At 34.9% G+C, this 144,179-nt stretch overlaps 1 protein-coding gene and 1 non-coding gene across 2 annotated transcripts; one reads left to right on the forward strand and one right to left on the reverse strand.

Annotated features, from left to right (window-relative positions):
- Positions 1-34,739: 34,739 nt before the first annotated feature.
- On the reverse strand, positions 34,740-115,427 carry ITGB8 (integrin subunit beta 8). Its single transcript, XM_006181975.3, is given in 15 exon segments — positions 34,740-39,473; positions 39,569-39,732; positions 42,704-42,807; positions 43,893-44,118; positions 46,495-46,549; positions 46,551-46,901; positions 49,541-49,675; positions 52,191-52,280; positions 55,888-55,983; positions 67,574-67,732; positions 68,461-68,626; positions 69,990-70,236; positions 77,723-77,894; positions 83,436-83,521; positions 114,387-115,427. Coding segments are annotated over 15 exon segments (2,301 nt in total). The 5' UTR covers positions 114,514-115,427; the 3' UTR covers positions 34,740-39,350.
- TRNAS-GGA lies at positions 110,067-110,138 on the forward strand. Its single transcript has one exon. It is a non-coding gene; the product is annotated as a tRNA-Ser (tRNA).
- Positions 115,428-144,179: the final 28,752 nt, after the last annotated feature.

Below are 144,179 nucleotides of genomic sequence, written 5' to 3' on the forward strand. Positions count from 1 at the left end.
GATCAGATCCTGGCTTCTCTCCCAGAAAGCTGTATCAACTTAAGCAGGTGATAAATTATATACCTTTTTGGATTTGTTGTGAGAATCAAATGAGATACCCTTTATAAAGTACCTGACACATAGAGGCTCAGTCATATCCTGTTTTTTTTTCTTAAGGTATCTACAATTTACACACTGTTTTAATGGTATCTGTAATCACAGAATTGAGTGATTGTATTAAGAGACAGATTGAAACAAAATCATGGATTCTCAGGGTACTTGTTATTTCCTGGCTAAACATTAAAATAGTATGCTGAAAAAGTCAGTTGAGCTACTCTTTAATCTTACTGTTGAGCTGTTATTCATCAAAGCTAAGGAGTTCCCCTCATATATAACTGCATAGTAGAGGTTTCTTTATTTATATTAGAACGGATAAGAGGATATGTCTTGGCATTTGTACATTCTATTTGCAAATCAGTATTTATAATGAAGATAATCTTTTCACTGGAAAAAACTGTAGCCTTTAAATCCATCAGCAGCTTAGATTTTAAGTGGTCCTCAGTGGTCATTCTAACCCTGTCATTGAAATGTTCCTTGGCCTCTCTCCATAGTTTGTCCTCACCTACAATGGGGAGGGTGATTCCTGGGTCTGCTCACAAAAAGCTTGAGTAATTCATTGCTAATAACATCCTTTTCCTGCCTTCCCTGTCCTAACCACGGGGCCCCTAGAGACGATTTCATTCTCTAGTCATCACACTCACTGTCTGTCCTCTTCATCTTGCTGTGGTTTTTATACTTTAGGAAATAAAAGTTACTATTCTCTGGGAGAAATTCAAACTCTCCCTACTTCATCTAAGCCCTTTCAGCTTCTGTATCACAGCTTGTTCACTGTGTGTCATCCTTCACAGTTGCTATTCTGCTTTGATCCCCATTGCAAACTTAGCTTAATTTTAATTAAGTGCCTCTTATAGGAAGAGCTAGGTAAACAGAAGTTTACTAGAAACCAAATTAGGTTAAGCTTTTTTTTTGTCTTGACAAATTTGAATCGTATAAGGGTCGAATTAACTAGTGTTTTATATCACAAGGAACTTATATCAACAGAACTGTTGCAACACTAAAGCATTGATGCAAACTGAGATAAGGCAGAAGAGAAGCACCAAAAACAAGACCAAAAACCAATCAGATAAACAAAATTCAATTATTTTGATTTTCTTTCCCAAAATTCTGGAAGGCTAGCTCAATCCTATTTGGCTTATAAACAAAGGAAATATATGTTTATATCTCATAGTGCAGACTGTTTTCCATTTCTGTATCTTCTGATTAAAATGTCATTATAATTTATGTTTTCATTCTTCCTTATTATTCTTTACATTTCATTTGATTAGCTAATGCTGTGTCTTTCATTATGGTAAACATTCCAGAGAAGGAAGCTAATCATCAGATGAAATGAAGGCAAACTGGAAAGAAGAAATGACATAGTTGGCCCATTCAGCAAAGTAATGACTAAAAGTTCCACAATTTAATGTCAAAAAAAATTGGTTTCACATAAATATATTTTTCAGAAAATTAAAGGTAACTCTTCTAAGCACATTAGTGGATATATTTGATAATTTATCTTGAATAAATGCATCTTGATCATGGTATAAATGTTAGTGGAATGTTTTGTTAGTAACTTGAGGGAGTATTTATGAACCTAAATTCTCTTTAGATGTTCCTGTATAGAAGCTGCTGTATAAAATGGGCTAAGATGATTATAGTTTTAGAACTCAGTTCTACTTCATAGATCTTCTCTTTCTCCTTAGCTTTCTCTCCAGTGTTAATAAATGTTTCTCAATTTGCAGAGACTAAAATGAGACATGTAACATGTCTGGTAAATGTGCCTAGTATACTAAGGGATTCAATAAATGTTAATTTCTGAGAAGTTGTTTACAATTAGACATAGAGCAAAAATAGGTTGATCCTGCTCTTCTATGGGTAAAATACAGAAGTTTTATGCGTGATTTTTTTTTTTTGGATAACTATTTTACTTCTTAATTGTTTACTTTTTCAGTTAGAAAACAGGTCAAAGAGAGGGGTTATATCCATAGGGAATAATAAAATTTTCAGGGTAGCTTTTCCTAAATCACATAAGCCTCTATGACAGTGCTAGATTAGTACTCTGTCCTGGCCAAAACTTACTGCCACAGTGACCCTCAATTAATGCAAAAAGTGTATAGTTCAGATAAGGGACCTTGGGATAAATAAGATACTAAGTTTCATGTGGTTTGAGGAAAAATGACAAACTCATTGCCAATTAAGGAAAGACTTAGAATTGAGAGTCTAGGAATTATATTTGTGTAACTTTATGTTTTGGGTTGCTTTTAATTGGAATTCCACTTAACTTACTCATTTGTAGTAGAGGTTAAACATCTAGCAGAAAATGAGAAACAGCCAAAATGTCCAACAATAAGGGAATGAATAATTTATAATACATACATATGATGGAATAATTAAATGGAAAATGCTCATAATGACATTAAAAGTAGAAAAAGTATGATAAAAATGGTGTGTTGACTTAATCTAAGAAAATAAAAATACATATGCATAGAAAAAAAGTGAAAAAAATCAATAAAACTTGATGGTGGTATTACTGGAGATTTTAAGTTTCTTTATTTTCATTTTTAATTCCCCAAACTTCTAAAATACATATCATATATCTATTATATCTATCTAATGTATCTATCCAAATGTATATAATATCTAATATCTAATATATGTTTTATATTAGATATATACATTTATTTTTGAGGGGCTGTTTTAAAGAAGCAGGCAGCTGTTTCCACATACTGCTACTACTATTGCTGCTACTGCTAATACTAACTTATACAGAGTTGCTCTTCTTAGAACCTTGTATATGTTAACTCACTTAACCCTTTCAACAACCTGTTGGAGACAGTCTGCCATGGTTCTCTCTCACTGCTATCCATTTTGCTAGGAATGCCAAGAATGAAAGGCCCTGACAACTTTTTACATGTGTCACTGTTCAGGATTGTGTTTGCAGTGACAACCTTGGGAGAAGAGGTAATATCCAGCTTTGGGACAAGCAGTAGGCTTGCTTACAGGATGCTGTAAAGCAGGAAACTAGGTACCTTAAGAGGTCAAATGTCCAAACTGCCTATATGGTTGACAATCCTGCAAAATAGGGCTGGGGGGTTCCTAAGAGTTGCCATATGATGATGCTTCCTTCATCTGCAGATATATCAACCTGACAGATTATCACTATGAAAGCCTGTGACAGCAAGCCATAGGTCTCTTTATACCTATGAGATAAACTAAATGTTAAAACAAGGGGATGGGATAAAAGCAGAAACTATTCTATCATCTTTAGCAAGCATATAGTAACATAGCGCAAAAATATTTTATAATATCTCTGTTAATGACTAGAAGAAGTCCTCCTCAGATAGAAAGGAAGTTATATTTGGATATCATCAGCCAGTTATCTCAGGTATCAAAAATGGGGGTGGGTCTCCTTACCACTTCAAAGCAGTCACCAGGTTCAGTTTTCAGAGTTTGTCTCTGAGTGAATTTCTAGTTGCTCTTGGATCCAGGACTGATGTTATATAATTTCCAAGGGCAGGATTCACATGCATACATTATGAATAATCCCTTTTAGAGCTGTGTGATACAGGGATACTACTTAACCTTTAATGCAGTTTATAAGGAGGGACATCTCTGGCAATGGGCTTTGAAAAGGCAAAAACAGTGCAGGTAATGACTCATCTTTATTAATATCATCTTGACTTTGAAATAAAAGAGTTTTATTGGAAAGCAGTTCTGAGTGAATTCTCTCTTAGACTTCTTTCTTTCTGTCTCTGATTTTCAGATTTCCATATAATACAGACTATTCATATTAAAATATTTGAGACAGATCCTGATTCATTGGGTCTAAGTAGGGGGTTGAGATCCTACATTTTTAACAACTTCCTAAGTGATGTCACGGTCACTGGTCCAAGGAACTACACTGAATAGCAACGTCAGCATTTCACAAAATTCTCTGCTGGTAAGAACCACTGGGGCAACTAATGTTTTAGAATGGTTTCAGGTCCCACCCTTAGAGATTCTAAGTAGGTGGTTCTTGAGAGTGACCTAAGGCTTTTTTAATGAGCAACCCAGGGGAGTTATCATCAGAGAAGTTTGGATATGCTGTTCTAGATTAGTGGTTACCAAATCTGGCTATGCTTTACTGTCCCAATAGGGCTTTTTGAAATAAATAAATAAACAGAGAGATACCTATAACCAAGAATGAGGCACAGGTATCTGTTAGAGGACTAAGAAATAGTTACCTCCGTGAGGGCAGGGGCCAAAGATGTTTTGTTCATTGCAGTGTCTAAAGGACATAGCACAGTTCCTAACAAAGTGAATAGTCATAAAGTATTTTCTAATTACCTTATTCTAGGCTCCCCATAATCTAGCCTTTGATTAGTCAGAGCATTTGTGATTTCAAGTGACAAAAGCTTATTTTGAACCAGCTTATGCCACACAAGGGAATTTTGGGGTCTACAAAACAGAACAATCTAGGGTTATTCTGATTGTCATAGGTGGATTCACATATTCAAATAATATTATCAGGTATCAAGTTTTCCTTCCTCCCACCCCTCCCCTTCCCTTCCTTCCTTCCTGCCTTCCTTCCTTCCCCTCTCTCCCTCCCTCCACATCCCTCCCCCTTTCTACCTTCCTTTCCTTCTTCCTTCTTTCCTTTTTCCTTCTTTCCTTCCTTTCTCCCTCCCTTCCTTTCCTTCCTTTCCTCCCCTTCCTTCCTTCCTTCTTTCCTTCCTTCCTTCCTTTCCTCTCCCTACTCTATTTCTTTCTTTTTCTATTTCAACTCTTCTTTCCTCTCTTTATTTTCAGTAGGATTCTACACATGGGAAAAGATGTCCAGCAACATCTATGGGTTGACATAATTTTTAAATTTTGAATGTTGATGGAAGAGGGAGTCTCTTTCCTTGATATAGTGCCTACATAATCCTGGAGAGGAATCTATTTCTGTATGTGTATATATGTTTGAGAGAGGGGATACTTTGGTTATTGAACCCTGGGGTTAATTCCACCCAAACCATATGGACTGAGGAAGATTAAATGGAAAAATGGAACAAGTCATTCACAGCTTAGTGGGGGGGGGGTAGTACTGTGCAGACAAATATCTGTCCACCACAAGCTTAAATCTATATTTCCAGCCTCATTGTTTAGCCTGTTACTCAGTGATACATGACACACTCTAAATTAGTTGCTGGTCTGTGACTATTTTGTGTCTTCCCAATTCTTATCCCTTTTCCCAAGGTATTCTGATTCCCTACAATTGTCCCCTCCTCCCATCAATTTATTGTAATTATTCATGTTATTGTTCAATTCAAATGATCTTTCTCTCTGACACCTTCTCTTTTTACAATTGTGGTAAAAAACACGTAACATGATATTTATCATCTTAATCATTTTTGAAGTGTACAGTTCAGTAGTGATAATTATAGTCACATTGCTGTGAAATACCAATCTCCAGAACTTCTTCAACTTGCAAGTCTGAAACTCCATATCTATTAAAGAACAACTCCTCATTTCTCCCTACCCCTAGTCCCAGGCAACTACCACTCTATTTTGTTTCTGTAAGTTCGATTACACTAGATACCTCATGTAAGTGGAATCATACAATATTTGTGTTTTTGTGACTGGCTTACTTTGCTTCGCATAATGTCTTCAAGATTCATCCATGTTGCAGCATATAGCAGAATTGCCTTCATTTTTTAAGGATGAAGAATATTTTATGTGTATGTACCACATTTTCTTTATCCATTCATCTGTAGATGGCATTTGTGTTGCTTCCACCTCTTGGTTATTGTGAATAGTGACACTTTAACATGGGTTATATAAAGCCTTCTTTAATCCCTTCTCTCTCCTCTAAGATATGAGTTTCTCCCATTGTATAAGAATGCTGGTCCTTCCCATGCCATATACTATCCTACCCATGCCACTCTGCACTCCGTGGTACATTGATGATGTTTAAGGTGAGGCATGTGTGGGAACATCATTTGTGTTGCTCCTGATGTATTCATTGACATCCACTCTTATGGATGGCTAAGTAGTTGTAAGATTCCACAAAAGAACACTGCCCCAACTATGGAAAAGCCAGTCTCTATTTTTATCAAATCGCTGCAAATTTATACACCAGTTTTATTTTGAAAAATAGAAATGAGCAATTGAAAACTATGAGGTGAATGTTTAAGCCAGATGGTCATCTAAGGAAAACAAATGTTTAGGACCATCTGCTAGAGTTAATTCTCCCTGTTGCATGTGAAAGTAGAACATCTGGTGTGTGAGACTCTTTGTGTGTATGTGTACAAAGTGTTCAACAGATTTCAAGTTTTGTTCAGATTAATTGCTATAACTGATTTTCTGAAGAAAAATCATAGTTTACCTATATTATTTATAGTTGACTAATTCTTAGAAATATATTGCCAGAGAATTACAAACCCCATGCAGGAAAAGACGTAACCAACTTCATGGACGTTAATGGTGTTATATAATTTCAGTCCTAACAACTTTATTTGAAAGTTTTGGCAGCTCTATGAAATTGCACAACTGCACTTAGGGGTAAAGCTTTAAGATGTAGGAGTTGCTTCTCCAGTCTTTCTTGCTTTCAGAAGCTGAACTCAATTTTGATATTTTTCCATAAACATTTTTTTTAAGAAGGAGAGAAGCACAATAATACTACTTGAATTAGAGGCTAGATATTCTTAGTTTTAAAACTTGAATAAATGCAAGTGTGAAACTTTCTGTCAGAAGCACGTTAAATATTTCTTAATTTGTAACAGAATTATTTAGTTAAAAGGAAAAGGATTAGTGATATGTAATCCCGTATCTGCTTCAAAAAACTAGGAACTAAGTCATGCAACATAAAATACAAGCATTAGATAACATAGAAGACGTTCAGTACTGCAGAAAACCATCTGTTTAGTGCTATTTTACCTTTTCCAACCAAGCAACTATTTCTAGCTGTAGATAATTTTCATCTGCTCTTACTCTCAAGATCTATGAGAGGAATTTGTGTATTTCTTATAAAAATCAGATTTGGGGTGAAGTAGACAAGTCCTACAAGGTACAAAATATTTTCTGTGAGATAAAAAGTTTGAGAAGTCTGGTCCAGTGTGGAGCTCCTTGGTTTAAATAAGAAAAGACATCTCTTTTCTCCTAAACTTTCATATGAGATGTGATAATCAGAATTAAAAAGCAAATTTATGGGAAATTTTGCAGACTCTAAGAAAGATTAAGAATTCAGTTGTAGCAAATTGAGGACAATATTTGCTTAAACTGCATAATTTCCTGTTTTAACATAAAGATATAAGCTCACATCCAAACTGTAATTAAAATTCAGATAGCCTGTGTCAGCAACCAACAGAGAGCACAGGATAAGGCTTCAGTCATAAGCTTATCTGAAAGGAATGACTATTTAGCACCCATCAAATGTCTACCCAAGAAAAAAGTTGTTTATAGACAATCATTCTTGACATAAGCAGCTCATCTTGAAGGTAAATTCCATGAGGGTAGGGAATGTTACGAATTTCTCAGTACTCTATCCCCAGAAACTAGAACAATATCTGTTCACAAAGTATATGAATACAAAGCAATATTGAATAAATGAATACATTCAAGTGTTCTGAATTGTTATATTGCTCCTTGGATAAATCTCACTCCCAGGACAACCATGATCATATCCTCTCAGTTTTAGTCCCTACGTTAATCCCAAATCTGTCCAGAACTCTCCATATCGACAACTGCTAAATCCAAAAGCTTCTGTCCTTGTTCTCATTTCCTCCACTCTGGTCCCCTCTGTAGTAGGTAGACCCAAAGCTGTCTATGTTCTAACCTCTGCAACCTGTGACTATGTTAGGTTATAAGGCAAAGGAATGTTAAGGTTGAAGATGGAATTATTCAAATTTCTGATTAGTTGATACTGAGGTGAGAGAGATTATCCTTGATGATCCGCTTGGGCCCAGTGTAATCAACAGGGTACTTAAATGTGGAAGCGCATGAGTCAGTAGCAGACGGATGTGATGTGAAGAAGACTCTACTGGCCATTGCTAGCTTTTAAGATGGAAGGTGGCCATGAGTCAAGAATTGTGGGCCATCTCTAGAAGTTGGTAAAGGCAGAGAAACAGATTCTACCCTAGAGCCCCCATCAGCAACTTGATTTTAGCCCATTGAGACCCATTATAAACTTCGGAACAACAGAACTTTAAGATAATAAATTTGCATGGTTTAAGCACTGTTTGCGTCATTTGCTATAGCAGCCGTAGAGAACTAATACAGTCTAAATAAACTGCGTCAGTAGTAACCTCCTCACTCAGCAGCGTCATGTGCAATGTTTGAATGATTTTCTTCTTTCTCTCAAGATGAATACCACATTCCTTAATGTAATCTACAAGGCTCTGCCTGGGCTACCAGTTCCTAGAGCTGTGGTCTCATCTTCTTCCAAGTTTGCCCTCAGCATTTGTCTGTACTCTAGCCGTACCAGCCTTCTTGGCATCCTGTGGTCCCTTCTAACACTGGGTCTGTTGCCCCTTTCTGCTGCAATTGGCTAGTCCTACTCTGTCTTTAACTCTTAGAAAAATAATTACTTCCTCAGGAAAACATCTCTAACCTCCATAACCAGGTCCATTTCCACTACTAGAAGCTTTGATAACACCTTAGACTGAACCTTTCTTGTGTGTAATTATCAAAGATAAGATTTCACATTTGTTCATGTGATTCTTTGATTAAAATCTACAAGTTCTGTGAGGTCTTTCCCCCATCTCAGAATACTTGTTATACCTAGCAAAATGTTTTGCACACAGTAGGCATTCAATAAATATTTGTTGAATAAAGGAAAAAGTGGATGAACGAAGCTGGATCACTGGAAGACTGGATTCCAGGATTGTTTGTGGCTAGCCCCTTATAGAAGCTCAGGGAAAGGCATGTTAATGTTATTCTTTTATCAAGGATACTGTAGAAAACAGCCCCATGAAATCTGTTCACTGTGTTTCCTATAGGGCTGTTGGTGAGAATTTTTTTCCAGTGTTACTCAGTGTTCTATATACCAAGTAATGAAAAATAATTTATTTTTCATCCTGTTTAGGAATAACTTTACTTTCCCAGAGAGAATAATCAGTTTCCTTTCTTTTGTAAGTGAACAGTAGGGGTGCACCCAAATCCATGACCTTCAGGATTGAAGTACATATAACAAAGCTCCTGGGAAAAATGACAAGTGGTGATTTGCAGCTAAGGGCTTTCCCGCCTACCCCCATTGCACTCTGCTGAAGAGAGTCACCTGGTCCAACATTATTCCAGTTCTCAGGAACAGCCTGCATCAGTGATGACCCAGTCTGAGGGGGTGGAGTGAGAAGTATACAGCCTGTGTTATTCGATTGGAACAACTTTGAAGAGCCACCCCAGCTTCAATGCTCCCCATAAGGGAGCCTTTGTTTGTTGACTTCATAGTCCAACTTTTTTCTCTGTTTGTCGGACTTCTCCCATTCCCCCGTAAGTGCTAATCCCAAGAGCCATCCGCATTAAACTTCCTGAATATAAATCTTTGCCTAAAAGTCTTCCTAGAGAACCTGACCTTCTCTTTCTCCAAAATGAGAATTGAGTGACTATATTTCCCTTTTACTTCACCTAGAAACTCAGAAACCAAACTAAAGAAACTAAGGTGGCTCATATGATCTACATATTAATAGATTTGGCCTAGGTTGTCTATTTGCAAGCCTGTCTGTCTAGAAGTTCTCTTTTTATTCATATTATGTGGTTATTTTTATTAGGTATACTCTGACTTTAAAGTCTCTCTACCCCTTAGATAAACAAGGCAGAATTTCAGTTAGCAAACAAACCAAGTAAATAGGAATATAGTCTGTTTGGGAGACAAAATAAACACTGAGCACAGAGATTGAGGTTTACCAAGGGCATGTTGAAATTTCTTGCACTAAATGGGGATAGGTATGCCCAAATATTGGGCATCTTGATTGTTTTCCTTCCAGTATTCTGCCATTAGGTTGAGGTTCTGATTGTTTGAAATGAAAATAAGCTGCGCAGAAAAAGGAGATATGAGTGCATTTGTCATTTCCTTAAAATTTACCTCCTGCCTAGGAAGCAGGCTGGGAGAAAAGAAAAGCTAGCCATGAAATGGTAAAGTCAGGAGGCACATGGTCCATAGTTCAGTCAACCTTCCACATTTTCCTCCTCTTAGACAGTTGTCCTTAAAAAATCTTCATCAAGATTATTGATTATGCACCTGCTTCACGCCATCTTCCTCCTGAGAAATGTAGCAATGTGCTATGTTTAATTGCTCCTATAAAGTGGGTATGACTCTGCTTCTCAGTTCCCCATTTTTTAAACCCTTGTTGTAACTGAAGTTACCAGACACAAAAATAAGAGTGATTACTAAATCCTGACACAGTTGTTTAATTCATTTACATGAATCGCATAGGTTCATCATTTTTAGCAGGTAGAAAGCAAAGCTTTTGATATGGGTTTTGACTTATGTAAGTGAACTATATGCTTTGCTAACATTCCTGATAGGTTTTTTCTTGTGCCCACATCAAAGACATTCACATCTCTGATCCTATTTCCTCATGGTAAGGTTTTCTGATTACTTCCTTTTTTGAAATTTCATCTCAAAAAATGAAATCAGAAACATGAACTTCCTTGATAATTGTGGGGAAAATGCCACGATCTCTTTTTTTTTCTTGCAGTTAGGGTCTTCCTTAAGAACATTATATCTGTTGATAACGTATTCCTTTATATAACCCAAGGAACATTGCATTTAATACATTTTCCATCAATGACAAATTACTTCTTGCAGCCAAGAGATAGTATATGATGTTTAATGTAGACCTCAGAGATCATTATAACTTGAAAAGTTACTTAGGTAATATCTAGGTGTCCTATCAGAGAAAAGAGATGGAATGATTCCAGAGGTTCATTAGTCTATAGGCTAACTTGTTTATTACTCTATATTACAAGTACAAATTAAGATCTGTTTATAAAAATAATAGAAAATATAGTTAAAAATTTCTTTTAACTATCAGGCAGAAGAAGAATTTCTGTTTCAAAATAGTACAAATCTTAATAAAGAGTATTAAATCATAAGAAAAATCTTTTTAAACGCGTTTATTCTGAAAATCATCTTAAGGAATATGGCTTCTTTTAGAAGTAAGGGATTTAAAAAAAAAACTTTAGGAGATTAAGATAGTTACTTAATAAAGTTAAGATGGTGTGCTAAAACATGGCTAAATTCAGATGTAAGAATATCACCCCCACCACCTAGGAAGATAACAAGGAAAAGTGAAAGTATATGGTGTGACCTCTTTAACCCAATTATCCTTTAAAAAAAACACTATCTCAGTTTACAATTTGGCTGTAAAATCACAAAGGATAGAAAGCAAAAAAGAAAGACTTAGAAAAACTTAGGAGAATATCAGTAGGATGTGACGTTATTTCAGTTAAGAAAGGACTGCAGTGGATTCTGATACTAATTAGGCCTAACTTCACAGATTAGGAGTACAGTCCTCTATAAAACTGCCTTCATTTCAGACATAGGCTACGAGGGGACCCTAGGGCATCCTCACTTCTGACTAGCTAGCTACAAATTTAAGGATTCTCATACCCTTCCCACTACATTTGATAATTTGTTAGAATGACTCACAGAACTCAGGTAAGTGCTATACTTATGATTATAGTTTTATTACAGCAAAGGTTACAAGTCATATACAGCCAAAGGGAGAGATGCATAGGGTAAGGTCTGGGAGTGTTCCAAACACAAAAATTCTGTTTTCTCCCTGTAGAGTCAGGACATGGTACTTTCCCAGCACATCAGTGTATGACAATATATATATTGCCACCTAGGCAAGTTCACCCCAGGTTTGGTGTCCAGTGTTTTCATTTCAGTTTCATTACATAGGCATAACTGATTGAACCATTGTTCACATGATTGAACTCAATCTCTAATTCCTCTCTCTTTTTCAAAGGTTGAGCTAGTATCACCTGGCTCAAAGCCCTAACCCTCTAATCACATGGTTTGCTTTTCTGGCATGGCCAGCCTCCATCCTGAGTCACCTTGTTAGCATAGATATTAAAGGGCTTACCATGAGTCACCTAGTTAGCATAAACTCAAGTGTGGTTTCAAAGGCCCACCATGAATAGCAAAAAACACTCCTATCACTCTGGCAACTCCAAGGGTTTAGAGGATACTTCAGAGTAACTAGGGACAAAGGCCAGACAAATTCATTATTAAATGAAAGGGAACCAACATATTATAATAGCTTTATAAAGAAAAGAAGATAAAATAATGTGATATTACGCTTGAATTTTTAGATTGTTTATGTAATTTGATTACATATTGTTCTGGGGCACTTAATGAGCCCAACTATAAGGTGAAGGCATTGCTAGGCACTTATTGCACTAACTGGTAGCAAAATGCGTTTTTAAGAGTTTTTTTTGAGAGTTTCACATATTCGGAGTCCATTTTCATTATACAAAGAGTGACTTGAATTACCAGATGGCACAAAATGCTGAACATGTTAGATGATTTTATATGATAGAGAATATGGCAATTTTTTTGGTAAAATAAAAAAAAAACTTTCATTTTGATTCAAAATCTGCTTCATTGTGTAAATTAATCTGATTTTTTAAAAAACAAGTCAATATTCAAGTTCTGACTTATTTGTGTTAATCAGCATTTTGCATGAGAACTCTGGTCTACTGAAAGTTACTCAGAAACTAATATATTCAATTATGATTAAGACTTGATATTTATTCACTGAGTTTCATATTTAAATGTTCGTAATTAAATATTTATGTAAGGCTAAATACTTTCTTTTATTATTATCTAATAACCTATTTTTCAGTATGGTGCAGGAAAATGAGGTGAGAGAGGATGGCTATGTCCCAGGTCTCAGGTGAGTCCCTGGGATACACCCTGCCAAGGGAGGGTCCTTGGCTTTGCGCAGGAAAGAATTCAACAATGAGCCATAGTTGAGTAAAAGTAGGTTTATTCAGAGAGATGCACACTCCATAGACAAAGTGTAGGCCATCTTAGAAGGCCAGAGAGGCCACAGGCCTTGGGGGTGGGTCTTTAGTTAGAACTAAAAGTAGATACATACTCCATAGACAAAAGTGTTGGCCACCTCAGAAGTTGAGAGGGAGAGGCTTAGGAGATACACATTCCATAGGCAGACTGTGGGCCATCTCGAGAGGTAAGAGGTGGCCTGAGAGTATGGGATTGTCTAGAAAAGTGAGATGGCCAGCAGGTGTGGAGGGTGGTTAAAGTAAAAGTAGATACATACTCCATAGACAGAGTGTGGCAAGAGAGAGTGACCATGAGGTGTGGGGCTGTCAGTTTTCATGGGCATAGTAACTTCATATGCTAACAAGTGGGAGGATTTTTCCAACTACTTTGGGGAAGGGGTGGGGATTCCTAGGAATTGGGCCACCGCCTGCCCACTTTTTGGCCTTTTTTGGCCAACCTTGGAACTGTTATGGCACCTGTGAATGTGCCATTTACCATGCTAATATATTATAATGAGCATATACTGAACCTCAGGGTCTACTGGAAGTCAAATCTTCAATTGCTGTGTTATTCCTTGATTGTGCCCTGCCCTCTTCCCTCCTGTCTCAAATATTTGGGATATTAAGTGTTTGACTTTTCTGGTTAAGAAAGTAACAGGTGGTGTTCACTTGGTTCCAATTAAGAAATATGTTTCTAACTTTACATTTTAGGATTTTTCATTTTATACCCAATGATTTCCAAAACATTAGACTATGTTAATCTTATTTCATTTACCAAAAATATAATAATGAAAGCTATTCTAGAATAATTTTATAAAGTCTTAGCTCATTGGGTCTAAAAACAAGTTTTGAACTTCAGTCATTTTACCCCCAAAGACTATATTTTCTAAAGGTAATAATCTCAGGCTTTTTCTAGTTTGCAGAAAGGTACTTCCCTCTGGAAAATCCCCAAAATAATTTTTCCTCAAAGATATTCAGGAAGATGGCTTAGAGAGAGGCATACTGATTAAAGAAAAATAAAATAAAATACACAAATGAGAATTAGATCTGATTCTTTCATTGTAAAAATCAATAGAATTATTAGCTGTGTAAGAGTTTCTTTCATTTTTTTTCTTTCCTCCCTTTCTCCTTCCTTATTTTCAAACAAATGGTGCTTACTGACAGAGACGTTTTGAGTTTGCAGATACAGACTTTCCTTCTTTTCGTCATTTATAGTTGTTTAAAATGTTGTTAATATTCTACCTAAAGTTGTCTCCTTGTAAGTTAAATTTTGGCACTTTTTGAAAAAACTACTCAATATCTTAGTATCCTCGAGTAAAAAGTAATGAAGCTCTTTATTTTTGTGTGTTTTAAGATACTTCCAGAAATTTAGCAAACTGCTTTATAATCCAGCTGTGTGATAATCAAATCCAGAATATTCTACTATTCATATCCCAAGTATGCAGCCCTAGGCAATTCAGAAAATTTATGGGTATTCAGCCAAGCTCTTTTTGAAAGTATTTCTCTCTCTGTTCTTTCTAGTCATCAAGCTAGCAGTTGCTAGGTGAAGACCTGGAAAAGAGCCAGGTTTATGAGTAGGAAGGCCACTGGAGATCAGAGCCTTCCCTAATTTCATTGTAGAAGACAGAACAGTTTTCTTTGATACTTCCTCAGCCAAGATTAATAGCTTTGTTCATCTCTTACCTCCATGGGCTTAGAAATAGCCCACAGCCTTATCTTTCTATCAACACATTTTCTCCTTTCCCTGTTAATACATTATCTCAATTTAATATTCTCCTATAAAGGATCTGACTAGTGAATTCACACTAATAAATTAATAATGATTAATAAGACCCAAATATATTTTTACTCTCCCAAAAGGATACTGCACCTTGAGACATTGCTTTGATTGAAAGGAACAAACTTTTAATGTTAGAATTTTATAAAGACAGAAGAGATGATCTTTAATGTTAGAATTTTATAAAGACAGAAGAGATGATCATATTTTTCTACAGATGATTGGTTTATAATCCAGTCAGCACAAGAAAATAATAAAAACTGCTTAGATTAAAAAAAAAAAACTAGACTGATATAATAAGAGACGTTTGAAAAATCAATGACTTTCTTATATGCAATTTTATATCTAGCTAAAGTAAAAGATATAATGAAGAGAGGGGGTGGAATATCCTTCACTGACTAGCAATAAAGAAAGCCATATAATATATCCAGGAATAATCCTCCAAACATTTGTGTATCCTGTGAATAAAGCTACAACAGTATATTGAGAGGTGTAAAGGAAGAGTTAAGTTTGTAGATCTGTACAGGAAAATTGCTTTTGTCTCTAAAGAGGTCAATTCTTACTAAATTAATTTTTGAAATCTTAATATACTTACTAATAGGGTTTCTTTTTTTGGTGGGTATGGGACTTGATTCAAAATTCTGATTTTCATTTGGAAGAATGAAATTAAATAAAAACATTCTTATAAAAATAGAAAAAAGGAGAGATTTGCCCTAAAATGTCTTCCTATTGTCAATATCACAGTAGTGCAAGAGTAGATCGACAGAGTAATAGATCAAAATATAAAATCACTCAGAATATATAGAGTAGATAGATTAGAAGGATAAATCATCCTAGTAAGTGGTCACATTTCATTCACAGCAGTCACGAGGGAATCATTCTTAAAAGATTTCTCATAATTCAGCAACTCATTCAAAATGAAGCCTAACTAATGGCATTTCTGTTTATCAAGTGGAGTCCCTGTTCCAATCCCCTGAGCCTCATTATTGTAGTGTACCCTCCATTCTCTCTGCCATCATCTGGCTGCTGAAGATGTTTGCCTCCAGAGGCAACCGGAAGTGTTGAAGAATTAGCACTACTGCTAGTAGCTTTTAACCATAGACTGATGAGAGTTTCTGCGTAAAATCTCTCTCATCCCTAGTGTGGACACCTCCAAGGCCTACATTGACTCAGGCTTAAACTCCAGTTGCCTACACCAGTAAAGAGCTGAATAAGATACTCTTTCTTTGTTGTTTTCAGTTTCTCTTTCAATTCCTCATTCTCCTACTAGTGTTTGCTCAGATCGCAGTCCAAATAACTGTATCCCTTTGATTCTTTGGAGGTAAGGGGGTAAATTCCAGGGGCTAACTAACCCACCAGTTGCTGGTTATAGGGCTTCACAGGTAAGAGCTGCACAGACCATGGGCATCATGTACTAGAATCCATAACACTGTCTTATAGGCACCATGCAGCACAGGGTCATGGATGATATATCATTTTTTCCTACTTCTCTTTTTGGAATTACAATGTTCTTAAGAGATTTTAAATTTAGAGTGCAGGTGTTAATTTTTCTGCACAAAATGATTCTTTGCTAACATTTTCATAATGCAGTATGTTTTTCATATTCCCATAATTCAAATTTATAAGCAAGAATTACCTTCAGTTTGTGTATTTGAAATGAATTTGCATATTAGTAAAAGAAGAATTACTCAAAAAATGGTGCTGGGAGAATCAGTTAATTATTTGGAGGTGAAAAACAAGTTATTTCTACCTCATATTAAAAACATAAATACGAAATTGATCAATGAATTAAATGTAAATTTAAAAGCACTCTAGAGCAACTAGGAAATATTGCAGAATATCTTATCTTAGGGTGGGAAATGACTTTCTAATAATAAAAACAGTGAAAGAAACTACAAAACATTGTTAGATATTACTATATAAAATGAAACATTTCTGTGTCCAGCATAAAGAAAGCTAAAAGGCAAATTAAAGAGTGGGGAAATATTTTAAGAAGTTTTGTCAAAGGGTACTAAACCACAATATTAATATGATGAACTTCAGAGACAGAAATAAACTCATTGGCTTATGATTTGTCTATATTTTCTAGCTGGGTGACTTGGGGAAACTAATTAATCATGATAAATCTCCATTTTTCATATTTATTAAAGGGACAGAATAACATATCTATTCCTAAGGTTGTTTTGAGTGTTACATGAGATTATCTAAATAAAGTACCTTGCAAAATGCTTGGGACATGGCTAGAGTTCAATGAAATCTAAGTAATATTATCCTTATAACTGTGTTACATCTTTATAAATGATTAAAATGGCACTTTTTAAAAAAGAGTGAGTATGTCATAGAGAAATCAAAAAAGGACATGAACAATTTACAAAAGAAGAGATTCAAATAATTGAGTACCAGGCATTTATTCTAAGTACTTTATATGCATTAGTTATTTTAATATTTATACCAGTCTTATGAAATAGATACTATTGATATTTTCCTTTCTATGGGATGAGGAAACTGAGGCACAGTGGGGTTAGGGAACTTGTCTGTGATCACACATCTAGTATTATATTTATTTCTCAAAAAGTTTCAATGATTGTTTAAAAATATTATTTGAAAATTCCTTTACGTACTGCAAAGTACCAAAAAAGACTTTTGACTATTTTTATAATAATAATATAAATATTTAAAATATTTTTGATGGAAATTGGTTAAATTATTTCCCATTCTCCTTACCAGTCTTGGGAGTACTGTAAAAATTAAACATGGTTTAGTTACTTGGGTCATTCTTTTTTATTTACTTTCTCCTATTCAAAAACCTGAAAATATTTGGTTTGTGGAAAAGGAGACTGAGTGACTAGGGATAGGAGTGGGAGGAAGACTCAATAATGTAATAAACATTTTTCCAATAACAATCTAAAATAGAAAAATTATGGCAAAACTAGAAAAATGGAAAGCTGGCAACCCAAAGGTCAGAAAAAAATGGGAAATTATGTAAGAAAAATTAATCTACTCATATAAAAAATTTCACATACAGGAAGGTGCTTCGTTGTTTAGTCATAGATGACAGTAAGAGGGTCTAAGTCTGGACAGCTCAACAGCGTCATTGAGAGCCTCTGGATTCCCTAAATGTGTATCATATTCTACACCTAACAGGACAGGAAGGCTGAGCATCAACACTGGAGGTGGTGGGGATGAGTGTCATATAGGAAATTACTTCGATTCACTGGAAGCCTGAAAGTATACAACCAGAGAAACTCTCCTAGAGGTCACAGAACAGAAAGACAAAACTAAAAATATCAAAGCTTATGATTTATTGAATCAATGTAAAACGAAGAGTGAGAAGCAAGAGGAAGAAGATAGGGTAGGTTAATACATTTAGGAAAGGGTAGTGTCAGGAGGGCCACAGTATGCGAATCCTGTTTTACTTGTCAATGTCTTATCTTTCTCTCTGCCTTATCAGCCATTTCCACTGTCAGAGTGATTTCACGGACCTGAGTTGAGAGTAGACAAGGAACTTAGCCAGTGGAAGGTGCCTGAAGTTAATAAATGTTTGTGCTATAGGAGAGACACAGGGGCAAATATGCCTGGCCATAGCTGTAGCTTGCCCATTAGCATGTTGAACAGTTGTAGATTTTATCTACATGTTTCAGGCAGAGGATATGTGAGCCAGGATGGGTGTCACCATGGGTGAGGGGCAATTTCAAATCTCATGACTAGTGAGTATCTCATAAATATTTGGTGTCTCTTTTGTCTCATAAATATTTAGTAGAATATGAAATTTTGTTGTCTCATGTGCCATATGAATATTTGGTGCCTTTGCTCTTTCCCTCTTGACCTGTATTGATCACTTATGTTCTCCTTACTTTATGTCTAATATAGCTCACAGATTACTAATTTACTACTTATGTTTAACATGTCTTATGAGTTTCTCCTATGTCTCACAACTACTTTTATGCTTACAATCTGTATTTAATTTTTCTCATGAGTTTCATTGATTCCATCTGCTCTTCTTGTCTTCTGTAGGAGAATTAAATGTTCATAAATAATACAGCAAACACATCTCATAAACACACCTTACAGAGAGAGATCAGTAGTAATACAGAGGGAAGACTTCTTTGTGTTTATGGAGATTAGTTCCTCCTCAGGGTGGTATGGCTCTGCAGGAGCTAGCAAAGGGTGAACAAGATACTCCTTTTCCCTCTGGGTAATTCATGCATTCCCTCTAAGCTTAAATATCTGGACTGTCTATACTGATTTTCATGGATGATTTATAGACAGGCACTGAGGGAGGCTCTTCACATAGCTGTAAACTTTTGAAGCATTCCTTTTATAAACGGTTTTATGAAAGTCTCTTACCATCATATCTTTACTAAAACTAATAAATTATTTACTTCAGGTTGACAAGGCTTAACTAGAAAAAACATACCAAAAATTTAGAGTATCAGAGGAAAGAAGAAGGGGAATACAAATACTTTCTCAGGCAGATGGCTTCTAAATTATTCAAAGTAGAATTAAGCCTTGCACACAGAATTGGATTGTGGGTAACATGTAAAACTGGGACTCAGCAAGTATCCTGGTCTATAGAACTTAATGCAATTGACTTCTGTTTTGAGTTCAAATCACACATTTGATTTCGACCATTAAGTACTGTAAATTTCAGCTGAACTTTAATTAGCTGAGTTTTAATATAGAGGAGAAAAATCCCCACTACCATTTACAGTATAAGACTTTCTTCTTTGTTTTTCATTTTGGATCATGGAAATCACCAAAGTTTTACTGTTGTGTCTTAAGATTATGATCTGAGGTGGGTAGTCCTAATCCAACATTTGGCAATTTCTGTTTTCCCAGGCAGTTACTCTCTACTATGTCTGCTGCACTGAGACAAATAAATTTCAAAAAAAAATTTAGTTCAGAAAAATTTAGAAATTTGAAGTTTCTTACTCAGGTAATTTAATAATAATCTGCAGACTGTTATTAAGGCCAAAGCTGCAAATGTCCAAAAGCATTGGTGGCAAAATACTTTCATGAAAATAGGTGCCAGTTTCATCACAGGAAATCATGACAGCGCCAAAAACTGCACTGTTCAGAGCTCCCATATGGTTTTAATTCTAAAAGCTGGCTTTAATCAAGGTGCTTTTCATTTTTAATTTTTATGAAAAAAAGCAGTTTGCCATGTTTTAAATGGGCTTTCTATTAAAAGATTATGACAAAATATTCAACATGATTTTACAAATTAAAGATTATATTTCACAATAGTTTGATAATGAAACTGGTTGTCTAAACCTATGCAAAATATTGCTGAATTGATGTTAATAATGTGCTTGCGTGAACATATATTTTAGTATTTGCCCATTGAATAGCACTTTTCCATGAGTGGAAGGAAGCTGAGTATGTGTTTCTGGCAAAGGGACTACAAAGTAATAGAGATTTCAACACAAGAAAGAATAGGTAAACATAAGTATACATCTAAAGTCAGAGATGCCAAACAGGTTTTATCTTTGCATCTCCTACAAACATTAACACAGTGTTTCATACAAGGTACTGCTGAGCATTTATTGAATAAATAAATGTAACATTTTATCTTTTTTATACGTATTTTTACAAGTGATTTTAAGAGAAACAGATTATCTTTGCAGTTCCACAAAAAAAAAAAAAAAAAAAAGAACACAGTCTTCCAGAATTGTTCCAAGAGCAGTAAGAGTAGGAGGATTATCTATGAGCATAACATGACTGGAATCTCCCCAGAACTAGAAATTCCCTGTATTATTAGGAGAAATACTAGGCAAAAAAAAAAATACCAAATGTGATACTCAAATATTGTGCTATCCTACTCTCCTCCACTGACTCTAATCTCCATCCCCTCACCCCTAGCAATTTCTCCCTCTTCTTAATACTACTTCTTGCTAATAAAAAATATATTGGAAGAGGGCTCACATCCAAATGATTGGCCCATGAAGAGAGAACCTAGATAACTGGAGAAAGCCTCCTCATGGAGGAGGTAGAATTAAAATAGATCTTGAAGAGAGACAGGGATCCAGATAGGTGATGGAAAAAGAGAATTGTGGGTCAGAGGATGAGTATCAATCACTCAAGAGAGTGAGGTACCACAGCTTAGGGTTTGTGATTGTATCTTGTACAAAATATGGTTGAAAATATAGAGTAAAGTTATATTGTGCAGGGTCTTCACAAGAAGCTTAGTTAGTTCGAAAGAACTCTTAGCAAATAAAGAACAAAAGGGAATTTCCTCAAATTGATAAAGAGCATAAATATAAAAGCCCACAGCTAGTAATGTGCTTAATGGTGAAAGACCAAATGCCTTCACCCAAGAGTTAGAGAGAATATAAAATGTCTGCTCTCATTATTCCTATCCAGTATTGTACTGGAGGTCCTAGCCAGTGCTTTAGGGTAAGATAAAGAAATAAAAGCCATACATATTGGAAAGAAAGAAATAATATTATCTTTATTTATAAGTGACATGTTTGTCTAAATAGAAAGTTTAAAAAGACTACAAATTGCTACAAAAACTAATGAGTGTAACAAAGTCATAGGATATAAGGTCAATACACAACAATCAATTACATTTTTCTATATTGACAATGGAAAATTAAAATAGAAATTAATAACAAATATCATTAAAATTGAATTAAAATTGAAAATATATATGGATAAATACAACAAAATGTATCTAAGATTTGTTTGTTGAAAGCTATGAATCATTGAGAAAAATCAAAGAACATCTAAATAAGTGGAGAGCTATATCTTGTTCATAGTCTAGAGGAATCAATATTGTTAAGATTTCAGTTCTCCCCATATTGATCTATATATTTAATAGAGTCCTAATTAAAACCTCTGCAGGCTTTTTAATAGAAACTGAAAAATGTGTATTTTAAAACATGTACAAAAAAGCAAAGTACCTAGAAAAGCCAAATAACTTTTTGACAAGGAAAAAACAAAGTTGGAGAATGCAGAATGTCTGATTTCAAGATTTATACTCTAAAGCTAGAGTAATAAAGCCAATGAAATATTGGTATAAGGATAGACAGATCAATGGAATAGAATAACATCTAGAAATAAATCAATGGAATATAATAGCATCTAGAAACACATATATACAGTTGATTTTGGACTGTGCAAAATATACAGTTGATTATGGACTGTACAAAGGATCAGTCCTTCTATACCCCACGTTGTTTGAATCAACTGTAGTCAATTGATTGTTTTTTAACAAAGGTGCCAAGTTTATTTAATGGGGAAAGAATAGTCTTTCTAATAAATGTTGCTGGAAAAATTAGACTTTGAAAAAAAAACTCACACTGTATTTTTTATAAACTTAAAAATGAATTTTCTATCTAAAAGTAAACCTAAATTTATAAAACTTCCAGAAAGAAACATAAGAAAAAAGCCTTTTGACCTTTCGTTAGTCTGGGATTTCTTAGATATGACACCAGAAGTATGAACCACAAAAGAAAAAGTAGACTAAGTGGACTTCATCAACATATAAAATTTCTTCTCTTGAAAAATTCTGTTAAGAAAATGAAAAAAGAAAGCCACAAGGTGAGAGAAAACATTTGAAGAACACCTATCTTATAAAGAATTTATACTGAAAGTATATAGAGAAAACTTTTAACTCAATAACAAGAAGACAACCCATTTAAAAAAAATTAGATTGAAGGTTTGAACATACATTTTACCAAAGAAAAGACATAAATGTTGTGCTAGTTATCTATTATGGCATAACAATTTACTAAATAACTTGGTTGCTTAAAATAATGATAAAAATTTATCTCACAGGTTTTGTAGGTCAGCAAATCAGGAGCAGTTTAACTGGGGTTCTGGTTTTATTGAAGTGGTAACCAAGATGTTAACTAAGGTTGCAGTCATCTCAGCCTTACCTGGGGTTTAATGGTCTGCTTTCAAAATGGCTCACTCACTTGGCTGGCAAGTTCATGCTGGCTGTTATCAGGAGGCCTGAGTTTTTCACAGTGTGAATATCTATAGAGGGTTTTGTTTTTTATTTTCATTGAAGTATAGTTGATGATGTGTTCATTTCTGATATACAGCACAGTGATTGAGTCACACACACGTACACACAAATACATACTCTTTTTCATTACAGATTATTATAAGATATTGAATACAGTTTCCTGTGCTATACCGTAAGATTTAGTTGTTTATTTTATGTATAGTAGTTTGTATCTCCTAATTTATCCCTCCCCACTCCTTTCCCCTTTGGTAACCATAAATTTGTTTTCTATGTCTGTGAGTCTGTTTCTGTTTGTAAATAAGTTCATTTGTCTTATTTTTTTTAGATTCCACATATATGTGGTAGCCTTTCCCTGTCTGACTTACTTCAGTTAGTATGATAATCTGTAGGTCCATCCGTGTTGCTGCAAATGGCATTATTTTATCCTCTTTTGTGGCTGAATATTATTCCATTTTACATGTATAACACAATTTCTTTATCCAGTCATCTGTCGATGGACATTTAGGTTGCTTCCATGTCTTGGCTATTGTAAATAGTGCTATTATAGACATTGGGGTGCATGTATCTTTTCAAATTGGAGTTTTCTCTGGATATATGCCCAGGAGTGGGATTGCTGGATCATATGGTAACTCTGTTTTTAGTTTTGTTTTTTTTTTTAAGGAATCTCTATACTGTTCTCCATATGAGTGCACCAAATTAAATTCCCACCAACAGTGTAGGAGGGTTCCCTTTTCTGCATACCCTCTCTAGCATTTATCATTTGTGGACTTTTTAATGATGCCATTCTGACTGGTGTGTGGTGATATCTCATCGCAGTTTTGATTTGCATTTCTCTCATAATTAGTGATATTAAGTATCTTTTCATGTGCCTAATGGCCATCTGTATGTCTTCAATGGAGAAATGTCTGTTTAGGTCTTCTGCCCATTTTTGGATTGGGTTGTTTGTTTTTGTTATTGAGTTGTATGAGCTGTTTGTATATTCTGGAAGTTAAGCTCTTGTTAGTTGCATCATTTGCAAATATTTTCTTCCATTCCATAGATTGTCTTTTCATTTTGTTTATGGTTTCCTTTGCTGTGCAAAAGCTTATAAGTTTAATTAGGTCCCATTTGTTTATTTTTGCTTTTATTTCTATTGCCTTGGTAGAATGACTTAGGAAAATATCGTGATGATTTATATCAGGGAATGTTTTGCCTGTGTTCTCTTATAGAAGGTTTATGATGTCTCATCTTATGTTTAACTCTTTAAGCCATTTTGAGTTTAGTTTTGTGTATGGTGTGAGGGAGTGTTCTAACTTCATTGATTTACATGTGGCTGTCTAGCTTTCCCAGCACCACTTGCCAAAGAGACTGTCTTTTCTCTACTGTATATTCTTGCCTTCTTTGTTGAAGATTAATTGACCATATGTGTGTGGGTTTATTTCAGGGCTCACTAGTGTGTTCCACTGATCCACATATCTGTTTTTGTGCAAATACCGTGCTGTTTTGACTACTGTAGCATTGTAGTATTGTCTGAAGTTTGAGAGGGTTATTCCTCCAGCTTCATTCTTTTTCTTCACTGTTGCTTTGGTAATCCTGGATCTTTTGTGATTCCATATTAATTTTAGGATTCTTTGTCCTAGTTCTGTGAAAAATGTCCTAGATAATTTGATAGGAATCCCGTTAAATCTGTAGATTGCTTTGGGTACTGTGGCCATTTTAACAATATTAATTCTTCTGATCCAAGAGCATGGGATATCTTTTCATTTCTTTACATCATCTTTAATTTCATTAATCAATGTTTTATAGTTCTCTGCATATAAATCTTTCACCTCCTTTGTCAGATTCATTCCTAAATATTTTTTTAATGTGATTTTAAAAGGGATTTTAAAAAGCTTTCCTTTTCTGATATTTCTTGTTAATGTAAAGAAACAACATATTTCTGTATATTAATCTTGTCACCTGCTACCTTGCTAAATTTGTTTATCAGCTCTAGTAATTTTTGTGTGCAGTTTTTTGGCTTTCCTACATATAATTTCATGTCATTTCCATATAATAACAATTTAACCTTTTCCCTTCCAATTTGGATCCCTTTTATTTCTTTTTCTTGTCTGATTGCTATGGCTAGGACTTCCAATACTATGTTGAATAAAAGTGGTGAGAGTGAGCATTCTTGTCTTGTTCCAGATACTAGTGGAAAGGCTTTCAGCTTTTCACTATTGAGTATTATGTTGGGTGTGGGTTTGTTATAAATAGCTTCTATTATGTTGAGATGTGTTGCCTCTATACCCACTTTGGTAAGACTTTATCAAGAATGGATGTTGAAATTTATCAGATGCTTTTTCTGCATTTGTTGAGATGTTCATGTGATTTTTGTCCTTTCTTTTGTTGATGTGATGTATCACACTGATTGATTTTTGCATGTTTAACCATCCTTGTGACTCTGGGATGAATCCAACTTGATCATAGCATATGATCTTTTTTTATGTGTTTTTGAATTCAGTTTGCTAGTATTTTGTTGAGAATTTTCCCATCTATATTCTTCAAAGATATTGGCCTATAATTTTCTTTTCTAGTAGTGTCTTTGTCTGGTTTTGGTATCAACGTAATGGTGGCTTTATAGAATGAGTTTGAGAGTGTTCTCTTCTTTTCAGTCTTTTGGAAGAGTTTGAGAAAGATCAATGTAAGTTCTTCTTTGTATGTTTGGTAGAATTCTCCAGTGAAGCCATCCAGTCTTGGACTTTCATTTGCAGGGAGATTTTTTTTTTTTTTTTTTTGGTTTGTTTGTTGTTTTTGTTTTTACAGATTCTGTTTCACTTCTAGTAATCAATCTGTTCAAATTATCTGTTTTTTCTTAGTTCAGTTTTGGTGGACTACATGTTTCTAGAACCTTGTCCATTTCATGTCCAGTTTGTTGGCATGTAATTATGTATAGTATTCTCTTACACTTTTTTTGTGTTTCTGTGGTATCAGTTGTAGTTCCTCCTCTTTCATTTCTTATTTTGATTATTTGGATTCTCTCTCTTTTCTTCTTGGTGAGCTTAGCCAGAAGTTTGTTGATTTAGTTTATACTTTCAAAAGACCAGATCTTGGTTTTATTGATTTTTTCCTATTTTTTATCTCTATTTTACTTTTTTCCTCCTTGATCCTTTTTTTTTTTTCTTCCCTTTTCTTCTGCTGACTTCAAGTTTTATTTGCTCCTTTTTTTTCTAATTCTTTTAGGTGGTAGGTTAGATTGTTTATTTGAGATTTTTCTTGTTTTTTTGAGGAAGGTCTATATCACTATGAACTTCCCTATTAGGACTACTTTTACTACATCCTGTAGATTTTGTGTGGTTGTGTTTTCATTGTCATTTGTCTCAAGGTACTTTTTAATTTCTTCTCTGATTTCAACATTGACCCATTGGTTTTTTTTAGTAGCATGTTCTTTAGTTTCCATGTGATAATTTTTTTCCCGTTTCTGTTTCTGTGGTTGATTTCTTGTTTCATGCCACTGTGGTCAGAAAAGATGCTTGATTTATAGGATTTTTTGAATGTTGTCATTACATGGCAGCTGGCTTACTTCAAAATGAGTAATCCAAGAGCAGTCAAGGAGGAAGCAACGAAGAACTTTCATGACTTTGCTTCAGAAATCACACAGTATCATTTTCATGATGTCCTATTACAGCCCTATCAAATTTGGAAGGAAAGTACATAGATATGTGAATACCAATATCTTGGGATCATCTAGGGGGGTATCTCAGATGCTGGCTACTACAAATAGTACAGAAATACATGAAAAGAAGTTTCACATCTTTAGTCATTAGGGATGTACAAATTAAAACCAGAAAGATAGAGCAGTATAGACCTACTAAAATGACTTTTAAAAATCTGACACTACAAAGTCCTAACATGGATATACTTCCAGTCCAACTGGAATACTTTTCTGTTGCAGTTAAGAATGTAAAGAATGTAAAATGGTACAGCCACTTTGCAAAACAGATTGTTAGTTTCATACACTAACCATTTGACCTAACAATTTTACTCCCAGGTCTTTAAACAAGAGGAACAAAACATATGACTGCATTAAGAGCTTTATGAGAATGCTTTTAGAAGCTTTACTCAGAATCATTAAAAACTTGAAATAATCCAAATTCTCATTAATCAATGATTGGATCATCAAATTGTGGGACATTCTCATACAGTAGAATCTTACAATTCATCAATATGTATTATTTATACATGCCAGCATGATTGAATCTCAAAAGCACTATGCTAAGTGAAAGAAGCCATACACAAAAAGCTATATATGGTATAATTCCATTCATATGACATCTGGAAAAAGGAGACTATAGGGACAGAAATCAGATTAGTGGTTGCCAGGGGCTTGGGATAGGAAGAGGGAATTGACTGACTATGAAGGGGTGTTGGAAACATCTGGATATGATTCTGTATCTTGTTTGTGATAGTGGTTATACAACAATATACATGCATTTATCAAGATCTGTTTGAAAGGGGGGAATTTTTCTTTATGAAACATTATACTATGATAAATCTGATTTTTAGAAAAGCAAATGTAATTTAGTTAAGTATTATGCTAGCTTCCATACTTGAGTATTGCTATGAGAAAATTGGGTTTTGGTAAATATCAGGTGAATGTCTATTCTGAGGGAAATTACAAGTTAAGAAAGCTGTTTGGTTATGGTAAGTGAAACCAGTGATTGCATGAAAGGGGGAGTGTGTTAGTTTCCCCAGAGGAACAGAACCAATAGGATGGGTGGATGGATGGATGGATGGACGGATGGGTAGGTAGATAGATAGATAGATAGATAGATAGATAGATAGATAGATAGATAGATAGATATGTAGGTAGATAAATTTAAAGGAATTGGCTTATGTAATTGTGGAGGCATGGTAAATCCAAAATCTGTTGGGAGAAGCTAGCAGACAGGAGACTCAGGTAAGGTTTGCAATTTGCGACCAAATGCAGTCTGCTGGAGAACCAGGAAGAGCTGATGGTGCTCCAAAGGCAGTTTGCTAGAGAATTCCCTTTTGCTTGAAGGAGGTCAGCCTTTTGCTGGATTCAGTGATAGAACAAACTGATTCAGTTTCAATTTCAACTGATTGGATAAGGCCTATCTTCCTTATGGAGAACTCAAAGTCCACTGATTTAAATGTAAATCTCACTCCAAAACCCGTTTACAGAAATATCCAAAATACTGCTTGAACCAGGTATCTAGATACTATGTCCCAGTGAAGTTGACACATAAAATTAACCATCATTGATTCACTGGAAAGGGGCATAAAGAAGCTTCTGAACTGACAGAAATGTTCTGTAGTGGTTACATAGATGTGTACATTTATCGAAACTCATCAAGTTTTAAACTTAAGATTTGTACATTATATTGCATGTAAATTTAATGTAGGGAAAAAAATCCAAAGACACCATGGGCAGCTGTGTCATGACTGATGTGATATCTCAGTCACATAGAGTAAATGTATGTGAGTATGTGTATGAGAATGAGTGCATGTGTGTTTGTATGTGTGTATATGTGTAAGGGCTGGTAGATAAGTGATGGAGATTTTTCCTGCTGTGACTTTTTCCTGTATCATTTGTCTCTCATTTATTCTTGAACCACCCACACGCATCATAAAAACCCACCAATGCCTTCACTCACCATTATTTTAAAAAATTCATTTACTTTCTCCCCATATCTTTGGAAGCACATGGGTTTCTTCTTCTATTCTGCTCTCGTTTTCAAATGATTACTGACTAATTAGGCCATTAGCTACGTATTACTAGAAGAGAGAGTTGAAATATATGCTTATTCTTACTAAATGACTAAAGAACTATAACAAAACTTAAATTGCATATTTATATTTTATTAATAAATGAAATTTAAAAGCTGACAAAAATACTTACCATTCTAGTCATACAATTTTGACTCAAAAAATTCTGCATTTTTTTTTTTTTACCCAAATAGGCTCAATGTCATCAGAGGACAAAGTAATGAAATGTTGAAGCTTAATAGTTGGCCTTTTCACAATTTATCCAAGAGCAAAGGAGAGCACTGTGATCATTTTAAATATTAAAAAACATTCTATATTTCTATTTCTGTGAAAAATAATAACCTTAGTCAAACCAAAGGAAATAAGGAAATTTCCAAGTGAAAAGTAACCAGTATTTGCAAAATCAATCTGTAGATTAAGGTGAATATTATTATGTGCAAAGTAATCTCATACATTTTAAATGCAGTAAAATAAACTCTAATTTTTTAAACATAATAAATAGTATTTTGCAATGTAACATGCGAATGTTTTCAATACATGTATTTTGTTTTTCTCAGATTCTCTGGTCAGGAGAGAAGGAATTGTAAATTACATCTAAAATCATTGTTGAGAAGAGTCTAATAGTATTGTTTTGATTTTGAAAGGAAAGAACATGGCACTTACTTATTCTGTTTCCAATTATACTCTAACCTGTAGAGTGGGAATAGACTCTTAGAATTAGGATAGACATACCTAGTACTAGCCATTTATCCTCTGTAGTTTTCCTGGAAGGAGATAAAACTCAGGCCATAGCTTAAGTGTTATCAGCGCTAATCTATGACAAAGCTACTTAAAAAAATTTTTTATTGAAGTATAGTCAGTTAACAATGTTGTATCAACTTCTGGTGTACAGCACTATGTTTCAGTCATATAGGAACATACATATATTCATTTTCATATTCTCTTTAACCATAAATTAATACAAGATATTGAATATAGTTCCCTGTTTTCTATGTCTGTGGATCTGTTTCTGTTTTGTAAATAAGTTCATTTGTCTTTTTTTTTTTTAGATTCCACATATGAGTGATATCATATGGTATTTTTCTTTCTCTTTCTGGCTGACTTCATGTAGAATGACATTCTCCAGGTCCATCCACGTTGCTGTAAATGGCATTATTTTATTATTTTTTAAGGCTAAGTAGTATTCCATTGTGTAAATATACCACAACTTCTTTATCCAGTCATCTGCAATGGACGTTTAGGTTGTTTCTATATCTTGGCTATTTTTTTGAATTAAGGTTCCTCTGGATATATGCCCAGGAGTGGGATTGCTGGATCATATGGTAAGTCTGGCATGAACCAGGATCAGACTTCTCTCTCAGGTGTAGGGAATACTTTTCAAAGCTCCTAAGGGTTCCCTTGAAGCCACACTAAGCTGAAAGTTAGAGGGAATATCCCCTTCTTATCCTCATAGAGAGTTGAAGTGGGGACTCAAAGCAGGGATCTCTCAAAAATTATTTATGACAATCTCCTTTCCTTCCTATTTTTGTCCTCTCTTTATATCCTCCATAGCTTGAGGAATCCAGAGTCCCAGAACGGGTATTTATTACCATTTCTTATTCTTTCGGTCTGCCTGACCCTTACATACACATATGTATATATTTACTTTCCTATATTCTATTCATTGACACTGTATGGCTTATTTTCCCTTTCCCAAGTTCACACTAAAGCAAAAATACTACCAAAATAAGCTTACAATTTAGTGAATTAGAGACAAATTTGAACACATGCCTGTAGAGCTACTTTTTTTTTTCAAAGTGAGGTAAAACTGGATCTGGGACAAGAGATAAAAGGGTGAGTTAAATCTTTTTCTTAGAGAAAAGAGTAAACAAATGTCATTTCTCAAAGTAAGAGGGCGCAGAAGGATTTTCTACTCTAGTGAGGAGGGAGTAGAATGAAAGGGATGCTGTGCCTGGCTATCTTTGGTGTGCCTGTCCCAGTTGTATTCCCTGAAGACAACCAACACACCTGGATACTTGCAAGTGTTTCTGAACAGAGGGGAGGGGGAAGAGTTTTATACTGTGGTGGCCATGAGAATATGAGAAGATTTAGTCCTCTGACCAACATGGAACTCCACAGACCATGTTAGGAATTTCTCTATTAATTAGGGCAGTGGTAGAGATCCTCCACTATTTCAAATACACACACAAATTACATGCATTTAGCTTTTGAAGATAAGCTCTATTTCTAAGAATAGAGAGTGTTACTGTGACAGAAAGAAGAGAACTGCCTCTAGATAATAAAAATATTTACTGTGGGCCTCTACATACACTGGATATGTGAGGCCTGTTATAAAAAGCAACTGAAGTCAATATTACTTTGATTTTAACTATAACGAGTGACAGACAAATTTTGAGCAATCTTTTCACAGGGAGATGTCTGAGAGGCTCAGAGAAAACAGACCACTGACTCACTCAACACTTAATAAATAAATTTTTGCACTGAGTAGTGAGTATCAGGTACTGGCCTACATGCACCAGTAAGCATAATCTATAACTTTTGGTTTCCTGATGTTAATTTTCACTCTTTATGGAAATGGTTCTCAAACTTTGTCAGACATCAGAATTATTTACAGAGCTTGTTAAAACAGATAGCTGGGGCCCATGATCAGAGTTTCTAACTCAGAAGATTTGGGGTAGAGATCAAAAATCTGCTTCTCTAACAAACTTTCGTGTGACACTGAAGCTGCTGGTCTGGGAACTACTTGTTAAAAATCATAGATTTAGATTATCCTTGATTTAATAGGAGAAATTATTAAAAATGTATTTTTAATGGTAAATTAAGATTTTCTTAAGTAGTAATTATCTCTCATGACTTTAATGATGGTTAGAATATATTTTGTAGTCATAACAATGGAAAAACAGCACAAAGTATGACAAAGCCCAATTAAGAAAGTTCCTCTCACCACTATAGAGAGAGAGGTTTTTTAGACCTTTTAACAATTCACTGGAAGAAGTCTAAACAGCGCTGGGCCCTAAGTACTAAATAATGCACCAGTGCATATTAAATGCTAAAATATTGCCAAATTGAAAGCCAAGGTGCCAGTTGTTTTTCTTGTGCAGCCCACCACTGCTTCTAATTATGTTCAAAATATTCATATATAAATAACTAGGTTAAAAGGAGATACTGCTTATCTTGCAGTTAGGCTTATTTTGGTAACGTTGGAAGCATGACCATTGACATGGTTTAAAGATTCGTAGCTTTAGTTTTGTCTGGCCAAATATTTTGACGAAGTTATAATTTAGTCTAAAAGTCATGGACTGGCAAGAACAATGTGGTTTGTGAGACCAGACTGAGAGTTTTATCCAATTTGGATAGACATCTGTAGTGACTTTCAGAGTTGGCATTAGAATTCTCTTCAACTAAATTCTTTCCTTAGCACCTGTATCTAGCCAGTCCCCAAATTCTCTCAAAATTTCCTTGTAGCAGTAGCTCTCATTCCCTCTCTTTGTACTTTTGTTTAAATCTTTACTTCTTCGTGAAAATTCTCCAAGCTCATGTCACTGATTTCTTTGTCTTAATTTGAAATACTCCCATATTGTACCTTAGACCAATCCAAACCTTCCCAACATAAACATTTCTCTCTACATTGGTGCCTTCTCCTCTGCCACTATAAATATGCAAATCTCTCCCATTCAAAAACAGTTTATTTAACCAATGTCCTGTTGAATACTGAAGTTGTTAACCAGTGTTTTATATTTGGAATAGTATCTTGCTCATTCTTTTTCTCAATGAACACAAGAGCCATGATTGTGGCACATTCTTGGATGGGATAATATCCGCCTATTAAAATAATAGTTTAAATATTGACATGGAAAAATGTTTGACATGTTTTTGAAGAAAAAAAAAGTCTTTATACCATAATACTTACAGCGTATTTCTTTCTTAGTTACAAATAACACACACACACATACATATATATAAAATTCATGGCAATGGTCAACTCTGGGTGATTAGATTGGAGTAATATTTATTTTAATTTTAATATCTAAGTATTTTGGATATTTTACATCAAATATATGTTATCTGCTTTTATTTATAAAACTTATTTACAGCAAATAAGTTATAAATTTCATAGAAAAATTAAATGAAAATATGCCTACATATGAAAAAATTGCTGTTAGGAAGTTGGATTTTTAATTTTTTTTCTGCTTTTGTACATTTCAATTTTTTATACTAGTACTATATAAAATTTAAATATTTTATTAAATAGTATTTATGAGGATTAAATATTTAATATTATTAAATAGTATTTACATTTAATATTACAGAGTTGGTAAAATGAATGTTTAATTAAAATTATATTTAGTTTATGTTAGTATGTATATGCGAAACCATTTATAATTCTAATAATGCCACTTTTTTGTGTAAAAACTTCAGGGCTTGCTCCTTCCTGGTAACCACAGTTCAAACTTCTTAGCCTAGAAAGCAAGCTTTCCATAGACTAGGACCTGTAGGTTATTGCTTTTCCTTAGCCAATGGTGCATCTCAACAAGATTTCAATGCTCTTGGTTGGAATTCCCATTCTTTCCTATTGTGCCATTTCCCTACCTCTCCTTGACCTTGCTTTTCTACATGTTTATACTCAGCTTTCCTCAAAGTCTTAGGCCAAATGCTATCCTCCATGGACCTGTTCCAGTCTAATTACAGCATCTGAGTGTGCTTAACATTTTGGTTTTAATTTTTAAGTTCCCTTTAAGGTCTGTGGGAACAAACAGTATTTGTAACAAAATCAGTATTCTGAGTCTGAAAGACTGTACCCCAAACCCAACTGGGATGAATTATCAAAAATAAAGTCCTTGTGAGACCTTAGAATAGAATAGCTTCCATCCAATCTTTCCAGTGAAACCCTTCTATGTATAGGTATGCTACGTATACTCTTTCCTTCAAACTATTTAAAATCCTTAAGGACAAAGAATATGTCTACGTGTCTTATTTAACTTTCAGTGTGTCTCCCCATCTGTTTTACTTTCTCCCCTAGATTAAATAAAGGAAAATCACAAAACAAGGGTAGTCCATAAATTTTACTTGTTTAAATATGTCTCTGGAGAATGTACAGTTGAAGATTATGAACATGTTATGTTCATATCAAGGTAAATGTAGAAGTCTTTGGTAGAAAAATCCTGATTTATCTTTTAGCTAATTTTTCAGGTCTTTGTAATTAGGATATTCCTTCCACTTTCATCATTGGGCAGGTATGGAAGGGGAAATAGAGCAATTAGAATGGCCTCAAATCTTTATCATTGGCTCTACAATTTTCCAGAAGTAGTAGCTTTCTGGAATTATGTAATGTCTTCTACCAGTGACAATGTAAAGATTTTATTACACTTCCTAGTGTGACGATGTGCTATTGTCTGGCAGTGCTGAGGATCATGTAGCACACAATGATAAATAAAGAAGCATTCTGTACATTCTGAGATCTTCATATTTTTTATTTTAAACCAAATATTTCATACTAGTTAAAACCTACTTTTAAACAGAATGATGTATTAATTAAATGTCTTGTCATAACTGTTATAAGCTCTGTTAGAAAAATAAACATCTCACAACAAACTACAGTGTCAGCTGTTTAATAAATACATAAACCAATGTTAGTAGTCAATCAGAATTATATGAACAGTTTCATAGTATATTATGTGAAATTACCATATTCCCCAATCTTCTGTGTCATTTAAGGCAATTTAAATTTATGTATAATTCAAAGTCAGAAATAATAATAAACTTATTTAATGAGAATTTGTTTCTTTCTTAGAAGTATTTTATATTCAAATATTTTAACTTAAAAATACACTCTATATTAAAATTCGTTTTTTACAAAGGCAGGACTTGTTAAACGAAACACACAGGTTGTATTACTGATAATTTAAAAACATTTCTAATTTTCTTGCAGAGGTTTAAAAAACTTTAGTGAAGTAGCTCATAAATGTAGAATAGTTTTAAAGTTAAATATACACAAAATGAATTTCTACATTAATATGTGCAAATTAATTTTCTTATAATTTAGAATTAAAATATTTTATATTCAATATTCTTAATAAAGTCTATGTGCCAGACTTGTCATTATGTGGAATTCTTATTAAAATCACATTTATCTGTGGTAGAGTATAAGTGTTCCTTACACAGATCACACATTTTACATCCTTGATGACTGCAGTCTTTTTTTTTTTTTTTTTTTTGAATTGTTGGGTTAGATGATTTTAACTGAAGTAGGTTATGGAGATTAGAAACCTGATTAATAGAGTTAGCTTAACAAGATAAATTCTATGCAGGAAAGTAATCCAGGTAGATAAAAGAGTAGTGTTATTACTCTCAGGTATTTCATCAACAGCTGCCCAGATAGTTGAACAATTGTTTCGTATAAGTAAAATAATTTAACTATGCAGTTTTATGACAGTCATTACATAGACTTGAAGGTGATTTTATCTGAGCCAAAGAAAAAAACAAAGGAACAAATGATAAAGAATAATAAAAATGTAGGAGGACGTGAAGGGAAAGTTTTCCTGCAGCACTGATTGGTTGTATCATATTTTTCTCTTGTCATTAACATAAGACATACAAGATGCTGCAAAATCTAAATCTAATTATGATGGTTTTATGTAATATTTTTCCAGTTAATTCTGTTGAAAAGTGAGATGATCATATGAAAGTATGCTTTAGAAAGGAATACAAAGAATAAAAATTTGTTAATAGAACTGGAAGAAATTTACTCATTGTCAATTAAGTTAGGATTTGCTGAAATTGTTCCCACTAGCATAAAGTATAAATAGGAGGCTGGAAGCGCTTTTATAACCTAAAGGTCTGCAAGCTCTGAGCTCTTAATCAGATAGTAAGGCTCCATGTTGAGTTGTGTGTTTTCCAGGTGTACTGAAAACTGACTTCACATGTTATATCATAAGTGGGTTCTCAAATATTTATGAGAAATGAAATGTCCCTATACCCATGAACATTTAGTGCAAGATACATTAGTGTAATATTTATTTAAGCACAACTACGAACATGGCATCTCAGATGCCAACAATTGCAAGATAGATGACAATTTCAGAAATGTTAAATTAAAAAAGTGGATGTCTTAGAATCAATGAATAGGAACATGTATAATTAGCTGCCCATAATAAATTTGTCATTGAGAAATTATAAGAGAAAAGGAAACAATCTGAAAGAATGCTGGTTTTATATTTCTTTGAAAATATATCTCAGTTTGCATCACATGAAATGGAGTTTTTAAGGTCAATATAAATAAGGACAGTTGTAAGTTAAATGTTAAGAGTAAATGAAACAGAATACAATATGCACATGATTGAACTCCCAAGTGTCTATATTTCACTTGATACATTTATCAAAATATATAGATCTCAAATCCCTTAAAACTGAAAGAGCTAGAACAGTTGTGAAAATTAAAAATTCTTAGTTTTTAATGGGTATGTCTTTGTTCAGTGTATACATTCAAATCAGTTTTAAAATCAGTAAGAGATGTTTGGAAATACAGAACTTCATTATATCATTATAGTCAGTTATTTTTCACAATTAGGCTTTTAGGGCATCCTCTTAGGAAAAGTGAGTGGAAAAAACAGGAGTAGGGAAAGGAAAGAAAAGCCCCTGCATCTAACTTACTATACCAGTACCAGAAGGAATAGAATTCTATGGAGAAAAAAATTTTGTAGTCAGTGAAAATCATATTTCAGTGTCTTACGGATGCTTGTTGTCATACATAAGAATATCTTCAGTGGAGATTAAGTACATAAAAATACTTGGAATTTATTCTTTAGTAAAGTGTTGCATCTGATGCATCTACTAATTTTAATTTTTGAGTGTTGAAAAATTTACCTCCAAAGAAATATTTTAACCTTAGATTTTTAAAATCTTTATAAACCAAAGCTAAATTGAACACTAAGACATAAAGTTTTAGTGAATCTTTGAGTGTTGCAGAGAATATTTATGACTTCAGAACTATTAATATAATTTCAGAAAAGATATCAAATGCTTATAAATCCATGTATACTGCAGTGTAAAGATATCTCCAGAGAAGTAAAATGTGTAAAGTTATATTGTAGTGTATGTATGGCACACTTCTAAATCATTACATAATACTCCAGGGCACAGAAATGCTGTTGTACCAAAAGTGTTGTTCAAGTTCTTAACTTTGTTAACCATTTAAAGTTTCATTACTTGCGTTTCATATCAATGAATCTTAAAAGGCTCCTGTGGTCATATTAGTTGAAAATAGGCTCTATTTACATAAATTATTTAATCTAAGAATACCCTGTTTTCCCTTACCTTTTAATTAATTCTAACTAGTCAAAAATTAATTCTCTTCTCACAAGGAAAATATCAATTATTCAAGTAAATATAAGCTCTAATATCTTTAAGAATTAGATCTTTAAGTAAAAAGAGAAAGCACAAGACATCACATGCATGACTACAATCATCATCTAGTATTGAACTGCCTGTCAGGAAGTTTGTCCCTTCCTATAATGAGAGCCCTGGTCCATTATAAATTAGTGCAAACTAGTGAGAGTGTCAAAATATAATCCCTTTATTTTAAGCATTTCATTTTATTGTGCTCTTTTGGATAATTCAGCCCACATGAAAGTTTATAAACATCATAATGTTCATTTTTTAAAATTTCAACATTTTAATGAATAGATGTTTTCCACTTTTTCCTTTTTAGGGTGCTGTCAGTTATCCATTTATTTTCTTTTTTTATAAAAGGATGGTACTTGTGACAGGCAGTCTGCAAAATACAATTTTTACATTATCCTTGGTGATCAAAGGTATTTTATAAAAGTCAGTCACAGTACTGAATTATGTCAATGCCCCCAGTCTCTCATTTGGGGAAGGAAATGTATTTCAGCCTAGCATCATAATTGCTTGGCTGCAGGGGACGGCTCATGGAGCTGCTGTTTGTTGGCTCCATATATTTTTAAAAATCCTTTTTAGGATAGAATATAGAGTGGGTTTAGTCTTTATCAAAATGCAAATATCTGGCACTTCGATTAACTCAAGTGCTGGAAGACAGCAAATCTGGGAAGTTAATTATAAAAAAACATTTTAAATAAATTCCTTTGTTGCTATAGGCAAAACTCTGCACTGCACATGGGACTGTTGGACTTATAGCCAACAAAATCAGACTAAATAAGTCTATAAGGATATGGTGATTGTGAAGAAGTTCCCATTGGGGAAAACAAATTCTCATAGCCTCTGTATCAAGCTCTCAGGGTGAGCACCGAGCACTGTACAACTTGAGGGGGCACTGTTCACACAGGTATGGTGTGAATGGCTTTCCCTCTAGTTAGGTCATGCTTCGGTCTCTTAGAAGATCATTAGCAGAAAGACTGAAAGGCAGTCATGGACAATTCTGTTTGAATTACTTTTTTCTGCTTTGCTTCGAAGTTTTCTCATGCCCATGTAGTTAAGACACATTTAAAAATACCTGCCAATTGAATATTTTAAAGATTCAAGAGGTAGTATGACATTGTTCAGTGAACACTGGCCTGGCAATAAGAAAATAGTTCTCTTCGAAGGCTGCCACTTAGTCACTTGGGGGTTTTTGATAAATCATTTAAACTTTCCAAGCCTCAGTTCCAAGATTGACTAAAAAGGTGTATTAGCTTATTTCTAAGATATTGTCTATCCTCCCCAATTGTATACTTTTAGAATTCTGATGAGTGGGGTTGAGATGATTCAGGGAAAGGATGTCCTTAGACTTCATCAAAGGGCAAAATAATATATCTTAACATAGCTTTTAATTTGAAAAATGCTGCTATCTACCTTGAGTAAGTATTGGAGAAAACTCATTCAGAAGTGTGGCAGTTTGCTTGAGGAAGAGTTTCTACATACCTTGTGAATGTCAACCTGATAATTAGACTAATGAAATGGTGAAGTAATCCACCCAGTTTATCAGGTAAGAAGACATAAAACTCCACATCTGCAAACAACGAAGCTGTTCCAATTTTGATGTTACTTAACAGTGTTCCTTTTTAATATTCAGCTTCTTAAACCAGTATTCTAATAAAGTGACATTGTATTATTAGTTTTTTTATGGCAGTAGTAACTTAGCACTTATTAATCCAGTCATCTGTGACATATATAAACTTATTCTATAAGAAAGAGAATGGAACTATAGTGACAAAGAGGAAAGAATGTTCGAATTAGTATCGATCTTAGAAAAGAAGAAAACATAATAACACATGCATAAAACTACAGTTTCAAAAGCAGTATCCCTCAAGATTAAGGTTTTATCTGTTCATCTCTTGAATGAGTAAAACACGAACTATTTATTCATCTAACTGTTCTTGTCTATTCACTGCCAATTGTTGAAGTGTTTGACAGCATTAGTATAACTGCCTTATTATTTTTGCTATCTGCATGTTTGGTGCAAGGATTACTATACCCTTGTAGTGACTCAACGTCAAAGCTATCTCACAGAATTGTCTCTCTGGGAAGTGTAGGAATGGTGGGTACCTGTAAAGTGTAATCAGTGCTCTTCAGATGATCTACATTCTATGCTGATCTAAATAAGTTATATATTACAGTAAAGTGCTACAATGACACTAGTATCAAACAGTAGTAAGACATTTTTCTCTGAAAAATTCAGCAGCAATATAAGTCACATGATGATGAGGATGCTTGTCAGTATTCATTCGTGTGACAACCAACAACTGGCATGACCTAGAAAATTTGTCTCCTCCTGTGACTTCTAAAATTACAATTTTTAGGAGCAATTATTAAAAATCCAGTTTTCTATAAAGTACTTTTTAAAAAATCTTTTTAGTAGTTGCACCTGAAAGTTTCATGTGCATTTAATTTGCTGATATCCATTTTTATTTCTTCAGGTTTCTCACGTCGGTAGGTTACTGCTCTTGTGCAAACACTTTGCAGAATCAGCTTGTCCTTGATGGAGAAGAAATATTGCCATTAATTAAGAAGCTAATTATTGAAAGTAAACAATAATAAACTGATAGTAATTCTTTTTAGAATTCACTGACCTTTTTTGAGGCTGATACCCTGTAATCTGCTGAAGACTTAATTTTATTACTATTCCATTGGAGTATCACCTGTCTAATGATAAGGACTTTAAGCAACCCAATCAAGAATGTAATTATGAAGATGATGAAAAATATTCTTAGATAGCTTGGGCTAGAGAAACATTCTGTAATGAAACAAACAAAGAAATGGGTTAAAAAAACAGAATGAGTAATTCAGGAGATTCTAGCAAGTAAACAACGCTCACCATCTAAACAGAATCAGAGGTATTTGCAAATCTACACTTTCAAAACAGAGGACTGCCATGATTCAAAAAGTAAACTCTCTAATTTTTATTACATATTTATTATTAAAATATCTTCAACAGAAAATTCTCCTCAGAAGAATAGCCACAGTTAAGGTATTCAAAAAGATTATTTCTTTGCAGCTTGATTCTTTAATTGTTATTTAGTAGAATATGTCCAAATCCCTTAAATAAATATAATTTTATCCATAACAGAGAAAGGGACAGTTTTTTTTCGTGTGTACTCTTAATCACAAAGGGAGAATAGGATTTAAAAATTACTTAACAGCTCCGTTCCTTAGCATATATTTGTCTTATGCTTACTCTTCATTTGTTGCACATCAGTAATGGAAAATAAACATCTGCAGAACCTAAAGCCAGTACTATTGTAATAGATGGATAAATATTTCCTTTGAAACTGCAGTGTAAGTTTTCATTATTATTACACATACCTTCTCTAGGAAATGGGCGTGTCCAATTTGGGACAATACCCAAATCTCTTTTCTCAACTTTTGTTAATTAATTTTTCACTTGTCTGTTAATCAAATCTACCCTCTTTTGCTTCTAAAAATTCCACTGTGTGTTTTTTCAAGAACAAATAAATACTATCTGAAAAAGGGAATGCTGTATTAAGAGCAGGGGCATGCTAGGTCTCTGTTTTAGCACTAGATCTTTGGCAAACTCTAGTTGGAAAGTCTACAGGCTCTGTGGCTGCCAGAGGTATTACCCTAATCTAAGAGGAACATGGTTGCACAATACACTAGTATTCCACAGAACTCACCAGCTGCCCCAGACTCACAAAATTATCCCTTGGTCTAAAGAAACATGTGTTTTCCACCCACTCTCCAGGCTTTGGGGATTTCACCTAAATGTCTTAAGGTCTCCTTGAGAAGAACCTTTTGGAGGGGCCCTGCCAAGGCTTAGAAGAATGATCACCCAATCATGAGTGGATTTGTGTCTGAATTCCCAGGGATGACCAAATGTACTCCTGAATAAGTCAAGAACTCAGTAACAAGGGTAAGGGCTTTTCTCCATGTGGGAAGACTTAGGGCCCAGTTTTCTCTTGGTCATAATAATAAGTATGGTTCCTTGAAAGAAAGGGTGAAGGGAGACTGGATGACTACTCACTGAACTAGAAGCACCACATGCAAGTACAAGTCTCCCTTTGTTACAGGCCTCACACATGGAGAGAATCCAAGATGCTCTATTCAGAGGTGGTGCCCCAGGTTTGTAACATGCATGCCTTTCATCCTGACGGATTGTCATTTCTCTTGATTAACTTGGAACTACTTAATGAGCAAAGGGGTCGCGTGTCTTGATCTCATACTGGCTTCTCTCCTAGTAGGAGCTTAGCCAGAAAGACCAAAAGGACACCCTTTAAGTGTGATCAAGTAGATAGATAATAGATGTGGCTAACAAATGCCGTTTCCCTCTCCTTGCACAACTGTGAGTGGGAGGGAAGCCCCCTAGCTACTAATACAAATATTTCTAAATGAGTTATGATGGAGGACATTTTCAGGGCTCAAATCTGCTTGCATTTTTAAATGTCATTTTGGAGAGCCAAACATTTAACCCTGGCTATGGCTCTTTTTTTAGTTTAGGTCAAGAAAGGGCTTTTCCTAAGGAGCTTTAAGGGAATACTTTTTGTGACCGCACTTCAGTCCGAGTAGGTTTGTTTACTTAACATAATAAATGACATGTTGACAATAAAGGCTCTATTTATTAGAAAAGGCTCTTGGCTTTCTGGTGTGATTGCTGCAGCCCCAGCTGGCAGCACATGGGCTCTTTTCAAAGCCAAATTCATTATGGGCTAAGATTAGTGTAGATGCAAGCGATGAGGGAAACAAAACTCTAGAGAAAGATTATTTTTCTGTGCAATCTCTCTACAACCTGGAATTATTCTTATGGGTTGGAGGGGAGATTAGAAATAATAGTAGCAGTATGTTCTCAGTCAAGACACAATTTCAAGCTTTATTTCTAATGCATATGTAATACCTTCTACCTGAACAAAACAGGGTGCTGATTTTGGGGTTCTGAAGAACTTTTGTCTTTGAACACAGCTTTCACATGTTTCTCCCACTCATGTATCATCTTTTAATTTAAAATTATTTTCATGTTCACTGGCTTATTTAATCTCATACAACTCTTGATGCCAGTATTATTATCTTCATTTTACAGATAAGGAAACTGAGGCTCAGGGAAATTTTGTAAGAGGGCTGATATTTCTTAGCTACTAGGGTCAAGTGAATGTTTTAAGCCAAGGTTCTCAAACTGCAAGTTCCATACCCTTTCCATTGTGCCACCTTTATAATCATTCACCCCTAAATTATATTTATTATCAGAATGAAAAGTACCAGGAAGGAATGGCCCTTTTGAACTGAAGTACTTTGCAGAAGCAGATCATTGCTACTTAGAATTTTTTGGCTTGACCTGAAACATGAAAGTAAATATTGGTTTGACATGAGGAAGGTATAACTGGAAGCAAATTTGGGTTATAAAGGATAATTATGGCTCCATAGACCTTGTCTCTATGGATCTATGTCTCTAACGGTGAAATGGACTCTACATAGAAAACTATTCTTGACTCACTGAGGCCTCTCTAGAAAATCTGTTAGGATACTTTCATGGAGGTACACAGCTTGGGAATTTAGCTGGGAAGTTGAGATGGGAGAGCTGGCAATTTTGCCAAACGATGGCAAATATACTCAGGTGGTTTTATAGAGTGCCATTTCTGAGAGATTGAAAACATTTAAGCAGTGAGTTTTTCTTTAGGATAGTTGATTATGGGCCCTCTTGAGGAACATGATTCTCTACAGATACTCTTCAGTGCTTTGGTTATTAAACTTTTGTTTACCTGGTGTTTGGTCCACATAATGTTCCTTGAGAGCACATGAGGTTTTACACCGATCAAACATAGCTTGAGACAGATTGTGAGGGTGAAGGCATTGCACACAATTCCTGTAAGGGCAAACAGAAGTGAAAACATTTAATTTTTAAAAAGATTGTAGCCTGTAATATTTTTTACAAGAAATAAAATAACAAAATGGGGTATTACTTTAGGAAGGCAGACTTTTAAAACTGGGAAGGAAAGCTATGACATTTATTTGTAATCTTGCTGAATTTAATACCATGGCAAAGTTGCATTCTAACTAAATTATTTTAATAATGTATAAAATCAAAATAATGATTTTTCTGTATTGAGAAGGATATCTGTAGGAAATGAATGATATTCTGACTTCAAAAATAACTAGCACAGATGTTTTAGAAGATAAATATTGTGATACTAGTAGAAAAATTTAGCGATGAATATAAAGTTCAAATTTTGACTGGGTTCATTCAAAATACCTCCATTGTTGTTCCAAGTGAGTTACATAACCAACTATGCATAATTTTTAAAATTTTACTTGAGCTACCAATCTGAGAAAGTGAATGTCTTAAAAATTTGAATAAAATAAATTGGAAGGCAAAGTGATATTTAGAGTAGTGGTCTTTGAGCAGGACTTAAATTATTATTGGAAAATTAATTCTTAGCATAAAACAATAATGCCATCCTCACTTATATCCATCACTTCTTTCTAGAATGGTTCATAGCCACCACTTTTTATCTTTAAAAGAATAAAAAAAAAAATAACAACAGTTGACGTTTATCCTATGATTACTATACACCAAATATAAAGGTTTAGGGTTTTTTTTTTTTGCATGAACATCTAATTTAATTACTTTACAGAATTATAGCAAGGTATTATTATTATTATTATCCTTACATTCAATATCATGAAACTGAGGCACAGAGAATTTAAAAAATTTGCCCTAGATCAAACAGCTAATAAATAGTAAGCTGAGCAGCAGGCAGCACCTAAACCATCACATTGTATATCATAAACTTACAGGAGGTTATATGTCAAGTATATCTCATTAAAGCTGGGGGAAAAACCCAATAAACTTATTTATAAATGCTGAATGTTACTCTTTAAAAAAAAACCTATTTCAAAAAAGCTAAGGTTATAATGGTTATTATATGTTTGGAATCAGAAAACACATACCAGTTTTCATTGCAGGCTGTGTGACATGTGGGACAGTGTTCACAGAAGCGGCCAATACTTCTGGGGTCGGTGCACTCACATCTGCCACATACACATGTGCCTCTTCCACTACACACTTGGCCCTTTGGATTGACACAGTACTGGGCGGATGCTGATGGACACTGGCACCGATCCCCTTCCCAGCCCCTGAAGCACTGGCATTTACCTGCTTCACAATCTCCATGCCCTGCAAACAAAGACACTCCAAGACCTAAGTTATTGAGGTCACTGACTTTGTGAAGCATTTCCAAACATGAATTCCCCTTCCATCTCCATGGAAACATACTGACAGTCAAGTGAATGGAAACAGCATCATTTTCCATTTGTCTGACATAAACAATGCCAGGAGTTAGGAGTGTCTATTTTCAAAGCTGTTCTATTGTAGATAATCTCCTGATATTAATCTGTTGTGCTGACAATTGTGAATTCTGCCCTGCTGCAGCTACTGCCAACTACTTGAAGGTCACTATACACTCAGTTTTACATTAAAAACAAACAAATATAAAGAAGCTACAGAAGCTGAAGTAATGTTGATGGTCTGATTTGAAATTTGAAAAACAGGAGTGTTTGATGAATAGCTTCCATAATTTACTCTTAGTCGCTCGTTATTGCTGCAGGCCTGGGATAACTTTGAAGTCCATGGGGCATATCTTTCTAGTGTTTCAGTTCTGCTAGTGCGATGTTTAAAGATAAGGTCTTTGTGGAAGTTGGAGTAATCCTTTCACATTTTTGGGTCATTGTTTAGCAGGTTAGTATTAAAAGCATGTATTCAAGTATGCTGTGAGCTATTATTAGGTGGTAAATGAGAGAAAACAAAAGAGAAAGCAAAGTGGTAAGTGTATGCATGTTGGAGTTGAGGAAGAATAGTGGTTATCTGTAGTTAAATGGATTTTATCCTGCAGGAAGTATGGAAAATTTAATATGCTAATGTGAACTAGAAATATTCAACAGAGGATACATTTTACAGGGTTATATAATGTTTTTCAAGTTTATTTGGCCACAGACTTTTCTTCTCTTCCTTCTTCGCTTCCAGGTTTCCTCCCTCTTTCTCTTTATTGTGGCGCACCTCAAAGGGTAACTGTTCCATGGCATCTACTGTTGGATCAGCTCAGTTTGCTAAGTGTAAAACTAATGAACTCCAGATGAAACAAATGCTTGCCAGACTTGGTTCCCCATATATGGGCTGTACACCTAATCCTAGCCAGCAGACCTGTGAACATGTGTTTTTATTCTCAAAGGAGACTAGCGAAGAAAATGGTTGTCAGCCAACAGTTTGCACTTACATCCTATATACAAATAATTCAAATCAGATTCTCAACTCCCTGTGAGTCAGTAGTATCATAGTCACATAGAAAGAGCAGTACATTGATTTTTGATATTTTACTATAAACAGACTGAGAATCTCAATGTATTTGAAACTTCTTTGATAGCTGTAGGAAATGATAATCTCAGAATTCTTTCTCTTCCCTGTCCCAAACAGGATTAATACTAATAATTAGATGACATTTGAAGGTTTGTTCTAAAATCATCTATAATCCATTCTATCCAGGATACCAGGTACAGCTGAATAAACATTTGGAATATAAAATATTATGTCTATTTAATATAATAAAAAGGAAATTTGCCACCACATATTTGTGGTGTAGGCCAAAATTTTAATTTACACAAGTGTAAAAATTTATTTTTTATAGGCTTGTACAAACTTTCCATATACTTATGACAATGAAATACTGCATTTCATCAGTGATTTAATTAATATTTGTTTACCAAAACACAAACATTAAAAAGATGTTTTAACAATAAGTGGATTTAGCGTACTGACAGAAAAATTAATTCATTGAACATTTTTTGTACTAATTTTCAAATGTTGCATCTATTTTCTAGAATATACCCTCTAGGTGGCAGTAAACTGAATTAGCCAACAAGTGCTTTTGATATTTTTATTTTAAATTATTTCATTTTTAAATTTAGTCTGTGTGTGGCCTCGAGGACTAATCTAAATTTCTTATGAAACCAGTATTTTCTTGAAGAATACTGTCCTTTGAAAATGCTGTTGCTGGTGCTGTTTCAAAAATAAACTGCAGGAGTTTAAACTACTACAGATTTACAGTGCTGTCTCTAATAATGCATTAAGAATTTTACAATGAATGAAAAGTAAATTTTTATCACTCACTATCCCCTGAGCAAGATGGAGGGAGTGACCACTTATTAGAATGACTCATCCTTCTAGAAGAATACCCAGATAATAGAAAATCTGTCAGACGTTATCAGTAATTTCCTTTTCTGGTGTATGTCTTTACAAGGTCAAGGCATACTTGAAAAATAACAGTTTTTGGTTTTAATTTTTAAGTATGTCCTGTACAAAATAATTTAAAATGTAAGTATCAGAATCATGTGCTACAAATCTGTGGCTATGCCCTAATTTCACAGACTTTGAAAGTTTAAATATTAAATTTAGATTGAGGGTTGGTAATTATAAAGATGTTATTTAAATATATTTTAACATATATGCTAGTTCAGTATGTAACTATATAAATAACTGTATGTACGTATTTATACTCACCAGCACACAGATTTCCATGGTGATATGGACAAGAAAAGTCATCCTTTTCACAGTAGTTTTCCATATACTTTTCCAAGCTTAATTTTGTGACATAAACATTTCCCACAAATACAAACTCCTCTTCCACTGCAAACAGGTTGATCCTTGTGTGACTTGCAACTTTCAGAAGGAAGTTGATCTTCATCAAAATGACAGTTATTCTCATCACATTGGAAACACTTGCCATCTAGAAAAGTTTCTTCTACACACTTTCTTTTAGGTCCTCTGCTGTCATCACACTGGCAGCTGCAGTTTCTGTGTATATGAAGTTTAGTGGTTTCATTGAAACCAATAGGTTTGATTATTGCATAGCTTTTTCCTCCTGTGACATTGCATTTTTCCATTGTAACTGTTACATTGAAAAGAACCTAAATTTGGGTGGGGGGGAGAAAATATGTTTGTGTCTTGATTATTTTTATTACCAATATTATATCTGTTAATGATACTTTGAATTAATAATATACATATTTTAGAAATTAGTATTTACTGATTCTACATGCACTGTCATACATAGACATAACATCCCTTTTTAATTTCATTTATTTATTAATTAGTGAACTGGAGGCAAGACTGTGACTTGCCTATATTGTACCAATAAATAGACATGGGTTCAAGCCTATTTGAAATGTCTACTCTACTTCTGATCATTAATTTTATGTCCTCAATTGATTTCTTAGCAAATCTGAGAGATAACAGATCATTTTTCTGGACTGAGTCCTTACAATATGGAGCTACTGAAAATATTTGGCACTATAGATAGATCAGATAAAGTCATGGGCTCTACTGCTTTAAAGCCCTGAGATAAAAAGTTGTTCAAATGAACAATTTTTCTTTTATTTCTGTTTTTTAGGGGCTCAGGCAAAGTATCAGAGTTAAATTTTAGTTTATACATGTTAGTGGAGGAAAACATGGGCTTTCCCTGATGTTACTCAAGGGAAAAAGATTTAGGACTCCTACTTTTAGATCTTAATACAAAGTCATACATTTGTCTCAGTGGAAGGTGTTATCCACAACTGAGGATCTGGCCTAGCAGAAATTGGTTTCCCTCATGAAACTACAAAATTTTTTTCTCCTGCCAAATTTTTCTGTTTTCTCTATTTTTTCTTTCTGTACAACACAATTGGCTTAATGTGCTATTTATATTTGTTAACTACCTTATGATCTTCAGGTACTTTGGCAAATAAGATTATATTTTTTCATGTTAGACTGCAGTGTATTACAATTAAAAATATTTTGTGCTAGACTTTTTGGTTGGTATGGACATAAATTAAATAGGAGGTATGGATATATATATATATATATATATATATGAATATATATATTACGTATATATGAAAAGATATATAGTGAGACCTCTCTCTGTATATATCTATATATATATCTATATGTACCTATGATAGATATAGATATATAGGTATATATAGATATCCACCCCAACCAAAAAGCCTAGCACAAATACACACACACACACAGACACACACACATAGTGATATGAAAGATCTAAATTTAGGCTTATATATATATCCATTCAGAATTAGAATTAATCTCATAATATTAAAAGCAGTACACTTAGTGTGAGACTTGAAATTTTTTTTTAATGTTAAAGATTAACAAATATGTAGGATAATGTGGTCATTGCCAATATTAATAATAGAGCAAGACTTGGAGTTTATGTAATTAAGAGGTCATATGACTCTTTCTGAAAGTCATACTGTTTATACTACTTGGTTGAAAGTGAGAGGAAAAAGGTATGTAGAAAAAGGAAAGGAAAAAGAAAAGTTAAGAAATAAGAAAATCATTCTGCCAAAACTGATTTTGAAAGAAAGAATTACTTCCAAGAGGGTAACCCTTTCTCAGAAAGTAACATAGCACTATGTTTTGCTTGCACAAAGTTTTCTCTATATTCAATGGAAATCAAATATTTATTTTGTAAACTCATATATAACGTCTTTTGAACAAAATTCAAGGAGTGACTATGACTATGCAGGAGCCTACAGAATTAGAAACTAATTAATTTCAAATATACAGCTTGTTAGAGCGACTATACTACCTACAGATTCTGAACTTCCCATGAGAGAAAACTATACTCTAACTAAAGAGAAAGGAAGATTCTCCTTAGTCAGTCTTAGAATCTTAGGATTTCTCACCTCTTTCAATAGTTCTTTCTTGTTTTTCTATAGCATGATAGTAAAATAATTAATAGCATCAGTAGAACCTTGGAGATGGATGGAAGAGGGATTAGAAATTTTCTAGTTAAAGCTATTCATTTAAAAATGAGGCAACTGATGCCTCAAGAGATAAATGACTCACTGAAAATCATTTCATCTTATAAGAATTTCCTTTAAAAGCATATTTCTGTGTGTTTACTCTCTATTGCGCCAATCTTGGGAGAAACTCTATCTCCCCTGGTCCTATTTCCTGATGCTGCTGTAATCTGGGTCTCCCTTTTCCACATTTCATCCATTTTTATTTAAATGATAACACATCTTTATTGTTCTTAACAGATTTCCCTACTTCCTCCTATATCATTATATTGGGACAATACAAGTATATTGGGACAATCACAAAGTGAAAGATATTGTAATTCTTAGCCTTTTTCAACAATTCCATCACTCCCATTCTTTTCTGTAGCTTATTCCCTTCAACTTAACAGTTACTCTGAGAATTTTCAGATTTAAAACAAAAAATTATTATCATCCTCATACATATAGACACTTATTTGAGGAGATGTGCTTTCCTATACTGGCTGTGACACCCTAAGTGTAAAGTTATCATCATTAAATATTTAATATGATACTTATTTTAACTACAGAATTTGAGAGAACAGTCAATGGAGTTACAAGTAGGAACTTTAGGAATAGACAATAAAAGTTACTTTGAAGTGTAAATCAGATTCTTGCGGTCAGTAGTAAGTAAAGTTTTTCAGAACGGTTTGAGTTTTTTTCTGTGAGAAAACATGCCAAACAACTTAGTTTACTTTAAATGGGAAAAATGTACACTCACGTACTTCATCATTGCTTGTCACATTTCCACATCCGTCTGTGCCTGGCTTTTTGGTCCCATCTGGACAGATGGCAGTAATGTTAAAATAGACACCTTTTACCTGGTTTTCCACCTGAACTCTCACTTCTGAAATGAGTTTCTGCAGAGACGACATTTTTAATTGTATACTATAGCAGTTTCAAATGTAAGCAACTAAACAGTCAAGTTTATCATATCAGCCTGGATTTTATTTTTAACTAAATCAAGGAGTCTGTCTCTCTAATAAAAGGATGAATAAAAACAATGTTACCACATCATGACCCAATTACATTTGAAATATATAAAAATATTGAAGGATTAGATTATCTGCATTTAAATTGCTCTATTTTCCACATATTTCCTTGGCTGCATTTTGATCACAGTGATATTTCTCACTCAGCTTGTTACAAAACTAATCATTTTTAATCCAATAATATTTATATTTTATGATAAAATTTAACTAAAACATTGAGAATACATATATCATCATGGAGAATAAATATTGATAGTTTAAATCTGGAACTTGCTTCTGACATTTACAGATGTTAAAGTAACATTTCAGTTTCAAACCACTTTGGACTATCATGAAAGCTAAAATACCTTATTGATACAGAATTGAAAGGTCAATTTTTGTGTTGCCATTTCTATACTGCAGGTATAATGAATACCTGTCAGAGATAGCCCTATAAATTCTCCACAAATGGCCTAGTTTTTTTGCCAAGTGCCTGGGTCTTGCTTCTGTCAATTAAATTTGTTCCAAATCCTTAATACTGAAGTAGGGCCCCTTACTGGGCAGAAAATCATTCACTCATTTATACAATCATTGAAAAAACATCAATGTAATGCCTGTTATATATCAAGCATTCACTAATTTCTTCCAATCTCTGAGTTTCAAAAGTTCTAGCTACATTAAATATATTCTGTAGATCTGTGTATATTTCATCACATAAAACTAAGAGTCTACCACATGCAGAAATCTTTAACTTATACTTGTAAACAAAAGGAAAGGGGAAAGGTGAAGTATATACCTAAAGAAAGGGAATGAATAGCAGGGTATGAAGAAAAAAATTCCCATGGCTTCTAATTATTTACTTGACTAATTTTTCCTCTTCAACTGTATAATCAGTAAAGAGATGTGTGCTTACTGATAAATAATTGATCATGGAATTATGGTAGTAAATCTTTAGAATGAGATAATTCCTCAAATAATTAAATTTTATTTGAATTAGGTAAGACTATATCAGTTTCATTTTTTATCTACCAAAGAATTCATACATTATAACAACTTTAATAATTTCAACAAAAAAATAGAAACTTCTAATGGCATACAAATGGTGTTGATATGGTGATGGTTTAACCGATCAGAAGGAAATGCCTAATATAATGAGTGTTCTTTTTCTCCTTCTGAAGTTAATGCTTCTCTTAAAACCTTCAGCTAGTTACACCAGTGCTTTTCATGCAGGATATGAAAACAAATATCTAAAATTTTACCCAATTTTGAGATTTAGAAATTAAGCTCCAGACACAATCTTAAACTTCCCTTTTATTATCCAGCAGTACAGAGGCAGAATTTATTTTTTTATGATGTATAATTCTTTTTTTATTCATTATAGTTTATTTTTTATTTCTTCATTTCAGCTAAATTACTGTTACTATAGTCTTGATTTTTATATAGTTTTAATTCTAATGGCAGTGCTAATGTAAAGGATAAAAAATAAAATGCAATGACATGCACCATGTACTAAATTTGTATATAATTTTATAAAAGTCTTAAAAAGGAAATACAAAAAACTACAGGTTAGAAGAAAATATTTATATTCTATTTTCAATGAATTGTGAATGGTTTCTGTTGGACAAAATGACAAAATGAAATTTCAGAAGAATTTTGAAAGTACAGACATACAAAATAACAGCATCCCAACTTAAGGAGATTAATTAGCCAGAGTTTTTATAGATTTTGCTAGTATTTTAAATTGTTTAAGGTTAATCAGGACTGTAATTTAGATAAGTCATCACATACCTATCTTAGTAAAATAAAGAACATGAAACTAAAAGCTGCTATTACCCTTTCCATGGGTGCAGTTTGATGTACAGGAGTTTGTCAACTTATATTCCTTATTTGGGGTAATAAATGGGTTCATACTATGAAAACTAGGGTGACTTCTAATACTGTAAGCTCCTTTCTTATTTTGATTATCCTTGTGAACAAATTATGGATGGGAATGAACTGTGCACGTTTGATTTTCATTGGTAAGAAGGAATGATAAGTCCTAAGTTGGTTTTTTTTTTGTGACAGTGAGAAATGGTGAAATTTCTTGATAACAAAGTATCTCTATAGCTATGATTTGGTGAGTCACTGAACATTCGATGAGGAAGGAAATTTAGATACCCTCTAGCTCAACCTGAGTTAGTAAACTGTGTCAGTGAAACACTATTGAGGCACGCAAAGCTGAAATGACTTCCCCAAGTTTTCATAACGAGTTAGTGGTAGAGCAAGGGCTAAACTTTTGTTCCTAATTCCAAATCTAATGTTCTTTCCATCACTCCTCTCAAGATGATAGGGCACTATTTTGTACCTTACAACAGAAATTGGGGTTAAATTTTATTTCAAAAAAGTGTGTACGATAGATACATACCTGATAGGCTTCTACTACCAAATTATTGAGGTTTGCAGCCTTTGATTCTATTTCACCAGCAATGGTGCCAGGCAAGAGGGGTAGAAGATCCTAGAAAACATATCAGTAACATTCACTGAATGACAGTAGCACATAGTAGTTTAGCAATCAACAAATATTAAGAATTCTTATAGTTATCAATAGAGATGAATCATTACATGAATTAAAAAATATAAGACACTGAAAAATATAAGCAACTAAGTAGGGCAGCCAGAAAATATATACCTGAAATGGTAATGTGTAATTATATGTGCATGAGTGTGTGTACATGCACAAGTTAATACTGACCTAAAAACCCAATGAAAATATAGACCAGCATTTCCCAAAGTATCTTCCATGGAACATAGTCCCAAGAGATTTTAAAATGAAAAGGGTTCTCAGGGAAAATAATTTTGATAAGTTCTGCATGTGGTTTCTTCCACATAGAGACTCAAAATACACATCCCTATAATTCAGAAATAATTTAGAATTATTAAATACAGCATTTCCTAACATTTAATTAATTACAAACTCTTTTCTCATGATATATATGCATCATATTTCTCATATATATATGTATAAGTATTTTGCAGGACTACTTTTATATGGAATGACTTTTAGGACATGTTTTCCAAGACAGGAGAAAAAAATCATAGTCACAAATAGAAGCTTCATAGAGCTGGTGTTCTTGATGGATGGTACATAATAATAATGGAGTAGACTCTAGGTATTACTAGTGAGAAAATGAGAATCAGCAAATGCTTGAAGATTTGCTTAAGTTGTGGATGAAGTAAGAGCAGAAAAGAAACCAGTCTTACTAGAATGAAGATGCACAGTTATATGGAATCAGATTATGAAAAGTCTTGAAATCGATTTATATACTCATTTTTACCATTCACAAGTGTCATTAAGTTCCAGCTGTATGCCGCTAAGCCACTACTTAGATACTAACAGTTTGGTATCTCAGGTAATAGGGAAAATGTATCACTTAAAGATTTTTAAAATCCATTCATATAACCTTTATTGAGTACTTATTATATACCCCTTTGGAAATGCTAAATTACTAGGCCACATAGTTTCCATCCTTAAAGATCTTACAGGCATATAAATGACAATTTCAAAAACCAATGTACATCAGCCATAAAAAAGAATGAAATAATGCCATTTGCAGCAACATGGATATACTTAGAGATTATCATATTAAGTGAAGTAAGCCAGACAGAGAAAGACAAATACTACATGATATCATTTATATGTGAAATCTAAAAAAAAAAATACAAATTTTATTTATAAAACTGAAATAAACTTATGGACATAGAAAACAAACTATGGTTACCAAAGGGGAAAGTGGGTGATGGATAAATTAGGAGTTTAGGATTAACAGATAACAGATACCTACTTTATAAAATATATAACAGATAATAGGTATCTGCTGTCTACGTATAGTAGATAAACTACTATATATAAAATATATAAACAATATGGACCTACTGTATAGCACAGGAAAGTATATTCAATTTCTTATAATAAGCTATAACGGAAAAGAATCTGAAAATATATATATATATATGTAAAAATAAAGAGAAGCAAAGCAAGAGTGAAAATGTAAAGAAAAAAAAAAATCAAGTGATAGACATATGCACAGACCTTAATGAGGGGGATACTGAGCAGGTATTTGAAGGCTGGAGTAAACTGTCACAGACTACTTCCTGGAGGAGGTGATTCATGAGCTGTGTCTTAAAAGATGAGTAAGAGTTAGCTAAGTAATGAGGGAGATGGGCTTCCAGGTGGGGAAGGTAGATAGTAAGAACAAAGGCACAAAGGAAAGAAAGAGCCTAGTGAATGTTTGTACACAGAAGGATTAGAAGTATGACTGGAGAGACAAGTTTAAGGCACAGAATAGTGAGGGGGATGAAACCGAACCAGGACCAGCTAACTTCATATGCCATGTTAAAGACTTGATCCTCTAGATCAGAGGGAAACACTGGAACATTATACTCTAAGGAGTACCATCGTCACACTTGTGATTTAGATAGCTCACTCTGCAGCCAGGTGGAAAATGGATTTGGGAGATGGGTTAGGAGGCTGTTACAACTCAGACCAAGGTGATTGATAAAAGTATCTCTGAGCAGCCAAAGTGGTTGACTGCAAGGGCACACACAGGACTCTTAGCAGAACCTGTCAGGGCTTTAGAGCCTGTTAATTCTTACTTTGCACATAAATCAATTAATAATAAACCTGGTTATATGGTTTAACAGTCACTGGAAATTTTCTTAAGCAAGTAGGGAGAAACTGCTACAGTCAGTATCACCATCAAGAAATAATAAATATCAGAGAAAAAGGAGGCAAGAGCAATGAAAAAACTGCACAATAATTTGAAATTCAATTTGAAATTTAAGCCTAGAGATTAAGAACACAGGATTTAGGCTGTTAGGAAAGTCTGGGCAAGTATACAACCTCCCTAAATGTATTTCCTTAATCTTTAAAATGGGCACATTAGTGACATTGCCCTCATTATTATGAGTTGTTAAGAGTATTAAATAGTTAATATTAATGAACTCAGTGCCTGACAATGGTCGGTACTCGATAAGTGGAATCTGTTACTGTTGTTAATAAAATGATCTGGGCATTTAATTTGGGTCAGAGCCTTTCTTTTATGGATACTAACAGTTGTGACCTTAAAAAGGGGTTCTAAATTTGGGAAAACAGCAAATTGCATTTTCACTATAGATTTCTAAGGGAAGAAATGGTATGATTAAAGTAGCACTTTCAGGTGATAAATGTGGTAGTCAAGTATTAGAGAAAATGGTGGAAGGAACACCAGCTTTGTGGCAAATGCAAATGGGTTCAAGTATTTGTTGAAGCTGAGAGAAAATGTGGTTTCTCTGAAGTATTAGGTAAAGGACATTGAGAGCAGAAGAAAGAAGCAAAGACAGTAAAGGAGATGAAGAAGATATAGTGAACAGACATGTGCAGTGAAAATCAGGGTATCATAGCATTGTGGAAATGAAGAAAAGAGAATTTTCTGGAAGAAAGAACCTAAAAAACTGTGAAAAGAAAGCTGTAGCAGGGTTACAGAAGTTCTGTGTTGGGAGTGAGAGAAGGAATCCCATGGGGATAGTGACATAGGTGCCAAATGTCTGTTCTGCTTGTGGGACTCATCTACCCTAAAAAATATTGGACAGAACCACGATTATTCTTATGTAGAAATGCTTTGACTGTGTCAGTCAATTTCATGGCTTCTTTTATTCCTATACTAGATGATCTAGACCAAATCTAGGTATGTTGGTGCTATTGAAAATTGGCTGATATTCCCCAACCTAATCTATTATAAAGAAATGCTCATGGACCAGATTAAGCAGGACTCTAGACATGGATGGTATATTTGGAGTGTCAACTACTTTTTACTTGATAAAAGTCTCCTCCATTATTGTCATAGTGAGTACAATACCAAGTATCAGTGCCCACACTTGGTTCTAGGTGTTACAAACATAGGATTTATACTTATTTATACTTAAATGCTAACTTAAGGCACTGTAGTATGTATTCGTTAATACACTATTAAATTTAGATTGTACCAAGTGTAACTCCAGAATGCTTACTTGTGGTTCTAAGAAGTATTCTAATTTTAAATAGAAATGCAAACATCTTAATTTTTATATTATGGAAATTAACATACCTTATACCAATGAAACTGTTTTCCTTGAACTGCAAAGATGACATTAATGTTGTTGTCTATTAACTTTTCTGAAAGTTGGCCTAGTGAGGGATGTTCCTGTAACAGATAATGAAATAATGAAGGGAGTGAAATTTAGTAACTCAATCCCACACACATCCAAACATCTATTATGAGGAAAGCTGTATGACCAACATGAAAATGTATTGTGTTGGGAAGGATTATGATTCTACTAGAGGCATTTAAATTCTTTTAAAATGTAAGATCAACAGTCCCATTACCATCACATCAAAAGGAATAAAACCCCTGAAATAAACTTATGATATCACTTATATTGGGAATCTAAAAAAAATGAGATGAATTAACTTATTTACAAAACAGAAATAGACTCACAGACATCAAAAACAAATTTATGGCTGCCAAAGGGGAAAGGAAGGGAGATAAATTGGGAATTCAGAATTAATGGATACACACTACTATATATATAAAATAGATAAACAATAAGGACCTATTTATTGTGAAATAATTTTAAACTTACAGAAAAATGATGAAAATAATCTTTTATTTTTATAGTAAGTATACGGTACTGAAAAAGAAAGCAATTTTTAAGAATACCTGTGTTACACCCAAATGTTCATAGCAGAACTATTTACAACAGCCAAGACATGGAAGCAACTTAAATGTCCATCAACAGATGATTGGATAAAGAAGATGTGGTATATACATATACAATTGAATACTCATAAAAAAGAATGAAGTAATGCCATTTACAGCAACATGGATGGACCTAGAGATTCTCATACTAAGTGAAATAAATCAGACAGAGAAAGACAAATATCATGGTATCACTTATATGTAGAATCTAAAAGAAATGATACAAATGAACTTACATACAAAACAGGAGACTCACAAACACAGAAAAGAAATTTATTGTTACAAAGGGGAAAGTAGGGAGGAGGGATAAATTAGGAGTTTGGGGCTACCAGATACAAACTACTATGTATAAAACAGATAAACAATAAGGTCCTAATGTATAGCATAGGGAAGTATGTTCAATATCTTGTAATAATCTATAATGGAAAAGAATCTGAAAAAGAATATACATATATATAGGTGAATCACTTTACACCTGAAACTTTGTAAATCAACTATACTTCAATAAAGAAATAAGATCAACATCAACATATAAGGATATTTTAAAGACAAAATCTCCATAAAAACATAGAACACAGAAAAATGATGAGTGTTGAATTCAACATAGTACAGAGTGTTCAGCACCTCTTTAGATTAAAATTGGACTCTAAGTGATGCAATTGAAAGATAATTTAATATTCAAAACTGGACACATTAATGACAATCACATTCTGAGGTGAAAGTCAGTAACAAGTATTTAAATGCAAATATGTGCATATATATACACATATATATATTTATATACACATACATGTATTTGATATATAACATGGTATAGTACAAACTCTTTAAAAGCAGAAACACCTGTATTCAAATCCCTGGTTGTCAGTTTATGATAAAAATTGTATCTTAGGTCTATCCTCTATAACATGTGAATAGTGTCTACTTTGCATGATTGCTGGCAAGAAAAAAAGATAACCATAGTACATGAAATATTTAGTGCAATTTCTTGTATGTACTCAAAACTAATAGCAGTTATTATAATTTTTATTTTCAACAGCTTATACAAGGTGCAGCTTACTGATCTCTTAACCTGTTATTATTGTATTTAACTTTTTGTCATTCACATATATATTGACATTATAAATATGTCTCACATTGATAAATAAAACATGTAGAGCTAACTGTGACATTCTTTGTGGTCGTGAGAAAGCAAGAGATGAGCAGGAGAAGGGGAGTGAAATTTAGTAAATATGAGAATTCTTACAAATATGGAAATTTCTATATAAAGTTATATTGTTAGACATAGTGCTTGATATTTTTTCTTTCTATAAATAGTCTTCTAGAAATTAAAGTGAATTCAAATAGCAACTTCATAACTAGGTATTCTAGACAGACAATGTCAAACTTTACCTGCAGTAGTCCCCAGTTTTTGTTGGTGCCTAGTTGCATCAGCCAGGGATCATGTGACTGAACCTATTAGTATCATTTGATTCAAATTCAAGTTAATCTGTAGCTTTTATTCTCCCTCTCACTCTCCAGTTCCAGTTGTGTTTTATTTAAAGGAAAATTTTGCTTAAGCCATCTTGGTCAACATTTCTGTATTTTGGCATCTATGTGAACTCAGTGAAAAAGCTAATTTTACTACTTTCACTTATAGTGTAAATTCTGTGATCCACACATTAAACTTACATACATAAAGTTTAATATGATACAAGATACAGCCTTGTGCTTAAAACTACTGTCACTAACGTAAGTAACTGCTGTAATCCGAATATCTGTGTCCCCCTTCCCAAATTCATATATTGAAATGTTAATCCCAAGGTGATGGTATTAGGAGGTGGGCCTTTGGGAGATGATTAGGTCATGAAGGTGGAGCCCTCATGAATGGGATTAGTGCCATTGTAAAAGAGAGACAGTGGTGAAAGCACCCTGCTCCTTCTGCCATGTGAGGTTATAACTAGAAGGTGTTTTCTATGAACTGTAAGGTAGGCTCTCACAAGGTCCCGAATCTGCCAGTGCCTTGATATTGAATTTCCCAACATCCAGAATTGTGAGGAATAAATTTCTGTTATTTATAAGCCATACAGTTTACAGTGTTTTGGTATAGTAGCCCAAAAGGACTAAGATAATAATCATAACAAACATCCTTTTATTTCTATATAATCTATAATTGCTTTGTTGGAAATAAGTCAACTTTTCATGAACTACATTTAAATGTGACATGATACCAATTTATGAAGAGGTTTAAAAAGTATTACCACATGGATTTGTATAAGAAAAATTCTGCACAGAGCAATTCTTAAGAATATAATTTTAAAGTAATAGAAAAACAGTCCCCAAATTATAAGTTCTGTCAGATAAATTCTTGTTCCTCATTCCTAATAATATGTATACTCTTAAAAAAGATTTATGACAGTTTGCATAATGCTAGTAAATTAAAGAGAACAAGTAAAGGAAGGTATATCTAGCTGCATTGGGAATATTTTTTTAATGGCAACAACTACTTTTCAAATATTTTTACTTTGACAAAAAAAATCAGTTTGCCAAGCATTCCCCCTTCTTAATTTTTTAAAATATTTTTTATTGATTTATAATCATTTTACAATGTTTTGTCAAATTCCAGTGTAGAGCACAATTTTTCAGTTATACATGACCCCCTTATTAATTTTTAAAACCATTCATATATTAAGGAAAATTTAATCCATATGTTTTTAACCAGCTTATACTTAACTCATAAAATCAGTATTAAAGAACACTGCAAAATGTAAGCAGCTTTTGGAGCCTTCTTAATCTCTTTCCCCCTTTCAAGGACAGGGAGCCACGTTGACCAAAAGCACACAAAATTTAAGCCTAGAAAGTTTTAGTTTGCCCAGAAGATCATTAGAAAGGTCAGTTGGATTTTTAAGCTTAAAAGAACACATTTTTTTTAACCCTAGAAAGAAATGTTTTTAAAGAGAATTCCAAGTACCTTGAGGCAGATTTGTTAAAATTACAAATGTTTAACAGATGTTTAAATAAACCACTGTTGACAGGAGTGCTATGGATTAATGACCATTGTTGCAACCCCTTCCCCTTTCCTCCATGGAGCATAGTATCTTTTTAAGTATTTTATCTTTTATGTCTTGTATTTCACTAGCAGGAACACCCCCTGTCAGCCAGCTGTCCTGTTCTGGTGATGTCACTGCTCCTCATCTCTAACTCCCTCTCTGTCTAACCCATCACATGTTGTTGCTCTAAACTCTGAAAATAATTAATAGAGATAACAAGCGTTTCAGGGGCAAAAGCAAGAAGGGAGAGCAATGTGCCAAGACAGCTGCTAAGTAATTAAGAGCAAAAGGATTCCTTTCACATTTTCCTTCTTCACTAACACCATCACTGTGATTTGTGGGAAATAACTTATAAATGTCACAAGAGAAGAGGGAGTAAGAAAGATTCAATGGGAATAGTTTCAGTTAAAGAGATAAGTGTGTAGAAATATATGAATTTTAATAATGTGCATATTTAGTGACAAAAATAAATGTTTAAGATTCGCCATAAAAGTGAGATTCATAATAAAAGTTCTTAGAAGATAATATAGAATTTGTAGTATTGCATATCATAAAAATATACAAAAAAACTCCAAGTTTCTTGGTTAAAAAAAGTACTCAATTATCTGGATTACTTTTTAGAGGACAGAGACAACATGAAAGCATTATGATAGCACAGATTTATTTAGATATTAAGACTTTATGTGTTGTCAGTCCCCATGTATTGCCATAGCCTATTTTCTATCTAGATGGCTGCATAGTAATAATCACATAGACTCAAATTTCTCATCAGTGGCACTATTAACATTTTGAGCCATGTATTGCATATTGCTGGTGTAGGGGTGTCCTATGCATTGTAGGATACTTAGCAACATCTCCCTGGCCTCTGCCTTTCAGATGCCAGTATCTCCCTCCTCCCTTAGTATTAATAACCAAAATGTCTCTGGACATTTTGTAATGTCCCAGATCTGAGGGGCAAAATTGCTCCAGTTGAGAACTATACCAAGAGCAGAGGATCTGGAAACAGACCACCTGGGGCTTCAACTCCTGGTTCTGCAGTTACCAGCTGTGTAATACTGGGCTGCGGTCTTAATCTTTCTGTGACCAAGTTTCTTTATGTGTAAAATAGGTATAAATACGAGTTATCTACCTCTCAGAGTTATGGTTAATAGTGTAAAGACTTTCACTTAACATTTTGTAATTATTAAGCCCAGATTAATGGTAAGTTGGGGCTCATGTGCTGATGTCACATTGCTTGTCATATATCTAGGCACTACTACATAGGGCTGTTTCCTAATCTCCATTTTCTCATTTATAAAATGGAGGTAATAGCAATATCTACACTTCACTAAGACATTGGGAGGTGCTCACTAAATATAAAGGGACAAATACCATGGGGCTGCTTAATAAAGCACAACTTTCAATAAAAGACTGCTATTAATAAAAGATATTTGGAGGCCATTTCTAAAGGCAAGATGTTGGGCTCTTGGATATGCTTTGTTTGACTTGCCTCATATATTTACTTTTTGCACCTGCTCCTGAAGTGTCTGAATCTGTGACTCCTGCCAAACATGGTTATCCATTGATATCTTGATATCCTCATTACTGAATGAGGGGCATGGACTAATAATTTCTGTAAGCTTTTCAATAAGAGTGGTTATAAAAAGTTTTTGGCTTAAATATGATTTAACCAAAACATATAGTTTAATTGGAACATTCTATTTCATAAGTATTTTCATCAAATTTTGGTTTTCTTGTATCACTTTGGAAAACCATTATTTTTTTCTCATTTTTAGGGACTTTATAAAAGCAGAGTGGGGCTACTCTGAGTCTGGCCCAGGTAATTCTGTGGGGAACTTTTGCTTTCAATTTTGATGGAAAAAATAAATTAAATATTGTTTGCAGAAATAATTTCCTGGCTATTTTTTGGCAAGCATTCAAATTACGTTTACTCTAAGGTTATTATTAAGGTCATTATTCTTCTCATGGCATTTACAATTTAGGACAGATAGATCATAGAGCAGTAAGCTCTTGGAAAATTGTGTATTTCTAGGAATTTATCTATTTCTTCTAGGTTGTCCAATTTGTTGCCGTTAGCTGTTTGTAGTATTCTCTCATGATTACGTTTCTGTGATAATTGTAGTAACTTCTCTTTCATTTCTTATTTTGTATATTTGGGCACTTTTTTTTTTTTCTCTTAATGAGTCTTGGTAAAAGCTTGTCAATTTTGTTTAGCTTTTCAAAAAAACAGCTCTTGGTTTTATTCATCTTTTCTTTTCTTTTTTTTTTTTTTGAATCTATTTTGTTTCCAATCTGATCTTTATTTTTTCCTTCCTTCTGCTGACTTTGGGGTTTTTTTTTTTTTTTCCTTCTTTTTCTAATTCCTTTAGATGGTAGGTTAGGCTGTTTATTTGAGGTTTTTCTTGTTTCTTGAGGTAGGCCTGTATTGCTATAAACTTCCCTCTTAGGATTGCTTTTGGTGAATCTCATAGATTTTGGAGTGTTGTATTTCTGTTTTCATTTATCACAAAATATTTTCTGATTTCCTCTTTGATTTCTTCATTGATCATTCAGTTTTTAGTAGAATATTGTTTAGTCTCCATATGTTTGTTCTTTTCCCATTTTTCTTTCTGTAATTGATTTTTAGTTTCATGCAGTTGGGGTCAGAAAAGATGCCTGATAAAATTTCTGTCTTCTTAAAGTTGTTAAGACTTGTTTTGTTTACTAGCATGTGATCCACCTTGGAGAGCATTCCATGTGCATTTGAAAAGAATGGACATTCTGCTGTCTTTGGATGGAATGTCCTGTAGATATCTACTAAGTCCAAGTGGTCTAATTATTCATTTAAGGCTACTGTTTATTGATTTTCTGCATGGATGATCTCTCTGTTGAGGTAACTGGGGTGTTAAAGTGCCCTACTATTATTGTTTTACTGTCAATTTCTCCCTTTATTTCTGTTAATATTTGCTTTACATTTATAAAGCTCCTATATTGGGCTGTATTGGGTGTGTATATGTTAACGAGTATAACATCATCCTTTAGTATTGATTCTTTTATCATTATATAATGCCTTTTTTGTCTTTTGCTACAGACTTTATTTTAAAGTATACTTTGATATGAGTACTTCTGCCTCAGCTTTCTTTTTGTTTCCATTTGCATGGAGTATTTTTTTCCATCCCCTTATTTTCAGTCTGTGTATCTTTAGCTGTCGAGTAAGTGTCTTCTAAGAAGCTTGTACATGGGTCTTGTTTTTCATACAATTAGCCACCCAATGTCATTTGATTGGAGCATTTAGTCCTTTGACATTTAAAGTGATTATTGGTGGGTATATGCTTACTGCCATTTTGCTACTTGTTTTCTGGTTGTTTTTGTAGTTCTTCTCTGTTTTGTCTTATACTTTTAGTCTATTCCCTTGTAGTTTCATGATTTTCTTTTGTGTTATGTTTGTGTTCCTTTCTCTCTAATTTTTGTGTTTGTAGTTTTTTGATTTGTAGTTACCATGGAGTTCATACATGTTGACTTATAACTATAGTCATTTAAGTTCAAATACATTTAAGAGATCTACATTTTTTACTTTCCCCTCCACATTTTGTGTTTTTGAAGTCATATTTTATATCTTCACATCTATCCCTTAAATATTTGTTGTAGTGTTAGTCGATTTTATAATTTTTGTCTTTTAACGTTTGTACTTGCTTGTTTAAGTGGTTGATCCACTGTCTTTACTATGTATCTTCCTTTACCAGTGAGTGGCATTTTCCCCTTCCTATAATTCATTTTTTGTCAGAGCCATTTTTTTTTTCACTTAAAAAACACCCTTTAATATTTCTTGTAAGTTCAGTTTAGTATTGATTAACTCTTAGTTTTTGCTTGTCTGAGAAGCTCTCTATCCTTCAATTCCAAATGATCAACTTACTGTATAGAGTATACTAAGTTGTAGGTTTTTTTTTTTTCTTTCAACACTTTTAAGTATATTATGCCACTCCCTTCTGGCCTACAAAGTCAGCTGTAAAATCAGCTGATAGTCTTATGGGCAATCCTTTGTATTTGAATCTTTGTTTTTCTGTTGCTGCCTTTCAAATTCTCTTTACCTTTAAAAGTTGTAATAATATTTTTAAAAAAGAAAAAATAACTGGCCATGGACTTAAAGCTTTTGGGGTACATTTTGTCTAGGTCACATTTCCTTTACTTTCCTGATTGTGTATGTTCATTAAACCCAAAGGTGCTAACACTCTAAATTGATCTTGTTTCTTTAATTAATTTTGAAAAGTTGAATTTTTATGCAATGTTAAGCAGAGAAAAACAAAGTAAGAATCAGGAAATAAGGTGAAAATTTTTATTATATGCTTTAGTTTAGCCATATTAGAATTACTGTTACTATTCTTATAATTTCAACTGAGTAATTTCCAGGAGACTAAATAAGTAAAGGAATTCTGAGTAGTTAAATGATAGGAAAGGTGAAGAATCACTGACCATAATATGATGAGGCACACACACACAAAAAGGCTCAGTAGAGAAAGAAACACCAAACCTAAATTACTAAATACAGTTAGAAGTATGTTTGCATCTCTCTATCAGGCCTAAGAATCATGGTAACATTAAAAAATCCCATTAATAAGTGTTCATTCCTGTGTGCCTCTTCCAAATACTTGCTCCTTGACTCCCTTTCATTGTTATTGGAGACGTTGGTGTTATTCTTGGCCTCTGCCAAGGGTGGGGTGAATGGACGACTCTAAATAAGGTTGGGAATCACCCTGGAGGAGGTGGGTAGGGAGACAGGATGAAATTCTAGATCTTCAGTATTAATAACCTGTCTGCTACACCATTAACAATTTTTATACTAATATCTACCATTTTAGAAAGAATTCCTTATTTTAAACTGTCATTTATTACTGGTAAATTATAAAACTACATTTCTACTTGAGTTTTTCATTCTGGCATTTGGAAAAAAAGCAGTAGAAAATGTAATTTATTTAATATGATTACATTATTTGCCAATGGCCATATATAAAATATAACAATGTTTAAGTAGAAACTGTTTAAAATTGTATCTTGTTTTATAATTTATGTAAGCCAAATTATCTGCTTTATTTCTTTTATAAGTAAGACTGTAACCAGGTTAGAGCACGTTACACCAAGAACTTCATTGCTCTAATTCTTCTAGTTTTCCCTTGAGACACTGGAGCAAAGTGGCTAAGAATACAGATTTTAATATAAGGTTGAACTAGATTGAGCCATTTATTAACTTTTTAGCTGTCTGTCCTCAGTCACCTTTCTTCATTTCTTCTTACCCCAGTTTTTCTGTTTATGAAAGAAACATAATTATGAGTACCTTACCTAGTTGTAAAGATAAATTTCATACTGTATACAGTGTAATGTTTGCAGTATACTGATAGTGTATGTAGCAAAAGTGGTTTCAGTTAATAAAAACTCAAAACATTGGTAGTTATTATTCTGGAGTTCACATTGACCCTCATTAAATAGCTATGTGAACAATCAGTAGAACTCTGGTCCATGTAAATTAGACATGTGATAGATCTTTTATCAGTTTTTTTCTTTTATAAATGAAAGCACTACAATCTTGGACTAAGAAGCTCACATACCATTCAGCACTACTGGTATTGGCTGCTGGAGATAAAGCCAGGAAGCTAAGTGTTTGCTTATGTAACTTATACCTTTAAAATTCTTCTCCAGTGGCTGAATAGCAAAGAATGGAAGTCGTTTAAAATGAGCAGGTAAATATGCTAAGAGTCAAGCTCAGGGTACTTTGGATGTAGGAGGTTTCGGAGCAGTAGCGCATCTTGTATATATAAATGCATAGTTAAGGGATCAATCAGAATGTTTCAGCTTTTTTTGTTTTTAGGGTAGTGTCCCTAGAAATGTGGGGAACAAGACTTCTCAGGAAAAGGATCCTTTAAAACACAGATCTAGCATGAATGAGATAAAAGTATTCTTCTAAGGTATTAACAACACACTGCTCCTTGGTTTACTCAGTACATATCAGTGACATGTGGGAAGTTCATTCTTTTAAGTAGGTAAAACAGTGTTCAAAAAGGCAAGTAAAGTTCTTGATAGTTTGTCTAAATTCCTGATGTCATAAGAGCCCAAACACTGGGTAAAATTCCACCAGAATTATAATTTATATTTCTATAAGGCTATATATATGGCATGGCATATGTCTAAAAATATGAAAACATTTCTTTTCCTTAAGGAATCCTTACTAGGTGAGCAACAGCACTCTAAAATACAGTTATGGAGAGAGGACTTCAGTGGCTTGGCAAAACTTCAGAAGAAGAATGCAATGCAATTTGAGAATAATGTGATTATTATTTTTCCCTTAAAAAAATAAGCTTCTCCTTGTCTCACAATAGAATAGTTCCTCATGTCTTCTCCACTCCCAGTAAATGAATTAGAATTCTATCCCGGATTAAAAGAGATTAAATGGAAAGAAGGAAAGATAAGAAATGACTAAATTAAAGTGGATGGGTCTACCAGAGGGAAATGTGGCTGAGTAGAAGAGAATTAGCAAAGGGAAAGACACTAATAAAGTAACTCCAAATCCTAAATTTTACATTCAAACTCTAGTTACCTTTTACGATCTTTAAATTTTGATTCTGCTTTCAAGAATCTAAACCAACCGAGGATTGAATTTGTTTTATGTGGTAATACAGTTGCTTCTCTAGACTTTCAAAAAGTCTGGTAGGGTGTTCCAGATTAACTAAATTAAACTATTTAAATTTCACTTATGGACTCACACACAATTTAGCATAATTTATATGCTTCTAATACTGCATTTCCCAAACTGTGCATGAGGTGCCTTAGAGCACCACAGTATACTCACCAGGATGCCTTGAAATATCTTGAATTTTTAAGGGAAACACAGTGATACTCAGCATTTGTCAGGTACCCATGAACTACTAGCTGAAGACAGTTCATAGCTTTAAGATTACATTTGGCTCTGTTCCTTTAGACAACATCTTATCTTTTCAAAGTGGGGCACTAAGAAAATCATGTGGAACAGGAAATGAGGGTGGATATGTCCAACCTGATTCCAAGGCTTGGGAAATTCCCATTAGTAAATTATTTACTAAGAATAACACAAATATGCATACATATTTTTGATGATTTGTGTATATTTCTTTTAACTGGTTACTAAGTTCTTAGTACAGAAATAGTTATGTTATTTGGACCTAACTACTTAATAAACAGAACTGTCAGGTTTTTTATTTGTTTTGTATACATGCACCAGGGGAAAATATTACTGAGACACTAGCTACCAAAATCTAAGAAAGTTTGGAAGTTTTTGTTCTAACATTTGCATGCATGTATAACTAGGTGTCAATGCCACAAATAATTGATGTTTTATGCAGTTGATTTTCTACATGTAGAATAGCTAATGCTGGGTAGGATATGGTTCTAGGAGACTGTATTTAAATATATGATTCAGAGCTGACACTAACCCTCAGGAAGCTATCCAGATATGCACTGATTAAAAAAAAAATAGGCCCTAAATATAAAGCTCAGAGGGAAGGGGCGAGGTATAAAATTCTAAAAGCTGGTCTTGTTTCAATCCATTTTTTTTCCTAGTCTCTATCTAGATACTACCTATTATACTGTGAGGATTCCTCAGGCCTAATACACTCTTTTTAACAATCCTTAATATGTTTTTCAATACTAACTGTGTAGAACTAGTTTAATTATATAAAGCAAATCTATATGTATGTGTTTTTTCCTTCTAAGTTCCTTTATTTGCATTAAAAGTAAGCTTTTCTATCATTAATTATACACTGCTTTACAGAATGTCAGAGAGTTAGCTAGCTACTAGATATCATCAAAGTATTTTAGTCTTATGTTTTATTGATCAGAATTTATAGATTCCATTGTTTTATAACTTCTCTCTCATGGCTTATCCTGACTCCACATCATGCTCCTTTGGAGAATTTCTTGGTACAAGAATAGGTTAATTTCCAACTTAAATTTATACTATAACCAAAAGATTCATAACTACTAAGAGGCTATTGCTATGTTACCATGCTTGTTGATCTGACGTAGACGTTGTTTTTCAGATGACAGTTTCCATCATTTGGCACCACTATGCCTGCCAATTTGCTATCAAGAGCAAGATGAGATGTCTGATCTGTCATCACCAGCAGCAATCTTTTAGCTTCTTTTCGCCATCCAATATGACTCTTAAAATAAATACATAATTAGGTCTTTTACTATAACATAGATCTTTACTTTGGTCTTTATCTTAAGTAAACATTAAATTTGAGTTAACAAACATTGTCAGGCTAGAATGATATACATAAATTAATCTCTCTTTGATAAATAGCATTGAATTTTTTTTAACACCCTTATTGTGGGATGGTTCCTGTACACTAAACTACACGTATTTCATATGTACAATTTGATGAATTTTGATAGATGTGTACACCAATGAAACCACCACCACAATCAAGATAGCTAACAAATATTAACTTTCATTTTTGTATACTTTTTTACCGTAGCCTTTTGACCACACTAACTCCTGCCTAGAGATGTCTGCTATTCTCCCAGAGGAAGAATAAGCCAGGTTTCCAAAGTGCAGAGTGCCCAACATGATGTGAGCAGGACAACAAGCTATTTCTGGTTCTTCCTTGGAGAGTGGTGAGTAAAAAGAGCAGTCCTTTTGGAAAGGATTTTCCAAGGGCTTAAATTATTCTTTCCCTTTTATCTTTTCCTATTTTTAACCTTCGTCCAATTTAGCCCCTCTGTCCTGAACACATACCAAAATGAGTAACACTGGTGACGAATAAGAGATAGGAGAAGAATGTATTCTTCTATGCTCTGTTTTCACTCCATAAATCAAGGAGAAAAATGCTAAATTCTTGGGGAATTTTGCATCTGAGCAGACACTCAATCATGTGAAACTTCTTACCTCACAGACAGCTGCCTGAAGCATGGCATCAAAACCTCCTTCAGGTGTATCTATATTTCCAGAGATCTTCTGTCTGTGAACTGCTTTTTCAAACTCAGTGATGTTCTCCGTCAAAGACAGCACATGGATATATCCATGAGGAGGCATACAGTCTAAGTTGTAGTCACTATATGGATAAAGAAGAAATGCAAATTTTGTTTTGCTGTATTTCCTTCAAAGATCCAAAACAGTACCAACAGTAAAATTGTGTGATTGATCTGAGAAAGGAATACATTTTTTTGCCAAGGAAATTTTATTAGAGAAAATCTGTATTTTATAAAATCAGAGAAAAGCTCAATATTGGTGAATATTTCTTTGCAGTTAGGATTATAACAGCTTGTTGTTCAAAACATAAAGGAGATTAAACATGTTTCTTTAGTATGGGACACTTAGAGCTTTTATTCTGTTGATATGCACTATTAGTTTTTAAGAGGAGGTAAGAATTTGCAATGATTTCCTATTACATTTGTCCATGGAGCAGCTGAAAAAGTTTTTGGGAAATGTTTTTAGGAATTTTGTTAAAATATTATACTATTGTTAGATATTTTAAGATATTGTGCTCATATTTAAAGCGATGCTTGGTGTGGAATTATTGATGAAAAATCAAAATTCATTAAAATTATTTTGAGAGTTCCTAAAGTGAGGATCATTCCTCAGGTTCATCTGCATTCAGGGAGCAGATGCATGAAGCTCCACGTGGAGATATATCAGTCTTATTCCACTATAGCAGGTTACAGAGTTGTTTCAGTAAATTAGAGTGTATACTGTAGAGTAATCTGGGTAATTTATGCCAGTAGGAAAGAAGATGTTAAAATGAAATGTTTTATTAAGAAAGAACTGAACACATATTTCTCTCCAAAAATTCAACTGCTAATTAAGAGTATTGTGTGAGAAATTTGTATTTTAAAGTCAGTTTTCCTTTCATAGTAGGGCATATGCTATTTAGAATCAGCCTTCCAAGATGATAAGAAAAAGGACTCTTTCTAGCAGACATTTCTAATCTTTTGATCTACCTATATTCTATGTGCTAGCTGAGCTTTCTTTGAAATTGCATCATAAGCAACATAATTATAAACACATTCACAAAACAGTAATGGAAAGATAGATGCAATACCAGCAGAATAAGTGCTTTAAATTTGATAAACCTTAATTCAACAAATTTGGAGCAATCAAAAAGAGAAGTACAGAATTTTCAAAGAGGTATTTATATACAGGGTAGCTTGATTATTGGAGGTTTATCTAAAATTACCAATATGATTTGTGCTTTTTGTAATAAAAATTAAGTGAATGGTATTTGAAAAAAATATAAAGTAAAAAGCCCCCTTTTAATCTTAAAAGTTTTCAGATACTACCTCTCTAAATATTTTCATTTCTCATTTAATTAAAACAAAAATATGAAATTTAGTAAGTCCTTGATAAAAAAAAGAAAATGTGATTTTATAAGAAAAAGCTTGTTTAGCATTATGAAATCCACATCAAACATTAGATACCTGCATTGATTATGAATTCTTTCTGGATGAATACTAATGTATGGTGAAACAGTTTTATCAACATATGAGCCAAATCCAAGGCGGAAGTCACGGGAGAAAAATGCCATTTTTCTAGATAAATCATTTCCAACCGAATTTAATTTCTCAATATTATTGTGCATCGATGCTGAGACATCAACCAGATAATAAAGATCCACAGGATATTTCTTCAGAGGATGGATTTTCAACATAAAATTAGCTGCAGCTCCTAGTTCAAAGAAAAGCAAATATCATTTAGCATTTATTTTAAACATCTCAGGAAAGCTATCAATAAATCAGTCACATTTTAGATATAGAACAATTATTACAACTTTGTGCATAATGAATGAAATTAGGAATATTCTGGAATAATTTGAAGGCAATTTGAAAACCATACCAATTTATTAGTCTCCCCCTTTTACAATGTATTTCTCATAATTCTATAGGACAGACAGAGATAATAGCAAATAGACCAGCTCAATATAAAGGTAATAGGGAATATATTTATCACCACATGAAGCTGTATTTCTAGTGCCTAGAAAAGCATAGTACAAAACAGCAAGCAGCATTCTATTGTAAGAGAGAGTAGGTGGCTGTGTTTGTTTGAAGGTGACATTTAGATTTGAAGACAACTAGAAAGATTCCTTAAGAAAAATTAACTCATTGGATGCAGGTGTGAACTCTTTCTTTTGAGTGAAATATATTTACATATGAGATGTGAAAACTCTGGTACTGAGAAGTGCACGAAGTTACTCAAAATTATTACTACCTCATCGTGAATCATTTGATAAGATTCTTCCCAACAGTTAGTTGTGCGAAGGAATGAGACAGTGGTCTAAAGAATGGTAACTAGCGGTGCCACATTGAGGACCCAGGCAATGTAGGGGTCGACATCTGTCCAATGTATGATGGGTGCTTGATAAACATGTTGAAGAGGGTTCACAAAGGCAAAGAAACTGGGTAAGAAGAGAGGGTCACCATAAGGAGAATTGTTGGAGCCTCCAAAAGACAACTGTCTTTGCAATATAGTTTTATTTAGTTCTCTGTCCATTATCATTTTATACAAGGATTTGTTTGTATCCCTGTATACAGGATATGGCACCCTACAGAGTTAGTAGTTCTCAATTTAACTTTTTAAAATACATGGTGAAAAGTTATCAATTTAAATACAGGCAATTTGAGAATTTTACTTTTTTAAACAATAAAGCAAATGCTTTGTAAGTCATTAATTATTTCTTCATGGGGAATATTTTGAGTGGAAAAAATTTTAATAAATACCAATTCGTACTCATAATTGGTAGCCTAATCTACTTATTAAAGGAATCCTATAACTTATCAAATCATATTTTTAGTCTTAATGTGCCTTAAAATATCAATATTTTCTTTTAAATTATTTCACAAGTCAGATGTTTTTCAGCCAGATTATGGAATATATTCAAAATGGTATTTTTTTGGTTTATGATAATAATTATGGGGAAAATGGGCTATTTACTTATTCCTAATTTGCCTTTACACGCAAGAAACTTCTTTTCTATAACACTCTTAGTTTTTCAACCCAGGAGTTTGGGAGGAGAAATTGGGCATGTATAGTCCAGCCCGGTCAACTCTTTCACTCCTTTTTTAAGGAGCTGGGCTGCCTCTAGAGAGCATATATTCAGCTCTGCTTTCTAGATATCTGCCCATGTGGAAGTATCCTGCAGTTTGGGTAGAGAAATTTAATTCAGGAGAGTGATAGAATCTGATAGACAAGGCTGAATCAATGAGAAATAGAAATGGAGCATATTGGGGGATGTGGTTTATGTGGAAGAGCTTGAATTTTAATGCATGGGTCAGCATTTATTTATTTATTCATTTACTTATTTATTTACAAATTGTATAGTTGTTTTTAACTGTTGACTTGGACGTATAGCTGAGGGCCTTAGACACTGGCCACCTGATATTTTCATCTTGATGGATCATTGCGGTTTATGATGGCTGTGTCTAAAGATGAATGGCTGTCTGTTTTTTTGTAGAGTTATTGAAAAATGTACAAGATATTCAGCATATTATGTGAGTTGTTATATTGTTGGCTGGTTGTTGCAGGCAACAGGTAGAGTCTATATAACAACAAAAGCACAGTCCTTGGAGGCCTAAGCTATTCAAGGAGTTCCAACCAAATGCTTGCCATACTGGGGCCTTCAGCACATATCAGCTGCTTATAGCCTAGTAAGCAAATCCTAGTCTCACTGGCCTCAGCAAAGAAGAGGGCTGTTAGGAAGCCTTGCCAAATAGTTAGTGTTAGAGTGTGCAGGCTGCTGTAGCTTGATTTTGGATTACATTGTTGCTGGCGCTAGCCCACGTACCCAACATTAGCACAAGTACCTGGGTCAGTAGAAGACCTCAGCATGGGCTGATGATGCCTCAGTAAAACTAGTTTTCACTGAAGGAGAAAAGAGAATCTTTCTATACACAGGCCTTTTGGTCATTGCTGGAGAGAACAATAATCATTACTTTTAAACTACAAGGCACTTGATTTTCCTGTAAGATTCTAGCTTTAGGTAGTCAGTTCAAGGCGGGCAATCCTACATACTGACCCCAATCCCCACTCTGCTTTGCTTGTTAGGGAGGAAACTGAAGAGGCCAAGTGTGAATTACCACATTTTGCCTATGAGCTTGGAACAATTCCCACAATAAGCTCTCAAGTTGGCTTTGTATTGGATATATATGTGTGTGTGTATGTGTGTGTGTGTGTATATATATATATATATATGAGAAACTCTGTTTTGGAAAACAGTAGAAATACCTTTTCATGGGAACATGGATACTGTTTACCAAGGTCAAACCCCATTCAGTTCATACTGAGGAGCCACCAACACTGGGCTCAAAGGGAAAATGACATTAAAAAAGGTTTTGAATATATTGAATGAGAAAGAAACACATCTAAAAATAAGACATTGTGGCTGTCACCATTGTGATATTATTAATGTCAGTAGCAATATCTTAAATGCTACTCTGAGAGAGGAGCTATGTGAGGGTGTATTCTTTTCCTGGGTAAAAGCTACTAAGTGAAGTGATCTATATAAAATATTTACCATAGTATTTGGTGTAAATATATAGACATTAGTAACTATTACCATTACTATCACTAGATTCTAAGCAACATAATGGTAAGAACGCTTTTTTCATCTCTGATGCCTCTGGGTTTGGTACATGCATAGCCACTTGTAAATGCTCTTTTAACTATATTTGAAGCATATTTTGATATAGCATTTCAAAAGGGCCACATAGTTATCACAGTGAGAAGCTGGTATCTATAACTTCTTTCCCATAGTATAGGGAGAGCTTAAATAGTTTCTCTCCTTAAGATGAAAAGAGTATCATCTGATCCCAAAATATTTATGCCACTGCTTATGTTACCTGTAGGGAAGCTTCATCCTCATATTTTGAGATTCTAATGACTCAAATCCTATTTCCCCTTAATTAACTTCAAAGGCAAGAAAAGAGTTTGTGACATAGAATAAGAAAGAGGACTTGGAAGAAAGTTGAGACCTACTTAGCTCTATTGCCAATATTGGTTTGAATAGACCAAAGAACTAAAGTTGTTAGAATGAGTTTTAAATCACTCAAATAACTGTGTGAGCATCTCTGAAGAACTGGCTGAAACAAGCATGACTGGATATTAAGGAAAAATAACTAAAAATATTCTGCATAGGATGAAACTGAAAACCCGTAAGAAAATATGGAGAACTGTAGCAGGAAGAAACAGCTGCCAATTTCTGTTCATTATACTTTGGCAGGGAAAGGAGAAGGCCCAAGAATGAGACTGGTTTGATACAGTAAAGTACAGACTCCAGCACATTTCTGAATTTCTGTGAGGGTGAAATGGAGGATATGATCTGGGTGTTGAGGGGGAAAATGCATGATTCTATACTTTTACTTTTTTTAAAGTTTTGAATTTCAGAAGAATACCTGAAAAATCTTAGATTTTAAATTAAGCTATACTGAATTAAAGAACTTATTACAGTATTAAAATGAACCAAGTTGAAACATTTTCTTGAATTAGTGATGTATAGATTATACTAATCCTTGCCATATGCACTGTATTACTTCTGAAGTAGAAATCAAGAATTCTCTTCTTTCCCCTACCTTCCCAAAGATTTCATTTCAGTGTTTTTAGGTAACATCAACTAGGATCATTAGACTATTTCTGTTATTAATTTTCCGTAAGATTGATAGGTAAAAATAAGGAAAAAAGACATAGTTTAAGAAGTAAAAAGTGAAGGAAAATGTCATTTGAAATTCTCATTTGAAATGTTCAATTTATATATTATATATATGTTTTTATATAGTCCTACTAACATTCTTTTAATAATTTAGTCAGTATATGATGTAATAGAAATGTCCATAAAATTAAAAAAAAATTCTTAATAGATACGACATGGAAGGTCATGAATTTTTATCAGATAAGAAAAAAGTATATCTATAAATAAATCTAATAAATCAAAATCGGAGGAAGGGTAGTAGCTCAGTGGTAGAGCACATGCTTAGCATACATGAGGTCCTGGGTTCAATCCCCAGTACCTCCATTAAAACATAAAAAATAAAAACAAAAAAATAAAAAGACCTAGTTAAAAAAAAAAGCATACAAACACTAGAGAGCCTCTTAGACAGAATACAGCATTCAGAACTGAATTGAAGCCCAAGTTCAAATCAAGTCTTACCTTTAGCTACTAGATCACTTTACTTTCAAATTCTATCACCTTCCTATTTCTCTTTAAATTAAAAAAAAGGAAACAAATCAGTATTAGGGAATAAACGTATTTTACACTTAGATATTATGTCAAACCCTCAACTCTTACAGGTGTCAGGGTGGAAAGGACTTTTATATCATAAGGAATTTCTCATAATTCTACAGGGCAGACAGAGATAATAGCAAATAGACCATAGGATCCTACATATTTTTTAGAAAGCTTGTCTCTAGACAGTTTACATTTTGGGCTGCTGCTTTGAAATGATTGCTTTTTAAGTTAATTTTATTACTACACAGGAAATTAATTGATTTTTCAATATTTTAAAAACATCCTGCTTTGGCTTTTTACTTTTAATTTTAATAGTTTTACTTGATTTGCTTGTATTTTCCAGGTAGACATATAATGATAATTATGCTTTATCTTTTCAAACTGTTTACAACTCATATTTGGTTTCCTTGTCTAATTGTCTTAATGTAAAACTTTTCAGAAGGATTTTAATATATAAGGAAGTATTCCTCAATTTTGGTTTGGGCAGGAACGGACACTAAATTTTATTGTATGATTTCAGGATCTATTGAAATAACAATATATATTTTTCTTCTTTTGGCAAATTGAGATGATAAAAATACATTAATTTTAAAATAATCAACTACCCTTGATTTTCTAGGTTAAATCCAGTTGTATGGTGACATTGTTCTTATTATCATATGCAGTTTAATTTGACTTCTTAAAATGTTATTAGGGATTTGATACTAGAGTTATGAAAACTGTATAAAAATTAGTAGCTTTTAGGCTTTCTCTAAACCATGGAAGAGTTTATGTCACATAGGGATAATGTGTTCCTTGAATGTTTGGGTGAATATGAAATCATTTCTTCCCATGACAACATTTAGACCTATTGTTTTTAGGGCTAAAACAATAGGTTTTTCTTAACTTTTTATATCTTTATTAGGTTAGGGTCTCCCTCTTCTTGATTCAATTTTAGTCATGTATATTTTCCTAGGAAATTAGGAAAATTTTTACATTTTACCATAGATTTTTGTGTGTAATATTTTCTTAAAGTCTTTTTTTTCCCAATATTTGTTTCTCTGGTTATAGTCTATACAATTAGGTCATTTGCTTTTTGTCCTCTTAAATAGCTTTGCCTACAGTTTATCTATTTTATTGGGCTTTACAAAGAATTAGCTCTTAGATTTATGTGTTCATTTTACTTTTACATTTCTATTCTGAATTTCATTAATTTTGTTTTCTCTGAACTTATGAATTCCTTCCTCTTGTTTTCCTTACACTTATCTTGTTTGTTGTGGATGCTTAATTAATTTTTGTTCATTCTTCTGTAATAATAAAAGCATTTAAAGTTTCCTGAGAGTAACTTCAGACACATCCCATATATTTTTATGTGTGTTGTTATTATTATTGTTATTATTAAATAGTCTATGATTAGAGTTTTGATTTGTCCTTGGAGATATAACTTATTTAGGAGAAGCTTTTCTTAGTTTCTCTATTAATATTTGTTTATCCTCTTGTATTCATTTCAAATTTTATTGGAGTATTCATAGATCTTGTCCTGTAAAAATTTCACTTTTTGGAATTCAGTTTTCCTGTCTAAAATACGATTAATTTCTAAACTTTGAAAATATTTTATATATTAAGTGCTGTGGACTGAATTTTGTCCCCAGCCAAATTTACATGTTAAAGCTCTAAGTCACAATGTGATGGTGTTTGGAGATGGGGTCTTTGGGAAATAATGAGGTCATTAGGATAGGGTTTTCATGATGGGATCAGTGCCCTTTTAAGTAGAGACAACAGAGAGCTCATTGTCTGTCTGTCTCTCTGTCACTCTCTCTCTGTCCTCAGAAACCGAATCTGCCAGTACCTTGATCTCAGACTCCCTATCCTCTAGAACTGTGAGAAAATAAATTTCTGTTGTTTAAGCAACCTAGTATATGATATTTTGTTATGGCAGCAATAGAAGGTAGAAAGCATCATAATCTTACCAACTTAATTATTTTCATTTTTGTATAGCCAACTGTTTCTGATATATGTCCATACTGGGCTTTATAATTGTTTGATATGATGAAGAGTAGTTTTAATTGGAAGCTGGGAGTATGCCTAGGGCCAAGAAAGAAATAGACTTTTTTTTTTTTTTTTTTTGATAATTCAAGAGACAGCTCAGCTTTGGAATAGGGAGGTCAATATGTTGATAATGGTTATTCAGATATTTAATAACAAGACCACCCAAATGAAATAATGAAGGCTTGAAAGCAATTGCATACTGCTTAAAACTGAATGCTTCTGAGTGATGCATGTCTTTGTACCTGAGCTTATTTTGCCATATGTAATTTGTACACTGGGATTCTCTGGTACTGAGGAAAATGAATAATTTCCAGTGGCCTACTACATGTGCCAAACTGTGGAATACAATATGTGGAAGGACAAATACAAGAGAAGTGTAGGAGGGAAAGAATGTGTTAATCTCAAGGGCCATCACAATACAGCTCAAGTTAATTATGATAGTTGGGAATTGTAGTTTTGTGTTTAAAAGTTTGTCATAAAGGCTCTAAGACTTAGCTATATTCACATCTCTTACTAATTAATTAGTCAACTAATAAATTCAGCAAACATTTATGGAGTGCTTACTACATGCCAGCCTTCTGCTAGACGTTGGAGAAACAAAATGGAATAAAACATGTTCTCTCTTCCAGAGCTGGCAGTGGCATAGGAACACAATTATAGTACAATGTGATCAACTCTAGAAACACATAATTATAATATCATGTGGTCAGATTTGCAAAGTGTCTGAGGCCACACAGCTAACTAGCTATAAGCACAAGAAAGACTACAATTCTCATTTCTTGATCCTGAGTCCACTGTTATATCTACTATAAAAATATACCCTGGCACAAAATGTTAAATATGAGCAAATAAAACTAAATATAATTTCAAATTAAGAATCATCATAAATCTATTTGAAAATAACCATACCTGGACGCAGCTGGATCAGCACTTCTCCTGGTGTCACCTGGGTATTAATTTCATTTTCACTTGGTATTACATGCACAGATGGATATTCTATCGAATCAATCGAGCAGCCTTTGTTTATTAAATTGGAAAGAATATCACAGCGTTCATTCCTTGATCCACCTGAAATGAAATCCTATTTAAAAGAAGAAAAATCACTGATGTTTTAGTGTATATCATCTCAATTATAACCAAAGAAAACCACTTAACAAATATTGCAAAGAAGCCATCTTCTAATATTGCACAAATTATACAACTATTCAAAATAGCTTCATATTTCCAATAAGAGTACTGGCAAATTTGTCTTAAATAAAGCTTTACTTTCTGAATCTTATTTTAAAATAATAAAATTAATATTAAAAAGGAAATTTGAACCAAGTGCTTTAAATATTATTAACTATTCACTGTTACATTATACCAACTTAATTCTTTCTAAATATTTTACTTTGGAAAGATTGCTCCAAAAGAAAATTTAGCCAAAATAGACCATTCAGTGGTTCCAAATGTAAGCTTCAGTTCTCAAAGAACCCCACTGGTATGTTTACTATATACTGTTATGTTTGGAATATGAGAGCAAGTTCTCAAAAGTCATATGCCTAATTAGGTAATGAAAGTTTAAAAAAGAATGAATTAAAAATCTGTTTTTCTTAGACTATAACATCTCCCAGCTTCTTATACACACAACAGCCTGCAAGTAATTCAGAAAACCAAGGAAGATACTCATAGAGAGACTGGAAGATATAAAATTGCAGCTCAAATTCTCCTGATTTCACAACTGAATATGAAACTTTCATTACCATTCAGCATTGGTTAGTTGATGGTTATCAGTAGTCATCCAATAAACTTAGAATCAATGGGGCAAGCTTAAAATTTAATTTATCCTGACTGAGAAAAATTTGATATTTTTATTTTTCATGTAAACATTCAAGTTTTTTTCCCCCTAAGAACAGGAAATACATTGAAAAGTATAGATATATAGTTTATTATCTGTAATGTTGGCCTGAATTGTTTGGGATATTTGCTTACACATTAGCCAGATATTTGCTCAGTGATCTTTCTGGCAGTGGCTATTTTGATCTGGCATTCAACCATTCCCCTTTTAGTTCAGCTGATTCAAAGAATTGCATTTCCAATCAATTAATCATTCAATCAAGGAATATTGATTGAATACTTACTCAGGGACAGCAGTTTGTTGGGTGCTGAGGAGGATACAGAATGGAATAAGACAGGGTCCCTATCATCAAAGGGTCAACAGACCATCAGTAAATTCAGTCATTAAATGAGTAAACTAATTATCATAGGTATTAAATTTAGGGAAAGCACAGAATGTCATAGGGTTATGGAGAAAGATTATCAAATTTAATATTAGTTGAATATGAGATCACTAATTAAGAACAGTGAGATCCCTGGCACTGGTGAGTAATTAGATGGGATGCTGGTAGGCAATGTAAAAACATTCATACAAGAATTCTAATTTAATTCTTCTCTCAATTTAGAACAAGGATTGGAAAACTGGGGACAGTGGAACAGATATGACCCATGACTTGTTTTTGTGTGGCTTGGGTGCTAAAAAATACTTCTTACATTTTTAAATGCTGTAAAACAAAAAGGAAAAGAAGAATGTACAACAGACAGTATGTGACACAAAAATTTTTACTATGTAACCCTCTACAGTACTAATCCTGAATTAGTGTGCTTCAAACTTGTAATATAAATATAATTAAAAGACAAAAGAGAGTATGTTCTTTTTAATCAAGTTCTCCAGATGTCATTTAGTGAATGACTTCATGGGAACAGAAAAATTTAGTTTGCTTTGTTGATGACCATACACCTAGATTTTAGCCTGATATTTAAAATGTTCCAAGCCTTAATTTCTTGTATCTGAATTCATGCTATCTATTGATTAAACTTAGAGGTGCTGAATGTGAGATTTAGGTTTTAAACAACTTGGAAGCCCTCAGAGAAAGGTGGCATACACTGCTATCACACATGTCATTCTTCTTCAGAAAGCTTCAGGCTAAATGAGGGGATCCCATCTGTCCCAGAACCTGGGGAATACTGAGGGCACATAAGGCTTAGTATATGTATGCTCATTCATGCCTCCCATGACAGGCCACAATCCAAGGACCACATGAGTTTTACAGTAGTAAAAACCCCAGGATTTCAAATCAGGAAATAAAATACAAATAATTCTGATTTTTCTTTTCAGGCAGGAATTTTGTGATTTGTATATACAGAATGGAAAAGAAGGGAGTGTGGTTAATTCACTGCAGCCATACATTCAGCTATGCCATTTGACCTTTAAATGTCAAATTGTTTTGCTGAAATAGGCAAGAAAATTCTCAATTGTTTTTGCAATGTCTGAATCAGCATGGCTGTTTTTATTCCACTGTAAAAACTAAGTTAGAAAAACACTTCCAACTTGATAATTAGGTTTAAAATGGGAAGAAAAGACTGTGGCATCAAAATAAAGAATGGAATGTTGCCCCTACCCACTGTGGCCTACTTCCCACTTTGTGTAAAAGAAAATAATTTGAAACCACACCCTTTTAATTTTGGTGTTTTGTGTAATTTTAATTTCTTTGAATTCTCATATTTTACTCTTTCTACAAGAAATACTCAAGCAAAGTCATACTCCAACTGTCTGCATCCAAAACCATTTTGAAAATAAAAAGCCCAGGTTGAAGTTACCCTGTTTAGCTTTTCATCAGTTGTTACTTTTATCCATTTCATGTAATAATCTGGATGTAATTAGGAAAAGGTTTTTCTCCTGTCTGAGTCTTTCTGACTTCGAAGCATGGCAATCTGCACAGAAATGAAAGAATTCTATCATCTTCCTTTTGACAATGTATGCCCTTCGTATTGTATTTTAGTTTAATTATGCTTCAAGGCTTCCCTCCAAACTTTTGCCTATGCAGTCACAACCTGTATCTGACATATCAGACAGGAGAGAATGAGAAGTCTTCAAAACATGTCAAGTCTTTCACATATATTAAAAGGAACATGAGGCATTAAACTAGGTAATATTGATACAATTCTGTCTATCCTAAGTATTTTCCAGTTACTTTTATGTAGCTTGGAGAGAAAAGAGAAGGCAAAATATATAGAATGGCAGATTAACATGATACACAAAAATGCAGACAAATTGATGATGCCTTGTGTAAATTTTCTAGTGATCTGTTACTTTTGACCAGCCTTGAAAATTATACAAACCAGGCTTAATTTGTTAATGTTTAGTCTTCTAATCATGAATAGAAAAAAACTGCAGCTTCCTTTCTTGTCCCTTTGCCCTTGCTGGCTGAGAAATAAAACTATCATTTGTATATGTGCCTAAATGGTGAACAGTCTTTCAAAATTAACCATTGCATTCTTCCCTTGGATGATGTCAGGTCAGCATGTAGGGAGTGGACAGCTCCTTCTGTTAATGATATGGCCAGTGACTGAGTATCAACACTAGTTGTTTTTCCTGATGCTGTGTTCTTAACACAGGCAATTTTCTTCATTTCCTAAGCCTGAATGAATTGCTCCAGAGTCTCACTGAATTTCTTATAATAACTACTCCCATTTCTTAAGCAAATGCTTCCCACATACAGTTTTATTTAATTTTTACAGTAGTGTGTCATAGCTACAGTTACTATTTCCATTTTAGAGTTAGGGAAAAGTGAGGTTCAGTTTAACATTTCCAAGTTTATGTAGTTAGAAACCAATGGAACTGGAATTTGAATCCAAGATGCTTTCATTTCACAGCCTGCTTTTTCAACACACAAAGCAGACCACCCTGCACTACACAGAAAAATTTTGGGGGGACCTGAACAGCCAAATCATTTCTTGATGTTTTCTGAGATCCCCTTCTGAGGACTGGACCAATGGACACCTCTGGCAACCACTCCACCTTCCCTGTTGGCTTACATCCTTCTGTTTGACCACCCATTCTTCTGAATACTCAGAATCCCTCCTCTGTGGCAGGACTGACATTGCTACCCGCCATAACTGTGACTTCACACTTTTCATGCCAGCAGACTTGTAAGATAGAGATGGGTGCTCTCTGGAATCTGACGTTGTATATGGCTGGCATGTTACATTTAGCTGACAACTGGGTTTCTGAACTACCTTTTGAAAATTCTTCTGAACTATACTCACTAAACTACTCAGCAACTGAGATCAAGTCGGCACAAAATTTCACAACTCTAACAGTCTTCCTCAGTGATGTTAAAAATCTAAAATGGAGTACTGGGTGAGAGTCAGGAAATATCAAGCCATGAAACATTCCTGACAGAGGAAAAACCTGGATGTAAACTCAAAACTCAAGGTTATATAGATGAAGAAAAGGAAGTTCAGAGAATAGAGTGAGTTCTGCCTGGTCATTTGGCCAAGAAGTGATGAAGAAGCGATGAAATTCGTCCCAGAAACTCTGGAATTGTCCTCTCTATGACATTGCCTGGATCCATGGGTTTTTGTGAAGCCCTGCCTAGCTCTGAGTGGCATCTGATTTTCTGACTGGTAAAGCCCAGAGTATATCCAGGAAGCCTTCAGGCTGTCAATAGGAGAGACACTAACTTTCAGATATGGCTACTCTCCCTGAACCTCTCCCCTGACTCTTTACTGACTTGCTGCATAGAAGAAAGTAATGTCCACCATCCTTTATTGTTTTTCAGATTTCTTTTTCCTCCTAGGGGAAGCCTAAGGGCAAGAAGTAACAGGAGAGGTTGGAAAGATGATGGTAGGTGCAGCTTTTCAGCTAAATCAGAAGATACAAAAGCTAAAGATTTCTTTCCATGTCAAGCAAAAGGCCATTAAACATCTATTTGTTCCAATTCCAAGGAACTACATAAATAATTGTAAAATTACTTAGGAAATCTCATGAAAGAAACCCCAAATTAGCAGATGGCTTCCTCATTGAAACTTATTATATAAGGTAGTTCTGGTTGAAGACTATGAACAAAAGAAAAAGCTCAAAACAACTTTAGAGCCAAAAAAGAAGGAATGTATTGTTTAACTAAAAAGTTTTGTTATTGAGATATGTTACTCTTATTAGAATATTAAAACACTAGTTTTGAAGAATAAACATTTTCTGAATTTTTCTCCATTCCAAAGAATTTAAATGTGCATCATATTGCAGGGTCACATGTCAGAAGAAAAGCCTCCCATTTTCCATAAGTAACCAGTGAATTGATGTACAGTGTTATGAAATGGAGTAAATCACTTATCTCCAAGTATTTCAAATAAAAACAAATGAAATGGACCAATAAATTAGCTTGCTTTTCTTTAACAAACAAGTACAAAATGATGATCCAACTTCGATATATAACTTAATGCCCCAAGCTGCAGCAAGAATTTCACACAAAGCCTACTGACCTATCAAAAATTACTATCCGTGTTTGCCAGTTCTCTCTATAGAACAGATGGAAAACATAAAATGGTTTGCACTTCATTTCAAAATTACCATAATTTTCCTAATAAAAAGGTTATACTTTATTTTATATTCAGCCAGATACTCTGCTTCCAAGCATAAAACCAAATAAAATTTTCCTGATGCTCAGCAGTATCTTTCTTTTTCCTGATGCATCTTCAAGGCACAGAATATTAGGGTAGTGAAATCATGCTAGAAAGAATTCTGGTCAACTGTGAGGGGAAAAGAAAAGAACAAGAAAGGAAAGAGAGAAAGAAAAAGGCACACCTCTTGAGCACACCATCCACATTCCGGACCCAGCGCAAGGCACTTGGTGCAGGACACTGCATTCGAAGATGCACATCTATTGTCTTCTGTAATGGAGGATAAAATGAGGCATTACGGTATACTCTCATATTGGGATGTATGTACAATTCTAGACCAAAATGTATTTTGAAAACTAAAATAAGCTGCCCAGTAGTTTCAAGTACATGATATCAAAAATATATAATTTCTTTGAGAAGAATTAACCTGATCACTGCAATTAATAGATACCACATCTCCTGGGTAGTTACTATTTGATGTTACAAGATTAGGGAAAAGGAGGGTGATAAAAATGTGATGTTAGTTAGGTTTGGGTGTTTGGTTTGAATTTTCCTAAAATGGTAGAGGACCCTCCAAATTTTTGTAGTGTGCTGAAGTTTCACTGTATTTCATATTATCTGAACCAATGAGGTGTTTTTAGATCTAGAGTTTTTCCTGTAAAAATAATCATACAGAGATGTCAACTCCAACATGTGGCATCAGTGAATGCACTTTCTGAGAAACAATCTTGATGGACATATGGAATAATTAATTAATACAGAGTAATTAACCTTGTAATTCTGACTGCATTATATTGATTATTTTGGTTTGAAGCATATCAGAAACAAATAAAATGACGTGATTTGGTATTTTAGAAGTAAAGTGGTTAAAATGAATGAGTTGTTTTAGTTAATTTGATTTCTCTGACTGGATCACTTTAAGGTCATGACCAATTCACTTTTCCAAAGATACCCCTACTTGGCTTGACATTTCAATAACGTAGTTGTACCTCAAAACTATTTACCTTTATCCTTCTAGCCACCGACTACTTACATCATGAAAAAGAGGCTTATCATTATAGATTTAAACACATAAAATATAATAAAGAGACATAAATTATTTTATTATGAGGTTTTAGTGAAACAATTACATGTTTCCCATATTCCATACTTTCCTATGAAATGTCCCAAGGACACTGGAAAACACAGCATTCTATCCAGCTCATTCACAGGCATGCAGCAAATAATGTAGACATCCTGGCTGTAAGTAGTTCACAGTCCAGGTGAGGTGAAAACTATATAAACAGACAATAAAATACAGTGTGATAAGCACAACAAGAGAGATACCACCAGTGCACTATGGGAAGAGCTTTTCACTCTGTTTAGAGGGAAGGGCAGAGGTCGTTTGGGGAAGAGGGCATGCTTAAGAGTGGCTTCCAGGAGGCAGTGATATCTAGTGTGTCTCTTTGCCATCTCATTTTGTTTCTTCCTATTTGTCTTTATCTCTTAAAAAATGTAATAGTCCTGAAAGAATACTGTGTATGTGCCCAGTCACCCATGGACATGGTAGTCTGAAAGGAGATAGAGCCCACAAAATCTCTCACTGTCTCTATCTAATTGGTTTCTCTTTTTCTTCTCTTTCAGTTTGCCTCAATATTCTAGAAGACAGGGTTAAAACAGTTCTGACCTGGAAGTGACATGGGATAGGTGCTGGCAGTGAAGACAGAGAGGAACTATAGGGGAGTGGACATAGCAGAGAGATGCTAACCCTGGGTAGTAGTGAGCACTCTTCCTTGTATTTCCCCAGACACCAAAGAGTTAAGCTAAAAGCATTCTTCCCTAATACCTTGTTGTTTTATTATCTCCTCTCTGTATCCCCTTGTGCCTTTTGTCCTTGGCTTTATATCAACTTTTAAAATACATTATCCAGAACTTCTCCCCTGATCTAGATATACTGGCCTAGAATTTTCTTTACTGGCCTAGAATTCTAAGGACTAAAAATAACTAATGTTTGGGCTCCCTTTACTATTAGTGTGGTCACCAACTATGAAGATTCCGTAACCTAAAAACCTTCCATCTGGTTTAGCCTGAAAAACTGTAAAAACCTGCTTATTCCTAAAGTATTCAGAAGAGGGAGTGACCTTTTTAGTTTTATTCCCATAAAGAAAACCAATTTAGGTCTAGAAATCAAGCACATTTGCAGACATAACTTGACCTTTACCAACTCTTAAGCTAGATCCAACTGGAACATGGAATTAAGTTTATTTCAGATCAGACTTGACCAAGCCTTTCATTGAATGGGTAGGACTTTTGCTTTGGCAGTTTATGATTGCAGTCTCCTGGAAGAAAAGCTGCAGATTCTATGACTCTGGTCTTTATTTTTAATGAGTCTGACTGTGTCTTAAGTTAACCCAGATTCAAGTTCAAATCAGGCTCTGACTTCTATCATGTAGTGAATAATGAATTTACAAGCAAAATACTGTTTTCTTTGAATTTTCTTTCCGATTGTTTTCTTTAGAAAGTTCTAGTGCCAACCTCTGTTCTCAAACTTGAGACACAGAAGGATGATGACCAAGAGAGATAGAGACTTTGGTTCTATCAATATTTCCCAGGTTCCAAGGCTGACATTTCTGAGTCTACTTAACTACAGGAAAAATGATCCCGTAAATGGATATAGAGGAGGTGGGCTTTATGGTTCTGCAGAACTGGAGGAAGGCTATAAACTGAACTCTGTGGGAATAGGGTCAAATGTTACTGCTGGAGAGTGTCATGGTTAGATCTTACAGAAGACAAGCTAGATACACTTTGGTTAGCAGAATTTTAAGGATTTTCTTTTCAATTTATAAATATGCAAGTAAGTAAATACCCAACATGAAAATATCATACCATTTATAGGAATTCTTTATACTGAATGGTTGTTACTATGTGGCTTATTAGATTCTAAGGGTTAGGAATCTGTGTGTGTGCATATGTATCTCACTGGCCTCCAGGTCTACTCAGTCCATACCCATCCCTAATGCAGCAGCACAGGAAGGTGGTTTCCTCGCAGCCTTGAGTACTGACACCTCATTAGAGAGTATGTCTGAGTGGTTCTTCTTCCCTCTCTGTGTTAGCAGTAGCTAATTGTCCAGCTATTTGTCTAGTAATGTGGCATTAACTACCTTGTTCTTTATGTTCTAGCACTGTTTTTATTATGGATAGTTTTTTATGGATCCTAATTAAATTCTTAAACCAATGGAAGCAGAATGATAATATTTTAAACCACATATCCTCAGAACTCTCTTTTGTGCCCATTTGTTTTAGTCCTAAGTACATCACAAACCCCATGTCATTAAAAAGTGTGCCGCCATGACAGAAATCAGTAAATGATTTAATATCCTATTCTTAGTAAGTGTGTACATGCTGAATAATTCTATTCCTTGATCTGTGAGCATGAGTTTAAAAGTATTAACTTTTTCTCACTATGTTACACCTGGAGGTTACAGACATGATGAGGTAGCAAGTAGTTACTGGGAACAAAATTCCAAATTTCCACAGCACTGCTACTTAGCAGCTATGTGCCCTTAGGCTAGTTACCTAAATTCCCTGAGGCTCCGTTTCTTCGACTGTAACACAGGACTACCTATACCTATATCAAAATACTGATGTGAGATAAAATGAGCAAGTATTAGCATGCTAAAAATAGTGCTTAAGGGAATATTTGGCACTCAGTAATGGGACTATTGTAATGTTATTATAATTAATATTATAATAAGTTACGTGTCTGTATATACAAAGATGTATATATGTATACATACATATGTGTATATATTTAGTTCCACCTTAAAAAAAGGAAGGCATTAGATGTAAATGTAATTGACTGTCTTTAAAACATTAAAGTCCCTTGTTTCATAAAGTTTTAAAAATTTTGCTAATGCATGAAAATAACCATTAAGTTAAAAGATACTGCATTTATTTTATTTAATTAAAAATGATTCTCAAAGCCAATTTAGTCAAATATACACACATCAGTCCAATCTATTACAAATACAATTTGGCATCGCTACAATTGAATTTATGAAAATCTCTTAGAACACCTTCATTTTGTTCACATTTTACAAAGTAAACATTGACTTAATCTGAATAATTTTTGAATTATTTTCCAGAATTAAATGTTTATGATACATGTGAAATGACCTCTACAGCTGTCTGTTATGAAGTATATCAACCATCAACAGGAGAGAGCACACAAAAGTCAGAAAACTACATACTCATGATACATATTCTTTGTTTTAAGTGATGTGTTTATTAATATCATTTTTAGAATGTTTAATCTATAGAAGTGAAAGGAGGGAAAAAATGAACCAAAAAAACCCCTAAAGAAGACAGTAGAAGTTTCAATGTTTAGATTGGGATCTTTAAGTCGAGTGATCAGATCAAGTGAAAGTTTTAGGAAACATTTCTAGTGTTTTTCTGATCTAAAGTCTGCACCACAAAATTTCAACAAAATTTAAAGGCTGTCTATAGTTATCTGGAAGAATGAACAATGAGAACTGCTAAAGATTATAGCCTTTGGTATTTGGAATCAATCATTTTAGATTCTCCTGTTACTCCTAGACAGAATGATTTGTGAAAAATGCAGAAATGCATTTTTTCCCAGACAGTATCCTCTTCCTAATTGCATTTACTATACAAATTAAATTAAACTTATATAATTATATAAAACTGCTTCCTTTTAAAAAAGCAACAAAGTAAACACTTTTATAATGGATACATATTCTACTTTGATAACAGTCAAAACCAGGCAAGTTGAGCTAAGTTTGGAGTATAACCTCAGGATTTTCTTATTCTAGATGTATATCATAGTCATATAAATGTTACAGATATCTTCAAAATACATTACTTGATTATTGAAAGCTCTCTTGTACACAGAAATGTATGCTATCATTTGATATAAAAATTAAAACAAAGAAATAGATTAGTGCTCTAATCACTGGCAGTTATCTAGTTATTCCAAATTTTGATTGAGAAACTTTTTCCTAAAGGCCCCTAAAAATATAGGGAAGGAGGAGGAGGTGTTTTAGGGCTACTTCTTTGAAAATCAGGCACAGGAAACAGAACCAAAGTTACAGTTAAATTTTATTAAGGATTAAGTAAAGGAGCAAGGGAGAAAGGGTGAAAGCTCTTTAGAAAAGATGGATTTGAGCTGGAAAGAGCTTAGAAATGTATTCCAAGGAAGTTAGTGTTTGAGGCAGTATCTCAAAATAGGGAGAGCAAGGAAATAACACAACTGTTGGTATTCTTCTTTTTCACCTAGTTTTTTCCTTGGAGTTCATATATATAATACAAAACTGAATTCTTCATTTATTAGTGTTCTTCATTTGCTCTTTTAATTAGTATGCAGAATACATGAAACATAATTTTACTTTTGAAATAGAAAAAGAAGCAAACATAATTAAAGTAATTATAATAACACATCTGTGGCAAAACTTCATCTAATAAAATAATTTTTATGCAACAAATACATATTTCAACTGTGCTTACCTAGAATTAGTTGAAAAATTCACTTTAATGTTTGTAGTTTGTTACTAAACTATAATTCAGAAAATACTACTCTCCAGCAGCAACACTCAGCCTAGGCTGGCAAATTTCTCTGCTCTACCTCTAACATACTGCTTAATTTCTTTCAGACTTGTGGCAAATAAGCATTCAGCCCATGTAAATGAAAATAAGTATCTTTATGGAGAAAACCATTTTGTCTAAATAATTTTGCCTCTACTTACACCTGAAGAAACATATACCTGTATTTATGTTTAGTGAAAAACAGCTTGGCTTCCTTTCTTTCTTGTATCCCCTGTTAGCGGTTCCAGTGATTAGATCTGATAGTCTAAAGGTGTATTTGGAGGAAAGAGTGACAGTATGATGATGTTCAATTCTTAAATAGTTGGTCAGGAAAAAGAGTGGGGGAATTCTAAGAAAAAATAATTGTCTTAGGTCTCCAGAGGAAGAACCAGACATATAAATTCTTGACAAATAATTTATGAGAAGGGAAGTAAGGTAAGAAAGTCAGGACAGGGCAAGGCACTAAGCAAAAATGTTGGTGCAGTCCAAGTCAGGTCTCAGCCTGATCCCACCCAGAAATCAGAGCAAATTGACACCACAAAGTTATCCCACCTTGAGGCCAGGGTGTTCTGGCTTTTATATATCTGCAGCCTGGAGCGGGTAGGGTAGGGGCAGGATGGGTTAAAGTCCTAGGTATCTCTGAGCCATATGGCTCACTTTGGTGAAAGTCAGTTCTTCTGAGAAGGTGGCTGCTTCAGCCATTAACATGAGCCATTAACAGCCAGAATTCAGAGCATCTGGGGATGGTGTGCCAGCCCATAAAAGGATTCTGGGTGTGGCACCAGCAATATCTACTACATGATGTACCCCAGAGAGTGATAAATAATTAAAGTAGCAGGCAGAGATTACTATTTGCCTGCCTTTACTTTACTAACAGTATCCTAGGTTTGCTAAAGATAGCATTGAGAAGGACTGGAACACCACATAGTCCAGCTTCTCTTGTGTGGTCATATGACTAGTTCTGATGACTAGGCTGGGGAGGCAGAAGTTGATAAACATGGCTGCTGTCAGAGTTTCTGAAAAAGAGGGCTGATTCAGCTGCTAGGCCCCTTTTTGCCTTATGCTTGTCCTGCTTCTTTCTGCCTGGAAGATGAACATAATTTCTTGAATAGCAGCAATGATCTTCAGACTTGAGGTAACCTTTATCACGGAAACCTATAGTAAGGATGGCAAAAGTGAAGAGGCCTAGGCCGCTCTTTACTGTGGAGTTGCTGCCCTCTTTCTGGGTTGTTTTTCTGAACTGTTTCTGACTTAAGAGGAAAATTCAACCCAATCTTACTTACGCCACTGTTAAGGGCCTTCTTACTAGCAGATGAACACAATACCTCAGATCATTTTTCACCTGAGTTTTGAAAGATAAATTAATAAGAGATGTTCATTGCAGCATTATTTACAATTGCCAAGATATGGAAGCAACCGGAGTGCCCATCAACAGATGAATGGATAAAGACATGGTGTTGTGGGGGTGGGGTGGGAGGGGTGTATGGAATTGGACTGTTACTCAGCCATAAAAAAGGATGAAATTTTGCCATTTGCAACAACGTGGATGGATTTGGGGGGTATTATGCTAAGTAAAATAAGTCAGATAGAGAAAGACATATACTGTATGATCTAACTTATATGTAGAATCTAAAAAATAAAACAAACTAGTGAATATAATAAGGAAACAGACTCACAGATATAAAGAAAAAACTAGTGGTTACCAGTAGGGAGAGGGAAGTAGGGGAAGGTTACGGGTAGGGGATTAAGAGGTACAAACTATTATGTATAAAATCAATGAGCTATGAAGACATATTGTACAACACAGGGAAAATAGCCAATATTTTACAATAACTATAAATAGAGTATAACCTTTAAAACTTGTGAATCACTATGTTGTACACCTGCAACTTATAATATTGTATATTAACTATATATCGATGAAAAAATTAAAAAAATCAATGAGTAAAACTTGAGCATGATTAATTTAAATGCTTTTTTATAAATGATAAGCATAACATTTCCTTATATGAAACAGACCATCCACCCCAAAGAGACTGTTTTTTTCATGTTTTGCTTTTCCTTGGAAAAATAAGACTACTAGACTATTAGTTCCTAGAAAACAGGTGCTTACACATACCATCTTTCTGTCTTCAGTATCTGAGCCTAGCACCTGGTACACACTCAGTAACTGTGTGATGAATAATTGATATTCTAAGTTGAGTTTGATTTGTCAGTTTAATTTCTGAGGTCTTTATAGCTCCTGATTATTTGTATGTTTAAATAACCTTCATTTTCAAAACCTATTTATTTCAAAAGACAATATAATATGTTTACTTAATTATTCGTATCTAGATAAATTCATCTTGATATTTCCAAATGAAAAAACCAAACCTACTTATATTGACGGATTTCTTTTCCTCACATTTGGTCTTCTGATATTGTACAATTCTGCTGATTTATTTTAAAGGAAGGTTAATTCTTTCTAAAGAGCTCTGAATATATTATGGAATGATACTGAATTGAAATAGCGCTTTTGAATGCTACTGTTAGCAGATGCAAAAACACCAAATTCACTTTTTTTTTTATTGCTCAGATCTAAATTAAATTCCAATTCAACAAACAGATTATTTTCCTTGTTTAGGCTGAATAACTTCTTACTGAGCGGAACTTTCTTATAATGCGAGTATTATGAAATAGCACTAATATATTTTCTTCTCATTAACCAGGTTTATTAGGCTTTTATTATATATAATCCTTGTTTCAAGGACAAGTTTCAAACTCCCTTGTTACATAGCAAACAATTCATGTGAGTACTACAGGGTTTTATGCTAGCATAAAGATTTCTGGAGCACAAAAGGGGAAAATAAAGCCACTTTCCATGCTGGGCAGGTTAAGAAATGTTAGGGCAATGCTGCACATTCCATTAGTCTGCCCTGCCCTGTTTTGGGCAATCCCAACATGAGTCAATATTGAAAGTGGGCTGTGATGGCATAAATCAAAACTCTAGTACATGGTGGAATTTATAAGAAGAACCGTTGAAAAGCCACTGATAATACCCATTTGTGTTGAAATGGGTCACCTCAAGAAGGCTGGTCTGAAGGGGTCATATCAGAAATGTTTGTTGTGACTCATTTATATACATTTTAATCAACTTTGCTTTGAAAGAGTTCTGATTGCAGGCTACTTTGGGTGGTTGTAAAATTTATGCTCTATACCAGACCACTTTTTAACTTGAAAGGGGGCACTATTAATTATACTGGTGAAACAGGTATAAACTGGATAAATCCTGAGGCCTAAATGCACAGTAGCTTGGTATGTAGAACACAAAATAAAACAAAACAATAAAAGGCAATCCATGCTGAGGTAACAGGAAATGTGAAAGGAGAAATAAAATGCCATGAGTTATTATTGATGAAGGAATTTCTTCACATTAAGGAAGACCTGTAGGTAAAATGCAGAAATCTGGTGGAAACTTGATTGTTTTTAAATTATATCTTCTTTGAAATGGGAAGGGGATGAGAGTATAATGATTATTTGTCATTTGCATTTAAAAATGACTTTGTAGTTCATATTATTTCCTAAACAGTGAAGTTGCTTTTGGTGGGCCAAGCAGGCTATTCAACATAAAACAAGAAAAATTCCTGATGAGGCTCAAATTCAGTTTTGCATTTGCTCCTTTACCTGAGCATATCAGTTTGTCTCTGACATTCAGTCACCTGGTGGGAATTTGTGACAATGTGAGGGAAACTTAGAAAGAAAGGTGAGTGGCAAACAAACAGCATCTCTTAGTATATAGCCTTCCTACTTCAGACTTGGAACTTGAAAAAGGATCAAAATCTCAAGATTCGAGGAGGGCTCCAGAGGCCCCTCTGAGGCAAATTCTGGTTAAAGCTGCATTTGTCTAACTTGGAAAAGCAATATTAGTCATGTGCTTTCTGTCTTGTTTTAACTGGAACTTTTCCATACATTCCAACTGTCCTGTTTATGAGGCACACTCCCTTTTTATAAAAGCCAAAATATTCACCGGTTTCCCCCTGTTACTCTAAATAATATTTTTAATCTAACACACTAGAGTTCCAGGGGCTCTTCCTATTTTCCTCTCCAACTCTTGGCAGGTATGGCTTTCCTTTCTTCCACCTAAAAAAAAAATCACAGTGCTATTCATGTCAAAACCTCAAATGCCATAGATAAGAAGGTAAAAAAAAATGCCCCAGGATAGTAGGAATACATTTTTTTTTCATTTTATCTTTTAAACCTGAAGTCACGTTGCAGGTGTGCTCTTGATTAGAGCAGCAAAGAAACACCCTATATTGTAAAGAATTTTATTCTAAGTAAGAAAATAAAACTCAAAGTGAATTTTAGTTCATTCAGTATTTGGTTTTCCTGTAATTACATTTCAAAGACCACTTATAGCTGACTCTGCCACTTCAAAATTTATATATACAATACGATAAAATTAGGGAAAAAATCAAATATTTATCAAGTGATTTTTCTGTTTTGGACACTGTACCAAGCACTGTGCATGTGTTATCTCATTGAAACTTTGTGAAAGTCCTGTGAGGAAAGCACTACTATGCCCATTTTAAAGATGAGGAACCAACTAAAACTTAGGCAAAGTTTCATCTCAAAGTCATGTAAGCTAGTAAGTACGGAGACCAAGTTTGAAACCAGTTCTAAGCTTTTTTTTTTTTTACAGAGCCTTTTCTCTTAAACATTGTCCTTTATGGAATAGAGAATAACATAAGGATAGTTATTCCAAAGTATGGTTTAAAACCTTTGCTAATTAATACTATTATTAGTTCTTAAGTGATGACTCAATAATAATTTCCATGAAGCTGAAAATAATTCTTTCATATTAGTAGTATGCCATTACTTTTCCTATCATCAGTCCCACCCCAGAGATGATCAGGATGCTAGATTCTCCCCAATAGGATTATTTTCTATCCTCAGTGCCAAAGACTTTCCTAAGGACTTCAGTGCCCTTTGCAAACTTCATTTATTTCTATATATAAGGAAGATTTTAATTTTAACACCAAAGCTCCAGGCTGAATGTCTTACCAAATGTCTGAATCAGATTAGTTGGCATTTTTTCATCATGGGGGAGAGCTTCTCCTTTTACAACTGTGTTTCCCCAACCTCTTGCCAAGGGACAGTTCTGGGCTGTATGCTAATTAGGCAAGAGCACTTGAAATGGTGTTTGCAGTTGCAGTTTCCATTTGTGAATTTCCAGTTCTACCCTGGAAGCCAAAACTGGAACAGGGTAGCAGGCAACATGTTCTTTTCCTAACTGCCTATTCTCTGACCTTGGCTTCATAATTTAACTTTGCTGAGGTTTTGCCTTCTTGCTGATGAGGTCGGGAAAATGCCTCTCTCTGTGTGCTGTATTTTATCCACTGAGCTATAAAAACACTTTAAAAAGTAGAGCATGATTTAAAATGACATGATTGGTAGGGAACTTTTGCTTTATAGCATGTATGATTCTGTCAGTTTATTGGGACATTCTAAGATACAATTTAAAATGTGAAAGATATATTTTAAAAGATCATCCAAAACCCTGTATGTTAGATATATCAGTTACCCATCACTTGCCTGTAATGCAGAATTATGCATTGTTTATGTTTTAACATTATTTTATGTTTTAACAAGCAAACTTTTGCTGGGATGGAAGTGTTTATATGTTGTCTGTAGTGTTAATATCACAGGTCTATACATTTGTCAAAAATCCATCAATTGATACTTTAAATGATGTAAATTTTTAACAGTAAGGTCAATTTATTGATATAAATTTTATCAATAAAGTTTATTTCAAATTAGCATTGTAAATTAACTTAGATGCTGAGTATTATTTGTTAGATAAAGGACAGTCAGAGCATAGTGGAGAAATACAGTCCTTTCTTGAGAGCATATACAAAAACATTAAATTGCTTCATGTGTTTTTTAAAAAGTATACCAGTGGCACATTATATAAATCTTTTGACTTACAGATCAATTTGTGGTCAACTGAAGTCATTTATCCCTATACTATATTTACCTGGTTTATATAACTTCTATTCAGATCAAGGGGTAAGATATTTTAACACCCCTTCAAATGGATTCAGCTGTGGGAAGCTAAATTTTTTTTCTAATTCAAATATTATTTTTTATATTCTGCTTGGAAGTTTTTGCAAGACTTCAGCAGCATGAAAAATTGAAAGGAGTAGGTAATAATACCAAATGTAAGATTAAGTATCTTAGTAATTAGTACTATTATTAGCACTAATACTGATATAGTTCGAAGTACACTTTAATAATATCCCATTCTCCATAGTAAGATCTCTTCTATCTTCAAGCCAAAGATGATTCTAAATACTTCAACGTCTTTTACAAAGCTCATTTTACTTTTGGGCTCAGACAAAGGAATAGAGTGAGCCCCTTCATACCAGAACTAAGTCAGGCTTTCTCAGACCTATTCTCTTCCTTCCATAGAATCAAGAGCATGCCCCAGAACCTGCACCTTCCCCTTGCCACGCACAGCCTTGTCACCACTAGCTACCTTGAGTTCACAAAGACCTCACTTACCCCTGTTTACATCAGTACCTTCAAGTAGTCTTAAAACTCTCAAGTGCCCTTCATTTTCTCTAAGGATTCTAAACTCTGCACCTTGATGGCTTCATGAACTAACATGACTTTGTCTCACCTGCTTGCACATGACCACAGATTAGTACCTGCAGTTCCAAACTCTCACCCAAATTTCTGTCTTGAATTTTCAACAATCTTCTGGACATCCCACATAGATTCCTACTGGAACTTCAAAAGCTGCAAATATCAAATAAAAATCATCTTCCCATCAACCAGGTGCTCTTCCTGACTTGGCTGACCTATTTCTGTTAATTACATTATTTTCCTAGTTATTCTGCTTCAAATCTTTGTGGTCAACCTTGTCTCCTCCCTCTACCATCATCTCAACAATCTGTGAGTGACCAGGACTTTCTGCTTTTACCTCAGGATCTTTAGCATTCATTTCTCCCTTAGTGGATTTCACCCTAGTTTAGACCCTCATTATTTATCATTTGCTTTATTGTAACAACTTTTTCACAGTCTTTTTCTTTGGGCATCTCCCACTGAAATTCATTGTACATTTGTTCCTCAGTACTGTAGAGGATTGGTACCAGGACCCCCACATACCAAAATCCAAGGATGCTCAAGTCCCTTATATAAAATGGCACAGTATTTCCATATGGCCTACACCCATCCTCCCACATACTTTAAATCATCTGTAAATTACTTATGACACTTAATACAATGTTAAGGCCATGCAAATATTTGTAAATACAATGGAAATATTATGGAAATGATTGCCAGTGTGTGGCAAATAAAAGTTTTGTTTTTGGAGCTTAATGGAATTTTTTTCCCCAAATATTTTCAGTGTGCGGTTGGTTGAATCCAGGGATGTGAAACCCCTGGTTACTGAGGGTTGACTGTATATATTATTGCCTACTGTATTAAACAGTCAAATAAAAAGCCCTCGATGATTTCCCACCACCTGGATAGTAAAGTTCAAACAAACCCACCTTTATCTAGCTCACTCTCTCACTTTTCCCCTAATATCCTATGTCATGGTCAATATGTATGCCTCCTCTCTCTGCCTGCAGCATCATCCTGGGCATTGCCCTATTTCAGTCCTTCCAGTCCTTCAGCATGCAGTTTTGACACATCTCACTTTCACATCTCTGCCATCAGTTCTTTCCTGCTCTTTTCAGGTGTAGCTGATCTCTCTTCAAATTCTTATAGAATTTGCATTGCTATCCTTACATTCTGCATTGAATTATTGTTATTTGTATGTATGCTATTTAGTTATTTGTGTTTTATTTGTTTATTTAGTTAGTTGTACATTATGCAACAGTGTGTATAATTTACATATTACACATATGTAAATATATTTAGCAAGAAACAAATTCCTCCAGGGAGGAGATGATGTTAGGTAGTTTAGAAAATCTTTACTAAACTCTTTTACTTCCAAAGCACTGTTGGTTTGTACCACCTTCAGGTATAATCTTCAGGTAATGTATTTCTCAAGATAGTCAGCTACATCTGGGGTCAAGGGTACCCCAAGGCATCCCAAAAAAGTGCATCTTCTACTTGGAAGGAGATTGAATAGAGTGAGCCCCTTCACACCAGAACTAAGTCAGGCTTTCTCAGACCTTTTTCTCTTCCTTCCATAGAATCAAGAGCATGCCCCAGAAGCTGCACCTTTCCCTTGCCACTCACAGCCTCGTCACCACTAGCTACCTTGAGTTCACAAAGACTACCCTGACTTATCCCTGTTTACATCAGTACCTTCAAGTAGTCTTAAAACTCTCAAGTGCCCTTCATTTTCTCTAAGGATTCTAATTCCTATCAGGTTCTACACAGTTTATCTTGTATACCATCTGCACTCTTTTATAACTCCAGAAACCCCCTTTTTGTGCTCTCCAAAATTCATAGTCCATTTTTAGAAGAATTCCCTGTATATCGGTTTCTCCTATTTCTTCTTGCCCTTACAAAACCTTGATCTGCCCTTGAGGATGCAGCTTCCCTTGCTGACCTCACAAGTAATGGCTGTGTCTCCCATAACCCTCATGACACTGGACCTGGAGGCAGATAGCTGCCCTCCTTAGTTCTCATTGCCATTTCCAGGGCATTCTCCCTTTCTCATCCCTAACCTCTCCCAGCTTTGAAACTCTTAAGTTAGGTTATATCATTCAGAACCCTGAATTACTACAGGCATTTACTGACCCCATGGTGATGCCTTCTCATTTCTAGACAGTTTTGACTCATTCCTTCTTATCATGTCTCCAACACTACTCCTATTTCAATACTTGGCAATTTCAGTATATATGCAGAATATCTTTGCAAAACCTAGATGTCCCACTTCCTTGTTTTCTTCTCCAGTTATTTGTCCTCCATTCTGATTTAGCTACTTTCCATGGTCACAGCTTTAGACCTTGTAATTACTAGTAACTGCAACCCCTCTACAATCCCAATATTTCCCATATCACCCTTTCTGACCACCACCTACTGTCTTTCAGTCTCACTCACTCCTTCTAGGATCCAGACACCAGCAATCTGCCACCTTCAGTCCTTTCCTCTATTTCACATCTCTTATATCCCTTAATATTCTTCCTTTCTTCGATCCCCTCCTCCAATTATCCACAAGGCTAACTTTCCCACTGCCTTCAAGACTTTGCTCAAACATCACTTTTCTTAATGAGGTTTAGCCTATCTAATCCATTTAAAATGGCAACTCCCACCCACCCCCCTAATCTGCTCTACTATATTCCATAGCACTTATCACTTTCTAACATACTATATAGTTACTTATAACCATGCTTACTATTTATTTTGTTTCCTTTTCTCCCAAAATATAAGACTTATGAGGATAAGGATTTTTGTCCTTTTGTTTCCTAATGTTTTTTACACACCTCCAACTATGCTTTCCACACAGTCATTGTTGAAAAAACATCTAAGTGATAGCACTTATTGGATCTCAGTTTAAATTATAGAGTATATTAAATTATAATGTATGTTTAAGTGTCTGTTCCTTTAAAATGATATATAATTGAGGCAGATGCTATCTTGTTCATATTTCCCTCCAGGTTTAGGGACCTGACCAATTTCTAATGGTAGGAGGCAGACCATAGACAAAATAAATAGAATGTCTGGCATGCTAGAAAGTGCTGTATGTCTAGCACTTTCTGTAGAGAAAAATAAACTCAGATGTGAGTAAGGAGTGTTAGAGGGGAAGGTGTGAGCACTGCTTATGCCCCACCTAGACGTATACTCCTTTCAGGTTCAATCTCTACACTTCAGCTAAAGACCCCCAAGCTGCCTTTTTAAATATAAAATCAAGTGTGATTATTTTTGAATGGTAAATAGGAGCTGCTTCCTCGCCATGACTGAGGCTCTTGAGTGCCTCTCTACCGTGTCAGACTCATTTTGTAGATCTACTTAGTGTGCAGAGATAGGTCAGTTTATGTACCCCTTCTGGCCTGGAAGGCTCTGCTGTATTCCCAGGTAAATGACAACCAGACTCCAAACTCTGTTCCACAATTTCTGCGCCCTCACATACATGTGTAACTGTAGTCATTGATTCCTGACCTCCTCAACAACCCTAAACACCCGGATTTCCACCACACTTCACCTTTGCACACCAACAGTTGAGAAAGGGGATGAATGAAAGGCCTTTCCCCAAGTATGGCATGGGTATACAAGTTATTGGTAATGTCCTCTCAGATTCTAGAATTTCCTGTCAGTCTCCCAGTTTCATGTGGTATCTACTGTCATCTTTTAGATGGGGAGGGGGTCACTATATATCTGGCATCCAACAGCTTGCCTTGTATAACCAACTAATTTGGATTATCTTAGGCCACTTATCATACACTGTCCTCAAGGCCTTAGAAAGGTGAGTTTGTGCTATTAAGGGTAAAGTTCTTGGGAACTCACATCCTCTATCCTCGTAGGAAATTCATAGATAGTAGTCCCCTGTGCTGGAGAGATGGGCTTCCAAAGTTTAGGAAATTTTATGTTTCATGAGATTGTCTGGGTGTTTTAGTTCCCTGCTTGTCAATAAGTGCCCCCTAGCAAATGTCCTAAGGTGGATTAACCAGTTAGTAGGTCCTTTGCCATTATGGTAGCTCCACAGAACTCCAGGGCCAATTCTGGAGTACTCTGGCACTTGAATTCTTTAACATAGAGCTAGGAGCATCTACAGCATGACTTCATTGTATTGTGCTTTACTTTACTGCACTTTGTAGATACTGTGTTTTTTATAAACAGAAGGTTTGTGATAACCCTGCTTTAAGCAAGTCTACTGGTGCCATTTTTCCATCAGCTTTTGCTCCACTTCATATCTCTGTGCAACATTTTGGTACTTCTCACAATATTTCACACTTTTTAATTATTATTATATTTGTTATGGTGATCTGTGATAAGTGATCTTTGATATTATTGTAATTGTTTTGAGGCACATGAACCATGCCCATACAAGATGGCAAACTTAATTGGTAAATACTATGTTCCAGCTGCTCTACCGACCTGCTGTTCCCTCGTCTCTCTCCCTCTCCTCAGGGTCCCTATTCCTCAAGACACAACAATATTGGAATTAGGCCAATTAATAACTGTACAGTTACCTCTAAACATTCAAGTGAAAGGAGGAGTCCCATGCCTCTCACTTTAAATCAAAAACTAAATCTGATTAAACTTAGTGAGAAAGGCATGTTGAAAGCCAAGACAGGCTGAAAGCTAGGCCTCTTGCATTAAACAGTTAGTCAAGTTGTGAATGCAAAGGAAATATTCTTGAAGGAAATTAGAAATGCTACTCCAGTGAACACACAAATGACAGGAAAGTGAAACAGCCTTACTGCTGATACAAAGAAAGTTTTAGTGGTATAAAGTTTTGGTGGTTTAGAAGACTGAATCAGCCACAACATTCTCTTAAGCCAAAGCCCAATCCAGAGCAAGGTCCTAACTCTCTTCTGTTCTATATGAAGGCTGCAAGAGGTGAGGACGCTGTGGAAGAAAGGTGGGAAGCTAGCAGAGGTTGGTTCATGAGGTTTAAGGAAAGAAACTGTCTCTGTAAAATAAAAGTGCAAGGTGAAGCAGCAAGAACTGATATAGAAGTTACAAGTTATCCAGAAGATCTAGCTAAGATAACTAATATAGGTGTCTACACCAAGCAGCAGATTTTTATTGTAGACAAAACAGCCTTAAATTGGAAGAAGATGTCATCTAGGACTTTCATAATTAGAGAGGAAAAGTCAATGCCTGGCTCCAGAGCTTCACAGGAGAGGCTACCTCTCGTTGGGGGCTAATGCAGCTAGTAACTTTAAATTGAAGCCAGTGCTCATTTGCCATTCTGAAAATCCGAGGACCCTTAAGAATTACACTAAATCAACTCTGCTTGTGTTCTATAAGTGGAGTAATAAAGCCTGGATGAAAGCATATCTGTTTATGACACATTTTACTGACTACTTTAAGACCACTGTTGAGAATTACTGCTTAGAAAAAAAGATTTCTTTCAAAATATTACTTCTCCTTGACAATGCACTTGGTCATCCAAGGACTCTGATGGAAATGGACAATAAGATTTATTTGTCATGCTTGTTAACACAGCAGCCCAGAGATGGAGTAATTTCAACTTTCAAGTTTCATTATTTAAGAAATACTTTGCATAAGGCTATTGCTGCTGTAGTTGGTAATTCCTCTGAAGAGTTTGGGTAAATTCAAAACCTAATATTGATATTTTGACCTGTTCCCATGAATCACAAATGTTCCTAATGTCATTGAAAGGATTCGCCATCCTAAATGACATTAAGAACATTTGTGATTCATGGGAAGAAGTCAAAATATCAATGTTAACAGGAGTTTGGAAGAAGTTGATTCCAACTCTCATGAATCACTTTGAGGGGTTCAAGACTTTAGTGGAGGAAGTAACTGCAGATGTGGTAGAAATAGGAAGGAACTAAAATTAGATGTGGAGCCTGAAGATATGACTGAATTGCAACAATCTCATAAGAAAACTTTAACAGATGAAGAGTTGCTTCTTATGGATCAGCAAAGGAAGGGGCTTCTTGAGATAGATTCTACTCCTGGTGAAGATGTTGTGAAGATTGTTGAAATAGCAACAAAGGAATCAGAATATTACATAAACTTAGGTGATTAAAGCAGTGGCCGGTTTTAAGAAGATTGATTTCAATTTTGAAAGTAGTTCTACTATGGGTAGATGCTGTCAAGCAGCATTGCATACTACAGAGAAACTGTGAAAGGAAGAGTCAGTTGATGCAGCAAATTTCATTGTTGTCTTATTTTAAGAGATTGCCAGAGCCACCCTTACCTTCAGCAACAACCACCCTGATTGGTCAGCAGACATCAACATTGAGGCAAGAACCTCCACCAGGAAAAAGATTATGACTTACTGAAGGCTCAGCTGATGGTTAACATTTTTCAGCAATAAAGTATTTCAAGTTAAGGCATATACATTTTTTTAGATATGATGCTTTTGCACACATAATAATCTACAGTATGGTGTAAACATAACTTTTATATGCACTCAGAAACCAAAAAATTCATGTGACTCTCTTTATTGCAGTATTTGCTTTATTGCAATGGTCTAGAATCCAACCCAAAATACCTCCAACGTATACCTGTATGTAATTTAGTGAAAGGGCCAAGAAAAACCCAGTTCTATATATGGGCTTTCTTGTTTTTAAAAAAAATTAAACCCAAAAGAATTGATAAGTGCTCAATGTAGGAGGAAAAAAAAAATGCCATCTGGGCAGTAGTTGAGAAGTCTATCCTGTGGGGAAGTAGGGTGTAACATCCAGTTATAGGTCTGACCGATCAAACATTTCTGTACTACCAAGTAATTCAGTCAGAAGCAGTACTTATCTTTTTTAGACTTCAAAGTCAAACACAAATTTGTCCAAAAATCCCTGATATCTGACTTTTGATGATGTCCATTAATCAATTTCTACCCCAACAAATCTATATCACCAGATAATCTAGCCTGCAACTCTGTTCTCAGAGAGCATTGGTCTCTGGCATCAATGCTATGCTGACCTCCAAGTAGTGAAGGGTCTGCCCTGAACATGTGTATTAACACCATGTGCACCCTAACAGAGGGCTCTAGGACTTATTCTTCAGCTGTGCCATGCTGCCTTCATTGGGGTACAGCTACATGTTCAGGATGCCCCTCCCCTTCTAACACCCTGTCTTAGTCTCATCAGATATTACCGAGCATCGTGTGGCCTTGGAGTCTTTTAGAAGCATCAAACATGCTGTATCCTCTGAACTAAAGACTGGTACTAACAACATTTAGTCCTTGTGTTTCCATTACCAACCTCAGGGGTTAGGCACTGTGATTATATACACTAGCTCTCATCAGGAGCTCTGGTTCTAGATGGTTGTGGATGAAAACATTCATCAAAAGGGACATTTTAAAACAAAATTCAGAATACCTGAAACTAACTCACTTCTTGAGTGTCTTTTAAAGTGTTAATCATCTTCCAGATAAATTCTCTTGGAACATGAGCCTTATGTATCGTTTTTAGAGGTTTTCTTTTGCAAATTATGGTTCACTTGTGTTCAATTCACCATAAAAATCCAAACCAAATGCACAAGAAAACAATAAAGCAATACATACCTCAGGAGGTGTGCCTAAGAAAGAGACCAGCTAGGTCATTCTTTTGCCAATAATACAGTTCTACAGTGAGTTCTTTGTTTCCAACTAGAACAACCAGTTCTACAGCAATTACTGTACACCCCAGAACTTTCCTGCATTCTTTATTCTACTGTGGTCAATGAACACCTTACATCATTAGGCACAGCAAGCCTGGCCTCGTAGCCCAACTTGAGCAGGCAGCTAGAAAAAACATTCTGTAGTCTGGCACTCCTTAAGGTACTTCCTTACCATCCTGAAGAATTTGGAATTTTCCTTTTAATTACTGTCTTTGTTCAAATTCATAATTTTCTAAAGTGCCTTTGGAGTGGTCATCCCTCATTCCATAAAGATGAAGTTTTCCATCCAGCTCTTCTCTCTACCCAGTACCTGTAACAGTTACTAGGGAATTATGCTGAATGTATGGCCCCTACTGAAATTAGAAAAAATGCTTGTGCCTTGGAAAATGTTTGTGGTTCAATTCCAAGGATAGGACCCTAGTACCATATATATATTTGGGAAAACAGTACCTTGACTGTGGCTGTATTTTACTATAGGCATATCTTGAAATATCAACTCTATCTATCCTAAAAGGAAGCTGGGTCCAAAACATCAAAACATTCCCGACCAAAAGCCACTGCACACCTCACATACCTAATGAGAAATATTTGGCACATTTCTTCAGAGCTGACATATTTCTAGTCTTCCATTCTCCTGTCTTCATTACCAGACTTTCTCTCCACTTCCTAACTCAGTCTCTCCCACGGACTTTAGCTTGAACTAGTCTTTGGCTGCTCACTCTGTACTACCTGGGGACTGTGATTTTTCGGGCAATTCTCTAGAATAATCAAACTGTACCAATACTGATCTAGAAAGGAAACAGACTCTATTTTTGACAAATGTAACAGTATTTGTTGATTAGAACAAAACAATAACAAAAACACCTGGAAAAGAGAGTAAAACATCTTCAACATAACTATGGTAAAGAGAGTTGGTTCCTTGAGAAGGTCAGCATGAAAGGCCACTTTTTAAGACTTTATATGTGACTTTAAAATAAGAACATCTAGTACTTTGAATAACAGCACTCAAAAGAATCTTTTAGAATCATCTTGAGTATATATCTAATAAGACTACTATAATTTAACACTGCAGTTTTAATTTAATGAGCTTATTCTTATTTCCTAAACTAATTTTATTTGGGAATTTTAAAAAATAAGTCAGATAAGAAATTTTAATATATCTATTTAATATTAGTAGTTTCCTAGCAAGAATCAATGCCAGTACTTTTGTTGGAAGATAGGACTGCTTTAATTAAATTATAAAATCCCAATGGAATTTGACTTCATTATATTTTTCTTTGATACATAAACTATACTAATTTACTTACTGTAAAAACATAAATGGGGTCACATTAAGACTTATTTTTAAATTGAAATTAGTCTTTTTATTCCATGAAGGCAGTATGGCACTGTTTTCCTACACATTCATTCACTTATAGATATTAAATATATGCCAGCTGAATAATTCAACCAGATTTGGCTAATTCATGTCAGGAAAATGTCCTTTTCTGTGACGTGTTTTAAATTAACAGAGGGCAAAACTAAATTTAAAATATGCATACACTAGATTCTTACTGTGACACTATTTGCAAGAAAATAGAATTCAGTGTATTTCACTGAAATAGAATTCAGTGTCTTTACCAAAAGACGTTTAATTACTGACAAAAGCACCTTGAAACAAAGTAGTTCTTTTTAGGCAATGATCTATGGTGCTTATAGTGTCTGTCACCCTCCTCCCAGTAGTATTTAATGTACTAGACAAGTCTTCCCCTAACTTTTTTAGGGCCAAAAGCAAGAGTACAAATGGAGGGAGGCATAACAGGGTTAAATATTTAACAATTACAACCCAGGATAAGAAACTATTAAGTAAAATAAGTTCTGTTTTTCTACCTTGATAAATACAGATTGAAAATGCCCTAGAAGGCTAGGTCTGAATTGAGAATATCAGACTCTTGAGATTTCTGGTTGGGAACTTGGCAGTGTGTTTTGTTCCTCCAGCTCTTGCTTGATCTGCTCCTCTTCTCTCTCACTTCTAGCTTTATTCTGTACTACAAATAGCCCATCACTTATCTGCATACACACTCCAGCCTACATGTCCAAGCTCTGTTTACTTCCCCTCTCCTAGGGTTTGGCATATGGGAAGCTCAGTCTAAAAAATGTAGTTTGGGTCTGTTTGGGCAGAGAATTCTAGACATGCTCTAGAAAGGAATTGAAGACTCTGGATAGGTATGCCCCATGGATTTCCTTGCCTGTGGAGAAGGCCAGAGAAGGGCCCTCCAAGGCTCAGGATAGGGACTCCTCTGACACCTGAAAGATAGTCTATAATGACGGCTAAAAGTGCAGGGTCAAACCCATGCAGGTCTGAATTCTGGTTCTAAAACTTATTAGCTAAGAGATCTTGAAGAAGGTATTCAATGTCTCTCTAACTAGTTTGCTTACCTGTAAAATGGGAATTATCAGAATGCATACTTCAAAGGGTTGTGGGCATTAAAAGATATATTTTCATACCATATGTATAGGAGCATGTCTGGCATACCGAAAATACTTAACAAATGTTAACTATTGTTACTCTTCTAACTCCAGAACAGTGCTTGACACAAAGCTATATATAGGTGCTTTAAGAAAATCTGAATGACTAATGATTAAATAAATTAGAATCATTTGTCTTTTCATTACCTTTGTTAGTATTTGGTTAAAATGACTACAAATTTTAGTTTGTATAATCTAAATAGAAATCAGTTTTAAAATACACATTGAGAATAAAGGATCAGGATTACTTTTCATACTTAATTAGAATAATGAAAATAATTATTAACACAGAAATTTGAAAGCAAAACAAATTTGTAAAAAGTAGGTTAAAAATACTAAGTCTCTATTTTGATCTTTGCTAAAGATTCACCTATCAAGTCAAGAAACTGCTTTTTTGGAGTGGACTGGGACTGCAGAAACAAACATTTTTATGGTGTTAAAATTTTTATAGTAGAACTCACTTTTAGAAGAAAACTGTATTTCTTAAAATTCAAATTCTTGTGAAGATTAGAGCTGAGTAGGGCTTATTTGCTTAGTAGCCTAGTTTAAAGCTGATCACTATTGTCCTCATTTCATTCACTAAGTCATTTACTCCAGATAATTTATTAGTACCTACTGCATGCCAGGAATTGAAAATGCAGAATCAACAGGCACAATTTCTCCTCTCAAGGAGGTCACAGATTGATGTGGAGACAAGACATGAACAAGGAGCCATAGTGTTGGGCATGGGATGCTGTAGAAGGGAGTCACATACCATGGACAGGAGCTTGAAGACAGTGGGAGCCATGGAAGATTCTGAGTAGGGAAGTAAAATATGGACAAACATTTGAAATAATGGAGACTAGTTAGGAAGCTTATAGAACTTGCCAAAAGATTTGGCTCATGGAATGAATACTTCAGGCTTTCTCTACTCTAATAGCATTGTATTAATAGGAGGGGATTAAGCTTGAGAAAACATTATAGACAAAGAGTTCATGCTAAAAAAAACAAAAATCTCCATTTTTTTCTTTAGTCATTTCACCTATAATCACTCATTTATCATCTTGTCACCCTTTATTATCTTTCAACTCTTTTATTCCTAGGCATAAGTGATATAGCCTTTTATAGCAAAGGGGAAAAATTCCTATTACTGTTAACAGCTTAGAAATCCTAACATATGTTTTTTCCTCTCTTTTTCCAGAAGGAGCTAAACTGTAGGAAAGATTGTGAAATGTCTTAAAAGTGTGCCATTGAAAGAAAAAATTTAAGAAATTTAATGTCATCTTATTAGAATGGCCTGCTCTGACTATCCTGTATATAATGGTAGTCTGTCCAGTCCTTCTCAGGTCAATTCCCTCACTCTGCTTTATATTTTCTTCTTTTTATCATATATAACAGAGATATACACACACATATGTATGATATATATTATATATGATAAATTGTATATCATGTATAACACATCATGCATATATACACATGTACATACATGTATTTGTCCTCTTCAATTAGAACGTAAGCATTATGAAAGCAGGGACTCTGTTTTGATCTCTGCTGTAATCTTAGTGCTTAACAGAGCTTTTGATGTCTCTGTATTGAACTCTGCCTGAAGAGTCACAATTCCTTGCATTCTTTGGATGGCTCCCACAGAGAAAAGTGATGAGAAGAGGAGCCATTCAGCCATCAGTGAGTTGGATACCAGTATTTACCTGTGTATACATGCAGTATTCTTTAAAAGAAGCAGGACCCTCAGGCACTCAATGAGATCTGGAAATCTGCCATGAAGGAGATGGGAACTGCAGATGTGTATGTTGACACCAAGCTTAACAAAACTGTCTGGGCCAAAGGAATAAGGAATCTCCTATACTGTATCCATATGTGGTTGTCTAGAAAACCAGGGTGAAGATTCACTAAATAAGCTCTATATGTTTGTTACCTATGTATCTGTCATCACTTTCAAAAATCTATAGACAGTATAGATGTGAATTAATTGCTAATTGTCAGATATTTATAAAACTGAACACATACACACACAAACACTAAAAACTTCTGCCTGAAGAAAGCATAACAGTAGATGCCTTGAGCCTGGCATTTACTGGAAATGCCATGCTCTAAATGACCAATACTGGTAGACTATTGACTATAGCTAATCACTGCAAATATTTAACAGCTGAAGGGATATCAACTTTATAAAAATGTATGGAGAAAAAAATAATATGAACATACTAAACTATATAGAGTGTCAAGCTATATAATAGAGTGGCTCCAAGGAAACAGGAATGTGATGAGCCCTATGTTGATCAATAATGTGACACCTAGTACCATGGTTTTTTCCCTTGGAACACTTTGACTGAACTGGTTACCAGCTACTTATTAGGTCAGTCTCTTTCTCTTTTCCTTTCTCTTTCACAACCACAAGTCATACACATATATAACACATTGGAAATCCTGTGGGAAGTAGAGTTTCATTACAGGTTACTCCCATAAAGACACGTGTCTTCTCTGCCTTTCTTACTCCCATGTAGAAAACAACCATAGTAAGGTGTATTTAAGGTTGAGCTGAGAGTATATGGGGGCTTCCACGAGGTATGCTTTGACCATGCCCCAATTCACGAATCTTTATCCTTCTCTCTGCAGTTACTTTGTGAGGGCAACAGTGTTACAGGGCAGAGCCCGGGAATCTCCAGGGAAGGAGGCCCAAACTCTGTTCTTAGTTTCTGTGTTCTCACATGCATGTGTACCTATGGCCATTGGTTCCTTGCCTCCTGGACAATCCTGAAACACTCAGATTTCTACCATGCTTCACCTTTGCACACCAACAATTGAGAAAGGGGATGAATGAAAGGCCTTTTTCCAAATATACTGTGGCCCTCCTTATGAAGGCCTTCTTTCATCTGACGGTCACACTTAATGTATAACTTAGAGCAACATCCAGAAACTTTCTGAATCAAATATGAGGCAACATAACAGAGTTCAAATCCCATCTCTTACATTTACTAGCTAGATGACCTTGAGTGAGTTAGTATGAGTTAGTATGAAGATTAAATTAATGTAGTATATTAGTGCGTGGCACCGAGTGAGAGCTACCCAGGTGTTTGTGAAATTACATTAGCATTACACTTTTCTTTCCACTACATATAAAAGTCACACTTATATGGCATCTTTAGGATACAATTAGAAAAGTTACTTCTTTAGAGATTAACAATTAGGCCACCTACTTAAGAAGTTCAGTATTTAATTGTTCAATTTAATAAAATACAATATGCAATAGGATGAGATTTTATTTTTTCTTATGGCTTCTTTTATAATAAATAGCTTACAGAAAATATTTCATGCATAACTGGAGAAGATAACATAGGGCCTCACAGTCCTTAATGCTGGCAACTAAACGTGTAAACTTGGGCTGCCACAGGGACTAGAGTTTTAAGGACCAAGAAGGACTGAACATAAACAATACAGGGTTGGTTATGAATGTTGTCAGGTCATTCAGTGAACATATAAAAAGACTATTTCCTTATGTCAGTTTGGTAAGGTAAGATTCAATAATATTCACAGGTAACATAATTTTTATATTATTTACTCACTGAGACCTATCAAACCAGCAAAAAGACATTATTTAATTGACTGAGAATGCTATATAACAGGCATGCTTTGAGCATCTTTGTTTAATAAGTACAAACAAGAGAAGGACTGCATCACAAGGCAAACAGTTTATTACTTTTTAAGAAAACTGGATAGTTTCTAGACATCAGGCCCTATTTATTAAAAGACAAAAGAACTTTAGATCAAAACTGTATCCTCTCACATCCATCAAGTGGTCATTAGAATGGCCTTGGGGGAGAAGAGTGGTGAACAAAGTGTGAAATTTAACATAAACTGTATCTGGATAAATCAAATTTAACGGTTGGGGCAGAAAAGGCCCTAAACTAAGCAACACAGGCCAGAATACCTCAAAAATTTTGTTTGTCCCAAGGAAGTTTCATTCAAAATTGAGTACAGAAAAACTGAAAAGACAATGTAGTCTTGCTGTGTCATGATATTTCTCATGTCTCATAAAAATATCAAATTGGAATGAAAACTGATAATTTATTTTGTAATTGTCTATATTAAATTCTATTCAAAAAATGTCTCTTTCTCTTCTAAACTATATCCTATGACTTCCCTGGTTTATTAAAATTATTAGCTAATTTTATTTTCAGTCCAATCAAGCCAGTGTGTATATTCAAGAATAAATAATATATCTTCAGACTTAAACATACATTTAAAAAATTATCAGCTGGTAAAATTATTCTGAGAATTTTTTCCACTTGGACAGTTTTCTTATTCTTTAGAGTCCTATAAATGTTTCTACCACTTGAAGATATCCTACATTTAAAAAGTTACAAGATTAATTCAACCTTTATCAAATCTGAATTAACAAAAAAATCACAGGAAAATCAGCTTATTAGGCAGTGGAGGTGGTGAACTGACTGTGGAATGTGAGAGAAACAGAAATCAAGAGTGCTGTCGAGGGGAGGGTATAGCTCAGTGGTAGAGCGTGTGCTTGGAATGCACGAGGTCCTAGGTTCAATCCCCAGTACCTCTGTTAAAATGAATAATAAATAAACTTAATTACCACCCCCACCCAAAAAAAAAGAGTGCTGCTGAATTATTACCCTGAACTAATGGAAGACTGACATCCCTTTACTGAGATGAGGAAGACTGTGGAAAGGGGCAAGCTTGAGGGAGAAAATTAGAAGTTTGGTTTTTAATGTGTTAGGGTTAACTTTGCCTTTAGACATGTAGTGGAGATGTTGACTAGGCAGTTTGCTAGACCCTCTGGAGATCAGATAAGAGGTCAGGACTGGAGGTGTCAGCATACAAATAATATTTAAGACCCAAGACTGGATCAGTTCACCTGAGACCCAGTATGTATCCGGAAGAGAAAGTCTGAGGGCTGAATTCTGGGCCACTCCTCTATTCGGAATTTCAGACATGGGGAAGAACCAACATCAGGAATGGAAAAGGAGCTTAAACCAAGAGAATGTGGGTCCTGGAAGCCAAGGACCTTTGAGAGTGGGAGTGATCAACAGTGTCAACTCACTGACAGATGGTAGGTCAAGCAGAATGAAGACTATGAATTCACCATCAGATTTGACAATAGGAAGGTCACTGTGACCTTAACAGAGTGTTTAACTTCAAAGGTGATAAAGAAAGCCTGACTGCATTGGATTAAAAGAGAAGGTGAGGAGAATTGAAGACAGTACTATGGACAACTCTTTCAAGAATTTTTGCTATAAAAGAGAATAAGAAATAGAAGATGAGAGATATTACAGCATGTATGGATATGCATATGCTATAAATGATCTAGTAGAGAGGAGAAAATAATGATTCAAGAGACAGGGAGAACAACCCTTAAAACTGAAACTCAAACGAGGTATACCTGCTGTGATTCCACTGAAATAAAGTAACATTTGTCTGTATTTTTTCTTTCTCACATACATGCATACTTAAAAAAAATATTTTAATGGAACCATAATAGAACGACTGAAAAGTAAATGCTTGAAACCATCTTTGTCTTTACTTGCCTCCTTCACTTCCGCATTCCTCCCTTTAAAGATAGTGAACATTCTTGTGGCCCTAAATTTCAGCTTAAAAAGTTCATGCTGTGGGGATTAATGACAATGTGTTTCTCCTTCAGTAGTATTTTGATTTACTGAAATATTTTAAGATGAAATGATACAAGATATTTGCTTTGTAATAGTCTCAGTGAGGGAAGGAGAAGAAATAGCTGGGAGAAGACATGAAAGAAGTTGGTCTTGAGTTGAGGGTTGATGAAGCTGGATGATGGGTGTATGGTAATTCCTTATACCGTTCTTTCTTCTTCTGTATGTGTTTGAAAATGTCCATAATATCAAGTTAAAAATTAGAAGAAACAGTGTGAACACCATGCTTAATCCAAAGAAATCCTTAAATGATAAAATTTCTGATAATTTCGTAACAGGTGAAGGAATTACTTGGGGGCAAAGGAATTTTTCTGGCATTTTTCAAATCATATCAACTACTTTGCTTTCATATACAGCACATACATAGCCTTTTCATGTACAGCACAAGCCTTTTTTTTTTATCAGAAAGTACATCAGTTGCTTTATGATATAATTAATTTGGATGCTTATTGTGCAAAAATAATTTGGAAAACTAGATTTTTAAAAATGAAGCATTGGTTCTCTTAAATATCCTTTCACTTTAAAGGTGAGCATAAAGAATTCTGAAAACACTTATGCTATGAAATATGTTCTGAGGTAAAGTAATACTACACTTACAAAACAATGCTAATCTGGTTATGTAAAAGAATAAATAGTTGATTATGCAGAGGAGGTGAAATTTCATTGCAACAGTTATCAGTTTTTAAAAAGAAACGGTAATTTCTGAAATTTGTCACTCTGATATTGCTATATAAAATTTTAGGTTAAAAAGATTTTTAATGTTTTAAAACTAGCAAATGTAGAAACAGCAGTGTTGCTACATTAACTCTTCAAATATTAACCACTAGGTGTTCTTTAGTGTTTTCCAGTTACTCATTAACCATTTTATAGTGTTGTTGTTTCTCTGATTGTCGGTAATTTCCAGCAAGGAAAGTTGAAAAACAAACTCCAATCATTTTTTTCTAGATAAGAATAATGTTCAGATCTTTAAAATAATATCCCCCTTGTTCACTATATATTTGTTATTAAAAGTCCACTATGAATCTGGGACCTGTAAATTCTACTTCAGAAATTAAAACCAAAATTACGTTGTTGTACAGTTTATGGTTTCTTTTGTATGGCTTTATTGCCCTCAGCATTTCCTTGGTGTAAACTACTGAGCAAGGGAACAAGATTTCCTTTGTAACTGATATCTAAATTTCTTTTCTGCTGCAAGTATCTAATTTGTACTATGAAGACATATAATTTGAGACTTGTAGCTATATCACAAAAGTGCAGCAGTTTACTCTGATCTCTAATTTTCTGAGTTGTACTGGCTATAATTTAAATATTTTGCATGTTTTTTAACTGCAGTGCAAACCAGTATACATCAGAAATCTTTGTATATTGACAGAGACTGGGAAAAGGATGCCTTGTTCTGATTTCAGATGAGCATTCCCTTTTCACAACTGCAGGTGCAAGGGAGCCCATTCATAATATTTGCTTCAAATCAGTTACAGTCACTGGATGGAAATACAATGCTATTACATGAGAACTTGACTAATCTTTACAAACACAATGAATATTATTTAAAAAACATATCAGTATTGTTAGCAAATTCTATAGGCAGGACTTTTTCCTTTGCCTATGTACTGGGGACAGAATATACTCTGTGGACACAAATTTTGGTCATTTTACTAGTGTATATGTTTGTGTATTTACTAAATCTAGAAAAAATACTTTGTCATTTTATTAACACAGGATGGAATTATGCTCCGTGGAAAATTTGCAACAAATATATGTTTCACTTAAGAGGTCATTGATAATGCTACTATTTCCTTTGCTTTTAGTTTCGCTTATTTTAAAATCAATTTATTTAAAAGTCAAAAAGTAACCACAAGATAAAAATTAACTCTAATTGCTCTCATTTCATGTGGCTCAGAAAATCTCCTTTGAAACAAATATTAGACAAATATATATGTGATCAATAAGTGAAGCTAGCGTGTTTCTATTACAAACCCTTATTCATAAGGTTATAACTTGGTTTTAATTAGCTTCAGGCAGAAACTTGTCTCATCAATTCAAAGCACAGGAGAACATTTTAGTCTACAAAACAGTTAACTCTCATTCAACAGGAGAGGTCAGAGAAAGGCTCTAATAGAATTTAAGGGCTCAATGACCAAACACAGATAAAGTAAAATTTTTCTCAAAAAGTGTGGCAACAATTATTGCATTGGTAAAAATAAACATTTGGCCTATATTTAATACCAGTAAGAACTCTTCCTAAATTCATGATCATTACTTTTACTTACTGTATGTCTTACCATTTGTTAACAATCCAGTACTGCCACCTTAACATTTGCATATAATTCAGAAGTGCCAGAACATCTTTTCATACACTATTTAACTTGAGCTTTTCTTTGTGATTTATAAAATTAAGACAATATATTTTCTAAAGAAGTATCATCTCCAAATCAGGTAGTTCTGACAAAAGTGGCTTGCCTGGAATAAAAGCTATGAATCCTGGTCTAGGGTTCGTCTCAAGGTCTCTGTCTCAAGGATTGATCTGACTGAGGGATCGATTAGCTAGAAATTGGTTTTTTTGAGCTGAAAAAACAGTGACTTAAAAGCAAGACTATTCTTCATGTGTTTAATTCATTCAGGCTGAGCACTGTGATAGAAGAAATTTGCAAGCTGGCATCCTCTTCTTTTATGGACTCAAAAACAGAAGACTCACTCTCATACCAATTTATCCTCAGCCTTAAATCAAATGCAAGCTAGTGGTTAGTGGGCCCTCATACTAGAAATATGAGGAGCATCTTCAAGGATACCTTCAAGGAGGATGCCCTCAAGGATGGAGTAGAACCCCTAAATAGACTTCTGTAAATATGACCCACCACCCTTCCAAACTTCCATTCTATTACTGCCTCCCTCAGAAACACACAGTGTCTCCTCATATAGTTATTGCTGTCACTCTAGGGCGGAAATGCTTGACACCTGGCCTCCTTCAGGCCGCCTGCGATGGAGGACACTGCCACACACCCGCCCTTCTGAAGTTCTTAGGGCAGATGAAGGCTGTCATCGAGCCACTTACCTGGCTAGGATGCTCTTCGTGACAGCACAAGACCTTTGAGGAAGAGAAGAAAACAAAAGAAAACAAAACAACTTACCACTTTGGCCCAGTCCAAGAACAACTGAAAACATCCAGGCCGCCCGGAGGAATGGGGCAGGACCTGGCCTGCAGTTTTGCAGGCAGACAAATGTGGCAGTAAAAAAAGCCAGGGCCGAGCGGCGCATAATGCAAAGCAGCCCGCACTGCACCGCGCCCGCCGCCTAGCTGCTAACCGTATGCGCGATCGCGCCTCCCGGGCGCTTAGTGCCAAGTGTCGCTAGGACGTTTCCAGCAGGCCCGACAGGCGGACCCTGCGGCTCAAAGCAAACGGTGCAGGTATGCCGGCCAGGGCACCTCTCGGCATCTCAGGGCCCCCGCGGCCCTCCCAGCTCGGCACTGCGGGTCCCGCGATCTCCGTGAAAAACACCTCCTCTAAAGGCAAATGACCCGGGGCGGCGACGCGAGCAAAGGCTCCGCAGCCGGCTCTGGGACAAAGAAAAGAGCTTTTGTCTCTCTTCAGCCGATGGGGCTTCTGCTGCATAAATCAGCTTAGCGAAGAGCCAAACACAATCAAACCCAAACAAAGCCTGAAGCTGGGGGGAAAAACCAGCCTAATGTACATTCACTGGGTGATGCTGCATCTGTGGGAGGGGACGCCAGCGAGGCCGAAGGGGAAAAAAATCGATGGCGCATCAGTCAGCTCGAGCTTCTTCCACAGGTGGGCAGGGAGGCCAACTTCACTTAGTTGCAGTCTTGCAGCCTCCTCAGCTGAGCGGCGGGCAAAGTCGAAGCGGCAGAGTCCTGGCTGGCGAGGGAGGAAGTTTGAGGTGCCATCCGCCGGGGGAGGTGGCCCCGGAGCGCCCTAGAAGCCTCCTCCGCCGGCGCCCGCAGACACAGAGCGGGGCATCGCAGCTCGTTTGCCCTGGAGTGGATCGCAGGGCAGCGAGCTCAGGAGAGGAGGTTCCGCGGGGGTGCAGGAGCCTGGCTTCACCGGGCGGGAGCTTCGTGCTCTCCCCTTTTTGGCCCCAGTGTGCGGCTCAGGCGTCCCACCATCCAGAGCCCGGACAGCTGGCGCGCTATAGGGTGCACCCCGGAGAGGATGCAAAAGAGGAGAGGCTGGTGAGGGGCGGGGGAGAAGTGGTTCTGCCCCAGCCCCCTGCTTGTAGAGGGGTGGGGGGTACTCCCAAAGTGCGGGTAGCTAGGCGCGTTCGGGCTGCGAGTTGCTAGGAAACCGCCCCACGCTACAGAGCTGCTTGCCCTGGCCGCCCGCAGGCGCGGCGGCGGCTCCGGCGCAGCAACAAGCTTGGAGCAGCGTGGGCGGGACATTTGTGAGGCATGAAGTCACCGCGGCCCACACTCGCTCTTTGTTTTGCTCACTCCAGCTCTTTTTCTCTCCTTTGGTTCTGATAGTTAACATTCCCATGAACTCCTGATGCGTAGCGGCGCATCAGGAATCGCACACCCTGTTCTCCTTCCTCCTCCCCGAACCCTGTACCCCCGCAACGCTCTCCTGGCGGGCAGAGACTCGCTCAGCACGGGTGGCAGCTGCGCGCAAACCCCAGGCTCAGACCCTGACGCTGTGCGCTGCTTTGTTAGGAGGTACTCACTGCCCTGCAGCTTCCACAAAGTGGAATCTCTGGGCCTCTCCCCGCCCCCAACACCCTCTATTCCGCTGGCGCGCCCTGCCCACTTCACTTACAGAGTCAGGAGTGAGGAGCTCACCCTCACCCTGTGCCCCTCCCCAATACCATCCGGCATCTCCCCAACCCTTGGAGAGTTGGGCCGGTCCGCAGGGGCAATTGCAGCCGAAATTTCTCGAGGCTCCTTCTCCACTCGGAGCCTCAGCTCTGAGCTGGACAGCCCAGCTCTTCCCAGCGTCTGGTGGTGCCTCTAGGCTTTGCTAGTCACAGTGGGTTTTTTGACCTTAAGCGTCACCTTCCAAATAAACGAAACAAAGAAGTTACAGAAGGCGGCGAAGCAGGAGAGAGAGGCTGAGGAGAGGAGGTGGGAGGACATTTCTGCCTGCTTGCAGCTCAGAAATTTAGGTACAAGCCGGGAGCGTGTGTTATGTCGGGAGAACCGCGCGTCTCCTAGGGTCGCGTTACTACTACGCTAGGCCAAGGGAGGGAACCCAGTCCCCCAGAATGAAAACAAGGCGCTGTTTCCAACCGAAACACAGAATGATGGTTCTCTTTTTCCTCTAGGGGCAGGAGGGGTTCCCCTTCGTAAAGTCTGACCTCTCATTTTTCCACTAGAAGCCTGCCTGATCTCTTCACTGCCTCTTAGAGGCATCAGAGCATTCCAGCCAGGTCAAGGTGAAATATGCGGGAGTTTCCTTCCTTCTTATTTGTTTAATAGTTTCCATCTCCATATTTGGAGTAAAAAACAAGTAGGAGGCTTTCTCGCTCTTTTCTTTCTTTCTTTCTTTCTTTTTATTTTCTAATTGTTAACTGAGTGAATGGAAAGTACCTGGTTAATAAACCACGGCATTAGAAACTCCCCTTTTTCAGGTGTGGACTGCACATTGAGGCCCACAGAATTAGCTAAGCAAACCAGGAACCCAGCTGGAAAATTACAAGTGCCCTGGATTTACAAAGCAGGTCCTTTTGAGAAACCAGATGAATGATCCAAACCTGAAAAACTGATATTTGTAAATGTAATTCCACTACTGGCAATGTACTCTAAGTAGTTAGAATAAAGTCCAGCTCAGCTTTGTTTTTTAATTTTCTTTCCTTAGTTTCAAGTTTGAACAGCTGTAGTTTTGCTTTTGATGGTCTTAAAGGTAGGGCCTGAAAACTAGCTGGAATGGGGATGAGGGTTTGAAAATTTGAACACAAAAGGAACATAGTCAAGCTCTGATTAGTGGCTCTTCAGTGGGGCAGCATGTGTATTTTCCAGAGATTATTTCACAGTCCTAAGGAATGCAGCCACCCTTGAGACAGTGCAGTGATACAATAAAGAAAAAAGATCAATCCATAATCCCTAAAAGGATGTGTGTGTAAGTGCACTCTACATTGTTAAGTAACTATCACATCAAGTTTTGACATATTTTCAACTCTAACATGATGTTGGAAATGTAAAATAAAAATACAATATTAGATAAATATAAATTATACAAATAATAATGGATGTAACTTTTTGACATTGATATTTCACAAACTGATGCACATATTTTTAAACTCTACATTGTTAGATGTTAATATAGTCTGTATACTAAGCCAAAACAACTATGTAGCATGAGGAATAAAATAAGGCTTGTAAATCTGTAAGCTTATAAATTTTGAAGCCCTTTGGAAAGAAAGGATTCTGTGTTGTGTTATATGAAGCCTATGCAAATAGATGTCAGGATGCCAATTTTACAAAGATACTGAAGAATAAACATAGCTCCATTTATCATCACTTCCTAGTTGTAAAGAGGTTGTAATTCTGGTTCTCAAATAAAATAAGACAGCTTATCCCACTATGAGAGTGTGATCCTTTCAAGTTGTTTACTAACATTTGGGGCTATAAAGATAAAAGTGAATTCTCCTGAATCTTTCAAATGATCTGTAAAGTTTTCTTACAGTAAATATAACTAGTGGCCCAGGAACAAAAAGTTTTCTTGTTTCCAATAAATATCATTGGTCACCACAACTCATCCTTTTGCCTCTGAGAAAATGTACAGGATATTGTGAAGAAGTATAGTATTGTTCTCTTCTTATATTAACTGAAGAATTCTAACAGAAAAAAAAAGTCCCAGAAGTTGGTGACTTGATTAATTTTTGTTTCTATCCTGTTCTGTTGACTTGCTTTGAAATTTCTGACAGCTAATTTTTAATCATTTTTGGTAATGAGAGAAAGTGAAATTCACAGGTAGTCTAAAAATAACATTTTAGCTGTTCATTTCTGGCTTCCTATCAGATCTTTTAGTTGGTAATAAGTCATAAATTATGTGACTTAAGTGTCTTCCCTATTCCTTTAACCTTGATTTCTCACTAACTCAGTTTATGGTGAGAAATGAATAAGCTATAGACATAGATAGCAGGAGTGAGCAAGACATCTGAGAGACTGCTCCTTTTAGTGTGTGTTCAGTCTTTAACTAGATTTTGTCCAAATTATTGACCTCATGGTTACAGCTAAAACTATATTCACATTTTAATATTATATATTTCTGAAGTCAGAATCAGAGATATTCAAGCTTTTATTCAGAGGTTTTAAGCAGATGTTCACAAGATGTCTATGAACGTGCTTCATCTGTAACTCTTAGGAGATGATGAATGGTTGAGCCAGTGGGATGTATTATTGTGACTGACTTCTAGCTCCTTCTAATGATAAAGAGCGTAAGCCATGAGAAGGGTTTTTTCACTGAAATATTGCAGAAATCACTGTTGCTCATACTGTGTACTGAAGACTGCCTACAACATAATCACCCATGAGTGATTCCTTATCTTTCTTTCAGGAGATTCTGAATTCATAGATCTGGTGTGATGCCCAGCAATATATATTATTACACATTTCTCAAATAGTTCTTTATGCACTGAAATTTAAGAACCCCTACCATAATGGATTAATAGGCCTTATGCATGCTTATTGACAAACTCCATTCTCAGGTGCAAAGTCAGAGAAGAATGAACTGCTGGAGCCAATGTCTCTTTCCAGGGTATTCTACAGATGGTTAACTCTGAGATGTTAATGTTTTTGGAAATAAGACTTCCATTATTAAGTTTGGGAAATGCTGGGTTAAAGTTAAGTTAAATCCTTTGCTGGAAAATTTTTCAGGAACTTAAATAGGCCAACATGCAATTGTAGTCTTCAAAGGAAGAATATTTATTCAGGGAACATCTCACAGACTAATTTTGCATAATAACTGCTGAACTAATACTATGTTACAAATGTGGAAACTAAAAACCAACTTGGTGAAGAGACTGACCTAATTTCTTCAAGAGAATTATTGAGCAGCTATGAATCAGAGCTCTGATTCTTCACCACCTCGTATCAGTGATGACTTTTGGATTCAAATAACAGAGTTGTTCTGTAAGTGCCATAAGTAAAAAAGGAAATTATTGGAGAAACTTGGGAGTTCACAGAATCAGCAGGAGGCTGAGAGACCAGGATTAAACAAGGCCAGAAACCAAGGAAGGCATAAGCAGTAGCAGTAAGTGTCCAAAAAACAAGAATGCTTTCATCTTTGGACTACTTGCTCAGGTTTCAGCATTCTAGTTGAGGGTATCTAATTTTCAGAACTTTAGTCACATGCCAGTCCCCTGGCCTTCTGGGAATGGAGAGGGAGAAGGAAGAACTCTTGCTTTTGACATCCTTAGTGAAAAATATAGTACTATTTCCCAAAAAGATGACACAAAACTATCTTGAGTTGATGAAGGGAGCCCTATAAAGTGACAAATGCTCAATACTCAAGTATCCTGAATTCCACAGGGTACTGCTTTGCATTATAGTTGTATATTGAGTAATGATGCAGCTTTAATTTAGCTACCCTGCCCACTAACCACTGCTTTGTTTGGCAGTATTAGTTATTTGCATGGGTGCTTTTGAATGAAACATTGTATCTGTGCACAGTCAAATCCTAGCTTTTTGTTATCCTTCTATAGCATGCAACAAATTAATGCTTATTTAACCTTTAACTCATTATCAGGATGATTAGGAGATGTGATGATATATGAATTAATTTCTTAGCTTTGTGAAATTCTTTATTGACAAAGTTTGTAGGAGACACTATTGTTGACATTCTCGCCTCCCTCCAAGTACACCACTTCATTCCACCCAGCCAGAAGTGCTGGGAGATGAACACTTCTGGACACTATCTCAACTAGGGACTGACCTGATGAAAAGTGAGGTATAAACACCCCAGCTCCTTTGCTCCTTGTATGGAATAACTTTAGGGCTTGTATTCCACACTAGTGCTTCTCAAACTATTTTTGGACCACTTTTTCGTTCTCAATACATCGTGGATTGGTACTTTTAGAAAATGAATTATTAGAAAAAAAGATGTCACAAAAATGTCAAGTTGTTATAAAAGTTTCTAAGTACTTGCTTTTACTTTTTATATGCTCTTTATCCTGGATGGGTCTCAAACAGTTCAAGGACTGTTACTATCGCACAATATATTTTAAGTAATACTGAGCACCATTTCCCTAGGTTCTCTGTAGGAGTAAGCTGCAGTTGCCCACAGGAATAACTGTATTCAAACATCCTTTGTTTGCTGCCTTTCCCTCCTTCTTTTTCCCACTGCTCCATGGTATTTCCTTGTTTCAGAGTCCTCTTCTGGAGGAACCTAAATTAAAACAAGAAATAAATGAGCCTGGAAACTACTCTCTGGTGTTCTCCATGTGTGAATTTGAATTTTATTCTTGTCTAGCTATAAGGCAACCCACAGAATAAAAAGCACAAGGTCTTTGGAATCTGAAAAAAAGAAAAAACTAAGTTTGAATCTGCTACTCAGTAGTTGTAGAATCACTGGCAAGTTATTTAACTTCCCTGAAACTGAGTTTATTCATTTATGCAGTGATGAAGTTAAAATAACTACCAAAATTGCAAATTAAAGCAAGAAGATACTATTACATTTCTATTAGAATGGCCAAAATCTAAAACACTGACAACACCAGTGAGGATGTGGAGCAACAGAAACCCTCATTCACTTCTGGTGAGAAGACAAAATGGTACAGCCACTTTGGAAGATTTTGGTGATTTCTTACAAAATTAAACACACTCTTACCATATAACCCATCACTTGCACTCTTTTGTATTTACCAAAAGAAGTTGAAAACTTATGTCCACACAAAAACCTGCACATAGGATGTTTATTGCAACTTTATTTATAATTGCCAAAACTTGGAAGCAACCAAGATATTTTTCAGGAGGTGAATGGGTAAATACATGGTTGTACATCCAGACAATGAAATATTCTTCAGCACTAAAAAGAAATGAGCTATTAAGCCATGAAAAGACTGGGAGACAACTTAAATGCATGTTGCTAAGTAAACAAAGCCAGTGTGAAAAGGCTACATACTGTATGATTCCAACCGTACAACATTCTGGAAAAGGCAAAAGTATGGAGACAGGACAAAGATGGTTACCAGGGGAAGAGGAGAGGGAAGGATAAATCAGTGGAGCACAGGAGATTTTAGAGCCATGAAACTACTCTGTATTATACTGCAATGGTGGATACATGTCATTGTCCATTTGTCAAAATCCATAGAATGTACACCACTAAGCGTGAACTCTAATCTAAACTAAGGACTTTGGGTGATGATACGTCTGTGTAGATTCATCCATTGTTACAAGTGTACTGCTGTGATATGGGATGTTGATAGTGGGGGAAGTGATGTATGGGAGGGTAAGGAGTAAAAGGGAGCTCTTTGTACTTTCCATTCAGTTTTGCTGGGAACCTAAAACTACTCTAACAAGAAAAGTCTATAAAGCACACACATGCGCCAAAAACAAAAACAAAAATAAAACAAAACAAAAGCCAAACAAACTACCAAATAGGGTTATTGTGAGAATTAAAGGAAAATGAAACATGTCAGAATTCACCATATATTATCCTAAGGGTTTTGCCATGGTAAATTTAGGTTACTTTAATTTCAAAAATGTGAAAAAAAATTGAAAATACATAAATACTTATTTCAAGCCTTGCATATTGTCATAAAAATAACATCAAATATCTTTGGTTTTGCTGAATACATAACTTTCCTTTTCTGGTAACTATACAATTCTTTACCCAAATTAATAGATGTAGTGAGCATGTCTTTATTTAGAAGCCTGTAATCCTAGCATTCTTTATGACAGTCTAGTTTTATGTCTCCTTAATCAAACAAAATTGTTCCACAATCTTTTCAGCCTGAAGTCATCGTGTGCAGTTTGGCATGTAACTATATGAAAGCTTTCCGTATTTGTAAATGACAGGGACAACATCCTTAAGACTGCCTTTTATTTAAAATTTAACGTGTTAAAACTTAGATGTAGTCAGGAGGGGAAATGAGTATGTAGTATGTTTTAAATGTTGTTGCTTTATTGCTCAGTACTCCAAATGTATAGCAGTGTTAAGGGCCCACAGCTGGTTCTCCCAAATAAAGGTATCAACAGACATTATAAAGACAACATTTCACCATTGACATAGTTCATCTGTTGAGCCACAGTGGTATGTGGACTGATTTGCACATCATTACACAGCTAAAGGCCTTTCTGAACTTCAGTAATTCAGAGTGAACCCACGACTAAAATTTTCTCTCTCAGCATTTTCTCATGATCACATTGCCTCTGGAGAATGAAGTCACTACAAAATTTAAATTATTCTAATCAAATTCACATGGCATTTTTATACTTGGAATGTTTCCACTCTCAGCCCCCTTCTCCAGTTTCAAAATTACTTCATGTTTCACCTTGAAGAATGTGACCTTTTAACACAGTGAGGAAATTCTTTGTAAATTAGGCACAGGATATTCAGTTTAAACATTCATTTAATAAATATGTAAATATTTATTGAACATTTACTACATGTAAAGTGATAGATCCTATGGAAAATACAGGGATCAATAAAACCCAGTCCCTTTTCTCAAAGATACTATAATCTGATTTGGAAATAATATGTAATAATTTTTAAAAAGATGATTGGGTTAGTAAATAGAATAGCTCAGTAATAAACTCTCAGATCAATGATAACTTAATATAGCACAAGATATGCTAAGAATATCAATGGAGAGGGAATGCAAAATTTGATAAATAGTGTTGGGACAATTGTGAGCTATTTGGAAAAAAACTAACATTAATTTAGAGACTTATTTTTTTAGTTTTTTTAACTTCTGTGACTAAGTCTTCTTCTCTTTTTTTTTTTTCAATTGAGTATAGTGATTTACAATATTACATTAGTTTCAGGTGTACAACATAGTGATTCAGTATTATTATAGATTATACTTCATTTAAAGTTACTATAAAATAATGGCCATATTTCTATGTACTGTATAATATATACTGCTACTTATCTATTTTATACTAGAAACTTACTTTATACCAAAATATATTCAAGATGGACTGAAGAGCTTAGGGTATATATATATTTTTTTTTTCTGATACTAGTAATAAAAGTTCTTTCTAAATGTAAAAATAATGTATCCAATCTGAAAAAAACAAATCAACAAATTTGATGATGATTTCTTTAAAACTTAAGTGTTTAAAAATATTTCAAAAAGGGTAAAAATTCATACCAGAGAATTTGTTCATACAAATGTATAAGAAAATATTTAGTCTACAATAGATATATATGCAAAAAGCACCAGCATATGATTCAAGGATGGGAAATACAAATGGTTAAAAACATGTGGGAAAAGTTCAGCATCATCAATTATCCAAAAAAATACTAATTAAAAAATTGAGATGCCATTTTTACCCATTAAACAATCAAGGAATTTTTAGATAAAAATACTTAATGTCAACAATAGAGGGTTGAAATCAGAACTCATTAATGGTGAATTGGCTCAAACTTTCTTGCAATCAGTTGACAACATGTAATAAAATCTTTAAAATATCTAAAATACTAATCTTATATCAGGAAAATTAATCCTCTAAAGATTCAGAAATATAAAACAGCTGTTTATGAAGATGCACATTTCAGTATAATATACCATCACAACAACAACAAAAAATGCAAATAATATTTTCAGTCACTAGAACCCTTTTCAAAGCTAACATAGCAGAGATTTTCATGTTTTCAGGTGTGCCCTAGGTATCTCTGTTCTCTCTTAGAGATGTATGCTGCCCATCTTTCATTATTTAACAAATTGTATTACTCCCACCTTAGTGAAGTGTCTGCAGTCTTTTCCTTCCTGCTATGTGCCTTTATTGCTGCCTTAGTTCAGACTTTTCTCATCCTTCACTTGAACTCCTAGCCATCTCATCCCCAGAGTGCTATGAGACTTTTCCTTCTGAAATACAAATCTAAATCCTTTTCTTAAACCCATCTATGGTTCATCTTATGCCATTCCCAACCTCTTTCTAGGCCATGAAAGAGACCCTTAGCATCAGCTATGAAATCTTGAATATTCTGGTCCCAAATCATATTCTAGGTACCACTTGCAGTGACATCTCCCCTCTTTCTAACTCTACCTACATGTTCTACAGAACAGAATACTAATTTTTCTACAAGCACTTTCACTTATTTTTCTTATTTATCCTCAGCTGGACATGTTTCTCCCCTTTTCCTTCTTTGTTCTACTTTGTTGTCAAAAATCATTTCTAATGTCACATCTACGTCTTTCTGGATTCCTCTACAATGTCTTTCACTTTCAAGTAATCTTTAAAGGAAGTTTTTTATTAAAAGAGTAATGTGTTTTTATTATAGAAAATGTGAAGAATATATTGCATTTTCATGGTAAATTTCATTTGCCTTTTTTTAATGTAGCTTTGTTCATACTGGATTTACCATTTTTGTTGTTACTATATACTCTTAATCAATATCTTTCTATGTTATATATTATTCCCAAGTGAGTTTGTTGTTCAGTTTACTTCAATATGCTCCTTGATTCCACTGGATTCTTGGCAGTGAAACAGATGGTGTACTCAAAATGGGTAATTTGAGGAGAATTTGCTAATAATGGGACTATTTACAAATATGTGATAGTGCTGTATACTTGTGTTGGAAACAGTGGGGAGATAAAATCGCTATCTTTAGGCTTCAGAGGGCAAAAGAAGGGTGCATTACTGAACCCCAGAGATACTGTGTCTAGATATTACCTGACATGTTCTGTCACATTTGTTCAAGAGTCACAGCCAGCCTGAGGTCATCTGCAGGGAAGGGACAGGAAGAATAAGCTGCCTACCCCTACTTCATTCTACCCCTACGTTATTCTTTTCCCTTTCTCTCATTTCTGATCAAGATACGGTATTGGCAAAGCCCATCCTGAAGCTGGAGGGTAATAGAGCCATAGGAGAGTCCATAAAGGCCCCGTAGGGCAGAGAGCAAAGTGGATCAGAAAGCTGGTGGGGCCAACAAAAGACACCTGGCTTAGTCCTGAAAGATATAATGTGAGTTGTTTATAGTTTTTGGCCACTTCACTAATAAACACATTTGTATAAATTTTCTTTCAAATTCTTAAGTATTTAAGATTCTTTCCTTAGTTAATTTCCAAGGTGAGGTAACTGGGTCAAAGGTTAGATACATTCTCAAGGCTTCTGATACTTCCAGACAAATAGCTTTCCTTTTTCAAAAAAACCCAGAAAAATAAGAATTAAATGATAAGAAGCTTTGTCCAGTTAAGATCCCAGTCCTAGGAAAAGATTGTGTCTTCGGAAATGGCATCTTAAGGCAGGCTCCCAGCAGGAAATAGAAAGCAGAGTTACACTGGGTAATTGAAACCTGCAGAGCAGGTTTTAAGGAAGGGAACAAGTGGTAGTCCCCTGGGACTTGTAACAGTGGGAAGCCTTTAGCACCCTTGTCTTAAAGGGTCAAGAAGAGGCAATATTTCAAGGAACACACACACACAAAGGGCATGACTGAGCTGTATAAAGAGGGTCTCCAGATGGAGAGGAGGGAGCTAATCAGTGAAACTAGCAGGGAAAAAGTAGGGCAAATAAATGCCCTGATGTCAGTTTCTTCCTATCCTCCAAACTCCCTCCAGTGCCCTAGATGTGCCAAACATAGTGGAAGCCAGAGATGAAGTAACTCTTTCATGCAACCTACACTGACCAGCTTCCTGGGACACGAAGAGGGTAGAGAAGGAAACTGGACGGGTGAATAGAAAATAACCAACATACTTGGCTATAAAGGAGGTCAAATAGCCAAGGGAAAGGAGATTGTCTTTATTAAGATAGCCATAATCTCTCTTGGCAAGATTAGAAAAAGAAACATGAAAATTGCTCCTCAGTCTAAATTTTACATCTTTGCCTAATCATTAAGCTTTTGTATTGCTGCTAGCTGAGGTCCTTTTCCTCTCAAATATACCTGTAATTATTTGCTTGAATTTCCTGGATCTTCCTCACTGTGAAACACAACTTTCAGAATCAAATACGAACACCTGTTTTGTTTGGCCCTCTAACTATCTACCTGTAGAGTGGTTTTAAAAATTATTAATTTTTTGCCAAATATTTGAAAAACAAGAAATTTTATGAAATCCTATTTTCAACTTCTCTTAAACAATCAGAATATTGGGCACAGCTAGGCCTACAGTTCTGCAAGGCAACGAGCTGGAACTGCATTTTTGCTGCCACCTAAGGAGCTCAAGCTCTCCAGTTTGCCACAGTCCTCACCACTCCCTGTTGTATTTTGAGAGTCAGTTACCATTTTTCACTGCAATCATGTTGCCGCTTTTTATATACCCAGGCTGGGTTTGCTCATATATGTTACATACCCAAGTCCTGTAGACATTTAAGCTTGTGATTCCTGCGGTAGCGGCTCATGGACAAAGGGGCCAGTGCCCAACCTCCAATTCTTTGTTTCCTTAGGATCAACTGATCATTTAACATAAATGTAGTGGGAACTACGTTATGGTCAATGGAATGTAGCATAAGTAAAAATACTCAATCTTTTCATAATTCCTTTTACCAGATAGTGATTACCTGTTACCTATTCTGAATCCTGGCCCTCACCACTTTCCGTTGTGCCTCTTCTATCTGTGTTTTTTTGTTGTTGTTGTTTGTTTTTGTTTTTCTTTTGGCCTGCAGGAAGTAATTTAGAATTATAACAACTTCTCTCCTGTTGAAACAGATTTACTTTTATAAAAATAGGTCCTATTCAATTGGTTTTAGGTCCTAAAACTAAATAATAATATGGCCTCCATCATGGACACTAAAGACAGTATTACAGACATGCTCAAGTAAAGATGTACATATATCTGGGCAACATCAGGTTTTGTTATTTACATAAAGTTTCAGCAAGACATTAGGCCTCACACCTTTAAGAAACTATTTATAAATACTCTTCTGAATATTAGAAAGTTTAAAAGATAACAAGACTTTGAAGAACGTAAAGGTTCATTTTACCCAGATAACTGACAACATATCTCTAGAGAAGGGAGAGATGTAACAACTGGAGGCATGATTGTCATTTGACTTTCTTTTAGAAGGATGTCAGAGCTTGAAAAATCATTCCAAAAACCTTACTGTGTCTTGGTTTTCTCTTATCTATTTTTGGCCCTAGGACAGAAGATTCGAGGACATACTGGAATACACAGGCATTTATGTTTTGAAGAAGGTGAAAAATAATTTTTGCTAACCAGGAACCAGATTCTTAAGACTAAGCAAGATTCCAAGAGATAAAGTTCTTGGTAGGGCATATTAGATTAAGTGAGTGGTTAAAGCCTTTGAGCATAACACAAGAAGTTCTCTCAAGGCTTAGTCATCCTGGGATGACCTGGAACAACTCAGTAAATGGATAAGGAAGATTAGAGGTGGTACCAGGGTTGGGATGAGGTCAGTGTGGGACCCAAGTCTAGGTGTGAGTGAAAAGTTTACAGATGGAAATTAAAAATAGGAGTTTTAATAAAATTAATAAGATCTGAGGATCTAATGTAAAACATGGTGACTATAGTTGCTAATACTGCGTTGTATAATTGAAATTGGCTTAAAGAGTAGAACTTAAGTTTCCTCATCAAAAACAGAGATAAATATGTGAAGTTATTGATGTATTAATTAACTAGGTGGGGGGAATCTTTTCACAATGTATACCTATATCAAATCACTACCATGTATACTTTAAATATCTTATTATTTTGTATGTCAGTTATACCTCAATAAAGCTGAAATTTTTAAAAGAGTTTTATCTATATACATTTGTCTTAGGACTTTATCCCTAGCGTTTTATACTGAGCTAAGTCATTAGTAAACTAATTTATATCCTTATTCTAGTAGTAATTCAAGAAACTTACAGAACTCTGTTATATACCCATCTTTCTCCTAGGTGCTAGGATACAATAGTGAAAAGGCATAATTTTTATGTTCAAGGACTTCATGTTATACTGAGAAAGGCAGTAATTTAAAAAATAACCATAATACAGGATTATATGAGCAATAATAGCCATATGTTTGGAACATGGTGGGTAGTATAGGGATGTGCAGAATTTACTCCATCTGGGAATCAAGAAGGACTTCATGGGGAGAGACTTGGGCAGGGTTTTGAAGAATGAATAAGGAATATATACTGGGGTAATGAAAAGAGAGGAACAGAATGTGCAAGGGTCCAAAGATAGTAGGTTTTATAGTGGATTCCAGTTTGACTATGGAAGGACATAGCCAATGATGAGACTAGAGAGTGTAGAAATAGATCATGGAGGACCCTGTTGGTTGGCCAAGGAGCTTAGACTTTCTCCAGCAGATAAGATGGCACCATTGAGAAGTTCTGAGCAGGCAGATGATTTGGTTAGAAAGGTGTTTTGGATACATCACTCTTGTGTTAGTGTGGAGAGTAAATTTGAGAGGATGAGTTTGGAGCAGGCTTAGGTGAGAGGTAAAAATGACCTGGGGCAAGAAATATTTGATGATAAAAGATTCAAGAGATAATTAGGAAGGATATATTTAGTGATTACTTAAGGCATATAAGAGGAAAAATAATATATATGGAGGAAGAGAATTTAGAAATGACCTGCAGGAATTTCAGATGGAAATATTCAGAAGGCAGTTGCAAATATAGGTTTGAAGATTAAAAGAGAAGTATGAATGGTTATTTCAGATTTGGGATTAAAAATACATAAAGACATGGCATTCCATGGAGGAATATATTGAATTATAAAATATGACCAAGAAGAAGGATCTGGGAAACATATCAATTGATGACTGAGGCAAGATTGTCAGAGAGGCAAGCAAACAAGAATAGTAGAGACTCATTGATGGAAACCAAGAGAGCTGAAACATTTCTAAAAGGAATGGATGATTAGAAGGTCAAATACTGCAGGAGAGTCAATTATCATAAGGGCTTCAAATTCCATACTGGATCTTTCCCCAGGATGTTACTTTTGTTATTAGGGACAGCATCCCCATTAGAAGCCAAACTACAGTACATGAGAAAGTTAAGAGACCTCTTCTGAGATGCTCAGATGAGAAGAGGATGGAAGAGTTCAGAGGGTAACCTGACTAAGTGAGAACTCTACATTTCTCAGAGAATCTTTCTATATGATACTGTATTTAATATTTGTATGTCATAGAAACTTTTGTTTGGTATCACAACTTAAGTCATATCTATAGGACAGTTTACCTGTCATCAGCTTACCTGGAGGAGGAATTGACCTTTCTGATTTCAATCTAAGAGGAAATAAGTCATATGTATAACACTTAATGGGGAAATTCAAACACCCCAGTGTTTCAGAACATACTCAACTTGATGCTGTTAAGAAATGAATCTATGGAGACAGACTTTGCACTAAATTAGTTAAAATAACAGACAAAATTAAAAAAAAAAGTATTCACATAGATTGGACACTGTAATATGGGAAAATAGGTCCATACCTACTTTCTTGGAAACTCAGAGGTAGAAGAACCTGGCACTATAGATAATTGTTGAATTGAACCTTAGAATTCAATTTCAGAATTTAACTAAGGCTTTTTTTTTTTATAATACAAAGAAAAAATGAATACTAAAGAGATAAAGTATCTTAATCTAAGTTGCTCAACTAATTAGTGATGGAGTCAGTGTTAGTTAGATTTGACAGTTATATTTGATTCTTATTCATGAAGTGCATCTATGTGCCAGGGACTACGCTGAGCACTTTCTATTCACTTTAACTTTTAATCTTCGAAAGCAATTATGACCTCAGTACTGTTGTTATTACCATTTTGCTGAAGAGGAAACTAAGTCACACAAGATAAAATAACATGCCCAAGATCACTGGGCACAATAAATGGTGGAGTTAGGATTCAAACCTAAGCAATATGCCTTAAAATTAATGCTTTTAATCATTACCATCTTCCAACAGATTTAGGCACACACACTGTACAATTAGCACGAGATAGGTACACACAGGAAACTATTAGAGACATTCAGGCTTCTCTTTTATAGATAGGGATCCTACATAGGACATTAAAGATTCTTTCTGGCTTTGGCTTTAATGGGAAAGAATCAAAAGACAGAAAAGTTTCAACGTGATAATTATTGAGAAATTTAATTTATCAAATTGGTGTTTTCCTTTAACAAATACATTTTGAAAAGGAAAACATAGTCTTGAATTTTTTTCTTTTTACTGCAAATGTATTGTAATAATAACATGTTCAGAATAGCTTATTGTCATGATGAAATAACACATTTTTGCCAAGGTAATTATTATAATAATAGCTTATTTCACATTTTTTCCTTCTCCACCCAACTCATTTTTTTAAATGAGCAAACTTTCATCTGCTTAGCATCTGAGGCAGATGGCAATTCATTTGCATTACTAGTTGTTTTTTTTGGTGGGGTGGAGAAAGGTAAGTCCTATTTAGGAGATGAATCTAAGCATAATATCCTATCAACAACTTAGTTGTCATCTTAAACTATATGAATTGTGTAAATTATTTGATTTAGCTTGACATTCTAATGGTAAAATTCTAAGAATATTGACTGATGTTTTTATACCTACTTTAGGCTACTAATGGAAAATCTAGTAAATAGAGCTGGTTTTATTGGTGGAGTGGTACGTAGCAGAGTGATCCTATTATAACTGAATTGATAGTTTGGTGTTTACTGAATGGTGCTTCTTTTTGACTTAACATGCATTAGCTAAGTCTTAGGGTTTGCTTCAGTCCCAAAGAAGTGCAGAAGAATGAAGTAAGAGGCTGGCACAGGTCCTTTTCTTGCCAGAACATGGCAGGCTAAGTGCAGGAGAGCACGTAGGTTAAAGGTTCTCAGTAGGGATGCCAAAAGAATCACCTATAGGAATTTTCCAATTTTACTCTTTAGGCTTCACCAATACTTCCCAAGTTAGGACTCACAATCTCCAGTGCAGGGATTCTCATGTTTAGCTACATCTTAGAATCAGCTCAAGTGCTTTAAAAAAAAAAAACTACTGGCATCAAGTATTTTCTTAATCAAAATCTCTAGAGTTGGGAATTGCAGTGGTATTTTAATACAGTTGGTATTACAAAAGAAAAAATAAAAATTTCACAAATTATTCTAATTTGTAGCCAGTAACCACCACAGCTCACTTGTGTAAGTTGAAAATCCTCACAAATAATCCTGATATTCCAACTTTAGTGCCCCATCCCCCTTTTCCTCAACTCCTGGTTGAGAACTCCAGACCTGTATGATGAGGAGAATCATGGGTGAGAGTGGAGTACCTCACTGTTGGATCAGATCTAGGTTCAAGGTTCTCAATCTCTGCACTATTTAGGGTCGATAATTCTTTGTTTTGTTGGGGGGAGGGGCTTGCTGTCCATTGTAGGCTGTTTACCAGCATCCTTAGCTTTTACTCACTAGATGACAATTGCATTTCCTCTCCAGTTGTGACAACAATTAAGTGTGTCTGGACATTGCAAAACCTCTCCTGGTTGAGAACCACAGATCTAGGCAATAAACTAAAAGCAAAGCCTAGCAAGTGGGTCTGGGGGGGAGGTGGGAATCTGGCTGGATAGACTTAGAAATCCTTAAATGAAGATTTATTTGGAACTTTTCATTTCATCTGAAAAAGCCATAGAAGTATTTCAAATTTGTTCTGGTTAACTATTGCTATATAAAAAAAAAACTACTGTAAAACTTAATGGCTTAGAATAGTGACAACATTAATTTTATTCACAAATCTGAAATTTGGCCATGGCTAGGTGAGAGACTACTGGGGTGGCCAGAAAGCTGGGGGCTAGGATTATCTAAAATCTCACTCAGGTGTCTGGTGGTTGATGGCTGGCTGTCAATGGAGACTTCGGTGGGAAGGCCATCTACATGTGGCCTTTCCATGTGGCTGCTTGGCTTTCTCACCACAGGGTGACTGGATTCCAAGTGAAAGTATCCCAAGAGAATTAAGCAGAAGCTCTATTGCATTTTATGAATTAGTCTTGGGAGTCATGTAGTATCATTTCCACCGTAGCCAAATGTCTGCCCATTTTCAAGGAGAGGGAACATAAACCTATATTTTTGTGGAGAGATGTCAATGTCATCCTATAGGAAGGGCATATAGGATGGTATGCATTGGTGTAGTCATCTTTGGAAAATGCAAACTGCTACAAAGTTGAAAAGGCAGATTGTTTAGGATTGCTTACCTGGAGTCTATGACAATGCTATGTAAAGATTGTTCTGTGAACCACTTATATCAATAAGCTGGGGAATTCTTGTTTCAAATGCCAGTGTTTTGGACCTCTCTCTCAAGGACACTCATTTGTCAGATCAGCTCTAGGCATTTGGTATCCGGTTTTTCAAGAAGTCCTCAAAATAATTCTTATGCATGTTAAGAATGCTCTTTGTTTATACAGAGACTTTAATCATTTATACATTTCCATTACACATTTACACATTTTCTTCCCTCATACAAGGTAGTGATACAGAGAGAGCTTTGGAAAATGTAGTTATTCAGAAGAGCTGCTTCAAACGTGTCTTTGGGTTTGTAGTATGCACAGGTTACTTGTCAAAAGACACTTTGAAAGTAGTATTGCTGATTTGATTTTGTGAACATTTGATTTGTTTTAGTTTCCATGCATGTCAAAGTGAAAAGAAGAAAGAGATAACATTATAGTCCAAGACAAGAACTTTGGGATTTTGGGGGATCTAGTTTTATGGTCAAATTTTATATGCTTTTATATTACATTTAAAATTATATTTTAGGTATCAAATGAAAAACCAACATTTATAATGATGTAATTGATGTGTCATAAGAAAGGATCCTTTGCAGAAACTTAAAATGATAACGTATGTGGTAATGTGAATTCCATTTTCAAGGAGCATCGTGAAAACTCTGGGAAATAAAATAGTAGTCTAGGAACATTTCCTTGATTTGAATTTTGCTAATTAAGCAACTTCAGTGACCTAAAATGTACTTAAAAAAAAGTACATGTGTGTTAGAAAAGCCTGTATGCAATCAAAATAGAATATAAAAATTCATACTTTACCTGAAGTCTACATACTGCTAACTTGCATGAAAATCTGATAGCCCAGCTTACAGCAAAAGAGAAATATGTTAGAGTGGGTCAGAAGTGGATGGCTACAGTTTGGTATAATGAGGACTAGGAGCAAGTGAGGCAACAATAACACAAAATTTAATCATTTCAAAGCAGAGTAGTTTTCAGTTTCTCAGAGTAGGGGAAACCCACTTTTATATCTCATTATTTTTAGAACTGCCACCATAATACAGAGGTATAGCAACTATTTTTCATCCTGGTGAGCCTGAGTTTTTGAAAAGCTTAACTTATTTTAAATATATTCTGTTTAAGAAATCAGGGAAATATTTAACAACTTTCAAAAATATTCTAAGTAGTTAAAATTAAATAAGCTTTACTGCTTTCAGGAGACAAACTTCCATTATACATAAAATTATTTTCTGTAGATTGCTTCATTTGCAGAAAAGGCTAGATAATAAGTGTATAATTGACATGCAAATAAGTTATTCTATTAAGGTTTTGTAAAATTTTATTTAATCTTTTTTACTTCTTATTATGGAATACTTTTTAAAAGTTATTTATTTATTTTTATTTTTGAGGGGGGGTAATTAGGCTTATTTATTTATTTTTAGAGGAGGTTCTGGGGATTAAATGCAGGACCTTGTGTCTGCTAACCATGAACCACTTGAGCTAAAGCCTCCCCTAAGATATTTTATTTATTTATTTATTTATTTATTTATTTATTTATTTATTTACTAAATTAAAAGCTTACATATGGCACAAAATCTAACTTAGAAGTCTAAATCTAACATGGAGAACTATCAACATTTGAATTATATTCATATTAGCAAATGCTAACAAGCTGGGAAGGATCGGCAGAACCAAGGGGTCCTCTGACCTACCACCAAGTCCTATTGAATCTAGCTCCAAAACTTATCTCAAATATGTTTATTTCTCTTGCCTCCACTTCCACCACCCTTGTTCATGTCACCATCATCTCTACCACCTGTACTTCTGTAATAACCTTTTAACTGTTTCCCTTTTCTCTTGGCTGCCTGCAATCCCTTTTCCATGTAGCCATCTGATCACGCTATGTCCTTCTCTAATCTGTTACTGTGGCTTTCCATTCTATTTCAAATAAAGCTCAGTGTCCTTACCCTGGCTGTCAAGCTCCAGTATGATTGGGTTTCTTCTTAGTTCTCCAATCTCATCTCCCAAAACTCCCCTTTGCTCCTGCTCTATATCCCTTGGCCCTCTCTTAGGACTTTGGTCTTTGCATAATCAGTTTCCTCAGCCTCTTTCTCTAAGTTCTTGGCAGAGCTGGATCCTTATTCTTCAGGTTTCAGTTGAAACACTGCCTCCTTCATGAGGCTTTTCCTGATTAACCTAATATAGGTCTGTCTCCTCTCAACATTATCCTCTATCACAGTACAGTGTGTTAAGTTCCTTTGTAGTTTGTATCATAACATTTTTTCTTTCTTTCTTTATTTTCCATTTCCCTCACAAGCCCCTGAGGGCAAAGACCAATCTGTTTTACTGAATACTGACAATGGTGAATGCCTGACACATAGCAGATGCCTAATAAGTATCTTTTCAATTAATGAATAGTGGTTTATAAATGTGTCAAGGGCTAAATAGATAGATTCCATTAATGATAAGTGCACATGCCAGTGAAACATGTCTACAAGTTTAAGAATAATTTGGGTAATTCATATATGCTCTATCCGTATGGATTTTGAAATGAGAAGTTTGTGAAGTTCATAACTAACTTTTCACGATGATATCATATTGCACTGATTTTAATCTCCAAACATGACTTTTTCAGAATCCAAGTAGAAAGTTGGAGATATTTGACTTGACTCAGTCAGATGTAATTTCAGAGGAGAATAAACGGAGTGAAAATAGGATATGGAGCAGGGACTTATTAATTCTGATACTCACTTACCCTCAAGCATAATCAAGAGATTACACCTGTTATTTATGTTCTGTGTGGACTTTGAAGAGTTTTATGATATACATTACATTCAGCAAAGGTTCAATAAGCATGAGTTTAATTGTATTTACCTTGGAAAGCTGGAAATGAGAAACATTTTTCTTTGTTCAGGCTTCTCCTAGATTTACTCTCTGGCATCCAATTAATGATAATTCTAATGCAGATTATGACAAAAGAGAAGCCAGTTCCTTATAACATCAGTAATTTATGCATGCTTCTTGAAGCCAGAAACCATGACTTAAATATATATATTTTTATTTTTAAGATAGGTCTAGGGGTGGGAGTGATACATAATAAGGATACACTATTTCTTGAATGAGTGGAAAATTTCAAACCACTCAGAGAAACTAGTTTGAATTGACTCTGTGTACCAAATAGATTGAGGAGTGGGCATAACCATACAGGATGCTGATGCAAGTATATATAAGTGAAAAAAAACCTGGAATGTCTCTTTATCCTATACTTATGTAAAAACAAGTAATGATACAAGCAACAATTTTATTATAACAGGAATGCACAGTAGGTCTTATGTAAAATAAAACAAGAAAGAAACCTTTAGGTGGCGGCCAAGAGCTATGATTATGAATTCCATAGTCTGGTTTTATGAGAATTTATTATCTTGTTTGAAAGTGGTCATGTTAAACAGGCTATTTAAACCACAAAAATTCAGTACAAAGCAAATACAAGAAACAACATTAAGCCTGGAAGGAAATGAATTTGAACGTTAATATCATCAATCAATCAAATCTTAATTTTGATTAAACAATGGGTACTTAGATTATGAATATTAGTTTGGAAACCATATCTGGGAAGATAATTATATTGGTATTGAGTCATGGAATTAATTACTCCTCTTGGCAGTTAAATAATTGTTTTAATCTGGAAAGAAATAATTTTTAAACAAAATAGTAGCATTTTAAAAACTCAGAGAGTATAATAAAGATATCAGAACTGTCCAGATGCTAATTGTGCAACTGGAAACTCCACTCGAAGTTGACACAAGCCTCCAGAAAAGAAAGGTCAATGATCTAATTCATTCTTGCAACATCTGCCAGAAGCTATGGCTTATTGGAGCACTAATACGTTCTTTTTCTCTTCTTTTGTTGCTCTTTCTAATGAAGAGCTGACCAAATCTATCATATACCTCTTTCAGTTCTAGAAAAAAAGGGAAGTAATTAAATTTTTTAAAAAGGCATCATGATTTTGTGGTTGTATAACTAGTTTGTCCTCTCTGCTTGTTCTTTTCATCAGTATGCAATAATCTACTAGAAGAAACAGTTTTAAGCATCACTGTTAGAGATTGCTTTATAGTAATTTTTATTTAAAAGTATTTCCATTAATGATTAGTTCTGTTAGCATTTAGATTCATTACATACAATTTTGACAATGTTTTTGGCACTATGGACTAAATTTGGATATTTGCTTCCATTTGATCAGGACCTCACTGATGCAGTGTCTCTAGTTCAATTCTTGTCAACCTCAGTAGCATACATTTAACATCTAACACCCAGGATTATGGAGGAGAGAAAACAAATAAAAGACAAACTCAGTACACATGGAGTTGACAAGCTTTCTAGATGCAGTAAGAGGACAGAAACAAATTACAAGCAAAATCCACATATTATTTTTGAGTAATAAAAAAGAAGAGAGGGATAAATATGCAGTGATACTAATCAAGATAAAGATAACAAAAGATGAAAGTAAACTGATGGTTTCCCAGTACATTATTGGGAAAGTAAACATTTTAATTCTTAAGAAACCCTGTTTCAATTACTTATTGTTAATATTCCAAAATTATACTATAGTAATAAAGGTACAACAATAGCATTGAACAGTTTCTTTTCTAGTTATTCTACACTATGTTAGTCACTGGAGATGGGTGATATCCCCTCTCAAAAAAACCATTTAGTATGTTGCTGGATTACATAGCAAGCTGCACAAGGAGAATTACTCAGAAATTATTTCAGTCGTCTAGCAGTTTGCAATGTAAAATTGTCTAGTAGTAAAATTGGGCTAAAAATCTAGAAAGTTGAACCTATGAGACTTATGTGGTAGAAATATTTCTATGTCACCATGAATGTCTTTAAAATGATATTCCTGAAGCTAGGAATCAGAGAGTTGGCTCTAACCCTGACTCGGATGGTGGAAATGGTGATAAAATTGCTGTCAGGATACTTCATTTCTCTGGAACTATCTTTCTTCTATGTAACATGAAAGAGCAGAACTAGCTGATCTCTAAGTTTCCTGTTAACTCTAAAATGTTATATTTCAGAATTTTTAGAGAATAAAAACCAGACATAATTCAACATCATCAAAGGAGAGAATTTTGTTCATCTGATGAGTAAAAGCATGGCATAGTTCAATGAGAACTGCAAAAGGAATCCAACTGCATATAGGGCCCCATACATAGGTCAAGAATGACCATTGTGCAGTGCTCAACTTGCAAGACTGTATATGTTGGCTCTATAATTGTATCGATAATAAGGAAAAGAAGGTGTGGAAAATTCCTTTGTACTAAAATTTTTGTTAGAATAGAAAAACATTTGTTTTAGTTTCCAAGTCATGGTCTCTTTTCAGAACCTGGGGTCTTTAAGCAAGATAAAAAATTTAAATGAAAAAGCAGTACACTGAAGGAAACAGAAAGGGCAGATATCCTAACAACTGTGAATGAAAATGATTAAGCAAGGTGTTGAGTGCTGTAAAACCAGTAGATATCATGCAGCTTGAATATTTTCTCATGGATTTAAAAGACTGAAAATTTGTCAGTGAATGAATGTGACTTTTAGGTGCTTAAAATGTAATCTACATTAAAATTTAATTTCAAATATGACAAAACATAAAGAATCTGCCACTATGCTAATGGAATTTTATATATACACACCCACACACAATTTATACATATGTGTGGCCATAAATAATTTAGCTATTGGGATATATATCTCATTAGTTCAAAGCAATGCATTTAAACCTGAATAACCATTTATCTTTGCATGCAATTCACTATTGAATACTTCTGGAAATTAGGTGAAAGTCTATAAAAGAAAGATGAACACTCAACTCCCAAAATTATAAAAAAAACACACACAACTCAAAGTATATGCCAATTTGATGATAGGGAATCAGCAAAAAGCTCTGTAGTCAATAAATTTTTATTATTCTATCTGCCATATGGAATAAACTATATAACACCATACAAAAATAAGTAAGAGTAAAACCTTTGTGCTTTAGTTCCTTCTGACTATTGCTTCAAAAGCTACAATTAATCCTGGGCCACATCTTTGTGCTGCTGTTTGTCAGTTGACCACATAATTTACAAAAGTTATTTTGTCTTGAGTGGCAGCAACTCAGCACACTGGACTTGCTGATTCCAGAGTCTTGTTTTTCTCTACTTGTTTAGCGTGAATAATGGCTACTTTAGACAAATATCGAAGATGATAAATCTCAATGATTCTTTTTACTGTGAACCTACAGAGAGGACAAAGAGACTGTTTAACAAAAAGGGCAGTCTACTCTTTAAGATGCTATTTGCTAAAGCTAATTTTTCTTCTCCCTTTTATTATAATAAAGACAAACTTTAAATTGCTCCAATCGTAATCTTTTGCACAAAGTCAGTGGGACTGGAATTCAAACAATCAGGAAAAAATAATACATGAAAGGAGAAAGAAAAAGCATTCATCCAGAAACAATACATGTTAATAAAAAAAAGAATAAAATTCACAAATTTCTAGGAGAAGAGGGGGAGAGAGCAAAGAGAGGAAGAAAAGATGGTAAGAACAAAAATAAAGGAAGGGAAGGAGACTAAATATAAAGATAATACAAAAAAAGCTAAAGGTTGAAGAGGGAAGAAAGTAAGAAACAAGAGTGAAGCCAGGAAAAAAGGGACAAAAATGTCAAGTAGGAACAGCAGAACAGAATGGGGAAAAATGAGGTCAAGGCTTAAGAGTATAAAAAGAACAAAAAAGGTTGGAGGATGGCAAACAAAGAAGTGAGATACAAATGGAGAGAGTGCAGTGTCTGGATCATAAAGTTGGGTCGGGGGAAGTAAGCAGACAAGAGGGTGGGAGATCACAGAGCAAAGAGCCACCAGAGCCAGTGATTTTGCTTTGTCTTTAATAAGTGAAGTTTATACCACTTGGATGGAGCTTGCAAGTGAGTGTGAATTATTTTACTGGTATCATTTATCATTCAAAGCCCTGCTATAATAATGTTAGGAATTTGGCATAGTACTGTGAGCCTTAACTAAGGCCAGCACCTTCCCTTCATATTTAACCAGAGCAGCCAAATTTCCATCCACTTGCAGTTTGCATGCTCTGGTCAAATGGCATAAACTGGCATTAGGTTGGCTGGGAGAATTCTGGACATTAAAATAAGGAAGAGTGAAAAAATATCTGTGTTTATTAAAAGATAATCTTATGTTCATTCGCTCACAGTCTGATTAATAGTGTATGGGTTGGGTTGTTTTTCTGTTGTTTCCCAAATCAAGTTGACTTAAATTTAGGCAGTTTCATGAAAATTCCAAAAATCCTTGAAACATGTTAATACAAATTGCCGCTATGAGGACCAAACAGCTAAAATAAAACAAACCATTCAATCACTATTTTAAAAGACTGCTTTTGGGGTAAAAAAGTCTATTTAAAGTTGGTGATAAAGACACCAAGAATTATCTGTTGTTCAGCAGGTCAAAAGAGATCAAAAGTAGTTTCCTAACTTTGAGCTAGAACTTGAAACCTAGCTGTATTTTCTGCTTTTGTGTCTTTTCGTTTTGCTCCTTAATAGCCTCTGAGCAAACTGTCTATCCTGTGAAGGTTTATATCTTCAAGTTCAACTCTGTTTAGGTGTTCATTTTTGTTTCTCTATGGGAACAAACATGTTACCATGGAAACTGGGTAGCACAAAATATAGATATTACAGAAAGCTTTGTAGGAAAAATCAAGCTCCTAACACAGAGTTAACTACTTAATACAAGTACTCCTAACACAAAGTTAACTACTTAATGCAATTACTTCTAATACCTTACATATCATGGCATCTCAAAAAGAGTAACTTGATCCTATGGCTTATCAAATTTTGGAACAATGAAACAAAAGGAAATTATACTGTTTTCTCATCAGAAAAGATATAAAGATTTATTTTTCATTAAAAAAAATAGAAACCACCAAATAAGATTAATTGTAATGATTATTTGCATTGAATAAAAAAGATGTCTTCAAAGATTTCCTTTATATGATAAGTGGTCTTTGCACTCTGACATTGTCTTATCCCAGACCACACCCACTGTGAAGTGTGCTAGACCTCAGATCATGGAAAGAGCAGTAAGCAGGAAAAAGGGGTCTGGGATCAAGGGTCTAAAGTGAGTGAGTGACCAGCATTCCCTATCAAAATATCTGAGATTAGGAAAATTGGGTTTGTGGGCCAGAATTGATTTATAAGGAGTTGGAATATGGTGGGAGAAGATACAGCAACAGAAATTTCTGGCAGTGCTGGTGTTGTAGCTCTAGGCAAAGGAAGGAAAGAGCTTATTCACTTGGAATCAGAGCTCCAGTCATTGTCTGTGGAAGGGATGCGAAGTATCAGGCCAGATTCTAGTCAGAGGCAGAGCCCTTGTTAAACCAGCAGTGGTTTCGCTTACGACGTGGGTTACAGTCGCAGGAGCGGATGATGTCTGCAAGGAAAGGCATTCGATAATGAGGGTTGGGCATGAATGCATAGGACATTCCACATACACTCTGGATTCTGGGCCCAGGGATGCATGTTTAATTTCAGGCTTCATTTAATGATTGTGGATAGAACTCTTAATATAGGCTGGTTGCATTAGGATTGACTCAGAGAATGGGAGGGGTAGAGACTGAAACAACGAAGTTTTAGGCAACTAGGTGTTGCCGATACAGTGGTTGAAAACAAGAAGACACTTGATGTGTTCAGAATCAACCCACAATAAGAATTCTGCATTTATGGTTTAATGCTAGTACAATTATATATAGGAAGAAGTATTTGCAATTCATTGGCAAAAGAAGGTCACTCACACAGGCCCTACATTTAGTTTCATGTTTTCAGCGGTATGCTATCCCAGCAATTATTTCATATTACTTTTAAATAAGCAAAATGTCTGATGTGACACCAACCTGTTTAATAAAAGTAGCAAAATAAACTTCAGTAAAAGAGTTAACTTTCTAAAAATGTGTCTAGGTGCCATCTCCTTACTTTGTATTTTTTTCAGAATCCTACAGTGGCTATTTGGCAGAGAGCTACTGCAGGGAACCAATTTCAGCTGCACTTTGGTTCATGAAGTCTGAGATCAATAGACTGGCAACTCTTCAGCTTTCTGAAATAATGTGGTCATGCTGTGTGTGCCTCATTGTACTTCTGGGTTATGGTTCACTTAATTTCATGGAATAAAATAGGCTTATGTAAAGTAGCATTTTAACCTATAAGTTAGTAGCAAATAAAACAAAAAATGAATTTTGAAGTAAAAACCCAATGTCTCCCATTACTTATGTGTAAATTCCCCATACCACAGTTTTAGACATCCTCTTACTAATATAAAACAAAAGATATAAAAAGTAGTAGGCAATTGTTATTTTAATAGGAAGTGGACACCCAAAAGAGGAAGATGTGAGGTTAAAGGAAACATTGGAATTAAAAATGATACTGACAAAGCTAAGAAAGGAGGAAAATGAGCTGATAAAAATTTTTAAATTATTTTTAAACTGTGAAACATAATACAATGTGTGATGTCCCTCTTATGATTTGTAAGTTGAGACAAAAAACAAAACAGTATGTTAGATCCTTTCCACATGGCCCTGTTCATAGTAGTCAGATAACAACCCCCCCCTTTCTGTGTATGCAGTTATTTAAAGTTAAATATTTCTCTCAAGAAAATACCACCTCAGTGGTGGATGGGTATCTATGTGACAAAATATTGTATAGTTATTTCAATACATGATACATATATAGTACAAAATCTATCTGAAAAAATAGTATTTAATCATTTCCCTTTATTAACCTGTGAGCAAAAAAAAGTTTGCAAGCTTGACACAACATTGTAAAATGATTATAAATCAATAAAAAATGTTAAAAAACTTTGCAAGCAAAGTCTCAATGGAACTTTTCAGGGAATTAAAAAAAAAAAGTGGGAAGGGAGAATTTGGTTCGTGTGAAATACATCTGAGTTTGCTAACTGGCATTTATCAAAATTAGGCTCCTGCTCCCTCACAGAGGCTGGGAGACAGAAACCCTATCCTCAGTTGTTGGCTAGAACAAATATTGAGTTCTCTTGGCAGTCCTGAGCTTTCCCAGGCAGGTATTTTAAGGGGACTAGGGTCATCCTAGGGATACAACCTAGAGCTGCTAGAAACTATACTAGCATTTATTCACATCTTTATAAGACAAGGTTGAAACTTAGTTGAGAAGAGGACTCAGAAGAACCTGGCTAGAGTTTGGCCAAGGAAGAATGTTTGTCAGTGCTAAGGGGAAAAGTCCCTCAAGACTTCACATCTGAAACCTCTTGAGTAAGGCATTAGTTTTCCCAGCAGAAAAAATGGGGAAATTAATGGGGACAAACATAGTCAGGGTATGTGGCTTGCGGGGTGGCAGGAAATTAGTTTGAAAGGTATTCAGGAGTGAGATCATACCAAGCTATTGAGTTTGGATTTTATCCCATAGTCTAGTGCTTCCCAAAGTGCAGGACTTGCCTACAGATGGCATTTTAATAGTACAAGGATGCTACATTAAGTCATAATTAAGTCATACAATGAAACAATAATTTCCTAATAATTTCCTTTTCAGTTGTCTTTTAATCCCACTAATTATTTTAAGAAGAAAATTTTAGATTGATACTAATCTGTGTCTTAAGTAGTATTTTCCAATCAGTCTTTTTGACAGTGAGGGAGTGCATTTCTGCTAAAACTTATTGACATTGCTTTATTTTCATTGAATTTTTAAAAATAATTTCTTTTATAATAACTGATGGAAGTTTTCTGTTTCAATTAATACTATGAAGATTTCGTTTTAAACACATTTAAGTTAAAAAAAATGCTGAGTCCATTAGAAGGCAAATATTAGGTACAGCAGCAGAAGGAAGAATGAAGATGACTCCCTTGCTTTTCAGTTGCTCAAATTAGGGATGGTGGTGTTGTGAACTGAGATAGAAGGTAAAGAAAAATAGCCAGAGCCAAAGAAAGGAAAATAAAACAAAGAATAAGAAATGCCTTGCCAGTGTTTATTGGATGTCCAACAAAGTTTATTTAGACCTATTATCTTCTAAGATCCCATTGCTTTAAGATCAGACTCAACAGACCTTTACATTCTCTACTATACAGAATAAAAGCAAGCCATGAAAACAGCCTTATTTGCAAAACCTGCCTTCTCACTGCTTTGTTTCACCTACAGTCATGCTCAGGTTACTTTTCATTTTGCCAAGCATTAACTCTAGATTATGTCCTTGGTTTCTAGCATACTTTGGTCTTGGCCTTAAATGTCAGGATTTTCTTTCGTCTTTATTTTACTGCTTTCACTTTTGGGTGTTTCTGAATACTATATCCAGCCAAATTTTGGAACATTGTGTATCAGATCCTGGCACCAATGCCCCACCCCTAGTGAAAGATTATCTTGTATACATACCCTCTGTCTCACAGGATGATCCCTCTCTCTTGTATAATACAGGCTTAGTAATACGACTTTGTAACATATGGCTTTTTGTGTATCATTCATTAAGGTATCTGAGGTCAAGAATGCCAAATCTTTCTTTATCTTTGGACATCAGCCAGTCATTTTCCTTTTTTGCAGTAGTTTAAAGCAAAATCTCCCTTTTGGACCAAGACCTCAAACATTTGTTTCTTCCTTTTGAAATAGATTTCTCTTCCTTTTGAATTTCTCTTTGAGGCATGC

Source organism: Camelus ferus, chromosome 7 (genome assembly GCF_009834535.1).
Source record: "Camelus ferus isolate YT-003-E chromosome 7, BCGSAC_Cfer_1.0, whole genome shotgun sequence".
NCBI lineage: Eukaryota > Metazoa > Chordata > Mammalia > Artiodactyla > Camelidae > Camelus > Camelus ferus.